At 38.1% G+C, this 137,601-nt stretch overlaps 5 protein-coding genes, 1 long non-coding RNA gene and 1 pseudogene across 8 annotated transcripts; 4 read left to right on the top strand and 3 right to left on the bottom strand.

Annotated features, from left to right (window-relative positions):
• Nucleotides 1–20,777: 20,777 nt before the first annotated feature.
• LOC110775507 (G2/mitotic-specific cyclin-1-like) lies at nucleotides 20,778–21,516 on the bottom strand (annotated as a pseudogene).
• Nucleotides 21,517–47,849: 26,333 nt separating this feature from the next.
• LOC110775506 (probable serine/threonine-protein kinase PBL7) lies at nucleotides 47,850–52,205 on the top strand. The gene is made up of 6 exons (XM_056831553.1): nucleotides 47,850–48,142; nucleotides 48,444–48,563; nucleotides 50,137–50,309; nucleotides 50,504–50,630; nucleotides 51,051–51,454; nucleotides 51,709–52,205. Exons 2-6 carry the CDS (start codon nucleotides 48,494–48,496, stop codon nucleotides 51,931–51,933), a joined length of 999 nt encoding a protein of 332 aa, XP_056687531.1. The 5' UTR covers nucleotides 47,850–48,142; nucleotides 48,444–48,493; the 3' UTR covers nucleotides 51,934–52,205.
• Nucleotides 52,206–52,340: 135 nt separating this feature from the next.
• Nucleotides 52,341–56,558, top strand: LOC110775505 (probable serine/threonine-protein kinase PBL26). Of its 3 annotated transcripts, XR_008923427.1 has the most exons (7): nucleotides 52,341–52,592; nucleotides 52,856–52,971; nucleotides 54,218–54,390; nucleotides 54,518–54,707; nucleotides 55,210–55,604; nucleotides 55,774–55,855; nucleotides 55,967–56,107. XR_008923427.1 is itself a non-coding variant. In XM_021980106.2 (6 exons), exons 2-6 carry the CDS (start codon nucleotides 52,905–52,907, stop codon nucleotides 56,237–56,239), a joined length of 1,098 nt encoding a protein of 365 aa, XP_021835798.1. In that variant the 5' UTR covers nucleotides 52,341–52,592; nucleotides 52,843–52,904; the 3' UTR covers nucleotides 56,240–56,558. The 3 variants fall into 3 exon arrangements, 2 of the variants coding, with proteins under 2 accessions (XP_021835798.1, XP_021835797.1); XM_021980106.2 differs by lacking the exon at nucleotides 55,774–55,855 and having other exon boundaries at nucleotides 52,843–52,971; nucleotides 55,967–56,558; XM_021980105.2 differs by lacking the exon at nucleotides 55,774–55,855 and having other exon boundaries at nucleotides 55,967–56,558.
• Nucleotides 56,559–66,423: 9,865 nt separating this feature from the next.
• LOC110775511 (probable serine/threonine-protein kinase PBL25) lies at nucleotides 66,424–69,502 on the top strand. The gene is made up of 5 exons (XM_021980110.2): nucleotides 66,424–67,155; nucleotides 67,432–67,622; nucleotides 67,721–67,910; nucleotides 68,002–68,393; nucleotides 68,942–69,502. The coding sequence occupies exons 1-5, from the start codon at nucleotides 67,050–67,052 to the stop codon at nucleotides 69,332–69,334; spliced, it is 1,272 nt and encodes a 423-aa protein (XP_021835802.1). The 5' UTR covers nucleotides 66,424–67,049; the 3' UTR covers nucleotides 69,335–69,502.
• A 7,776-nt stretch (nucleotides 69,503–77,278) lies between these two features.
• Nucleotides 77,279–79,058, bottom strand: LOC130463998 (uncharacterized). The gene is made up of 3 exons (XR_008924278.1): nucleotides 78,677–79,058; nucleotides 78,389–78,452; nucleotides 77,279–77,530 (listed from the first exon to the last, which is right to left on the bottom strand). It is a non-coding gene; the product is annotated as an uncharacterized lncRNA (long non-coding RNA).
• A 1,668-nt stretch (nucleotides 79,059–80,726) lies between these two features.
• Nucleotides 80,727–91,831, top strand: LOC110775502 (uncharacterized). The gene is made up of 4 exons (XM_021980100.2): nucleotides 80,727–80,938; nucleotides 81,316–82,001; nucleotides 82,120–82,537; nucleotides 91,318–91,831. Exons 2-4 carry the CDS (start codon nucleotides 81,444–81,446, stop codon nucleotides 91,617–91,619), a joined length of 1,278 nt encoding a protein of 425 aa, XP_021835792.1. The 5' UTR covers nucleotides 80,727–80,938; nucleotides 81,316–81,443; the 3' UTR covers nucleotides 91,620–91,831.
• Nucleotides 91,832–92,612: 781 nt separating this feature from the next.
• On the bottom strand, nucleotides 92,613–96,483 carry LOC110775510 (uncharacterized). Its single transcript, XM_021980109.2, has 5 exons — nucleotides 96,341–96,483; nucleotides 94,719–94,793; nucleotides 94,520–94,617; nucleotides 93,817–94,133; nucleotides 92,613–93,338 (listed from the first exon to the last, which is right to left on the bottom strand). The coding sequence occupies exons 2-5, from the start codon at nucleotides 94,725–94,727 to the stop codon at nucleotides 92,911–92,913; spliced, it is 852 nt and encodes a 283-aa protein (XP_021835801.1). The 5' UTR covers nucleotides 94,728–94,793; nucleotides 96,341–96,483; the 3' UTR covers nucleotides 92,613–92,910.
• Between the last annotated feature and the right edge of the window lie 41,118 nt (nucleotides 96,484–137,601).

Raw genomic sequence — 137,601 nt, forward strand, 5'->3', positions numbered from 1 at the left:
GGATATACTTGGACAAATGATTGTATGACACGTTTCATCCTCTTCTTTCATCAATCAATTAAATTTATTTTTCTTCTAATTTTTCCTTCAGCTACTTTTTACACTTCATCATTCAACATCAATACATCGTTTAATTCAAATATTTATTCAACCTCTTCCAATATGTCTCCCTCTATAACACTCATTAATAATTCATCATTTTATTTAATTATATAGTTGTCTGTTCTTTGAACTGGCTCAAAAACTAGTTTCTTTTTTTGAATATAGTAAAAAAAAAAATTAAAAGTCATACGACATCTACAAAATAAATTTTAATCTAACAAATACATAGAAAATCGAATCAAATAAATATTTCCTTCATCAAAAACTACGATCGTTGAGTAAATTTTGCACTGTGGGACGTCTCTCGCACATATTGCTAGAATATACAGACTTTTCGGACGTACGATCTAACTATTTGTTATAGTCGCGAGGATGATTTTCATCTGATTGCATCCGACTACGATCCTGCAAAACTCTCTACTGGGAAATCGATTTAATCTGCGATCATGGACAATAAAGAAAGAACAAGAAAAGGTCTCCTCGAAGGGAGGAGAAGAAAATCCATGTCTTTCGAGTGAGAAAAGATTATTGAAAAAGGAGAAAGTGTTATTATAAACCTAAAAATAAACAAACAAAATAGAAAGAAAAGCAACAAAAAACAAAGGTTGAGGCTTTCCACCAGTAAAAATCGATGAAAGCCCCCTTCAAAAATTAATAATGGAGGCTAGGGTTTGAGAGAGAGAAGAGGGGGAGAGAAGTTAGTTATTCAGCAAAATGCACCTGGTAGGATCAGTTTCACTTCTGATCATTGGAGAAATAATAGTACACAAGATGAGTATATTTGTATAACTTTCCATTGGAGAAATTACATAATTACCCTGGTCCATGCTAACTATAGGGTTCATGCAAGGGGAATTGAAAGTTTTGAACTGCTAGCCACATTAATTAATTGGTGATTTGTTTTGGTTGTCTGCTCTCAATATATTGTAGCTATTTTGAGCAGATAGTTTAGAAAAAAAATAAGTGAAAAAAGAATAATATATTTATGTTGGATGCGCTGATATGAAGTAACTTTAGTGAGAGAAATAAAGTTGGTCAAATAATTTTAGAATATTCGCGTATGCACGAGACCTAATATAGTCGAGTAAATATATTTTTCATTTTTGATACAACGATTTAACTACAACATTATAATTTTTTTTCAAAAGGTCTTGGACGCACTGTACAATACATTTATTATACACTGTAGTAACCTTTACCCCGTTTTTGGTAAGTCTTAACATGTTTTGATTAACTTTTATATTATCAATATTTTTTGGTGGAAAAATATTTTAAAGGGTTAAATAGTTAATTTTATACACAGTACATTAATAGTGATTTTCAAGGGATAACTTTTATTAAAGAAAAAAAATTGATCACTAAAAAAAGGGCAAGTTTTAAATTTATACCGGGGTAACTTTTACACATTTTGACTTAACATTACTCCATGTACAATATTTATTGTACACCATCTTAAAATAAGAATTCTTGAAATTGTGTTTAGGAAATTATTATTACATGGTATCTAGTATGGTCATATTATTTAATCCAGTATTTTTTTTTTGTCCAAACAAAAAAAAAAATTATAATAAAGGGGAGGGAAAAAAGTGAATATATTGTTTAGGAAAGGGATTTTTGGCGGAATTTTTTTACCCCAGGAAGTGAAATGTTTCATTCATGATGTCTGATTTAGTATAAATTTATACGGAGTAGATGATAAGGGATACCCAAGTAAAACTTATAACTAAAATAAGTTTTGATAAGTTCAGAATGTTCAATTAAAATTCAGTTAAATTCAAATTAATTCAGTTAAATTCAAATAGGCCAGGTTCTTTCACGTTGTACCCTTGTAATACATTGATTTCTATTTTGTACCAAAACGTTTTAAATTTTACACATTGTACCTTGTGGTTGCAGAAGTAATCATTTTTATCCTATTCGACAATCAAAGTTAACAAGTTTCGTTTTACGTTTAAAAAATTAAGACTTTTCTAGATTAACGTTTGGTTTACAACAAACATAATTAAGATTGATTATAATGTAGAAAAACCTTAGTTTATTAAAAAGTAACTGAATTTTTAAACGTTGGGTCAACAACAAGGATAAAGTTGATTATGTTTTGCAAGAATATATAGGGACACAATGTGAAAGATTTTATATAAATTGGTATAATGTGGAAAAAAGATAAGTACCGGGGTATGATGTCAAAAAAACCCATTCAAATAAATTCAAGGAAAATACGTGAGCTATATAACTATATAAGCATCAAATAGTAAAGGTCTTTTGTTAAAAAAAAACAAAAAAAGTAATACAGTCATAGCATCTGCAAGATTGAATTTATCCCACGAGGGAGTGATTGCTCATAATAGAAAAATAATTTTTAATAATTTTTATTTTAAGGAAAGTATGGGTGTCTACTGTCTTCAGACCTTAGAATGAATAATAAATTGATAAGGTACGCCGCACACGTTTTTTTGTTGTTGAAAATACACTTCCTTTTTCCGAAACGTTTTGTGAACTCTTTGCAAGTTGTAACAATTCTGTCAAGGTGACAGGGTTTTCTCGAGGAAATTAATATTGGTACTAATTAATGTTTCTTTGTAATAACATATCTATACTATTATTAAATTTTCAAGGCAAATCATGTCACGCCGTCATATGTCACATTCTCTAAACATGACAAGGCGCCACATTAACAATGACATGGAGGATATGTTTTCTCTATATTGATACACAAATTATTTTTGTTAGGGTTCGAACATGGAACCAACAAGAAATATAGTAGAAAGCTTACCATCTTAGCTATACTATTATTTATGCCTTTTAACTCTATTTAAATATATTTAAGTGGAATAGGATTAGTGTACGTGTATTGGTACTATTTTTTCACATGGTTTATGCTATTAATTTTCTAATTTCAACACATAGTGATTGCAAGAATATTTAATTTTGTTACCATTATTGTGAGGGGGTCGAAAAAGCACGAGGCTAACGCATGACCTCGTCCCTCGTGGGTGTGACGATTCTTTTTATTCAATCATGTGTAATTGGATTTCCGGTGAGTTTACACCCAATTGACGAGTAATATAGGAGTCGCCATTCAGTTTTTAACGACAATGAGAAAAACTGACAAAACCCGGTTATCGTGACATAAAGGGAGTGCAATTATGTTTGACCACGACGGCCGTAGGTTCCCTTATGATCCCTGGTGTGGGGATCTCTCAACATACACCCGCAAGGTAGAGATTGAGGGTTCGGGGGACTGTAACTACCGAGAGGAGTACTTCGCTCGTCGATAACTCCAGAGGCAGGATATCTTTACTAGCTCAGCATAAATAATTGAAGGGACATGCGTTAACTATTAAACTAATCTGAGTTGATTTTAGCAATATGCAACATATAATACTATACCGATCGTGATTATCTGATTTAAATAGTATTAAGGGACCTAGCATGATAATCCGATTTCCCAAAAATATTATATTTGTTAGGCGTGATAGAACAATCAGATTTAATTAGTTTAACAATTCATAAAAAGGGCGAGGAAAGCAATTAAATCATCGAGAAGGGGGCACGTTACGACGCACCCTTGAGAGGTGCGTCACGGTTCTCAGAAAACTAACCACTTTGACTTTGCTATTTCTCCTTTTTATTTAACGAATCTCAGATTATGGGACAGGATACGTTCTGTTCGATTTATGGATCGATTGCGACAGAACGCGTGAGCAATTTCGCAGCGTGAGGCTTAGGCTAAGGGTTGGAGTCAATACTCATAATATGAATTGTGTTGTGTCCTTTTCACGTCGAATTTGGGGCTGTATTTATAGGAAAGCGTTCGTGGAAAGATAGAATTGTAGAGTTCTAATCCATAAAGAATTAGGAAAAAAACACGTACCCAGGTATTTTCAGCGCCCAGGCCTGGGCGCCGAAGATTTCGGCGCCCAGAGCCAGGCGTTGAAAATAGGGTCTGGGCTGTTTTCTTAGTCAGATTCGAATTCTTGAAATCCGTAGTGTTTGAGACTTAATCGAGTCTTTTAGTGCGTATCAATCTTGTGACGGGATGCGTCTGGGCCCGTTACGAACTCTAGGCTCGTTAGGATTTTAATTAATACGTAACTCTTATTTCCGAATCATATTAGGAATAGGATTCTCGTAGTTTTCTATCCCATTTAGGATTTATGTTGGAATGCAACACCTAATTCTGACAGGTTTCTATCCTTTATGATTTGCCACTTTTAGAAGCTACCTTTTACGGCAGTTACTATTTTTAGCAGGTTTCCATAAATAACAGTTTTCTATAAATATAAGGTTTCGGGTGAAATGAAAAGGGGAATTGAGATTCGTTAATTTTATAGGAGATGCGTTGTCAAGTGGAGATTTATGCTTTCATCATCGAACCTTTCCCTTTCGGGAATGGGGACAAAAGTAGGTGTCTACAGTTAGCCCCCACTTTGACTGAGTCTTGGAGTAAGACGATGGTCAAAGTATTGGACGGAGTGCGTCACACAAGCCATGGTGTATGTGACCTGTTTTGCGAGGGTCTCACGAGCCCCCGAGTGATAACATTTGACTTAAGGGTCATCACTTGAAATGTCGACATACCCCTCACGTGTCATTGGGATTTGTCAACTGATAGTATAGAAACTTCCTCACTTTGTCATTGGAAGGATCTAAAGGTGCATAGAAACTCCCTCACTTTGTCATTGGGAGTAGCTACAGATGTTTTCGAAATCAAAGCTATAAGGTGTAATTGGGCCTGGCCAAGCCCAATCACGAGGTAAAAGTGTTTTTTAAAGATTCTCATTTTCAGGGCTAGCTAAACGAGAAAACCCCCTTGTTTTTATGGGACGTAAAACGAAGGAAAATCCAGCACATCGCTCTTTTTTTGGAAAAAACGGAAAACCAATCCTTTTAATTTTTGGAAAAGGGAAAACCAGAAAAATTTATCGCTGCAGCGACTAAGGACCTGCACGGTTAGTGATGCAAACCCCGCCGGCTAAAGATGGCGAGCCTGTCCGCTAAGGGTGGACACCCCGTCCGATAGAAGTGGACGAATCTGTTTTTGAATTTTGAAAATAAGGACCTACGCGGTTTGTGACGTAGACCCCGCCGGCTAAAGATGGCGAACCTGTCCGCTAAGGGTGGACACCCCGTCCGATAGAAGTGGACGAATCTATTTTGAAATTTGTTTGTGCTTTTTGAAAATAAGGACCTACGTGGTTTGTGACGTAGACCCCGCCGGCTGAAGATGGCGAGCCTATTTTAACTTTGAAGACTTTATTTTTCGTAAACTGGGGACCTGCGCGGCTAGTGACGCAGACCCCGCCCGCTAAAGGTGGGCGAGCCCTGTCCGCTAAGGGTGGACGTCCCTGAATTCGTTTTTTCGATTTGGGAACTCGCGCGGTTTGTGACGCGATCTTGCCGACTGAAGATGGGCAAGTTCCTATTTCTTTGGTTCTTTATGATTTCTTTTGAGAATTTCTTTTTATTCATTCTTGCAAGAGCGAATTCTTTCGAGGAATGCTCGAATTTAGTTGTAACCTGAACGTGGGCTGACAACGTGTTCAGACGGACCTTTGTCTTGCGACCGTCTGCTTTCGTGATTTTGAGCTAGTCTTTACGGCTCGACTTGGTCTTCGATCAGAGGACCGTGCACAAGTGTCAATGACGACCTTTTGATGAGGTCGAACCTGTTGTTGTTTTTTTTTGAGATATTCAAACATGATATGATGTATGGCGCAGTCCGGGAATGTGATTTTGATCGTGCGCTCCTTGTTGGAGTCTATTTTTTGCGAGCCCCCAAGCACTGGGGCTCGTCGGCCGTTTTTCGCATCTTGTAATCATGTTTGGGGTCATACTCGTATGTGCGAGCGACCTTTTATAGTAGTGTGCTACTTTAGCGAAGTCGTGGAATGCGACTTTAGTTTTCAGGCGACATCCGGTTTTAGCTTGGCCCGGATTAATCCTTTGACAGACAAACATTTTTTATTTGGAAAACCAACGACTTGACGGCACATATTTTTGGTGTTTCGAAGAATGACCATGATATTTAACTTGTTTTTTTTTGAAAAGTGTACATAAGTATTTTCTGAGACGAGTCTAAGTTTCGACCAAGTTTTAATGTTTATATTTGCTTATTTGGGAGCTAAAGGTGCTTTGGGCTTGATCCTACTTGCAATAGGGCCTCGTGTTTAGCAACACGATCTTAAGTCCTTTCCTGTTCCGTGTTTTGTGAAATCCGGGCCTTGGGCTGCATTTTCAGCGCCCAAGGCCAGGCGTTAAACATTTCGGCGCCCAGCCGTGGGCGCTGAAAGTCTTTTCCTGGTGATATTTGACTTTCGGATTTCCTAACACGTATCCGAATGGGATCAGGATGTCATTGGGTGCGTTCAGCTATATATAGGGGCTAGATACGTCCCTATTTTCCACCACTCTCAAATTCTTTCCCTCTTTTTTGCTGTGTTTTAATTACTCATTGCTTTTGCCATGTCGATCCCTACTTTCTCACTCCAACGGACTGTTAGGCGTTGGCTACGGGCCCTTACTCCTATAGAAAAAACTTTGTTAAAAGAATACCACTTAGAGGCACTTTTAGGCTTACAACAAATTAATATTGATTATAACTTTCTGCATGCTGCCCTAAGCTTTTGGGACTCCGATCATCATATTTTTGCCTTTCGGGGCAACAAAATATGTCCTTTGCCCGATGAATTTGCTGCGATCCTTGGTTATCCTACTAATGCTACTCCTGTTACTCCTAGCACTATTGAAGAGGGTAAAACAACCATAAGGGCTTTCCTAGGACTAGATGATAACATGTTTGCTGAAATTGTTGTAGATGATAAGGTTAACTTGGCAAAACTTGTAAAACATCACTTTAGGCCTAGTAAGAATATGACCGAACAGAAATTGAATATTCGAGCCCTTGTATTTTGCTTGTTGAATCATTATTTGCTGTCGAATAACAACGGTGAGTTCGGTGACATAAGATTGATCCCCTTAATTAGCCAGATGGAAAGTTGCTATTCTATTATGCCGTTGGTTGTTGCCGAGACTTTGCTGAGTGCGGATGAGCTGAAGAAGGATGCCAAATCTGAACATTTTAAGGGAAGCCCCCTATTACCGCAGGTAATCGATTTTTCCTTGCGCACGTATATGTCCCTTTTGCATATATTTCTTTTTGCCTGGGGCTGAGTTTCAGCGCCCAGGGCTGGGCGCTGGAATTTTCGGCGCCTGGTCCTGGGCGTTGAAACTGCGCCCCAGGAACCGTTTTTTTTCTTTCTTTTCATTCTTTTGATTCGATCGTACCTGTTTTTGCAGATTTGGCTTGCGGAACGGCTTAAACTTTTGGAAGCTCCTGCCGATCCTAAACATTATCGCCCTATAGCCTTGGGTAACCGAAAATACTTGCACCAAGGCCAGGACGAGGCCGAATGGACCTCCTTTTTTACTTATGGCATTTGTTCTATTAAGTGGGTGGTACCATGGTGGGGTTTGACTACTATGACAGGGGGTTCTGATGTATCGGTTTATGTTTCTTTGTTGGGACTATCTCGTCCCATTTATATTTTCCCTTACCGAGTCATGCGTCAATATGGTTTAAGGCAGACTATCCCCTTTTCTGATACGGTACCACCTAAGGTAGCGGCCTTTTCACAAACACGGGTCCTAGCGTGGGCTAAGTATTATGATGGTCTCCCGCGTTGGGCCGTAGCTACAAATGGCTTTGTGGGTCTTTCTGAAAACTACAAGTTGTGGATGAGCTCCGATGATAAAGATGTGAGGACCGAGGCTCGAAATGGGGAGCCGACTGAGCTTTTGATACCTCGTATTCGTGTTAAGTATGAGGGTCCTGATTCTGCCAGACCTCGTACCTATAGTATTAAGATTGTGAAAGCTCGTCCTGATCGAAAGCGAAAGGAAGTTCCTCCCCGTTCCAGTTTTAGGCCTAAAAAGATGCCTAACATGAAGGGGCCTGCTGTTGTTAAAAGAAATGCAAGCTCTCGCGGAGATCGTCGCCGGAACAATGTATGGGTCAGGAAGGCTCAGCCGCCTGTAGAAACAGTGGCTAGTCTAGTTGATGGTAATAATCCTTCTCCCACCATTGTCTGTGCCCTTGAGGCTGAGCGGGCTATAACTGAGAATGTTTCTGAAGCCTTGGCATCTTTGGAAGTTAGTGTCCAGGAGCCGGTTCTTATGGAGAATGATATTGGGGCAGCGTAGAAGACTGTGGGGGTGGATCCTGCGAACATTGCCCTCTACAAGACTTTATTTGATGATCCGGAAGAACTAGAGTAGTGTAGTTCTTGTTAGGGTGTAGGTGCCCTCTATTTATTTCAGTTGTGTTTGTTTTTATTCCTAGCACTTTGTTTTCCTTCTTATTATTTCTCAATAAAGGCGTATTTTTATTTTTCGTTTTCATTTATTTTTGTTTCTCCTCTTTTTTATGTATTTTATATGTCTAACACTTTTTTGCACAAAGAATATTTGTTTTTTTTTATTGGACCGAATCCTTGGTAAGGATTGCCTACGTATCTTGTCAGAATCAGGTCGCGCGTAGTTCTAGCTTTAGAATAAGTTCTAGTATGCCGGATTTCGGTAGATATGCCCTGGGGTGGAAGCATATTACTTAATCGGTCAAATGAGTGAAGTATTATCATTATTTTCATCTGCCGTTTTTTTTTGCCATAGGTCGCGTAAAATTCGACTAAGTTGTATAGCTATATTCTTGGTAAACCTATTTGGATACCCCCCAAGTGTTCGTTATTTTTCCGTTGTGTGCGGATAAAATGACGAGCACTTTCGAAAAGAAAATTTTTGGCAGGCAGAGAGTTTCAACGCCCAGGCTGGGGCGTCAGAAATTTCGGCGCCCAGCCCTGGGCGCTGAAAATGACTTGGGCAGTCAATTTTTGACGTAATGCTTCACATGTTCTTGCATTTATTTCCTTTTTTGTGCCTTGATATTTTTTTTGCTCGTATTTAAAGCCAATTTCGAGGCTATTTTGGAGGCTTTTTGACTGTTAGCGTGAAATGCGTTTTTTGTCCGGATTAATTTTTTCTATTCGTGACTCGAAACAGTTTTGAAAATGGGGTTAGGGTGCGGAAGTTATGAAGATCTTTGTAGGCTTTTGAGGTGGGTTGAAGTGCGTGTTGTTAGTGAAGGGTATGACGAAATCTATGTTTTATGAATCTGTTTTATTTGCATTGTTTTGGATTTTGATTTCCTTTGATTCTGGGTTGCATGGATTGACTCTTATGATGGTTTGGTTTTTTAGGTTTTGGGGATATGAATGGGATAGGGTGGTTTGTTTTGTGGGTTTCGGGAATTGGTTCCCATGGCACTATTTCAAAACCGAGTGGGCTTTGTTTGTTGGGCCTGGAGTGGGCCGCCTCTTTATTTTTGTATTTTGCAAGTACATTTGGTGTTTATTTAGTGTTAGAATAAAATTTTTAGGAGAAATATTACGCCTTTATTGATTCGGAAAGTAAGGAAAACACACTGAAATAAAACTGACCCATATTCTAAGGGGCCTTAGGACCATCTAAAGTCTCTATTATTTTTTCTATCAATCTAAAGAACTACTAGGCGCTTTTTACTAATGGTGCTCTATGTGGCTCAAGCCTGGGGTTTAGTCTCATAAAACTTCGGTCCTTCACCGGTACTCATCTTGAATTCCATTCCTTTTGCATTGACCCACTGATATGTCTTCACCCATCCGTTCTCGACCTCTTCTAGTGTTGATGCAGGAGAGATTAACCGGGTTGGATCGAAACCTTCATCTTGTAAAGCTAGGGTAGTCATTACAGTCTCGTTTTCCATAGGCCTTGATTCGTTAAACAATGTCCATATAGCCTGGTTGTCCAATATTTCAGCTGTTTTAGTCTTGGTGAGGTGGGGTGCCTCATCCAAGGTGTGGCAGTCATGGAAAATTTCAAATCCGGGTTTTAGCAAGCCATCCTGAACAAAGGATTCAGGGAAATCACAGCATGGGTGTTCTTCTCCTTCCCGAACGAACATCCCGTTAAGGGTCCTTTGATACAGGGGAAGGAGGGTGGCTTGTTTGGCTTTGTTAAGGCGTAGCCTAGACAGGCAGTCAGCAATATCTTCCTCCGTTGGTTCATAGCCTAAGCCAAAGGGATTAGATTTGTTGGGAAAAGGATGGAATGTGTATTCCTTCTTACTTATGCCCAATGGGGTTCCTGGGAAATAACCTTGAGCTAACAGCATTCTAGGGATGACTCGGGATGCATGCGGGTCTAGGAATGCTGGATCATAATCTTCGATGAACTGGATTGCTTCTTCCATTTGAAACCCATAAAGGTCGTCTGCAGTTTCGGCCGTTCCAACCATAGTACAACTGACGTCGAGAGGAGGGGCGGGGATTTCTAGTATTACCCCGTTATGGTTAAGCTTAACCATTTGGTGCAAGGTAGAAGCCACACCTCCTAAGTCATGGAGCCAAGGTCGCCCCAAGAGGAGGTTGACAGTGGGCTTGATGTCGATTATTTGAAACTCCGTGGTGCGTGCCACAGGCCCGGTTTGTATGGTAAGGTTGATTTTTCCCAATACAGGCCTTCGGGAGTTATCATAAGCTCGTACCCCTTGCGTGGAGGTTTGGAAGTCATCGTTTCCTAGCCCCAAGCAATGGGCGGTTCGCAATGGGCAGACATTAACCGCCGAACCATTATCTACGAGCGCTAGGGGGATGTTTTGTCCTTTGCATCCAACCACTAGGTAAAAGGCTTTATTATGAGCACCCCCCTCTTTGGGTAAGTCTTTATCAGTGAAAACTATGGCCTTTTCTCCGGCATCTCTCGTGACATGGCTAACCAATGAGTCAGGTGTGATATCTGTAGGTACTGAGATGAGGTCAAGTAAGCGAATAAGCTTTTCACGATGTTCCTTTGAAGTACACATGAGATCCCAGATGGTAATCTCGGCCTTGGTTCTTTTTAGTTGTTTCAGGAGAGGATTTTCAATGACTTCTGCGACGGTGGCGTGCCGTCCATTCTCAGGAGTTTGCCTAACCGGGATGTCGTCCATAGGAGGTGGGTGAATATTCGGTTGGTATATTCTTCCGGATCGGGTGAGTTTGTCGGCCTCGGGCTCCTGAAGGGTGGTGTCAATGAGAGCATACCCGGGCCAAGTTTCAGTGAAGAGGTCCTGGCCCGACACTTGAGATAGGTAAATATCTTCAGCATCATCATTCCACACACCGCACACTTCTCTCTCGATTCGATCCATAGGGACCACAGCGAGTGGTGCACCTTGAGGTGTAATATACACCGTGGGGTCGAAATTCTCTGGTTGGTCGAGAGAGATGTGACAAGAGCCGAGTGGGCTCTTGTTTTTTTTGGGTTTGCCAACGTTAGGGAGAGGTATCACTTCATCCTCTATCATGTCCTGGATCGTATGTTTTAGATTCCAGCAGTTTTCAGTGTCATGCCCATTTCCTTAATGGAATTTGCAGTAAGTACCTTTGACCCAATATTTGCTTTTGACAGGAGGGTCACGGGTGGGGCCTATAGGTCTCAACTTTCCTTGATTGGTTAGTCTTTCAAAGTCTTGTACCAAAGTCGACCCGAGTGGGGCAAACTTTCGGTCTCGGACCCATCTTCCAGTGGCTTCTTCGGGCGGGAGTCTCTTCTACAGCATGGACTTCTTGGGCTTGGGATGTGTTACCCCGATTATAGGTGTTGTTTTTATATGTGGGTTTGCTTTGTATGGTTTTGGCGAGGTCGTCCTCGATCTTTATTCCCACATCATAAACTCTTTTGAAAGTGTCAAGTCCCAGGTACCTAAGGTGTTGTCTGTAAGCCGGGTCCAGGTTGTCAATGAATTTTTGGACCAATTCTGTTTCGGGAGGCCTATTGATTAGCTAGGCCGCCTAGTCTCTCCATCTAGCAAAGTAGGTCGTGAAACCCTCATTTTTCTTTTGGAAGAGAACTTCCAGCTCGCGCATGGTGACTTGGAAATCCATGTTCGACGAGTATTGCTTGATGAAGACATTGACAAAGTCTTCCCAAGTGGGGAAGAGCTTAGGGTCCTGGTGATAGTACCATTTGAGCGGCACAGGTTCCAAGGACAAAGGAAAGGCAGGTAAATACATGGACTTGTCCACGCCTTTCAAGTTCATGGCATTCACAAAGCTCAGTAGATGATCACGGGGGTTGTCCGTGGCCTTGAACTTTGGTAAGTCAGATGAACTGAACTTTTCTGGTAGTTTGCCAGGAAAAGGTTCAGGATCGAGGGAGAAGTATTTTCTCCCCATGGTTTGCTGTAGGACCATTTTTTCAATCCTCTTCTCGTTATCGAGGTCATTTTTGGCTTGCGCAGCCGCTAAAGCTTCATTTTCCATTTTCAGTTGGCTCATAAGTTGGGTCATTTGGACCATCTGGTCTCGCAAATCTTCGATGGACATGTTTGAAGGTGCGAATCGAGGTTGGGGAAGCGGAGATCCTTGAAATGAGGGGCGACGGACGGAGCTTGGAGTCACTAAACCTGATGTTGGTGATGTATCTTCGAGACGCACTAACCGTTGATTCCCTGATCGGCACCAAGTGGCAGGACCAGTCCTAGGCATAAGATAAGCTAAAGTTTAGGTTCCCAAAGTTTCAAGCATTACTTAGTCTAGACTTCGACTCTCTCTATTGGTTCTTCACTCTTTCTTTTATTGGTTACACTTTTGGTCTTCTTTTTTTGGTCATTCTTTGGATTTTCGAAACACTTGCCCGTGTGACATTCATAGTTGTTAGCATGTTCGGTTTTGGTGTCGAGCATTGTCGTCGTAGGAGGCTTAACAACGACACAAAGAGTTATTAATTTTTTCGAGTCGCTTTTGAAATCGAGTGCTTTTCTTACGCCCTCGTAGCAATTCTTTTTATGAAAATTTTTTGCGCTACGTATTTTCCTTTCGCGCGGGCACCGAGGCTGCTGCGCCTGACCAGAAGGCCAAGCAGCAACTTCAGCGCCCAGCCAGGGGCGTTGAAAATGCGTCCCTGGCTAGTTCTCGTTTTCTATTTTCTGTTTATGCGACTTCGATTTGCGTGCTTGCCTAATAACGTCCTTTACGCGTAGCAGCGTTTGTGGGATTTGTTACAGGCCATCCCGAGCGTCGCTTTTTTGTGGCGATCATTCCGGTTTGCGGAACACGTATTTCGGTATAACTCTCTGGCAAATTAGTCCATGAATGTTTGGGCAATTTTTAAGGTCGTTGGTTTTCTAGGATAGTTTGTCACGGATGCGCTGATAGATCTGCGCCTCGTTCTCGGCCGCCAAAAATCTAGAATGGAGGCGATTCGACCATTTCGTCGACGATTACAACTACTCGGAAGAGAATCGTGTCTTGCCTTTTGTTGAAGATTTCGATGAACCGGCAAAAGTCACGATCGGCGCCAACCATAAGTTTGATTACATCGCCTTCAGTTCGAGCTGGTCGTTGGTTTTCTAGGATAGTTTGTCACACACAATCACATATTTCGCTACACATAACTACATTACAAACATGGATTTGAAAATTAAATATGTCACCTAGTTTATGATAAGCTTCTATGGGTAGTTTATTTGCGCCTGGCTTGGTACCTCTTCAATCGTAGATCCAACACATGCCCCGGTCGAGGTAGTGTTTCAACAGACGAATTTCGCCCAAGAGGCCAACCCGCAAGTGCAAGCCAAGGGGGCATGCAGGCGAGAGGGACCTAATGGGCGAGCGATTGGGTTCGGGATAGGTGTACTACCTGCACAAGCACCGAGTGGGCAACATGCGCGGCGTGTGCACCCCCTATTGGCGAAAAAAGGTATCCTTAGTCCCAACTCCCGAGGGAGCCGAGATTCGTTATGCGGTTCTGCCCGTTCACATTAATATGCTGATTTTCAGGTCGTCCCAACTTGATGGGGAAATAAACGTGGGGTAGGATCGTTTCACCCTTCGGCTATTTTGATTACCTACAAGCACGAGTATTTCCTTCACTATCCCCAGTGGAGTCGCCACTGTGAGGAGGTCGAAAAAGCACGAGGCTAACGCATGACCTCGTCCCTCGTGGGTGTGACGATTCTTTTTATTCAATCAAGTGTAATTGGATTTCCTGTGATTTTACACCCAATTGACGAGTAATATAGGAGTCGCCATTCAGTTTTTAACGACAATGAGAAAAACTGACAAAACCCGGTTATCGTGACATAAAGGGAGTGCAATTATGTTTGACCACGACGGCCGTAGGTTCCCTTATGATCCCTGGTGTGGGGATCTCTCAACATACACCCGCAAGGTAGAGATTGAGGGTTCGGGGGACTGTAACTACCGAGAGGAGTACTTCGCTCGTCGATAACTCCAGAGGCAGGATATCCTTACTAGCTCAGCATAAATAATTGAAGGGACATGCGTTAACTATTAAACTAATCTGAGTTGATTTTAGCAATATGCAACATATAATACTATACCGATCGTGATTATCTGATTTAAATAGTATTAAGGGACCTAGCATGATAATCCGATTTCCCAAAAATATTATATTTGTTAGGCGTGATAGAACAATCAGATTTAATTAGTTTAACAATTCATAAAAAGGGCGAGGAAAGCAATTAAATCATCGAGAAGGGGGCACGTTACGACGCACCCTTGAGAGGTGCGTCACGGTTCTCAGAAAACTAACCACTTTGACTTTGCTATTTCTCCTTTTTATTTAACGAATCTCAGATTATGGGACAGGATACGTTCTGTTCGATTTATGGATCGATTGCGACAGAACGCGTGAGCAATTTCGCAGCGTGAGGCTTAGGCTAAGGGTTGGAGTCAATACTCATAATATAAATTGTGTTGTGTCCTTTTCACGTCGAATTTGGGGCTGTATTTATAGGAAAGAGTTCGTGGAAAGATAGAATTGCAGAGTTCTAATCCATAAAGAATTAGGAAAAAACACGTACCCAGGTATTTTCAGCGCCCAGGCCTGGGCGCCGAAGATTTCGGCGCCCAGAGCCAAGCGTTGAAAATAGGGTCTGGGCTGTTTTCTTAGTCAGATTCGGATTCCTGAAATCCGTAGTGTTTGAGACTTAATCGAGTTAGTGCGTATCAATCTTGTGACGGGATGCGTCTGGGCCCGTTACGAACTCTAGGCTCGTTAGGATTTTAATTAATACGTAACTCTTATTTCCGAATCATATTAGGAATAGGATTCTCGTAGTTTTCTATCTCATTTAGGATTTATGTTGGAATGCAACACCTAATTCTGACAGGTTTCTATCCTTTATGATTTGCCACTTTTAGAAGCTACCTTTTACGGCAGTTACTATTTTTAGCAGGTTTCCATAAATAGCAGTTTTCTATAAATATCAGGTTTCGGGTGAAATGAAAAGGGGAATTGAGATTCGTTTATTTTATAGGAGATGCGTTGTCAAGTGGAGATTTATGCTTTCACCATCGAACCTTTCCCTTTCGGGAATGGGGACAAAAGTAGGTGTCTACAATTATTGAAAATGGTTTTCAATAATGAATGCATTTTTAATTTGTCCATTTTCTACATATAATAGAACACGTTTTTTCATTAATTAGCCAACAATTGTGTTAGCATATGTGGATCATAACATATACACAAAATATTTATTAGATATTTGACATGATTTACAAATACTAATTAACAACCCAAAAAGGGAAGAACACTATTATTGAAAATTGGTACGTACTATATACATACAATACATCACATCCAAATAAAATAAACTATCTCCGAATAGTTATTATAAAAAGGTCAAACTCGCATATGCAACACATGAACAATGCGTAAAAATTGTATATTGTCCAACATTGTAATCGGGGCATCGCCCGGGGCACACACTAGTTTGAAATGAAACGAGAAAAGACATGCACTTATACAATTTATACATTATACATTTAAAATAACGCATTGTAATAGTATTAGTTTAGGATTTTTTTTAAAAGGACAAATTTTATTATACAACTGGTTGTAAAAGAAGCATAATTCAATGAGCCTATCAACCTAAGATAATAAAGGTTAAAGAAGGCATCATGTGGTTTAAACACTACAAAAAATTGTACCATTAACTACGGGAAATCCCGTCGTTAAAGGCCAATAATCGTTGATTAATGACGGGATTTTCTGTCGCGAACCCGTCATAAAAGGGGGCCGTCGTAAATGGAAAATCCCGTCGTGAACCCATCGTAAAAGACATTTGCGACGGTTGTTCCCGTCTTTGTTTGGTTGTTAGCCCCGTCGCAAAAGGCTTTTACGGCGGGATTTTTAACTCGTCGTAATTAGGTTGTCGTTAAAGATACAAACACTTGTAGTGAAAAGCGACAGAAAACTACGAGAGTAGCAGTATATAGTAGTATATAAGTTGAGTTTTCTATCATCTTAAACAATTGGAAATATGGAGTAGCCTAGAGATGTCGAAAGTTATACAAGGCCACTCGGAGAGCTAGAAACTGTAAAATGCATGGTTGTGCTCAGATGAATCATAGACTAAGATTATCTGTTTATTTGATCAGTTGAAATCTGACACCAAGAAATACCTTTGGACATAATAAGGATGACTACACTTACCTTATATTCATGAGCAGGCATCAAGCGACAAAAGAATTAGGAAATGCACATTTGTCTCTAAGGACAAGTGGGATACTGAAGGAAATAATGCCCTTGGTCCAAGTTTGCATTTAATGCAAAGTCTAATAAAGGCGGTTCAGTATTAATTAAACAAGTTCATTATTCAGTGAGATCAAGTGATCTGAATGCCTAGCTATAGGCCGCTTCAGTTCAAGTGGAATTAATAATATTAATACCACAACTTACTCTTGACTGAATCCGTAGGGTCACACAAATAGTACATGAACGGATCAAGTATTTAGGTGAATATAACATTCAGTAAATACTCTAATTATGAACATTCGAAAATGATGGATGTTGGTTCCAGTGGGAGCTAAAATCGTCAAAAGGAAAAGAAAGAATATTTGCCGGAAATAAAGATATTGTCGGAAACGAAAATATGGTTCATGACGGAAATATAAATATTACCGAAGTCGAATATATTACCGAAATCGGAAATATTGCCGGAAACGGAAATATTATCGAAATCTGAAATGTTGTCGAGATCGGAAAATATTGTCGGAATCGGATATATTATCGGAAACGTAAATATTGTTTGAACCGAAAATGAATTCCGGAATAAAAAACAAATCGAAAGCGCACGACGAGCGACAAGCCGAAAAAACGAGCCAGCCCATTGCTCGACAAGCAAGCCCACGAGGCACGAAAAGACAGCGCCAACCCCAGTCCCAGCGCCTCGCGTGGCCTGTAAGCGTTGGCTTGCGCAGCAAGGCAGCACGCGCGCCAAGGCATCATCAAGCATAGGCAACGTCGGTTGCTTGGGCGTCAAGGCTACTTACGCGGCAGGTAGATTGGGATACAAGCTATCCATTTACCTTATCCTACTTGACTTAGAACTTTATGGTAATCCTCTTAAGTATTTTGTTGTTCCTAAAAGACTAAAGAATTTGAGATTGACGTAAATCCTAATTCTAAGGGTTTTAGTAATCCTATATCTAGTAGGATATGACTGTTCTATTCCCCTATAAATATGTGATCCATGATCATAAATTTATACACATCACAACTTGAATTCAATAAATTCAATATTATTTCCTATCACTTATAGTGAGTTCCCGAGTGAATTAAAACTTTAGATTATATCCTAGTTGGTTGAACCTAAGGTGGTTCCGAATGTGCTGTGGACTATCACCGAAAGGGCGGCATTTGGAGCTCTGTACTTGTTCTTGTTCGGTTCAGGAGAATCTAGGGAAAGCACGCATCACATAGTATGTATAATAAATTATGTTAATTGATTACGTGGAAATTAATTTGGATTCTGGCGTTTATAGTTTTTCCGCATGAATTAAATTGTTCATAACCTTAAAGTTCTTGGAATGGTGGTGGGATACCACCAACACTTTCCACTTTCCTTTGGGTGAGATTACTATCACTCTTGAGGATTACACTACCCTTACGGGTGTTTTTTTCACTGGTACTTCGATCTTCCTTCATCGGGAGACAAAGTTGCATACAGAGGACGTGATTACGGAGTTCATAGGCGCGGATTTGGCCGCCGAGGTGCAGAGATACAAGGGGAAGGGGATGCCTTACTCCTTGTTGGTGACAGTCCTAAAGAAGGGGCGTGACCCTGATGATGATGCTTCTGTGGACCTACATGCCCGCATATTTTACTTGCTGTTCTTGAGTTCAACTATCTTGCCAAACCGTTCTGAGAGGGTTGACCCCTGGCTGATCCGGTTGGTGCGGGATATTTCGGCGATGGGTTCGCTTTGCTGGGGCGAGCTAGCTTATGCGAACTTGATCAACCGCATGGGTAGGTGCAGGGGGCTGATTATTTTGTAATGGTTTTCGAAGGGGCTTTGTATTTCTCCCGTATTTTTTATACTTTATAATGTAATTTTTGGGAGCTTGACGAATCCCATTTCGAAAAGGCCAAGAACCTAAACTTGGTCAATTAATCGAAAAACCCGACCATTAGATTTAGCTTTATTTTTTTACAATCCCACCCTCAAGGGGATCCAAATTCAAAGTTCAAATTAGTAACTTTAATTGGTTTGGACATTTGGAAAATTGGAATTCAAATTACGCAAAATACATTAGAAATTTCCCTACGGCTATTGAATATTTTATTCCAATGGAGTCTCCACAAAACAAGTTTATGGGTCCAATTTGGAAAGACCAAACGACTCGGGATAAGACTAGGAATTGAAACCGCATAGAGACTCGGGTAACGGAACGAGGCACTTATTTTGAAGGATTTGAAAAGTTTGGTCCAATCAAGACAAGGATCATTTTCGTGCAATATCCTACTCATGACACTATATTAAGGTTGGTGGGTATACATTTTTAGAACATCGAATTTGCTAATTTCTATGTGGTCACTTTGCTTTAAGTGTAATTTAAGGAAACCTAGTCCGGTTGTCCAAAAATAATCTTTGTTAAGCGTGATTGGAACTTGTATATTGTTGATTTATCATGTTGGGTGATGAAAGCAATAATAAATAAAGAAAAGCAGCGCAATAGAAAATAAAGGGTGCAAGAATGTAAAGATTATACATCACCACCTAGAATGGACTAGGTGTAAACCAAATTGAATGAATGGTAAAGGTGTAAAATTGAAAGGTGCAATATTTAAAGCAAGCAATATTAAGCATAAAGAATATACATTGCAATAATAGAACTTGTATGAACAATGTTGGAAATCCAAACGAGAAACACTTGTTCAAGTATAACTTGGCTCCTTATGGATTCAACTTTTGAAATAATTTAACCTTAAAATGAGGTTTCTCATTAAAAGGTATCATTGATTTTGTATTTGAATATTGAAATAGATCGAAATTGAATATTGAATTTATAACTTGAATACAACAACAACAACAACAACAACAACAACAAAGCCTTAGTCCCAAAACGATTTGGGGTCGGCTAACATGAATCGTCGTAGAATATCGTCATTGTCACCAATCAAACAAAAAAGGAGCAAGAAGTAATAAGAAAAACAAGGAAGAGAAAGTGGAATTAATAAAAGTAAGAAAGGGAAAAATGTATATATATTATAGAAGAAATATTGTAAGAGATAATAAAAAATAAGTAAAGTTTAAAATAAATGAATAAGTAAAATAAGTATATTTCAAAATAGCATGTAAATTAATTTTTTTTAAAGAATTCTAAAAATAAATAAAAATAAAAATAAGAATAAAAATAAAATAAAAAAATAGAAAGAAATAAAAACATGAAAGCTGTATAAATCAACTGAAGTCATCAATGTATATTCTCTCCCTCCACACTGTCTTATCCAACGCCATATTTTCCTCAATCCCAAGAAAGCTCATATCGTGCTCAAATATTGAACTTAAATAATGAAATTAGAAGGATTAGTTCTTAAATATTAGACCTTGTCATGTTAAAAGACCTCATCTTCATTATGCTCCGTGACTTGAAATTGGTTCTAGTTTAAAGAAAAATTGTTCCCATTTAAATATAATTGCATTTTGAACATGAAACTTGATGGCATTGATCACTTCCTTCAACATTCGATATTGAATACTCCAAAATATTAATTTAGCTAATAGCAAGTTTTTATGGCAGATCCCTGATAGTTCGAGCTCATGTGTTGAATTTTTGTGCTTAATTGGTATGTTAATCAGCCTTTTGGGTCTTTGCCTGCTGTGATTTGGGGTTTTCAAGGGTTAAGTTCAGTTTATCTGTCTTATAATCTGTTGAATGATGGATTTTAGTGGGAATTTGTTTTCTGGGAATCTGCCAGTTTCATTGCTGAATTTGATTTTTATATGGTATCTAAATAGGGGTGGAATTCCTTTGTGGGTCCGGTTCCTGAATGGATTGAAGGGATGAAAGGGCTACAGAATCTGGATATCTCGGATAATAACTTCACTGGTGTTGCTGTTTGTTTATGTTTTCGGTTTTTGTTTACAAAGACTTCTTATGCTTTGGGTTTGTTTAAAACTCATATAGGAAGCCTCCTTTACATTTTCTTTTTTTATGCTCTTTCTTAGGGTTGCATCTGAAGAATCGTTATGGTGTATTTGCGCCTAGTTATTTCTCATGTGATCCTGCTTAGGTGTGAGGTGCGAATCTAGGGAAGATTTTATGCTTATCTCGCTTGCTTTGATGGTTTACCAAGGTAATCCTGAACAAGGTTTCGTTTCTAGTTTGTTTGTATTAACAAGGAAGACATGTGGAGTAGCAACTGTTAAATTCCACTCCAACTTCCCTAATATCTCTTTCTCCATGGAGAGGATTTGTTCTTGGGTATATGCATTGTCAGAAATAGACATGAAAGCATTCACCTCAGGTGCCCAAATCTCTTCATATTTGCAGGCTAACAACATTGAACTGATGCCTACCTACTGAAGTTCCTTCCTCGAAACAACCTTTGTCGAAAGATACCTATCTACTAAGTCGATAGTCAGGTAAAGAGTTTCAGGCAGAAGTTCAAACTTGTTATGAACTTCAACCAACCAATCAATGAGAATCATCCTCATCTTTTCATTAATGTGCTGCTGCAATGACATATAATCAATCACACGGTACTCATTTTCTGTGATCCTGTAAAACTTGTAGATTTCCTCCACATATTCAACTACTTCTAACTCATTATCAACATCTGCAACATCAATGTTCGTCACCAGCTCTCGAGGCCTAGTTGTAAGTCCACAAGCTGCCTTGCTTCGGGCAGTTAGGAATGAAGCAAGACTGTATTTCTTCTTCCTTGAACTTTTTTTACCGCTAAGAACCCTTTTATTTTTGATAAGTCTTTTATCCTTATTCTTCTTCTTCATCAGAGCTTATTATAATCATCTTTTTGGGTTTTGGCTTGTATATAGCTGGCTGATGTTGTTGCTGGAGAGACATTTTGAGCTGATTGATGCTAATATTGTTGTTGATTCCCTTGCTAGAGATGCTAGGAAATATTCAACTGATTTATGGTAATATTGTTGTTACCCATCATTAGTTTTCTTCGGAGATATAAGCCGTGTAATTGTTCCTGCACAATTTATTTCTCACCTATTTTGCATTCAAATTTTAGAGGTTTTATTGTTAGTTTATGTTTTTTCTAGGCATGCTTGGATTTGGATGTTGAGATTAAAATTGGGAATACTTGAGCTACTGTTAGTGTCTTTTGATTTCCCTAGTTGCAAGGTCTTTGAATCTATTTTGATCTGATGTTCTTTATCAAGCTTATTTTTTCCCCAGCATTGGACAGATGGAATCACATCCTTTTGCACTCCTGATTTTCAGAAGTTAGAACATTGAGATCAATAATCTTAGATCTTGCTTTATCTAATTCAGCCTCTGCAATAACTCTACTAAATTCGACTTCTTCCTTCTCCTTACCAAGCCTGGAGATATTGGTTTCTACCACTGCAAGAGCATATCAGCTTCAGCATACAAATGTGCCACCAACATTGCTCTTTCCAATTGTTCTTGAGCAAACTTCCGACCAACTTTGAGCTCGGCCTTCTTAGGGGAAATGCATGAAGATTTTGTTCAGGTTTAAGGCATCTATCAGGGGAGATGCATAAAGATTTTGATTTTATCCCATGCAGCTTTACCATTTTACTATTTGTAACTTATTGTGGAGGAAGTTGTATTAATATCTATTTTTAGAGTTATTCATAATGTATATTGTACTCGTATTAATTTGGTTTCTATGCCCTATTCAAGTGTACTAGAAAAAAAAAATACTTTGCTCTTTAACTCATTATTGTACTCCTTTAATATTCTTTCTTTATTGTTCAAGTTCTTGTTTAATATTTATATAAATTACTATAAAAAACGAATGTATAGTCTCTACAAGCAACTAAGGAACATAGCAAAAGGGTAGATTTGAAACAAAAAATGACATTCTCGATGCTTTTCTGTATAGTAGGGAATATTATTTATACATGGTCACTGGTTGTAAATTGTTTAAGTATAATGGGTCAAGGGTAAATTTATATTTATACTACCCTCCTTGTATATTGACCACGTATAGTGAGTTCTATTACTTGTTGCAAGGCTAGATTGTGAGGGACAGAAACAATATCATGGTTTGATTTATATAGAAATTAGCAACGTTGTATAAGAGAACTTTTAAGGGAAATCTAAATTTCATTAATGTTTAGAAATACTTTTAGAGGATATCTAAACATCACTAATGAAAAAAAGAACATTTAGGGAAAATCTAAATTTCAGTAACGTTAAAAAAAGTTTTAGAGGTAACCATTATTTCATTAATGCTAAAAATTACTTTTTTAGCGCGACTTAAATTTCACTGCTGCTAAAAAAAACATTTTAGAGGCTACCATTATTTCATTAATGTTAAAAAGTAATTTTTAGGGGTAACATAAATTTCATTGTTGCTAAAAAAAGTTTTAGGGGCAACCAGTATTTCATTAATGCTAAAATGTAACTTTTAGGAGCAACCTAAAATTTATTGATGCTAAAAAACGTTTTAGAGGCAACCATTATTTCATCAATGCAAAAAAGTACTTTTTAGGGGCAACTTAAATTCTATTGATGCTAAAAAAAGTTTTGGAGGCAACCATTATTTCATTAATGCAAAAAAGTACTTTTTAGGGGCAACTTAAATTCTATTGATGCTAAAAAAAAAAAGAGTTTTTGGAGGCAACCATTATTCATTAATGCAAAAAAGTACTTTTTAGGGGTAACTTAAATTTCACTGATGCTAAAAAGGCAACCATTATCTCATTAATGCTAAAAAAATACTTTTTAAGGGCAACTTAAATTTCACTTATGCTAAAAAAAAAAGGTTTAGAGGCAACCATTATTTCATTAATGCTAAAAAGTAATTTTTAGAGGCAACTTAAATTCTATTGATGCTAAAAAAAGGTTTTAGAGGCAATCGTTATTTTACTAATGCTAAAAATTTCTTTTAGGGGCAACCTTAATTTCACCGACGCTAAAAATAGTTTTTAGAGGCTACCATAATTAACTAATGCTAAAAAGCACTTTTAGAGCCCACAAAAAAGGCAATGCCTCAAGGTGTTTCCTCTATATGTAAATTTTCTTGTAGTGATTAGTCTAATACCAAAGGTTCAGATTAATTACGAACAATTAATTCAGTGCGATCAAGTGATCGGAACAGCTGGCTAGAGCAATGCTTCCGATCAGTGAGTTCTAGTCCTAATTAGGCTCACATCTTACTCTTGATTGAACCTATAAGGTCACACCATTGGCATGTAACAGTTCACCGGATTAAATGTTATCGGAAATTCATTTAATAGCTTTTCGGGAAATTAGTTCGGAAAACATAATTATATGATTTAACATTGTGTGAGGGGGTCGAAAAAGCACGAGGCTAATGCGTGACCTCGTCCCTCGTGGGCGTGACGTTGTCAGATCAAGTGTATTTGGATTTCCTGTGAGTTTACACCCAATCGACTAGTAATATAGGAGCGCCATTCAGTTTTTAACGACAATGAGAAAAACTGACAAAACCCGGTTATCGTGACATAAAGGGAGTGCAATTATGTTGGACCACGACGGCCATAGGTTCCCTTGTGATCCCTAGTGTGGGGATCATATCGCTCAACGTACACCCACAGGGAAGAGATTGAGAGTTCGGGGGACTGTAGCTACCGAGAGGAGTGCTCATCGATAATACTCCAGAGGCAGGTTATCCTTACTAGCTCAGCATAAATAATTGAAGGGACATGCGTTAAAAACTATTAAACTATTCTGAATTGATTTTAGCAATATGTAACACATAACACTAAATTGATCGTGATTATCTTATTTAGATTGATTTAAGGTACCTAGCATGATAATTCAATTGTCCAAGGTATTATCTTATTAGGCGTGATAGATCAATCAAATTAATATTTTGATAGTTTTATAAAAGGGTGATGAAAGCGATTAAATCATATGAGGGACACATTACAACGCACCCTTGAGAGGTGTGTTGTGGTTCTCAGAAAACTAACCACTTGGCTTTGCTATTTCTCCTTTTATTTAACGAATCTCGGGTTTCTAAGCAATGTTCCAGTATTTAGGCTTAATTCATCAAGCTACAAGGGGCAGGATGCGTTCTGTTCGACTTTTGGGTCGATTGCGACAGAACGCTGGATCAATTTCGCAGCGTGAGGCTTAGGCTTAAGGCTAGAGTCAATACTCAGGTTATGGAATTGTGTGTTCCTTTCACGTAGGTTTTGAGACTGTATTTATAGGAAAAGGGTGTGTGGAAAGATAGATTTTAAGATACGGATCCAAAAAGAATCCGGAAATAAAACGGCCCCAAGCAGTTTCAGCGCCCAGGGCTGGGCGCCGAAGATTTCGGCTCCCAGATCCAGGCGTTGAAAATGGGATCTGGGCCGAGTTCTTTGTCAGATTTGGACTCTTAGAATACAGAGCTTTTGGGATTTATCCGAGTCTTTTAGTGCATATTAAATTATGACGGAATGCGTCTGGGCCCGTTACGAACTCTAGGTTCGTTAGGAATTTAATTAATACGTAACTCTTATTTTCGAATTATATCAGGAATGCAAATTCTATCTCTTTTAGGATTTATGTTGGAGTGCAACACCTAATTCTGATAGGTTTCTATATTTTATGACTTGGCCACTTTTAAGAACTACCTTTTACGGCGGTTACTATTCTTAGCAGGTTTCTATAAATAGCAGTTTTGGCTGAAATGAAAGGGTGACTGAGATTCGTTATTTTATAGGAGATGCGTTGCCAAGTGGAGATTTATGTTCTCATCATCGAACCTTCTCTTTCGGGAATGGGGACAAAAGTAGGTGTCTACACATTGGATCGTGAAATCGTATATCGTGTTGCGTATATTCGTAAGCTAGGCGAAACGAATAATCGTACCGTACGACATTGGATCGTCAAAGTATGAAACGATAAATAAATTGTCGAAGGATAATTTATTCCCAAATATGAAAGCAAACCCATAACCCAAGCACACGAGGCGCAAGGCCCATGGGCGCAATGCGCAAGCACGTAGCGCTGGCCTATGGCCTTGGTTGCCTTGGCAGCGCGCGCAAGGAAGACCAACAGCAGCTACGGCCCACGGTCCAAATTCCCGCTGCACTGCGTGTATATGGTCGTGGGCTTGTTGGCCGTCGAAGCCTCTTGCTCTGGCCGGTTGGCTTTATTGCTTGATAGGTTATTAAATCTACATGTTTTTCAACTTAACCTAATATCATATTCTAACCTAAGGACATAGAGAACCCTAATTCTCTATGTGCCTCCATTAGAGTGTTCTTCCCAAAATCTAAACAATCTTGAAGGAGATCTAAGTCATCAATCACAAGACGGATCTTAACGTGTCGGTGAACCAAGTAGAGGAATGACATTTCGAGTTCTTGTTCGTGTTCGTTGAACTAAGGGAAAACACACTACAAACGTAAGTTATGCTTAACCTGTACTTTATACATGCTTCCTGCCTTTGGGTTATTCCGCTATCATGTTATTTATTTAACTGTAAACACCTACATTTTTCTTAATGACCCTATGATGATCCACCAATTACACTTGCGTTGTTGGGGAGTAGAATTTTAATATACAGGTTTGTAGAGATGACTTGCAAGAGAAGTTATCTAGCATGGGGATTGGTTGAGCGAGTTGTTTTCTCTTACAATTTTTTTTACAATCTGAAGTATTTGGTTTAGGGTCGTTATGGTTCCAACTTGTATGGAGGCCATTAACTATTAATTATTGTTTGAAAGTTAGTTACTTCCGCTGCGTAATTCTTGTATTAGCCTTATCCGCTATCACGGTGGCGGTAATACTTTAGTAAGTCCTTTTTTTAAGTTGGAAAATGGTTTTATAAAAGCAAGGCATTATTAGGGTGTTACAACCAACGATACTTGTTATATTTTTGAATAAAAATAATAATTTTGAAAAACCGTTACTTTTTCCGCGGGAAGGAAGTCGTAAAGTATAACGGATGATTTGCAGTTGGGAGAAGGCTAAGTGGCCCCCTTTTTTTTTTATCAGCGAATCATGCAGCACAAGATTTTTTCGACGCTTAAAAATTCTGCGCAAGAACATTCTTTTGCTTATTTGGTGGGCGCAAGAATTCTCTTGCGTTCTGCTTCGTTAAAACCGAGTTTTGACGGGAATGTTCGTCATTTCTGTTGCTGCTTCGTTCGACACCTTAGTGGGTATTTTCAATATTCCTTGTTCACATTTTCTCGGATTTATTTATGTGTTCATTGTCCTTTGGTGCAATGATCAAACTGTGCGAACAGATATATGCGAACTTATTGTCATGTATGTTCGCTGCAGTAAAGTGATTAGAGTTTTATAAAAGCTCGCGACGTGTGGAGCGGCATTTTGCCTCCTAGGACTTAGCGGTGCCCATGGAGCGCATTTTGTATATATAGGATATATTTTATATTATATTTTCATAATTCTATTCATTTTTCAGGCATATACGTATATGTTAGTCCTTTTACTTTTCCGTACTTGCATTTCACTTTTGTCCCACTGAAATTACAATTTTGCGAAAACCCGGGCCTATTTTCGTGGGCCTTAAATTGCCTTATTTATATGGAGGCTTTCCAACTCACCTAACAAGAAAAAACATAAAAATGACAAGTGCGCATTTATGTTTTAAAGTCAATGTCACAAGGTTGTTAGGATCGGGATCCCACCTTGGATCGGTGAGGGGGGGTAGGATCGAATCGGTAGAATCGGATCGTAGGATCGTAAGATCCTACAAAATTGTAAAAAGGAGTAAGAAAAATGCTTCTAAATGAATACATACATATCTTTCAAACAACATGGATTCTAAATACATATTTTTTTCTCACATAATATTGATACTTTAAAGCCAATATGGCTTTGTAATAGCTATATAGATTAGAATAGAGAAATGTTTTCGTTTATGAAGTTGGCTTATCAATTTTTAGGCTTAAAAATAAAGTTATTTTCTTTAGGGATCTTTTTAATATGTAAAAAGTAGGATCGACCGATCCTGCACGATCCTGACCGATCCTGCACCAATCTAAGTGAAAATTGGGATCGTAACGATCCTATTACGATCCCATCGATCCTATACGATCCTACCGATCCTGCTACGATCCCACCATTCCTGCGATTCTGCTTGCGATCTAGATCGTTTTGCAAAAAATGGACCGTAGGATCATACGATCCTACGATCCGGATCGCGATTCTAATAACATTAGTCAATGATATACTTTATTAATTTATAAATGACCGAAAAACGTTTAAAAATCCGAGTCAAATGAAATTTAGGTATTGCGTACAATCTGAGTTGTCCTAAATAAATAGAACTATATAAGCTGTTAGAGTGACTGAGGCCTTGGAGACCATGAAAGTAATTACAAAAGAGCCTATTGTTTCCATGGACATTGATGTAGGAGAGGTGGAGAAGCCAATTGATGCAACTTCTGCGAATGTCGATGTAGACACCTAATTCGTGTCTCCCCTAATGGGATGATGACGATACTATTATCCTTGCTAGGTGATTGGTGCAACTCCGTGCGGAAGTCCCAATAACTAAAGTGTGTTCCAAAATCCAAAATCCAAAGTCCAATTCCTGAGCCCGTTCTCATTACGGAACTCGGTACAAAATACAATTTCCAAAAATCAATTTCAAAATCCAAACATAATCTCACCAAATGGACCTCTCCATTGGTTTTACAAGGTCCTTTCTAGTCAAAATGACATTAAGCAATCCAAATTCGGGCGCCGACCCACAAAATCGAGCATGCAGGACCCCGTCCCGTAAAACCGAGTCCAAACACGAAATTCAAATTCACAAACGGCTTGTTTTTAGACGCAAACCCAAGCGTTAACCTCCAAGAAAACATTACGTGCCAACTTCGTACAAATAGTACGAAGGTACAACAATACAAAACAAACCAAGGACGGTGCCATCGTCGTTGTTTTGGCGGATTCTGGGCCACGTCACCAGCGCTAGGCGCTGGGCCTGCGCCAGGCGCAGGTGGCTCTTGGTTTGTAGCCGCTTAATCCCCTATATAAACCCTCATTTCCTAAGAAGTTGGGGAGGGAGATTTCTAATACAACGTCGTAATCTTTGATTTTTCTCTCAAAATCAAATACAAAATTCAAGTTCAAATCTACAATTTCCATTACAATTTCCAAATACTTAAGCAATTGGGAGCACTAATCGGAAAACTAACTGTTTTGGGCAAATTAGACTTAAAGACGAACTTGCCTTGATGATGGTGCTAACAATCGATCGAGCTAGATAATTGAGAGTTACGAGAGCAAGTTGTAATAGCATGGAATGATAGTATGTTTATTGCTTAGAGAATCGTCTATGTAAACTAACAAGATTAAGCCATTTTATAGGCTTTTACAATGAAAGTGTAACGCTCGTGCTTAATTGCACATAATTGGACAATAAATACGTAATGAAGGCCAACTTCATCAAGGATTCTTAACGGTTGTTTTGATCCCAACCGTTGAGAAGGAGTTCGAACGGTGCCAGCATGTGCCTTGCTGGCAGCCACGTACACAATGCTTTCCACGCCTGCCCATGTCACCAAGAGGGTATTTTCCCCCCTAACAATTGTCCCCAAACCCATTTTGAATTTATTCCGGGAAGTTCAAAAGGAAAAATGGGTTTCACGGAAGGAAGGGTGGAAACTGCCCCTTAACCTCCCCAATGCTGACGACTTTAGAGTAATGATGACTTTGCTTTGGAAAGATCAACCGCCCAACTTGCGCCAATAAATAGGGCTGTGCGCCCAACCACCCGTACTCACTTCTGCAATCTCTTTCCTCCCTTTCCCTGAAAAAGCAATCGGCGCTCTTTCTCTCTCCTTTCTTCACGTAACTGTTCTTCTTCCATCTTCTTCCCTTCTTCTTTCTTTCTTTAATTCTCTCTATGTCGCAACGAATGGGAACAAAATCCACCCGTGCGAAGAACAAGAGAGTGGTGGTGGAGTGCGATCTGGTTGAGGGACCAATCTTCAGCCCTACCCACATTCTGGACAGAAAGAATGCTCGGCCGACCACTTGGGGGAAGCAAGATGTGGAGATACTCAAGGAGGAGTGTGATTTCCCTTCGTTGACGGTAATTCGGTTGCCGCAGCCCGATGAACGGGCCGATTGGGTATCGGACGGTTGGGTGTGCTTTTATGAGTACCCCTTTAGAATTGGGTACACTTATCCCTTCTCGCCACTGGTGCGAGGAGTTCTGAGGGCACTGGCGGTGCCGCCGGCGCAACTGATGCTGCAGGTCTGGAGGGTAATGCACCTGGTCGACCATTTGGCCGGCAAACTGGATATGGAATTCCGGGTTGAGGACCTGGTTTACACCTACAAGGTCCAGAATTATGGGGCTGGTAGATACTTGTTGCATGTCAAGGATGACAGGGAGGCTCTTCTTGGTGCGGACAAGTCGAATGACCGCGGGTGGATGGGTCGGTTCTTTTTTGTGGAGTTGGCTAGTTTAGGGCCCGACTCCGACTTCTTGACGGGGGAATGGATGGCTAGAGGTATTTTGTTTGTTTTTTGTGTTTTTTGGGCTTGTTGATTTGACTCTGTCTCACTTTCTTGTTTTTGTAGGTGCATCCTTCGACACAGTTGGAGTCGGTGCCGAAGCTGTAGAAAAGACTGCCGTGCTGTTGGGAGTCCCTCTAAAGGACAGAGCTTTTGTCGGCATAAAGTTCGATCGTGAGGAGACCTCTCAAGAAGAAGAAATCTCTGAGCCTGCAAACATGTCGACGTCAACAGGTAAACATGGGTTAGGGTTAGTTTACAACTTTTGGGTTCGTTGCCCTTTTTCAAAACAAATATAAATTACAACTGTTGTGACGAGACTGAGTCGTCATAAATGCTTTCGACAGGAACTGGCCCATCGACACGCTCTGGTAAGGCTCCCTCTGCGGACGCGTTGCTAAGGAGGAGGTTGGAGACACTGGGGAGTGTGTCTCGACCTAAACCCATCACTGTGTTGTCACCTCCGAAGCCGCCAAAGGCTTCCATCGACGCCACAGTAACGGGAGAGACTGGTCTGTCCCTGCCTGCTGAGAAGAAGTTTCCACCTCCGTCTTGGAAGAAGAAGCTTGCAGTGGAGTTCCCTGACGACTATGGGTCGGCAGATGCGCCACGAGTCCAGCTTTGGCCTGAGGTCAACCGTCTATGGATGCCGTCCAGCCGAGAGCGTCAAGAGTCCTTGTCCCAAGTTGCTGCAACTGTTGAGAGCGTCTCGGATGCATGGAGGGTATGCTTTTGCTTCTGTTTGTTTTCGTGTAATTCTTTGTCTCCTTACTTTGCTGAGATCCTACCTAAGATCCGGATCGGTTGCGTGTTTTAGGATCGTATAGTCGTAGAATCGTAAGATCCGAATCGGGAGTTTAACAACCATGGTTGTAGCAATGCTTCCGATCAGTGACTTCTAATTCTAATTTGGCTCTCAACTTACTCTTGACTGAACCTATAAGGTCACACCATTGGCATGTAACAGATCACCGGATTAAATGAATCGGAAATTTATTTAATAGCTTTCGGGAAATTAGTTCGGAAAACATAATTATACGATTAAACGTTGAATCGAAATCGTATATCGTATTGCGTATATTCATAAGCTAGGCAAAACGAATAATCGTATCGTACGACGTTGAATCGTCAAATACGAAACGATAAATAAATTATCGAAGCATAATTTAATCTCAACACGAAGAAGCAACCACGAGTCAAACGCACGAGGCGCAAGGCCCATGGGCGCAACGCACAAGCGTGCAGCGCTGGCCAATGGCCTCGCTGCCTAGCCATGGGTGCATGGGGCAAGCAGGAGCAGCGCTGCGGCCCACCGCCTAGCATCATGCTCGTTGTATATTGGTGCTTCGAGTGGGCCGAGCTGGCTGGTTGAGGCTCTTGCTTTGGCCGGTTAGCTTGGAAAATTGAAAGGTTATTTTAATAACCTATTAACACATGTTTTCCTAGCCTAATAATTAATTCTAACCTAAGAACCAAGAGAACCCTAATTCTCTATGTGCCTCCATTAGACTGTTCTTTCCAAAAAGTAAAATATCTTGAAGGAGATCTAAGCCATCAATCTCAAGACGGATCTGAACGTGTCGGTGAACCAAGTAGAGATACGATATTTGGAGTTCTTGTTCGTGTTCGTTGAACTAAGTGGAAAACACGCTACAAACGTAAGTTATGCTTTATCTTTACTATAGACATGTTTCATGGCTTTGGGGTTATTCCGCTATCATGTTATGTATTTACCTGTAAACCCCTTCAGTGGTATCATGAGCTTCATATAATTAAGTAATTTTTAGCATGTTTATATGTTTGTGATATTGTCGAAATTTTTCTGAAATTTTTCGTGACTTTTCGAATATTTTTCTTGATTATTGGATGAATCGTAGAAAAGGGTTATGAATTCGTAAAGTGTCGGAATTTCGACTGTTCTGGCCTTAATCTGATTGAAAACGGCGTTTTTAAATCAATTAATGAGAACAGAATGTCAAAAACAGGCCCCGAAATTGGATTTTTGGGCGTTTTTGTTTTTTGAAGCGTTAAATAATTAATTTTTATGGCCCCGAACCCTAGAAATTTACTACTCACAATCCATGGAAATCAAACCAACAAAAACAATAATAATCGAGTAATACATGATAATAAGTTGATAAAGAACAAGAATTGAATAACACCACTACTTGATTAATTGAAATAAAAAGTAGAGAAGTTTAGAGTTTACAATGAAGCTTCAATGGAGGAAATTGCTGAAAATGTGAATTACAATCTTGATTCTTGATCTTGAATTGGAAGATTAATCTAAATAAGCAAGTAAATTAAACCAAGTGTTTTTCTAGAGAGAGAATCTGAAAATATGAGAGAATGTACATCAAGTTCTAAGCCAAAAACGATAATAATCCCCTTAACATTGGGGAATCCGTCAAAATAAAAAAATCGCAGACCACGTCGTCCCGGGCGGGACGGGATTGTCCCGGGCGGGACGAGAGAGCTGGGAAAAAATAACAAAGAGTTCCAGTAGAAAAATCCCGCCCGGGGTAAAATTCGTCGCGGGCGGGATGGCTTGTCCCGGGCGGGATGGTCCTCGTCGCGGGCGGGATGGCTTTCTCGCGGAAAATCGAACATGGCCTGCTTCAAATGGCCATAACTTCTTCGTTACTCTTCGAAATAAGTCGTGTGACTACTCGTTGGAAAGCTCTTGGAATAAGCCTTCATCTCAAACTAGAATCACAAGAAAATATTAAGCAGAAAAAAGTAATGCTCGTTTTAGTATGGCAGTTGTGCACAAGTTCGACTCCTTGGCTTTTCCGGTTTCTCCGACTCTTTTCTTGGCTCTTTGGCTCATCAAAATGCTCGTGGATCACCAAATAACTAAACAAAGGGAAAGGAAACAAGGGACACAAAGAAAAAACAAAGATGAAAAGGGCCTAAAAACTATAAAAACTAGTGAAACTAAGAAAAGTAAGAAAATTGGAAAAAGTAAGGAAAAAGAGATAGAAATCCACTAAACTAACACTAAAGTCCACCTAAAAACACCATCCTTAGTGGGTTAAAAACCCACTTATCAAAACTCTGTTATAGGTCAACTATTGTAGGACAGCCAGGATTCAATTATTCTCCTAAGACTCTGTACTCCAACTAGATTTCCGAATAAAAGTTTGCTTTGACGAAAATTCTGATAAGCATTGCTGATCCTAAAACTTAAAGCGCATCATTTCCTGTTATGTGTTTTTGTTTTCTTTTCTGTTTAAGTGAGTCGGTATACCTCCAAAAGACAATACCTCCGGCTAAGGCAAGATGCTGAAAAAATGGCCTATTTTTCGCAAAAATCGATGCACGCACGGACGAAACAAAAGAAACTAAGTACGAAAATATGTACAAAAGTCTGTAGCACCATACGAAAAATAATACATGTCCAAACTAGCAAATGTATGTATACGGCCTACTAAGGCCCATCCTCATCGTCATGAGCACCACCACTCGTGCCAGCACCCTGCGAATCGTGCAGACCATCGAACAGGGTCTCGATCTAAGAAGAATCCCAACTCTGCTTCTGCGGCGCAGGCACCCACCCAGCACTGAAGGGTTACTGAAACGGTTGAGGCTGCCAACTAGTCTGGAATGGCTGAAACAAAGGAGCCTAGCAACCCATCTGAGACTGTGGCACCCCAAATGTCCCGACATAATTCCTCCTAGGCCCAGTCGGTGGCCGCATAGGTCTCTGACCCAAACCGGCGTCCGAAAAACGCGGTCTATCATGCGATCCAGAGGCACCACAATCTCCCTCAAAAGAATACAGATCCCTCCGAGGGGTCCGCGCCGTCTCCTGCACGCGGGTATGCGGCACACCAGCCTGCCAAATTCAGGCGCAAGTTAGCACATATATAACCAACTGACAAACTAAAGTAAAGTGGTCAGGCACCATACCTGAGTCAAGTTCAGGTTGTTGCAAGAAAGAGTCGCCCGAGCCGAGGATAACGCGGCCTTCAACCGGTTGACCACTCTGACTACCTGGTTGACCATCCCGACAGGTACCTAAGCAAAAAAAATGTCAACAAACATGCATGTAAGAATCCGAAAGTACACAATAAGTATGATTGCTAGACGAACAAATATCATATCGTACGAGCACCCGCAGGGACCAACGGGTGAGATCCCTTCTCATCAGGGATCACATGCACTTCCTCTATGATCTTAGACCCGCCTGTCGTGGTATAATGGATCATACAATGAGGCGGCACCCAACCGCCAAGATCAGTAGGCTCAGGCTGCAACACAGACAAACAACAAGTCAGAACACAACAAAAAAGAGTAGAACACTTGCATATTAGTAAAGTCCTAAGATTACACTTACCTCGGCAACTGGATGAAGCAAGATCCGGAGTCGCACAAAAGTAGGATAGCTGGAATCAAGCATCACCAGCTCGCCCGCAGGCACACCCCATTGCAGCATCACCCAACGACTAGCAAGGATGCCCAGTAGGGCGCAACATACTAGAAGGCGGAGACTGGGGCATCCGTATAAGCTCGGTAGTCTGCCGGAGTACCCGCTCCCCCAAGAACCAGGCAGGGACCCTAGGACCCTGGTACGGAATCCGGCACCGAGACTGACACCGAGCCTCCACCAACTCCTATGTCTCCTCTAACCCGGCCCAGCAGGACCAACTCACCTGTTTGCAGAACCAAAAACAGACAGGTTAAGTAACTCGCATAAAACGAGATAAAGTAAGAAAGGAAACTAATGATACTTACCGAGTCAGGGCGCCCAACCGCAATCATATCTCTAAACCTCTTCATAGGAGGGCGTCTCTTCAACTTCCCAGCACTACCCCAGCAGTAGGCCACATGGTAACCCCCAGCCACTCTACCAGACCGAGGGGCAAAGAACGGTAGGCGCTCAAAAGCCCACAACTGCAAGAAAAAACAGTAAAAACAGGATAAGTAAGAACACAGCTCATTTAGCACTCCTAAATGATCATACCAAACACGTACCTCAATGAGTCGCGGTACGGCGAACAGATAAATAGGCCTCATAGGCCTATCTGGACCGTCAAGAACCCGCACAATCACACTTATATGGCTAATCAGGTTCGCATAGGCTGCCTCGCCCCAACAGAACGAACTTAGCTCAGATAACTCCCGCACCAACGGGATCATCCACGGTTCCACCCGCTCAGAACGGTTCGACAAAATCGTCGAACTCAAAAACAATAAGTAAAAGATGCGAGCATACATCCTCGCAGAAGCACCGGAAGGGCAACCCTCCCCCAAAACATCCACCAGCAAGGAGTAAGGCATCCTCTTCCCCTTATACTTGGCCACCTCTACGGCCAACGCTTCCCCGTTACACTCTCTAACCGTCTTCTGGGATGACATATCTCCATCTCTGATGTTGTAAATCGAGGTACCCGTAAAGGACAGATTCGTAGGGGCAGTGTAGTCCTTAGGAGTAATGGTCAACTCCCCCCCACAGGAAGTGAAAAGTGTTGGTGGTATCCCATCATCACTCCAGAAACAAGTGCAAGAACCACCTAGACGCGTTGGGGCCCACGACCTCCCTAAAAACGCACACCGCCGGATACAAGGGGCATGCCTCCACCACTGCACGGGTTCGCCCGTCCAGTTTCCCCAAACGCTCCACAAAGACCAACCCACCGTAAGGTCGACAAGCCGTATTTGACTCGGCCCTACCGGCACGAAATCGGGAAACCACATGATCCTCCAAGTCATGGTGAAGGTCGATCCCGTCATACTCTATCGGGCCCAACCAAGCTGGCTCGTCCTCGGGGTCAGGGCCCCCTCCGGACTCCAACGGAGGAGACGAAGAGTCGTTCCTCGCCCTCCGAAGCCCCGAGCGGGGCGATAAGTTCCCTCTCGTCTCATCGGACGAGAAGGGATAACCCGTGGCTGCATCATGTAATCTGAAGCTTCCCCCTCAGTGGAGGACGAATTGTCACCTGACATACTATATTTCGCAAAAAGTACGAAAAAACATAAGGCATCACACCTTGAGTCTAGTAATGCAAGAAATTACATTCTGGAATTCCGAACACGACAAGCTAGTGGCAGCAAACAATTTTGTTCCCTAAGTATGAGCATGTTGCTAAGTTCATAATTAGTAATAAGGTTCATACATGCGAAATTGACTACAAACTATTCCGAACATCAAAATCATACGTTTTCTATCATCCATAAACTTTGTAAACCGCAAGCAATGCACCAAAACACCTACATTGTGTCTCCAATATCAATTCGTAGGCACACTTGGGGGCTAATTTTGAACAAATTCAAAATTGTCCAAAACCAACATACTTGCAGAAAGTAACATGCCTAGGCACTCATACATGTTATAAACATCACGTACAAGCAAACAATTGCAAGAAATTGGGGCAAGAATCATAAACCCCAATTCAATTTGGGTTTGAAAGGTCATACGAATTTCTACTCAAAATTAAGACAAAACTCAAGTTAAACTCGAAATTACTTACATATACGTGATCTAGATTGACTTGAGAATGATTTTGGTGAAGAAATTGTGCAAAATCGAGCAGAATTGATGAAGAATGATTGAGAGAGAACTTGAAAAAAACGAACAAGCAGCAGGAGAAATGGAATATAAAGAAGATGTGTGCTGGAACTTAAAAGCAAGCGCTGAAAAATTTCAGCGCTCAATTTCACGCGTTGGAATTTTCCAGCGCACAATTGTTCCATTTCAGACAAAATTTCGGGCCACTTCGCCCCATTTCTTGCCAAATAACCGCTTAACTTTGTTGCGTTTTTTCTTCCCGCGGAAAAGTAACGGTAATTCGAAATATTTATTATTATAAATTATTCTGGTGGCCCACTAACAGGCAACTACATTCCTTGAATTACCGTAACCCATTTAGGTAAAAGTTCATTAATAAAAACTTTAAAAAAAAAACTGTATTCTTAAAAAATCCCGTGTTATGTATTCTGAAAAATTATGTATTCTGGAAATTTTTGTATTCTAAAAAATTTTGTATTCTGAAATATTTTGTATTCTGGAAAATCTTGTATTCTGGAAAATTCTGTATTCTGAAAGTTCTGTATTCTGAAAAAATTCAATATTTCGTATTCCATACTCCGTATTTTGTTTCCAAGTTTATTCATTCCTCGTTAATAAAAATGTCAATATTCCATATTCCGTACTTTGTATTCCGTATTTCGTACTCCATATTCCATATTCCGTATTCTGTATTCCATATTCCGTCATTTCGTATTCTGTTTCGAGGTTTATTCATTCCTCGTTAATAAAAATGTCAATGTTCTGTATTCCGTATTCCATTTTCCGTCATTTCGTATTCCGTTTCGAGGTTTATCCCTTCCTCGTTGATAAAAATGTCGATATTTCGTATTCTGTATTTCGTATCCCATATTCTGTATTCCGTATTCTGTGATCCATATTTCATTATCATTCTGTATTCTGTATCCGGTTATCATCCCGTATTTTGTCATTATTTTTTAAAAGAAATCAAGTTACGCATCTATTTTCGAAAAGTTATGTTCCGCATTTGAACACCTTCAATGACTTTGTGAGAAGTCGGTTCAAGTTAATAAGTTCCCGATGACTCGTGAGGGAACTATTGGCATTTTTAGTGATGACCCTTAAGTCAAATGTTATCACTCGGGGGCTCGTGAGACCCTCGTTCAGACTTAGTCTTAACCAAGCTAGTTTCCAGACGCACTCCGTCTACCAATACTTTGATTGTCGTCTTACTCGGACTCAATCAAAGTAGGGGCTAACTGTAGACGCCTAAATTTGTCCCTAGGCCCGATACTGTGTGTTCGATGATGAAACCAAACACCGCTTGACTAAGCTTTCTTAAATATGCCACGAACAATCCATGACTGACTGATGATCCCGTAAATCACATTTCCATTTTTAGAAACTACTATTTATAATAACTGCTATGCCTGAACGCTGCTCACAATGGAAACTGTATATGATAAAATATCCGAGTATTTAAATCGCATTACGATTTATCGTTGGATAAAGGTTAAGCGTTGCATCGCAACTCATATTCTAAAGGATAGAAACCGTGAGTGAGATTCGGGTAAAAAGCGATAAGACTGGAAAAGAGAAGTAAAACACCAGCGCTAGAATTGCGTTGGCAATGTACGCGCCACAATATTCCAGCGCACAAATAAAAAGCACCATTATATTTCGGTGCTGCAATTTTTTTCTCACACAATCACGCAAAGATAGTGTTTAATCCAGCTGTCACAAAACACATCTAGCGCAGAGAATGTGAAGCACTAGAAATTAACAGCGCTCCTGATCCAAGCGCAGGAAATTTCTAGCGCTGCACAGATCTCAGTCAAAAAGCTCACATTTCTTAAATTTATCTTATTCTGGCCTATTTTACTATAAATATGGCCTCTGAAATCCGGAAAACGACACATTCCTAACCATAAACCCTAAGCTTGAGTATTGACCAAAGCTTCTCTCTGTCCCGTATTCGTGTGTCTGCTGCATTTAACACTCTGTTAAGCAGACTCTGCCCGCACGATCACCTGAATTGTTCGAATACTGTCGAAGTGCTGCTGAAATATCAATCAAATTCCTAAGCCTAAAACATACAAAACTCTAGAAGTATCCCGTCCCACAGTCATTCAGTCATCGGAAAGTTCTAAAGCCAAACGGAAAGTTAGCAAAGTCAAGTGGTAGGTGTTCCTGAGAACCGCAATATAGCCTACACTATATTGTAACCTGCATCTATATTATTACAGCTTTCATCACCATATAAATCTGTTAACTTTAATATGTTATATTGCTCACGCCTAAATCAGATAATCCTTGGACAAACTGGTTTACTGCTAGGCACCTTGAATTAACCTAAATCAGCGTTTTGACATATGTTTAGTAACATTTGTTCATTAGAAACAATCCAGAGTAGTAATGCAGCATAATGCATGTCCCATCGTCGTCACAATTGAACTAGTAAGAACCGTGCCGCATGGGCTAATGCTGGGCACTCCCCGTATTAGTAAAGGTCCCCCGAATTCTCAATCTCTGCTCCTCTGGATGTACGTTGAGGGATCTCCACTACAGGGATCACAAGGGAACCTATGGCCGTTGTGAGTCAAATATGTTTGCACTCCAGGCATATCACGATAACCGGGTTTTGTCAGTTTTCTTAAACTGAATGGAGACTCCGACAGACTAGTAAAAGAGGCTAACGCCCACAGTTAGTTCCTATTTACTTAATATGCTTGCCACATCCAGAGGGGAAAAGTCGTGCGGGCCGTATACTCTTTTAGAAGCGCCCCGTCGTGTTTTTCGACCCCCTCACACATACGATACATTTTTTGCTATCTTAATATTATATCATACATGATAAATTCTTTTACAGAATAATTCCTAATTTAATTCTATCCATGTAACTTTATCTCATCCAGGATCAGTAGATACGGTATCCAACTAAATTCTTTGACATATAATATAGGTGAAGAATCTCATTTAGATTCTTTGATGTTTAACTTAGTCAATGCTTATACATAGTTCAAACATTCATTACTTAGATTTATTCACATTGGTCAAATATCTCCAATGGAGTCTTTCATGTTTGATTTAGTAATTCCATTACTTAATTTAAAACAATATTCTAAGATCTTTGTAAATATATCTTAAGACCCAGTATGTACTAAGTTTCGCCTTGGTCCATCATTGATGAATAATTTCAAATATAAGTCATTCGCATTTGAATATTATTTCATAATAGAGACATATGTGTGATACATATAGGACCAATTGAGTTGTACTCCCACTAAAATTCTTATATATCTATAAGAATCGTGTACGTTTTATGAAACTAAAATACTTATTAGCTTCACTAAAATACAGTTTCAATTCCCAATTTCTTGCTTAAATTCATACTTATATTTCATAAGCTAGCATTCCTTTTCAAGCATTATTTGGATCCACAAATCCTATGACATGTCATGTACATAGTTTAATCCATCATTTTATTGAGGAATATATTTTGTCATCCAATTGCCATATGTACCAATATGCAATCATTGCTTGATTTATAGACTTAAGCATTTTGATTAAGCATGAGGTTTCAACACAATCACCGCCGTGAATTTTCTTGTAACCTTTAGCAACTAATCTAGCTTTGTGCGAAGACACACTTCCATGTTTGATAATTTTCATCCTTAAAACCAATATGTGTTAAACTATTCTTGTAAATCAACAAAATTTCAATTTTGTCATCAAAACACTGAGTCTGTTTCATGGCCTCTAACCATTTAAAACATTGAGTCTATTTATGGACTCTAACCATTTTAGGGAATATGGTTTCATTATAGCTTTCTTACAAGTCACAAACTCATTACTATAGTTGTACGTTTCTTCACTATCTAATAGAAGAATCTCATAGTTTCAGTGACCTTAACTCTATGCCTACGTGGTTATAGAACATCAAACAATATAATATCAATAGCCACTTTGAAAGTCCTTTGAATATTCTATTCTCCTTGAAGCACTTGTAAAGTCTTCTAAGAGATATCTATTCTTTAAAGACACTTCTAAAGTCCTTAAAGAATAAGTGTTCGGATTTTCTGAAGAACTTCTAAAAGCCTCCAGAATGTCCGTTTATGTTGGTTGTTCACCTCGAATACTTTCGAGGTTCATTTTCTCCCACTTGTCATTTTGGAAACGAATCTCCAAAAGGACAACATTTCGAGCAAACAAACATTATGTTTTCAAAATCATGGTAGAAATAATACCCTTGTGTCTCATTTAAATAAATCACAATGAAACATATATTTATACTTGGGCCTTAGTTTGTTGAATAACAAACATTAAGCTCCTACTGAGTTTAGGAGCTCTTAGATATATATTGTTGAAAAGATATTCTGAAATAACTTTTCAATAGCTTTGACGAATTTGGTTTAGTTTGGTGGTAGTTGGGCATGTTATTTAGAAATTATAGGAAAAATATTTATGATTCATCATTGATCGAATCAAGTACCCATTGACTTCGATCATTACAATTTAGATATACCATGTCTTATGGAGCTCGATCGTGAAATTACAACACACAATCATTTATGATCATTCTTGGTCTAAGTAATCATCATCATGATCTAACCTAGATCTTTATGATTTTTTGCCAAGTGGATTTTATACTTTTATATGAATGGATTCCAACTTATATCACGTTGAGTAAATAAATCCATATTCACTCAAAACCATGTGAAATAATAAATTCATAAAATATTTATTTAGCATTGAACTCTATTGTCTAGGAGTTCTAACAATAGTTCATTTCTTTTGTTACTTTCAACAAGTAAGACTAGCTTGTCTTGAATGATCTAGAAATTACTCAACTTTCAAAAGTCTATAAAAATAAAGCTTTAGAATGTTACCTTGTTGATATGGTCTAAGCAATAATACCTAAGATAGTGGAACTCAAATCAGGAAATCGATTTGAAACTGGTAAAGTTCTTATTATTAAAGAGTTGTTTGTTTTAATCAAGCATACATGACTCATCCTGAAATGACAATTTCATTTAAACAAACAAACAAAAAATGTTTTTATTTTCTTTGAATGTGAGTCTTTCTGTGTTTGAAATAGAAATTTATGTATGTCGATTATGGAACAAAATAACCATTAAGTTCCAGCCCTGAAAGGACTTAAAACAAACTAGGTGACCCTACCATTAATGTAGCAGTGTCATGCTTCATTTCCCACTTGTAGGTCATTAGTGTAGCCTAGCTTCCATTGTTTCAGTTATTACCGAAGTAAGAACCTCAAGAGGTATATGATACCAAGGAAGTTTGATTGCTAGGTCACTCTCTTTAAATATAAACTTGTAGCTAGAAACAGAATTGTAAATTCCTTTCACTTGTTCCTTGTTTTCCTATTTCTTGTACCCTTTCTTATAGTCTTAAGAATTGACTTCTCAAATGTTGACTTTGATACTTAGTTTAGACATGCCCAATGTCACTTCAACAAAGTTCTTACCATTTATGTTGAAAATTTTGCTTCAACAAGATTATCTCACTAGAGGCTTTTAAAGTTCTCTAAGCATTGATCTATTCGAATGTCTAGAGGCTAGACTCATCCGGGAATTAAATGGACAAAGATATTTGGTGGTTAACCATTGGTAAAGTCGAGTGTTCAACTCAATGTTTTATGATTTCAAAACTACATTGTAATTTGATTCACAACTCACAAGCACCAATTATTTTGCCATTTGATTTTAATAATCGAAAACAACCATAAAAGTCGCAATAAGAAACGTACATTTTAAATTCCTCATTTTCTCTCAACTCTGTGAATCGTTCTTGGATTCACTAGCAATCGAGGAAATTTACTGTTACCTTTCTAAAAGGATTTATTGTGGTGGAAGATATTTAATTATAAACAATAATTAAAACATACATTGAAGCGTGCAAAGTCTAAATATTTATCATGAGTAATAACTTGAAAATTAAAGCAATCATGCAATTTAAACAAATCATTAAGCATTTTATTCAAAATATTTAGTTCCGGCAGGTGGGAATAAAATGAATCCAAGATCCTTAAAATCATTAAAGTACTAAGCACGTTTGTTTTGACTTAATTCTAAAACATTATAGGTAAGCAAAAACATTTGCTAATAGTCTAGAAACTATTCTTGGTTGATGGGTATGTCTAAGAACTTATTAGGAAAATCTATCCCATTTGCCATGACATAAAAGGACTCCTTACTTATATCGTGGAGTTCAACCAAAATCAACTTGTACTCACAACTATTTGTGTACTACGATCAAGAAGTGACACCTCGCTATGGCGGAAAACTATCACTAATTAATCGAAAAATGTACTCACAGCCAATGTGTACCTTACCCCTTTGAAATCAATAAGTAACACCTCGCTATGGCGGAAAACTATTACTAGTTTGATTTAAAAGTGAGAAGTAGGTGTTATTTTTGGAATGACACCTTTTAACTCAATTTTGCAGTTTGGAACTTAAGGCTTTTACTATGTTGGTTAGAATTTAAGTGAACTAAAATCCTTAATCATGCAACATAATTAATCCATAATCTCATGCATAATATCAAGAGATATTTAAAGCAATAAATATCTTAAAACATGCATAAGATTTAATTGTGATCTAGTATATATGCCCCGACTTCATCTTGAAGTTTCAACTTCAAACTCCGTCTTGAAAATGGTTTGGAAACTTCGTTCTTGAATTTCACCATGGGAGGGCCATTTTCATCAAATAGGATTTGCAATAATTAAACTAATTGCAACAAATTGATGGTACACAGACTATATTTTTTTAAAAATGGTGCGTTAGACCATATTTACATTCAAAATTAATGGTACGTAGACCATATTTTCTATCCTATTTGGGCCATACTAGTCACTTTCCGCAATTTGCAAAATAATATATTTACAATATACCATTCACCCATTCATTTATCAATGAATGGCCCACTCAGCAAGTTAGCAAAAAATATGCATCACATAAATATTTGCAACAACTAATTAAGGCTCAATAATCTACCAATTATTTGACCTTATTAGTTCTAATCAAGTTGTTAAACTTAAAGGAATAAGAACCTAATCAAGAGTTAAACCAAATATGAAAAAAAGCTCTCACTAAAACCATAAATTATATGTTTTACTAATTTTTAAACATAAAAATGCCTTTTCATGTCCAATCGGAAAACACAAATTTAATTAAAAATTTAAAGCTCATATAAAATTATTTTAAATCCCTTTAGTTGATTTTTAATTAATTAAACAAATTAACTACAATTTATTCAAGATTTTAATTTTATTAAATAATTAGTATAAAATTAATTATAATAATTAAAATAATAAAATTAAATTCCGAGAAAAAATTATAAGCACGAAATTAAAATTAGTTAAACTCTCGCTTAACCGGAAAATCAAATCGCACAAGGCACACAATGGCTCGAGGCCATCGTGCCTTAGGCGCGTCGTGCAGGTAGGCACATGGGGCTGCTATGCCTTGTCCAGCACATCATCAGCGTAGTTGGGTCGTTGAGTAAATAAAGGCACAAGCTTGCCATCGCACAACATCACACCATCGTGCGTGCTTGGCTTGTTGCCAGCGCTGGCACAACAGGCAGGGGCAGCGCGCGCCAGCTCCCTTGCACTCGCATCACGTCGCTTGCCTTGCTCGCTTGCGTGCTCGTTGTTTTTCTTCGCCCTCGTTCATGCACATAGGCACTAGCACACACGCAGCTCACTAGCAGCGCTTGTGGCTCGCGCGCATCAGCACCATGCACTCTGTCTGGGCGTCGTGCACAGCGCGAGCTCCCTTGCTCGTATGCTGTGTGCGCGCACCAAGCCATAACACCCAAGGGGGGCTTCGTGCTTCGACCTTGCGGTCTTGGTTTTGCTTAAAAGTTTTATATAAAAATTAAATTTTTCATATTTAAATATTATGACAAATTAATAAAACATATTAATTTCATAAAATTTTGCGAAAAAATATAAAATTTATTAATAAAAGCAATTTTCGATTACATGAATTCTAGGGATTAAAATTAATTAAGGTTCATAAAAATTTTAAAAGTCCAAACTTTAACAAATTTTAAGTGATTTCTAACAATAGGATCCTAATTAAATTATCAATTAATTATGAAAAACGAAACGAAATCTAATGTATTCGTAATTCAACAAATTAATTATAATTACAAATTAGGTTGCATAATTAACGAATTTAATCCTTAAAATTGTTAAACGTATGCAGTAGTTCAATTATTAATTCAAGATTTACATACAAGATTCGCCAATATTAATTTTAACATCATAAAAATTACAAATTTTGCATTCGAAAAACTAAAACCTACGAAAAGTCATAGGTATGCTTCGAATTTAGGAATTCTGGGTTCGGCCGAAAAGAAATATTTTGGTCAAATTTTAAAATGCCGTTTACATGCGGAATACCCTATAAAAACATAAGATTCCAATCAATATTGAAAAAACTGCAAAAAATTCTACGAACATATAATTAATTAATCGCATGAATTTGCAATTAATTACACCAAATTAATTCACCCCTTTAATTCTTTTGAAAATTTATAAAATGTAATCCATCTTAATGTAATTGATTAAGCAATTAATTAGAGGCTCGTGATACCACTGTAAGTTATGAACAATCTAATTGACATGCGGAAAAACCATAAATTGCCAGAATCCAAATTGCCACATAATCAATTAGCATAATTTAGTATACATATTATGTGATTCGTGCCTTCCCTAACTGCTCCCGAACCAAACAAGAACAAGTACAGAGCTCCAAATATCGCCCCTCCGTATTCCACAGCACGTTCGGATCTGCCTTAGGTGCAACCAGCTAGGATATAATATAAGGTATTATTAATTCGGGATCTCGCTATTAATGTGATAGGCAAAGGTATTGAATGTATGTATTCAAATTGTGTATTAAATTTATGACCATGTGTCATATATTTATAGGGGAATAGATAGTCGTATCCTACTAGAATTAGGATTACTAAAACCCTTAAGTATTAGGATGATCATAAAACTCTTAATCATGCAGGATAAGGAAAACGGATAGCTTGTGTCCCAAGCTACTTGCCGCGGAAGTAGCCTTGGCGCCCAAGCAATCGATGATGGGGTCGCTGCTTGCTGCTGCCTTGTCGCCGGCTTCCGATTCGTTTTCCGATTCCTATTTCCGATTTGAACAATATTTACGTTTCCGATAATATTTCCGGTTCCGACAATATATCCGGTTTCGACAATATTTCTCATTCCAATAACATTTCCGTATCCGGCAATATTTCCAATTTCGACAATATTTCTATTTCTGTTAATATTTTCCGAAACGAACAATATTTCTGTTTCCGGAATTATCTTCGACTTCGATAATATTTATATTTCCGTCATGAACTAAATATTCGTTTCCGATAATATCTTCATTTCCGGAAAATATTATTTCTTCACCTTTTGATGATTTTAGTTCCCACTGGAACCAACATCCATTATTTCCAAAAATCGATAATTAGAGTATTTACTGAATATTACATTCACCTAAATACTTGATCCGCTCAAGTACTATTTGTTTGACCGTACGGGTTCAGTCAAGAGTAAGTTGTGGCATTAATCTTATTAATTCCACTCGAACTAAATCGGTCTCTAGCTAGGCATTCAGATCACTTGATCTCACTGAATAATTAACTTCTTTAATTAATACTGAACCACATTTATTAGACTTAACATTAAATGCATTAAATGCAAACTTGGACCAAGGGAATTATTTCATTCACCAATAAATTTAGATAAGTTTCAATAAGTTTCAATAAGTTCAGATAAGTTCGTATCAGATAAGTTCAGGTCAAATAAGTTGAATAGAACGCACCCTAAATCCCTAATGATTGAGTCGAAACTCACGCCTCCCTGACTCCCTCTCCCTCTTTCAGTATGCACTCTTACTCTCTCTTGCTACTCTCTCGTATTCCACAGCTCCACTCTTGTCGTCCTCCGCCGAGTTGCGCCACCTCCCTTCCTCGGAGTTCATCTCTCACTTTGCACCTTAAGGTTATTTTTTCCAATTTTTTTTTCTCTATTTACTTGTAATTTCTTCCTATTCATTTAATTTGCGTGTGGGTCTTAATGGTTGATTGCTGAAGTTGGTCGATTTATATGTTATAACTTGTAGATGGCAGCTGCCTCGTCTTCATTCATCGCGTAACGTACTTCCTCGATTTCCTTTTTATCGTTCAAGACAGGAAACAAAATTCGCGACAGCCGTACTCTTAAAGACCTTCAGGTAATCAGGTTGCGCTATCTGATTTTCTGTGTTTTTTTTTTTTTTTTTTTTTTTGATTTGGTGAAATAGCTTAATATTATAATTAATTATTATGATGTTGTGTTTTGATCTATTCTTGATGGATAAAATTGGTCTTAAATGTTGATTTGATTTTCTGGGGATTTTTATTTTTTTTTTGATTTGGTGAAATAGCTTAATATTAAATTGATTGAAATTATTGAAAGCAGAAATATACGACAAAAAACCCAGAAATGCTTGATTATTAAACTAGTTGATTTTCTGGATTATTAATCTAAAATCCCAGAAATATACAGAAATCAATTTAATATCGATTATTAAACCAGTTGATTTTCGCGGGGGGGGGGGGGGGGGGTGTTTAAATGATATGCTTGTTTGGTTTGAGTGCTTAATCTCGTTTTGTAGTTTCATACTTAGTTTGAGTGTTGCTGTGAGATTAATTTGATTAAATCATTTATGTTATATTAAAATTAAATTAAGTTATACTCTAATTATGTAAATTTAATAATTTATGCAGGTGGTGGTATTGTTAAGGTGTTAAATATATATGATCAAGAGGAAGTGTTTGAAGATGAAGATGAAGATGAAGATGATGCAAGAGTGAATATGGGAGCAAACGTTGTGTGTATTGATTGAGAATTTGAGATTTGAGTATTGTTTTAATGTAATTTATGGAGACTTTATTAATTTTTCGTATTTGTCGTTTTTATGTAATGTACTATTCTAATTTAGAACGTTCTTGAAACACTTTTATTTTTAGTTTGAGAACTATGAGAACAGTAAAAGATATGTTGCATCTTTGGATCTTTTGCAGGATATGTTATATTAAATGTAGAAAATAGTACAACCCAAACACTGATATGGTAGGATATGTTTGCATTACAATAAAACCTGCTGTAAGAAAAATATATATTATATACGGGTAAAAGCGATTGGTGGATATCCACGTGGGTGGTGGAGCGGGTATGGTTATAGAAATGTATCCGCCTAGACGGGTGTGGACGGGTGTTATACCCGCTGCGGGTAGGTGATGGGTGTAAATTTTTTTGGCGGGTGCATGTGTGGGGGTCGTATCCGCACCGCCCAATTGCCAATAAACACTATGATCCACTAAAGAACATTTCCCTCCCGCACAAGACTTTTCTGCAACATCGATGGAGTCTTACTACACTCTTCTTCCACGAAAACTTCAGCATTTCCCCCCTTTTTCTATCTCATTTGCTCAAACCCATATCAGAAGGTTATATAATCCTCTCAAACCCTGCATTTTAACAAACCCAGCAGAATTTATTCAATTAAACTCAATCTATCGTGTACATTTAATTTTTTTTTTAATATGAAGTGATTTGGCAAAGTTTGTTCTTTTAGCTTTTCGTGTACATTTTCATCACTATAATAGTCCCAATTTCAGAAACAAAACAAAATTGTAAGCCTCATTTTAAGATCGTCTTGTCACATATTGATGTTTCTGGTATTACTCGCATATTTGATGTAATGCACATCAACTGTTTGATGATTTGACTCAGAGAATTATTTTTCAGGTAAGCAAATTTGGAGCTGGGTTTGTAGCCTCGAATTAAACTGAGAAATCATGAATTGCTTTTGTTATGGTTCATCGTCCCAAATCAGCAATGTAATGGAAAGTAGACAATCCCAACTTGGTGAGCGATAATGCAAATTCGTTTTTTTTTTGTTTGCATTTCACATGATTTGTTGCTGGAATTGTTTGAACAAAATGATAATGCAATGTTAGTTTGGAATTGTTTGGGAATTTGTTTTTGTTTATTTTATTTTTTTTGTTTTTGAAACGAATGCCCAATTAACAAGTTTTTGTTTGATTTACTAGCACTACCAACCAATAATGTATTGTACTATGTACTATGTCATTAGTAACTTCTGTTTGAGTGCAGCCAATAAAACTTATGTTTAAGGTGTCCACTCTTACATTTCCTTTAACTAATTTCCCTCCATTTTTCAAATTTTTGTTTTCATAACCCTCTAAAATGTTCCATTGAGCTCCAACAAAACTCTCTCTAAAAAATTCACCTTCTTTAAGCATGTGAGTAACAGATTGAAGACATTGGGGATTTTAGATTCCAAGTCAGGGTTTTGAATTTGGGGGTAATTTTTCAAATTGTAGAATATGGTTTTCAATTTTGGAGAAGTGATTAAATTTATTTTGGTTTTTCCATTTTAGAATCATGTCAAATTGGTCATTTCACTTATAAACAGTGTGAACAAAGGAATGAGGAAAGGAAGAGAAGAGGGAGGTAGTTGAAGCTGACGAGCAAATTAGTAAGTTGCTAGGTCAAATTTGGGAGCAAAGCAAAAGTGGGTCTCTTTAATTGACGACATTCTTTAACACCAAATCCCACTTAACTGTGTTCATTGAACAAAAACTCAATTTTGATAGTTGAATTAAAGGCTGAGGGGAAAAAACTTAGTACAACTAGTTGTTTCCAAAAGTAAATAACAAGTCTGCGGCTTCCCACGAACTCCCTATTAGTTTCTTACTGTTGTGATGTCAGATTGATGGAAAGTTTGTTGATTGTTCATGTTTTTGCTAAGAATTGTGCTATCGAATCCAAACTAACTGCAGCATCAGTATGAAATTCATCCTCCCTTAGTCTTTATGTTTCCTATAGGTTATTTCCAGCTGAAGCTGATCAGTGTCTCGTCTGAATGATGACTTCAATCGTGGACTCTACATGCATCTTTAGCTTAACCCAAACTAATTGCAACAGCAATATGAGATTCATCCTCTCTTAGTCTTTATCTGAATGGTGACTTCAATCTCTGACTATCTATGCATCTATAGCTTATTATTTGTAGGGTTCTTTTGTAATCCATAGAGTAAGAAGCCAATCTAATGTGAATCCTTCTCCTGAGTAGATACATTACCAAAAAAAAATAAAAAATCAATCACGTTTTTATTGCAGTTAACCAGTGAAATATTTCTCTGGAAATTGCTTAAATCATCAGCGTGCTTTTCTGGTGTAATACTCTGCATATGGGTTTACTTTTTTCTTAAGTAACATTATGTTTTAGTCAATTGAAAGGTCATTAATTATACACTACTTATCAAAGTTTGTATGGAATATCGACTATAGACCATCTTCAGTTGTCATCCTCTGTAATCTCTATGCTCGCCTTTATCTTAGATGAAGTACGAAGTAGGTTTTTAGACAAAGGATTTCAACTAATTAAGTGATGCTCCACCATTTTCTTCTTCAGACATCAAAGAACCTGACACAGCAGAAATATCTAACAATGACAGTGGTCCACTGACAAAAGTTTTTACTTTGAAAGAGCTAACAGATGCAGCAAAGAAGTGTAGTCGCAAATGCCCGATTGATGTAGGCAGCTTCGGAAAAGTTTACAGAGGGAAACTCGGAGAAACTGGAGAGGTATAAACATTGACCTTAGAATGCAATTTTGCACGTTTTTTAGATGAATTAAATTTTGTTGCCGATTTTTTCTTTGGTTCTTATCATATGTTTTCTTCTTGTTGGAAGACTAATATTGGATGATTTAATAGATCATAGCTATCGAGCAAGTAGATAGGAATGGATCATGAGGAAATAAAGAATATCTTACACAGGTGACGATGCTGAGCCTTCTTAAACATCCAAATCTGATCAATCTTATAGGATACTGTGCTGAAGGGAACAGAAGATTTTTAGTACATGAATATCTGCCTTTGGGATCCCTAGACCAGCATCTACACGGTAATCATTTGTCAGCTTCTTTTACATTGTTATCTGATGCAAAATCCAGCAGACAATTGTAATTTGTTATATTTATGAAACCCTTTACTGTACACCATATCATTTTCAATGTAGAATGTTGAAAATGCAGTGTGTAACTGTTTAAGTTAAGACACTGTCACACTCAGTCATTTTCAGCCAAAATCTAATTGAATATTTTGTTCAGAGATTGTAATCTGATTATTCTGAAGCTCAAGCATTAATCAACTTGAGTATTACCTCATACATGAAGAGATAACGGATTCTATTTTTCGAGGCACGATGGCACATAGCAAACAGTAACTAAATGCTTGATCTGATCTTATGCTACGTTATCATTCTGCATGGCAAATAAATATTACTTCGTGCTAACTTCTCTTGCGATTAAATTTGAAATTTCAGATAGATCATCCAAGCAAAAGCCGCTCTTAAGTTGGTATACAAGAATGAAAATAGCTCTAGGGACTGCAAATGCGTTAGAATATTTGCACGATAAAGCCGACCCTCCAGTCATCTACAGAAACCTGCAGCCCTGCAACATCTTACTAGACAATGATTTTAATGCTAAGCTCTGTGATTTCGGGCTATCTAAGCTTGGAGATGCTGGTGGTAAGGTCTGTAGGGATTATATTTCTGCAGGAATAAGGGGAACCGGTGGCTACATTGCACCAGAATACGTAAGAACAGGGCTTTTGACTGTGAAGGCAGATGTATATAACTTTGGAGTTGTTTTATTAGAGTTGGTCACAGGGCGAAGAGCTGTTGACATCCCAAGTCTAACTACGGAAGATAATCTTGTCTCTTGGGTTAGTTTGCGACTCCTTCATTTCATGTCCATTTAGTGGATTGAACTTTTGCACTCTTTAACCATCTAAACACAAGGTGTGTTACTCATTCATTTTGAGACGGAGAGATTAATTATCACAGCACTCATGTTGTACTGATTCAGTCTGTTTGTGAAGCTTACTAATTCATTAACTTTTGTGATTTACATGCAATCCATGCTGCAAATTTAATATTTGATCTTTATGACTGATTGAGAACAATGTTTCTTCTTTAGGCCCATCGGATATTGGAGAAACCAGGGAAGAAGTTTCCAGAGTTAGCTGATCCGCTCCTGCAGGGGAACTTTCCAGCTCGAGGATTCCATTCAACACTTTTGGTGGCAGCCATGTGTCTACAATATGACCTCAGAGCGCGACCAATAATGAGTAGTGTTGTCGCTGCCATCATGTACATCTCATCAGACAAACTTGATGAAAACATAGATTCCCCTCCTCTTTAAGCTCATAACTTGATGAAAGGTGCCAATGAATTTGACTAAGGATCATAGCGTTGAAGAGAACCGAGAACCCTTCAATTCTGCACCAGTTCATATGGACATCATCGTTCTGACTGAGTGTATTGTAAATAGAATGCTCTTCAAAGATCCCCTCTTGTGTATAACCAAGATACATCCTACTGTTTAGATGATGTACAGAGCAAGCGCACGTTTGTGAATAAAATAACATGGAAGCTCCACTTCTCATGCAATAAACCACACTTCAATTTGCTGTCTTCTGCTTGTTTTTTGCTATCATTTTTTTTAATACTACTAATTGACATGGCTTTAGAAGTACTTCTTTGTCACAAACCAAATGCATTTCCCATGTGTCTAAATTCCAATAAAGTAACGACATCTTTATGGATGGAAAAAAATTATCGTTGAATAAACCATAGATTATACAATTATCTGACTTAAACCCTTTTTAACAGGATAACAGCTTAACTGTCCTGTTTAATACTATTCTATCAGGGCCATTATTAATAGAGTAACAGAAGACTTTTCTGCCACTTTGATGGAGTCTTCTTCCAGGAAAACTTCAGCATGATCTCCCCTTTTCCTGTCTCATCTGATCAAACCCATACTAGACGGCCAAATTTGAAACCCTGATTTCAGAGCTGGTAAATCCTCTCAAACCCTTTGTTTCATGTTTCACCTAAATTCAATTTAATTTTTTCAAAATTATTACTATTAGCTTTGTGGGTATTTTTTTTTTTTTTTAGTTTTTAATCACTATAAAAGTTCCAATTTTGAGGAGAAACAAAAATTTAAGCCTCATTTTTAAGATTGTCTTGTCACAGATTGAAGTTTTTGGTATTGCTTGCATATTTGTTTTAATGCACATAAACTGTTTGATGAGTTGACTCATAGAAATTTGTTTCAGGTAAGCAAATCGGGGAACTGGGTTTGTTGCCTCATTAAACAGAGAGATCATGAGTTGCTTTTGTTGCGGTTCATCGTCCCAAATCAAAGCATTGAGAAGTAGTCAATCACAACTTGGTGAGTATTAATGCAAATTCGTGTTCTTGTTTTTTTAATATTATTTGTATACATTTTACATAAGTCGTTGTTGGAATTGTTTGAGCAAAACACTGATGCAACTATCATGGAATATCCATTAATAAGTTTTTGTTTGATCAGCACTACGCTACTACAAATAATATTGTACGGAGTGTGTCGTTAGTAACTTCTGTTAAAGAGGTCCACTTTTACATTTCCTATAACTAATTTTCCCTCCGTTTTCAAATTCTTATTTTCGTAACTCTCTACAATGTTCCATTGAACTCCATAAACACATATTCACCTTCTTCAAACATTCAAACACGTGAGTAACGAATTGAATTGGGTGCGTCATATTCCAAGTTAGGGTTTCCAATTTTGAGATAGAATTATGCAAGTGAAAAAATAAACAAGGAAAGGAAGAAAAGAGGAAGGTAGTTGAAGCAAATTAATAAATTGCTAGGTCTTTGAGAGGGATAGCAAGGAGTTGGCTGTTGGCCTCTTTGATGAAATTTTCTTACACAAATATTAAGTTGTGTTTTATTCACCTGATTTTCTATCTGAAATTAATCAATTATATGGACTGAACTGAAATTATTAAAACTTAACATAACTTATTTTAGTTGCAAATTGAATTTGGGTACGTAACCCCTTATTTATTTGAACTTATCAGAAATTATTTTTTCTGAATTAGAGGGAAATAAGCTGAACACAACAGGGGTCTTAGTTGATTGTGTTAGTCAAACAAAAAATCCTTTTTAGATAAGTGGATTTAAGGGGGGAAATACTTATTATTGGTAGTTGTTTCCAAATCAGTTGTTTAAATCCCATATTAGTTTCATACTGCTAGCTGTGTTGTCAGGTTGACAGAAATTTGTTGGTTGTTCATGTTTGTGCTAAGAATTGTGCTATCAAATCCAAACTATTTGCATCATCTTCGTGAGATTTATCCTCTCATAGCCTCTTCCCAGCTGATCATTGTCTCGTCTGAATGATGGATTCAACCCCCTACTATACATCTTTAGCTTAATTTTGTAGGGTTGTTTTCTAATGGATAGAGTAAGAAGCCTATATAATGTAAATCCTTCTCTTGGCTAGATTTTATTACTTAAATAGAAAATTGCATCGCAAAAAATATTCAAGCATATGATTTTTCTCAAATGGCTTAAAATATCAGCGTGATTTGCCAGTATATATATGGGCTCAGTCATTAATCAGCATTATGCTCCACCATTTTCTTTTTCAGACAACAATGACCCTAACACGCCTGGGGCTAACAATGACAGTGGTTCACTCATCACAAAAGGTTTTACTCTTCAAGTACTAACTGATGCAACAGACAACTTTAGTCCTGAATGCCTGGTGGACGTAGGCAGCTTTGGTAAAGTTTACAGAGGGAATCTCAGGGAAACTGGAGAGGTATAAATACGGACCTTAATAAGTTAATATGCGCTTTCTGCCAGGTTATTCTTTAGATGAATAAATTATGTTTACCATATTTTCTTTTGGCCCGAAGACTGAATGAAATTGGATCATTTAAAATTAGATTGTAGCTGTCGAGCATCTGGACATGAATGGATCAAGAGGACACAGAGAATTTCTTGTGCAGGTGATGATGTTGAGCATCCTACATCATCCAAATCTGATCAATTTTATAGGATACTGTGCTCAAGGAAATGAGAGAATTTTAGTTCATGAATATCTGCCTTTGGGATCCCTAGACCAGCATCTACACGGTAATAAATTTTTCAACTTATTTTACATTGTTATCTGATGCAAAGTCAAGGGACAATTGTAATTGTTGTACTTATGAAATCTCTACAACATATCCCCCACCGCCCAAATGAGGATATAGGAAAAGAGAAGAAAAGAAGATGTTTGCATGAGACAGTTTTTTTTAACTTCACTACAAAATTTCCCTCATTGCATGAGGGTCCATGGTTTTCAATGTAGAATCTTGAAGATGCAGTGTGCAAATAGAGACATCAGTTATTTCGAAGCAAAATCTAATTTTGAATCTAGAAAAGTTTGTTTGGAGATTGTAATCATATGCTCAAGCAGTCAAGCATGAGTCAACTTAAACGAGAATTGCTACATGATTTAACAAACTCTATATTTCTAGGCATTCACAGCACATAACTAAAAGCTTGATCTGATTTAATCCTAGATTATCATTTTGCATCATCGATAAATATTGCTTCAGTCTGACATCTCTTTTGATAAATTTTGAAATTTCAGATAGATCATCCAAGCAAAATCCGCCCTTAAATTGGTATACAAGAATGAAAATAGCTCTTGGAACTGCTAGTGCATTAGAATATATGCACAGTAAAGCCATCCCTCCGGTCATCTACAGAAACCTGAAACCCTCTAACATCTTACTAGACAATGATTTTAATGCTAAGCTCTATGATTTTGGTCTGTCTAAGCTTGGACCTACTGGTGATAAGGAACATGTTTCTGCTTCCATAATGGGAACCTTTGGCTACATTGCACCAGAGTACGAAAAAACAGGGCTTTTGACTCTGAAGGCAGATGTATATAGCTTTGGAGTTGTTTTATTAGAATTGGTCACAGGGCGAAGAGCTGTTGACATCACAAGGCCATCTAAGGAACAGAATCTGGTGTCCTGGGTTAGTTTTCAATCCTTTATTTATGAAAATAAGACTGCTTCCTGTTCATTTCTTACATCTAATTTATTCATTTTTATACTCTTTAATCACCTGAACACTAGCTATGTTACTTGCTATTTTGAGATGGTGTATTTGTCAAGCTGATAATTGTGCCATGATGGCATTTTAGCATCACTGCAGGCTACTGATTCAGTGATTCATACTAAGTTCCTCGGCGTGAAAACTCCATAATAGCTTCTAGAAAGAACCCTGTAACCTTCTGTCTTTTTTGCTAGGGCATTTTATATTATTTATATGTAATCCATGCTGCATTGCTTTACCTTTGGAACTGAATCTTTTGAGGAAAAACATTTCTTATTTAGGCCAACCGGATAATGAAGAAACCAAAGAAGTTTCCAGAGTTAGCTGACCCGCTCCTGCAGGGGAATTTTCCAGCTCAAGGATTCAACCAAACAATGGCGGTGATAGCCATGTGTCTTGAAGAAAAACAAACAGCACGACCAATGATGAGTGATGTTGTTGCTGCCATCAAGCACATTTCGTCAGAAAAACTTGATGATAACGTAAATTCTCCTCCTCTTGAAGCTGGTGTAGAGTCTAATGACTTGGTGAAGGGTGCTGATCATGGAATATAGTGACGAAGAGTAAAGAACCCTTCAATTCAGTACCAGGACACCATATGGACAGCATCATTTTCATTGCATTGTAAATATCATGCTTGTTTTCCTCTCATTGTAGATTTCCACTTGTGTATAACCAAAGTTTTATTTTTATTTTTTTGAAATGGTAAGAAGAAAAGGAAAAGCACTAGGAGACCCTCATCACGAGGGGAACACATAATGCATACTTGTGTATAACCAAAGTACATGTAATAGCCTAATATTTTGTGATTTGCTGAGTAAGCGTATGATTTGTGAATAAGAGAAATGATATACAGAGAGTTAGTGACAGTAATACTAATTGGCAATTGTCCATCTAGGTTATGCTCCATTTTTCATGCAAATAACCCTGTCTTTTGGCTGATATATTTCCAGTAACTGTTATCAACCTATCATTTCTTGATGACTACTAGTGTCAACCTATCATTTCTCAGTACTGTTCGTCGTACTCATATGTAATAAGGGAAATGCAGATGATTTTACAGCTTTATTATTAGTCTAAGGGTTCTTAAGTAATTTAGCTTAGTAGCATCTTTTCTGTTTTGCTAGAATAAATATCTACCTAGGATCATGTACTGATCTTGTCCTTTTCTCTTTAAATCATGTGCTGTCAGTAGACAGGTGGCAGGGTAATGATGAGAGCCGTTGTAAGGGTTTGCTCACTATATAAGCTGTATTGTGGGCTTAAGGCCTAAGTAATGAAAGCAGCCTCTTCCTTTCCTTCTCTCAAATTCTGATCTTAATCTGCTGCATTTACACTTGCAAATATAAGTCTTTATGGTATCAGAGCAAGGAAATGTGAAGTGAGATTACAGATTCAGAAAACTATTTCTTGGAAGTGTGTTTAATCTGTTATCATTCATTCTTCTTCTTTACTTATTTTCTTCTTATCTTAAATCTTCTTCAAAATCATGGCTGGAGGAGCCATATCCTACAAGGAAATGCAAAGTCCTTTGTTTTTGCATCCATCTGACGGCCAAATGCCAAACCACATTGAGAAATTGCAAGGTGCAGCTGATTATAGATCCTGGAAACGCTCTATGGAGATTCATCTGACATCAAAACGCAAGCTGGGGTTGGTTACTGGCACAGTGGCTAGACCTACAGATGATGACGCAACAACAGATAAGTGGGATACCTGTAACTCTATGGTAATCTCTTGGCTCACTAGCTCTCTTTCTGATTCAATCAAAAAGTCTGTGTTGTATGTTAACAGTGCTAGAACTGTTTGGTTGCAATTAGAGAAACGCTTTAATCTGACTAATGGGTCTCGAAAATACAGATTGAATAAAGATTTGTATGAGTTGAAACAACATAACAATTCTATTAGTGACTACTATAATAGCATGACATGTTTATGGGAGGAACTTGATTGTATGAACATCTTGCCTGCTGTATCTACTAGTACTAGTACTAGTGATATTACAAAACTGTTAAGGGCCATTGATCAACAGAGGGAGGAATCAAGGTTGTTTCAGTTTCTTAATGGCCTAGATTAATCTTTTAGGCCACAGAGAAGTCAACTTCTTATGTTGACACCTCTTCTAACCGTGGAAGTAGCATGTGCTATGTTGCAACAGGAGGAGTCGCAAAGAGAAATTCTTCACTCACCTAAGTTCCATGGTGGTGAAATGGTTGCTATGTATAGCATAGGTACTGAAAGATCTATGCAGTGCTCAGCTTGCAATGGAAAAGGTCATACAGCCGAGAGATGTTGGTCAGTTATTGGATACCCAAAATGGCATCACAAACACAAGAAGCAAGGTGGAAGAGGGTCTGCGAATACTGGATCTAAGTGGAACTCGGGGTCTAAAATGGCTGCAAATGCACAGGGATCAGGATCAGTTGCAGGGAGCTCAGTTAACACGGCTGGAAATGTGTTGGGTTTTACTCAACAACAAGTGGAACAACTGTTAAAATTGCTACCTACATCAGCTAACTGTGTGCGAAAAGGCTCCGAATCAGATGATGAAATAGATAATCATTTCTCAGGAATGGTGAGTAGTTTGTCTGCAAATGTGGTTGTGACTGATTGGATAATTGATTCGGGAGCCAGTGACCATATGACCCCTATTTTCTCTGAAATAATCCACCCTATTCCAGCCACAAAACAGATCAAAATAAGTCTACCAACTGGTGCAACAACATTTATTTCACACATTGGATCTGTGAAATTGCACAATAGTCTTGTGTTGGAGAATGTCTTGTGTGTTCCACATTTCCAACATAATCTTCTATCTGTCAACAAGTTGATGAAGGATAATAACTGTCAAGTTATATTTTATCCTGATTATTGTATCATAATTGATTGCCAAACAAAGGCACTTAAAGGCTTGGGAAAAGCAAAAGATGGGTTGTATTATTTGCTAAATGTACCTCTTGCTGATGCAACTTCTCAAATTTCTGCTATGTCTCACTCAAAACAATGCAATACTACCAGAGTCACTTGTTCTTCTCTCTCCACCAGCAAAAACTCACAAAATCAGTACACCCTATGACATCATAGGCTAGGGCATGCATCCTTGTCCAAACTTCAACATGTGCCTTGTGTTAAGCCTTATGTGAATGACAACACTGAAATCTGTATAACTTGCCCCTTGGAAAAGTTTACAAAGTTGCCATTTGCGTTAAGTGAATCTCGTGCTCTCGAGCAATTTGAGCTAGTACACATGGATATATGGGGACCATATAAAACACCAACTAGAGGAAAGTTCAGGTATTTCATGACCATTGTTGATGATTGTACTAGACATACATGGATCTATCTTATTCAATATAAATCAGAGGCACTGTCAACCTTGCAGAGTTTTCAGAATTATGTTTACACCCAATTTCAGAAGAAAATAAAAATTCTCAGAACAGATAATGCATTGGAGTTTGATGATACTCCGTGTCAGAAATTCTTTGCAGAAAGTGGCATTGTACACCAAACATCTTGTGTCAAAAGACCTCAACAGAATGCCAGGGTTGAACGAAAGTATAGACATGTTCTTGAAATGGCTAGGGGTTTGAGGTTCCAATCTGGTTTGGCTTTGCAGTATTGGGGGGATTGTGTGATGGCTGCTATGCATATTATTAATAGGTTGCCTACTGTTGTTCTTAACAATAAGACTCCATACGAATTACTTCATAAAAAGACACCTGAGTACGCTCACCTCAAAGTGTTTGGATGCCTCGCTTTTGCATCTAATCCAGATACTCATCAAGACAAGTTCACACCAAGAGGTGTTCCCTGTGCCTTTTTGGGTTATCCATCAACTCAGAAATGTTATAGGCTTCTAAATCTTCTCACGATGAAGATTTTTGTGTCTAGAGATATGACGTTTCATGAACATTTGTTGCCTTTCAATCCAAACACTGATCCAACATACATGACACCCCTCCCAGTTTCTTTACCTATTTCACCTCTAACCCAAGAGATTTATGATGATCCTTTGATACCCATGGAAACTTGTGATGAGCATATCAATGCTCCAATAATAGATCCTCAACAACAGCAGGCAGACCCTATTGTTCAACCAGCTCTCAGACAGTCTACGAGACCAAGAAAACCACCAAGTTGGGGGAAAGATTATGTTATGCCAATTGCAAATCTTGCCCAGACAGTAGTTGAACCGGAATTTTATGCATTTGTGGCTACAATAACCTACTCAAAGGATCCTGTTACCTTCAAACAAGTTGTGCCTCATGCTCATTGGGTTGAAGCCATGAATAAGGAGTTGGAAGCCTTAGAATTGAACAACACTTGGGAAGTTATTCCACTTCCAATGGGAAAGAAAGCAATAGGTTGCAAATGGATATTTAAAACAAAATACAAGTCTGACGGCATCATTGAAAGACATAAAGCAAGGCTGGTCATTCTTGGGTGTAAGCAAGTGTTTGGTGAAGATTATAATGCTACCTTTGCTCCAGTAGCTAAGATGACCACAGTAAGGGCACTTTTGGCTGTTGCAGCCATGGAAAAGTGGGAAACATGCCAAATGGATGTTACAAATGCATTTTTACATGGTGACTTGGCTGAAACGGTATACATGACACTTCCTAAAGGATACAGATAAGGTCGAACAATAACTACACAAATGTATGCAAGCTAAACAAGTCTCTATATGGTCTGAAACAGGCACCTCGACAGTGGTTCTTAAAGCTTTCTACAACATTGCAACAATTCGGGTTTGTTCAATCCAAAGCTGACTACAGTCTCTTTTCAAAGTTATTTGGCCCTCATTTCACTCTAATTCTCATCTATGTAGATGATTTACTCATCACGGGAAACAACAACTCTGAAATTATCAAACTAAAGTCATTCTTATCAGATTCTTTTCACATGAAAGATCTGGGTCCAGCAACATATTTCCTAGGTCTTGAGATTGAAAGATCAATAGATGGTTTCTTTGTTTCACAAAGAAAATACGTGCATGATTTAATGAAACAACATGGAATGCTCAATGCTAAACCACTGAAGTTGCCTATGGACAGTCACACAAAACTTGCTCCGGATAAAGGAGATGTTTTGCATGATCCAACAGACTTCCAACAATTGATGGGTAAGCTAATTTATCTGACAGTCACAAGGCCAGATATTGCCTTTACAGTTCAGATTTTGACACAATTCATGCATAGGCCAACTACAGTCCATATGCAAGCTGCCAAGAGGTTACTTAGATATCTAGTTGGAACAATTTCTCAAGGTATTCTTCTTGCATCAACTTCAGCGGCAAAATTAACAGCCTTTTGCGATAGTGACTGGGCTAGTTGTCCTACAACTAGAAGATCTACTAAGGGATATTGCATATTCCTAGGAAGATCTCCGATTTCATGGAAGGCGAAGAAGCAAAGTGTGGTTGCAAGATCCACTGCTGAGGCAGAATATAGAGCTATGGCTCTTACTGTGTGTGAAATTACTTGGTTACAATCCCTTCTGAAAGATATGGGGTTATCTAATTTGTCACCTGCTTTGCTCAAATGTGACAACCAGACTGCTATTTCCATTGCTGCCAACCCAGTAATGCATGAAAGAACAAAGCACGTGGAAATTGATTGCCACTATGTGCGAGATATGGTCAAATCAGGGAGGCTAATCACTAGTCATGTTCCAAGTTCAGAACAAGTTGCTGATATTTTCACAAAGTTGCTGACAGTTAATCAACATCAGTTTCTTTTGAACAAGCTTGGAGTTTCAGCCCAACCTCACTCTCAGCTTGAGGGGGAGTAATAAGGGAAATGCAGATGATTTTACAGCTTTATTATTAGTCTAAGGGTTCTTAAGTAATTTAGCTTAGTAGCATCTTTTCTGATTTGCTAGAATAAATATCTACCTAGGATCATGTACTGATCTTGTCCTTTTCTCCTTAAATCATGTGCTGTCAGTAGACAGGTGGCAGGGTAATAATGAGAGCCGTTGTAAGGGTTTGCTCACTATATAAGTTGTATTGTGGGCTTAAGGCCTAAGTAATGAAAGCAACCTCTTCCTTTCCTTCTCTCAAATTCTGATCTTAATCTGCTGCATTTACACTTGCAAATATAAGTCTTTAATATGTATGTTTAAATAGCTGAGGGAGATAGAAATTATCGAACTGTTTGATTCCAGTAAGCTAGATTCCAACATATGCATTGTGATTTGTGACTAGAAGTTTTAATATCTATGCATTTTGGTTTTAAGTGTACCTTAACTGATTCATTTTGGTGCTAAAGCTGAGTAAATTATTAGGAACACATATTCTCACATAATTTATTTATTCATTTTATTTATATTTTTGGCAGAAGGGGAAACAAACAAAGCCACTAGTCTCTTCTCCTAGCTTGTACAGCCAGATTGTGAGCTCTAGCCATCTACACTAGGAATCAAACAGTTCGATGATTTCTATCTCCTTGGGCTTTGAATCTCGCTAATCCGCTCCATGCAATCCGTATGTTCTCCGATTCTATTATTATTCTCACATAATGATACGACAATTTGAATATGGGATACATGTTTTAAATCAATAAGGAGTATTTTATAAAATTGGAACACATTTTTACAATAACAAACTAATTAAAGCATTAGAATTTTTTTTGTACAATATTACAAATAGGGGTATATAGCCATATAGGTTATGATTTATCGTACACAAACCACAAACCAGTATCGTGAATTTAGTACGTTTAGTGACAAAATTTAGGCTATTTCTCCAACTATTTTCTACCTTTACTAGATTTTTCTTTTCTTTTAAAAGACATCAAAGTGCTCCACTAATTATGATTAATTTGAATTTTTCATCAATGTGCAACATGCCCAAGTCCCATCCAAGTAGTTAGTCTTCCTCCTCAATCCTCATGTTTAACTTCTTTAACGAATTATATAATCAACCTTAAAATTAAGTCAACCCATAAAATGACAAAAAGGGACTTGGATTCTTCAAAGTATTTCTAATTTAAAGGGCAGAAGGAGTGGTAAGTCGCAACCATGATTTAATTGATAACGTTTCTTCCTCCCTCCAAGGGTCCAACTACTATATTTCAATTTCCATCTGGCATTGTTATTTTTTTTTCAAATTATATAAAACATCATCAACTTGTTAACTTTTGGTGAAAAAAAACTTCAGGCTGTTTCTGTTAAAATTTATATTGTCACTGCCGACATATATACGAGATTACGAGTATACAAGTATTAAAATAAACGTTTACGTATGCAATTACATTCCTTCGATAAATGAGATTGCATCAAAAAAGTTCCTTCAATGAGTTCAAATCTCTCAAATTTCAATTCTCTCTCAAACTATTACGCCATTGTTGTCTTACAACAAAAAATATACGGAGTACTAATGTAAATTAATCTTAAAATCAGAATTATTTTTGTGACTGAAAAAAACAAAAGAGATATAGACTAGACTTTTTATCGTCCTTTATTTTTAATAAGTAAAAATAAGTCGAACAGAACAAACTACCTATTATCATTCAAAATATATTAGACTTAATATATCTGCAAATGTTTAGTTTGTACGGGTTACAGGCCGTCAACGGTTCAGATTAAACGGGCTGTAAGCGGTTCGGATTAACCGGGTTATGGGTTGAAGCAGTTTGGGTTGTAAACGGTTCAGATGAAACGGGTTCTCCTCGGGTTGAGACAGTTCTGAATGAAACGGATCAGGTCATTAACTGGTTTCAGATCCGTTCTGTTCAAGGTGCCACGGATCAGATTGCCGCAAAACGATTTGTTATTGGGTTTCGGATCTTAACCGGATTAGTATGGTCGGGTCGTTTCAAGTTCGGATTAAATATAATCGGATCGGATCGGATCGAATTTCAGGTTACAGCCCATGAATTATTAATGGTATGAATTTTAAAACGATTAGACTAACCCACCAAATTTAACGGTTCCCTTAAGCACTATGTCTTGATATCCAAGTTACAAGTCGAGACATCACTTAAGCCATATACAAGTAATAGTTACTAGCTTAAATGATCAACTTTACGGTAGTAATGTGTGGATGTGACCATGGTTCCGTACGATTACCAGAAAATGAATGAGTAAATAGGTCTGGAGGTCCATTAACTTTGCCAAAATGAGCAGTTAAGTCCCTCAAGTTTCAAAAGGAGCATTTAGGTCCCTCAAAATGGATGGAATAAGCTATTTTTATTAACACCGTTACATTTTCCGTTAAGTTCAATTAAATAATAATAAAACTGATTTTAAATAAAGGGAAATCAATTTACATGTGTATAAATGATTTAAAATAGCTTCTTTTGATTTTGACTTAGCTTTTTCAAGTTACTTAGCCTTTTCATTTGCTTTTTCACCCTACACATTTCATCATAACAGAGCAATTTAACCCTATACATCTACAATAAAAAGTAACAAAATATATTAAAAGAGATGCTAAAATATTTTATCTTGATTAATTCCGAGAAAGAAAAAACTGAGATCTAATCCCCCCAAACAAATAGATTGATCATTTGGTGGAAGATGGCAGTGTATTCCATTGAACAATGATATAGGGATTACAATATGATCGAGTCCTAATTCATTAATATGACTAGAAGTCTAATATACATCAAATATCCCAAGGCAAAATCCTATGAGATATCTAAGTAGTTAAAAATCAAGTGTCGATGTGATTACAAATAGTTCTTACACTTAACTTATTAAACACAAAATCACAACATATATTAATAAAGGATAATCTAGTTACATGACAATGGTCCTTCCCCACTGTACAAGGCTAGTAAATACCCGTTGCCAACCCAATCCTCAAAAGGGTAATACACTTGAACCATAACATAAGACCAACCGAGTAACGGATACCATTTATGCACAATTTGATCCGACTCACGTTTGTTCGGCCCGGGATACAGACATTCTGGGATACAGACCAACTGTCTCGCGTACCTTCTGTTCACATGCCATCCATTCGTTTCATGTACTGCTTGAAGCCTTGGTTTGATGGCCATCATCTAGAACTCTCGAGGTGAGGCCCCACGAGGTGGATCCCTTCATAACACGCCTTTGTCGAACCCAAACTTCACTTCATCGAAAAATGATTTCCTCACCATTCGATGATCTGCTTTTCAGGATTCTCCAACATTCACAACCCCTTTGAGAATGACTCAACAAGGGGTCATGGAAGCATGACATTGGAAGGCTACTTAGACAGAGAAACTACGGTCGTGTTTTTTTTATGACTAATTTTTATTTTCTGATATGGGGGGTGATATTTGTATACGAAATCTTCTATGGTTAAGAAGATATTCATTGTGTTGTGATGAATTGAAAGGAAAAAAAACTGGGTTGTTGAGTAGAAGAAGAAATATATATGGAGTATTGAATACAAACCAAGATATAAGAGATGAATATTGTTGTAATGCTTTAAGCCAACCCCCTTGTGTTTATATAGTCAAGGAAGACCAATGGAAGATAAGCTGTTTCTCACATCTCAATGCTCCTCATTAAATACTTGGGAGTAGTTAGTAGACCAAGGAAGACCAAATTAAATATAGTCTTGTTGTAATGCTTTAAGCCAACCCCCTTGTGTTTATATAGTCAAGGAAGACCAATGGAAGATAAGTTGTTTCTCACATCTCAATGCTCCTCATTAAATACTTAGGAGTAGTTAGTAGACCAAGGAAGACCAAATTAAATATAGTCTTGTTGTAATGCTTTAAGCCAACCCCCTTGTGTTTATATAGTCAAGGAAGACCAATGGAAGATAAGCTGTTTCTCACATCTCAATGCTCCTCATTAAATACTTAGGAGTAGTTAGTAGACCAAGGAAGACCAAATTAAATATAGTGCGTCTGAAATGCAACTTGTATCTAATACAAATGTTTAAATTTCCAGAACAGTGGATACATACTCCGTATATGTGCCTAGTTTGAACACATACTCCGTATTAAGGTTCATTACCTTACTCGGACGAAGCTCTTTTACGTCCTCTTATCTAACGAGTATGACCATTAATTGAATTTCGTTAAATAATACTCTGATGAGCGAGCTTAGCTTTGAGACGAGATAGAACACAAAATGAGGCTCATTAAACAAATCAGTTTGGACATGATCTGAACACAAACATGCTCGTTCATGTTACAAGCTCGTGAACAAGCTCGTTTATGTTCATTTATTTAATTAATTAGACGGGCTTGAACACACATCTAAACTTGATAAATAAATTAGATTCAGGAGCATGAAATATTGGACATATCGGTAAGTGCAACGTCTAATTGTAAATTGTAACAAAATTCATAATTCACGTTCTACAAAATTTTTAAGTGTTTTATTTGCCATGGAATGTTAAATACTCTGTTTTTTGAGAGCCTCAACGGCTATATTTTTGTAAAAAGCTAACTGAAATGAATTTCCCTTTATTTAATTATTGGTAAATGGTAAATGTAACTGTTTTTTTGTCGTTTAGTGCCTTTTATTTAGTTTCCTTTTAATTTAATTGAATTTTAACGGCCGTTAGTAACAGAAGTCAAAAAGCAGTGGTTTCCATCCATTTTGAGGGACCTAAATGCTCCTTTTGAAACTTAAGGGACCTAACTGCTCCTTTTGGCAAAGTTTAGGGACTTGCAGATCTATTTACTCGAAAATGAATTAAGTGGTGGGGTAGGGATCAGAGTAACGAATTTACGCGCCAAATCCCAACGTATATGGCACCCACGTTATTTCCAAACTTCCTTCTTTAACATCCCTTCCTCCATTTTTGCCGGATATACCAGCCAACAACTTTTTGCTCTATCTCTTATTATTAGCAAAAAACAATTAAAAAAAATATTCTCGAAGAAGATAACTCCTTTCCACTCTGATCAATCCCTAAATATTTTGCTTATCTGTTTTCATTGTTGATTTCTTGATTATATTTGATCAACTTGAATCATCTGGGTTGATTTTAATTTTATGAAAACTTTCTGCACTTCATCTCAATTAATGGTTCCCAATTAGTTTTAATTTCTGGGTTTTAGTGGGTCTAAATTCATATTTCTTTCGGAAATTATCAACCATTTCACCCCAAAATCCCAACAATTTTTTTTGAATTTTGAAACCCCATTGTTTTCTTATTAAATCTTTCGTTTTCCATTTCCGAAACGTGGCTTTCATGTTGATTTCCTCAATTTTTGACTTTTGAGGAATGAAATACGTTTTCTTCTTTTGTTTCCTTCCAAATTTTGTCAATGCTAACAACTGCATACATCTTGTTTGACAAAAGTCCCCAACCAAAAAAGACATTTTGTTTTTGACATTGACAATTTTTTTTCTTTTATTTTTGAGATTTTGTATAGTTTAATTTCTGGGGTTTTCCAGAAAGGGTGAGAAATGAGTTGTTTTCCATGCTTTTCATCGAAAGTAAAGAAAGCAACAAGTAGGGTCAATAGCAGAAGGGTTCAAGCCCCTTCTAATGCCCCTTCTGCGCCTCGGGTTGGTAAGCTCCAATATCACTGCACCTGTTGTTCTGTGAATTGCTTCATCACATTGCATCATATTACTTCTGTATAGACTAATCGGATTAATGTATAAGTTGAAGTAATTTCGTGGTCTGAGTCAATAAAATGTTAATGGTGAGAAACTTTGATTCGAGGTTAATAGTTGCATTTCATTGCTGTTTGTTGCTAGCTTGTCAATCATCATTTGCTGGTTTTAAGAATATCTAACAATGGTTTGGCAGATATTTTATTATACTTCTGTTTTTATGCTGCAGAAACTCAGGGAGCTAGAGAAACAACAAATAATAATAAGAACGAAGGTAAGGAAAATGGGGCAAACAATATTGCAGCACAGACTTTTACTTTCAGAGAGCTCGCGACTGCAACGAAGAATTTCCGTCCAGAATGTCTGATAGGTGAAGGTGGGTTTGGAAGAGTATACAAGGGCCATCTTTCAACTGGACAGGTATAATTTAGTTGTCAATTCTTCTATGGTCTTGCTGATAAATGCTTCATTATTCTCAGGTGAACCTTTTAAGCTGATTTAAGAATGTTTGATTTCAGATTATAGCAGTAAAGCAACTGGATCGAAATGGGGTGCAAGGGAACAAAGAATTTCTTGTTGAGGTTCTGATGCTTAGCCTTCTACATCATCCAAACCTGGTTAATCTAATAGGATATTGTGCTGATGGAGATCAGAGGCTCTTGGTGTATGAATATATGTCTTTGGGATCTTTGGAAGACCATCTATTTGGTAATCATTCTTAATAGTAATGAAAATAAATTACATTGTCGTATTGGAGTTTACCTGTACTAGATTAGCTGATTTTGTGTGTATTTTGCAGATGTTCCGAAGGAGTTAAGACCATTAGATTGGTATAGTAGAATGAAAATAGCATTGGATGCTGCCAAGGGTTTAGAATACCTTCATGATACAGCAAACCCTCCGGTCATCTACAGGGACTTGAAATCATCAAATATCTTGCTAGAGAAACACTTCCATGCTAAGCTCTCTGATTTTGGACTAGCAAAGCTCGGTCCTTTAGGGGAAAACTCGCATGTTTCTACAAGAGTTATGGGAACCTATGGCTATTGTGCACCAGAATACCAAAGAACAGGTCGACTAACAACTAAGTCCGATATATATAGTTTTGGAGTTGTTTTACTGGAGCTAATTACAGGACGAAGAGCCATTGACACCAAAAGACTAAATCATGAGCAGAATCTTGTCACTTGGGTGAGATCTTGCTTCTTTTTACACCCGCTCTACCCCCTGTACTTATTTGGCTACTTGTAGTACATTTCATTGGTTTATAATCTATGTCAAAAAGCCTCAATCCTAATATCATTGGAAGACTAATACAAGTAGTTGCAGTAGTATTTATCGTCTCACAAATAATTGTAGAAAATAGTATAATCAGAAACTAAGTTTGCATTCCTGCAGTTAGGAGTTCAAATTTTATCATAGGAATAATGCTGCAAGATAACATTCAGACAGAGCAGTCACAGGCTATCAGTCTGTATTGTCAGCCTGCGGTTTAAAATTAATCCGAAGCAGATAGCTATTATTTGTATAAACTTCTAGAATCTTAACTAACATTAACCAGTTGAATGAGACAGGATGTCAACTATCTTGAAAAAATGGCTTGACAAGTTAAACAAAAGATGGATTTACATTACTGAATTTGTGTCTGTTAAGAAATTAGCATGTTAAGATTATTTTTTTCTTGAAACATGAAAGCTTCCTACAATATGCAGTCTCTTACATGTGAAACTTGAATGCAGGCACAACCATATTTCAGTAATCCTGCGAAATACCCAGAGTTAGCTGATCCTCGTCTTAATGGGGAATTCCCAGTGAGGGGACTAAATCAAGCAGTAGCAATAGCAGCCATGTGCCTTCAGGAAGAAGAAACAGCACGGCCCTTTATGAGTGATGTGGTGACCGCAATCAATTTCCTGACATCGGACTCCAAAGATTGTTATACTTCTCCCCTTCTCTCTGAGTCATCTCCTGTCAGTGATTACAATGAGTGTAACAGCCAACAAGTTCAAGAACAACGTGATCAAAGTGCTCAAACACGTCAGCAAGCTTTAGCTGAAGCAATGGAATGGGGATCTACTCATACTGCTCTTTCTCGGGCTACTAGCTATAATTCATCCTCATTGGAGACATAAACCTTTTTTTCTTTTTTACTTTTTTTTTTGGGTCCTATGGTTTATCTTTGCTACTTGTAATGCAAAGTGAAACGCAAGGAAGTATAACAAATCTGCTATGAAATGTGCAATGTGTGTAGATGTTTGGGTTTTGCCAATTGCGCAGTGTTTTTCGTTTCGAGGATACAATTTGCATATATGAGAGGGAAAGTTGTGTGTTCTACATTTGTGGAATTGTTTTGGACTTGTTTTAATGCAGGAGTGCTAAGTACTCCTGAAATTTCAATCTGCGGGACAGAATGCTCAATTTTCTATTTAAGTTTGTAATTAACATCTTTGTGATCGGGACAATAAATCCTCCTATACTTGTGAGTACATAAAGTACATAACTAATACGAAGAATTTTTCGGCAACTTTTGTGTAAGACCGTCTTACCGAAAAAACCACTTTGATTGTTTAACTAATTGGTTTCAGTGTTTAACTAATTTGTTTCAGTGTTTAACTAATTGGTTTCAGTACTTAACTAATTGATTAAAGTGCATAACTAATTGGTTTTATTGTTTAACTAATTGATTTCATTACTTAACTTTTATGACACCAATGTAGTCTTTTGTGTAAGACCGCCTTATATAAAAGTTTGTATTCCGAAAGAAACCAACTTCTGAGTACATCATAAAGTTAGAGGTACAATAGAAACTTCTCTCTTCTTTCGTGTGATACGGTGTCTATTCTTTCCTCGCACCTACTCTTTCTTCCTATGCTAAAATCTAGAGTTAGCAAAGTTGATAAGTAGTAAATGATCTCACCAGAGGCCAAATTCACCCAATGTACGTTAGAGCATCAATTATAGGCTAACTCTTAATTTGCCCCCTCTTAATCTCTCTCCTGATACACCTCATCACTACCTCTTAACAAGAGTTAGCTACCAAAAACATTAAGAAATAGACTACCTCTTAAATACTACCTCTTATATAGTTTTTTTATATTTTAAATTTTATTTTTAATACAAAAAAATACCAAAATACACCACATTCTTCCACATCACCCCCTCTTATTTCTAAGAGCTACCTCTTATTTAGAGGATGTCCCAATCAACCTCTAAATAAGAGGTAGCTAAGAGTTACTCTTAGAAATTCTCTCTCCTTAAGAGGGGCTAAGAGGGAGCTATAATTGATGCTCTTATGTATTCAACTTAAAATCACCCGATTTAAAATATTACATTATCATCTTTGAATATGAAGCAACTCTACAAGATTCAAGTTGCAAAAGGTCTTGTATACACTAGGTGTACAATAAGTTTATTGTATACTAACATAACTTTTACCCAGTTTTTTCTAACTTTTACCCAATTTTCTCTAATTTTTATATTTATTAAAAAAAAGTTGATAGATAAACATTTTAAAGTGTTAAATGATTAATTTAATATATTATTAGTGATTTTATATATATAAGGGTAACTTTTAACCATTTTACGTCAACTTTATCTTCGGTGTACAATATTTATCGTACACCCCATGTAAATAAGAATTTGTGTTCAAGTTGACCTAACACTAAACCAAATGACTTGTTATTACAGGTTGTCAATAAGTCATTCGGTTTAAGTTTATGTTTATGTTCAGGTTTTAGTAGGGTTTTATTCTTGTGAGAAATCATTCGATTGGGATTTGGGTTTATTGTCAATTAGCTTTGTTATGGAAAACAAATTAGTTTCTATTTAATTGCAGGTTGGATTGAAACTTTAAACTATTTAATCTGTCATATTACCATCTTACTCATCTACTATGCAATATGGACAAGAGGTTGCCGAGAACATTCATCTTATTTTCAGATATATTAGTTTTAGGTTTAGCTAATGATTTTTTTATTTTTTATCATTTTCCAGGTTTGCTCATTTATAAACAAGATAGATTTTGCTTTTCAAAAAGATCTTTTTATTATTATTAAATTACGGAGCATTATTATTTGTATAAAAAAAAAGAGTCTAATCCATAATAGTACCATCCAAGCTACATAATTTTTATGTTAATTATTTCTACCCAACCTCTAATACTTTTATTGCATTTTAAAACTACAAAACAAAGACTACAATTAATCTAAACAATGGATAAAGTATTTTCAATTCATCTAAAATTTTAATATTTCAATAATTATGTTTGTTTAGGATAATGAATATCACATGCAAGTAGAGCTGTTAAAATTTGACCCGACCCGAAAAACCGACCTGAACCGACCTGTATTTTTAAGGACTCGGACCCGACTCGAGACCCGATATTTTGTTAAAATAAGAAACCCGTAACCCGACCGTATCCAACCCGTTAAAACCGACGACCGGTTTCGACCCGCTAATGCATGACCCGGACCCGAACCTGACACCCGACCGAAATATAACCGATAACAAAATTGAGTGAGCTTACCCGACCGAATAATGACCCGAACCCGATTCAACACCCGACCCGATGTCCACCCGAAACCGATTATAACCCGGTGAAACCTGTTATTGACTCAATCGTGACAACCCGTTACCTGAATTTACGCGACATGTTGACAACTCGATTTGTCATTGACTAATTAAATAATAACTTAAATCAAGTTAATATTATTTTTTATAATTACCTAATCTAGAACAAGTGAAAATCGTTAAACCAAATTTAACCAAATTTATAATAGTTAATTATAAGGTTAAAACTTGACTAGACCTGATAGCTATCTCACCCGGTCTTAACTCGTGCACGATAGTGAAACCGACCTGACTTTTAACCGACCCGGTAATTATCCGATCCGAATTTGACCCGACTCGTTAAGACTCGAACCCGTAATTGTACCCGACTAGAAAAAGACCCGACCAGAACCCAACCGAACCCGATTTATACCGAAACGGGAAAATAACCTGACATGACCCGACAAATTTTCAACCTGACCGAACCCGACCTGAACCCGACCTGCACCTGGTGATAAAATGACCGGACACGACCCGACCAGATCATGACCCGAGACCCGAGATGACCAGACCCGGACCCGACTCGAGTAACCGTTTTGACAGCTCTACATGCAAGGCTGCAATAACCCGACATCGCATGAGCCAATAACTAATTTAATAATCCCAAAACCTTTTTAAAGCAAGAGATGCCTATTTGCTATAGTGTAATGACCATCATGCCCCCATAATCTTTCTTCAAAAAAATCAAAATTCTCTTAGGAATAGCGTTTTATGTTACTCTCTTTTCTCCAAAGTTGATTATAGCAATACTAGCTCCATAAACAACAATAAGTTTTATAATACGTTTTTCCTTCTTTACACTGAAACTTCATCCTAATAAATCAAAATTAATTATGTAACTTTCCAAGAAGCATTTCACACAATAAATCTATGTTAGACCTTCACATTATACTCTCTTAATAATTCACTATCTTCCCAAAAACTAAATATCTTATAAATTGTGATTTTGTTAAAAACGTGTATTTATTTATGTTTTATTGCTTTGAGTTGTGTAGCAATGAGGTTCTTTTTCCCATTTTATTTAGATCGGATAGATTACTTTATTTAATTTCTTATTGTTACAAATGAAATTTTTAATAAAGACATACTCCATATTTGGCTTATTGTTTTTTTGGGACCATTCTTTGTTACGTTACCAATATTAAAAAGTGATTATTTTTATGATAAAAATAAACACTAAGAACTCAAGCAGTTATGACGTATAGAGTAAGTAGCACACAGTACTACGTATTGTTACTTTTTGCGCTATTAAAGGGCCTTATAAATTACTACTCCGTATTATTTTTGTACATAGCCTTCAAAATGTTTGGGACAAGTCCGGGTTTTGAGGTTAGTCATCTTTCTCTAACATGGGAATTGAGTGGATTTTTTATTTGTGAATTTCATGAGATTTTATTTTGGATTCATATGTTATGGGTGGATATGATAACAATGTATAGAAAATGAGGAATTTAGGTCCTTTTCAATTCAGTCTAATTCTTCGTAGGGAAAATTGTTAATTTTTCCCGTGTATAGAGAGTTATGAAAGGGGAAATTCTTGAAAAAATTTCTGACTAAATTCTTAACAACACTCCAACGACGAATTTAGCCAGTTAAGGTGTGGTTCTCTTCTCTTCAATTTATTGAGCCGGCATAACTATACTTTTAATTAAAAGTTAATTGTTATTAAATAAAATAAAGATTATTGATTACGATGGGAAGGAGCGTTCCTCCTCAAAACAAGGCCAATTAAAATTGTGTTTGGTTATTGAATACTCAACAACATGAGTTTAACTACACATCACTCTTTTCGTTTGGGCATAAATAAAGGGAAATTTGACCCAAGTGCTTGTGCTATGGCATTATTTTTCTTTTGTTTCAGCTTGCATTGGTTTGTCACCTATCTCTAAACCTTAGGCTATTGTTCTCCTCCATTTTCCATCTCATTTTGATAAAAACATACTAAGTAGTGCTCAATCTATTCTTGAATCTATTAAACTCCAATGGTTGTAGCTAGGGACTTGCTTATAATTTCTAGAAATTCCAAGCTACTAGGTTAACCATTGGAGTTGAAATGATAAATTAGCTTGGCCAAACAAATTATCTTAGACTTGAAAAAAAAATTGGCCAATGAAATAATAATAAATTAAATTAAATTAAATTAAAAAGGTTGATTGACAAATATGACTATAATAAATATCAAGCAAGTAGCTAACCATTATGATACCAACTAACTAGAAATGAAAGTAGCTTGAAATATTATATGAGTATATGACATGACAAGTTAATTTAGAAATTAGCTTATTGTTGGAGATGCTCTTAATATTATGAATTTTTCGATCATCAAATAAATGATTGCAATATAATTGCAATTTATACATTTCAACAAAAAATTTACTACCTAGGAAAACACGAGCTAAAAAGTACGTGTGTGGTCAAGAAACACTAGTAAATCAAAAGTACCCAATTTTTGGGATTTTTTTTTTGTCAAAAAGGACCTTTTAAAGTCCAAAAATTGTGACAAATGACCTTATAAAAAAATTGTTGTGAGATGGGACCTAAAATTGATTTTTTGTTGTGAATTGTGATATTTACCCATTTTCCGATGGTTGACTCTAACTTTTCGGCGATTACTCGTGTGTGCAGTGCAGGTCACGTGCTATTAAAAAATTACTTGTGTTTAATTTTTTCCCTTAAGTTTCCCTCCAAGTCCCCCCTAACTAACCTAATAACCTAAAAAAATTCCTTTGCTTTCTCTTTCCTCAAAGCTTTGTTCTCTCTCCACTTCATCTTCTTCGGCTAGCTTGAAGGATTCGTGCAGGATAACTTAAAAAAAACCGATGCGTTCCAATATTAGTGTCAGGGCTACGATGGCGCCGAAATTATGAGGCCTTGTGTAATTTCTCAAAATGAGGCCCTAATTCAATTAAAAGATAAAAAGGAAAGAGAATTAAAAAAATGAATTGTTAAGAATCAAACACATGACCTCGGGTATTACATAACAACACCTTAACCACTACTTCAATTTTGTTTTTGTTAATACTTAGAAAATCAATTACATAATATTTGAAATTTGGGGGCCTTGTGTCGTCGCTCACCCCGCTCAATCGCTCACCCCAAGAACCGCCTATGTGACCCATAACAATTCGCTGATATTCGAACAAGGTAAGAGCAAAAACCCCAACTTGTTTGCTTCAGTGCGTCCAATTTGAGTTTTGTGTAATTTTTTGGGAGGAAGAAGGCAGAAGATAGTGTGAAGGAAGACAAATCAGATGATTTATCAATCATCAACCGAATAATTGAACGGCTGAGATTACATCTTGACCCAATCATCAACAAGAATGAAATGACACCAATATTATTAATGGAGGTGGAAAGATGCAGGGGGGAGAGAGAAAAAGGTAAGAAGGCATCCATGAAATGAAACTAAAAACAGAAGATTTATCAAATTATATGAGAGGGAAATACAGAAATGTGCAAGAAAAAGTAGGGTGATGATAAAGGTCGCAAGTTGCGACAACATTTAATTGTCGCAATCTTACGTGTCGCAGTTTAATTGGTACATATAGGCGCCACGTAGGCTATGCATCATCAGAATATTTTTACTATCAATTCAATATTTTTACTATAAAAATACATAAACAGGGTAATCAATGTAAAGAAGGAAACAAATTAGAATATTAAGATTTTCCTACCTTTTTTTGAAACATATATGATAGATTATATAAGTTAAATATTTTGGTTTCCAATTTAAATCATGACACATAAGCATGTCATGTCATCATTGTGACACGGCTTAAAGGTCGCATGTTGCGACCTTTATCATTTTCGGAAAAAGTATACAAATATTTTGAAGGAAAGCCTAAACTTCACACCCCAGTTGAAATCTCAAAAGATTATCATAGAAAATTGTCAAAAGATTATCATAGAAAATTGTGTTTGAGACAACTTGTGGGTTTGGTTAGAGGAGCATTAGTTCGGCCTTTTCGATTTGTTTTTTTATAAACCTGCTAAGTAGTGGGAAGGACAACGGTTTTTTTTAGGGTTATTAGGGTAGTTAAATCTGAGGGAAATTGGAGGGAAATTGAAGGGGAAAAAAGTATTTTTTTTAATAAGCATGTGACTTACACGTACGAGTCAACGCCGAAAAAATTGGAGTCAACCATTTAAAAATGGACGAAAAATTATAATCCACAACAAAAAAAAAAATCAATTTTAAGTCCCACCTCACAAAGTCACCGGAATTGAGAGTGATGGATAGCTCAGTTGGTTAGAGCTTCCATCTCGGTGATCCTGGGATCGATTCTCATCTCCGCCCTTGTGGCTAATTAGCAAAAAAAAAAAAAAAAAAAAAAAAACAGTCACCGGAATTTTATTTTTATAAGGTCATTTGTTACCATGTTTGATTGCTTGCATTTTAAAATGTGTTGGACAAAAAAAAACGGATATTTCATGAGATACCCCTGAGGTTTAAGTTTATTCACCAGGTACCCTCGTTGTTTCAGTAATCCACCAGGTACCCCTCAGGTTTCATTTTCTCGCATGACTTAACCCTGTCGTTAAGTGGCCGTTAGAAACTTTTTTTCACCAGGTACCCTCGTAATTTATTTCACCAGGTACCCCTGAGGTTTCTTAGATTTTCACCAGGCACCCTTATGTTTTATGGCAATTTCACCAGATACCCCTGCCACCAACGGCTACTTTCACTTCATATTCCCCTCTTTCACTTCATATTCCCCTCCCCCAGCAAATGTTACAGAACAAAACCAGCAACTGGGGGAGGGGAATATGAAGTGAAAGAGGGGGCTGTCAAATATCCTATTAAGTTAGATGCAAGGACTTGTGGTTGTGGAGTATGGCAAATATCTGGCATACCTTGCAGACATGGTCTTAGGGTATTTACCACCAAAGACTTGAGGCTACTGATTTTGTGTCTCACTACTTCAAAGGGCAAGCATACAAGTTAACTTACTCAGAGCACAAACACCCCATGCCTGACCCAACCCAATGGCCTTCTTTTGACCTTCCTATTATCCTCCCCCCACCCATGAAGAGGGCATCAGGTAGACCCCCTAAACTGAGAAAAAGAGGTAAACATGATCCAAAAAGGGAAAAGAAAAACAGCACTGTGAGGTGTGGTAAGTGCAAGGAGGTGGGACACAATGCAAGGACATGCAGAGGTGGAGCCACTGCAAAGAAAAAGAAGTCTTCTGCTGCTGCTGCTGGTGGTGGTGCTTCTGGTTCTGCTTATGCTATTGCAATTGGTTCTGGTGCAGCTGGTTCACAGCAAGGGGGGAGATCAAGGTTCTTCCAGTTCACAGCAACAGTGTAATGCATCAAGTAAGGGAACCAAAAGGAAGCGTACTTGATTTTGTGATTTATGCATAACTTTTACTTTTTGCTAAACTAATCATGTATATCTTTTGCCAATGGGAGCAAGTTTTTGTAAAGCTACTGTAACGCCCCGACCTCTAATTCACTTATTAAGGAATACTTAGCAGCGGAAACATCCTAATTCGGTCGGGACATTACTGCCGTAACTCCCTCTTGGGAATTACAAGGCAACCATCAATCATAAGCTATTAAACTCCAAAATTAACATAATAATCCTTTTTAATTCCTTAATCAAAGTACGTAACTTAATCAAGAATCTTCACTTAAACTTGTTACAACTTAACAGTAACTTAGGTGAACATAGTGAAATCCTCGCCACTACTCGTTTCCGTGGTCCCCAGCAGTACCTAAAACGAAAAACAAAACGGTGAGCCGAAGACTCAGTAACAAGTTACCCTAGCATCGTAACATCATTTCAATTCATTTTATTAATAACACAGGGAGAATAGAATATAGTAAAACATTTAATAAATCATCATTTCAGAAGCATCATTTCGAAAACATAATTTCAGAAACATAATTTTAGAAACGTCATTTCAGAAACATCATTTCAGGAACATTATTTCAGGAATATTATTTCAGGAACATCATTTCAGGAACATCATTTCAGGAACATTATTTCATTAACCTTTTTCCTTTTAACAGTATTATTCTGGTCGTCAGGACTTTACAGGAAAACATGGTAGGACGTCTCCTACGAACAGGGGAAGCCAGTGCTTCATAACAGGGGGAGTCAATGCTCCATAACAGGGGAAGCCAGTGCTTCGTTTCAGGGGGAACCTTGGTTCCATATCAGGGGAAGCCAGTGCTTCTTATCAGGGGGAACCTTGGTTCCATATCAGGGGAAGCCAGTGCTTCTTATCAGGGGGAGCCTGGGCTCCATATCAGGGGAACTTGACCAGTTCTTACACTTTTATTTATCATGTTTACATTTCTTTTAATAGAACATTAATCAGGAAAATCTCATTCATTCAGGGTGGTTCAACAAAACCATTAAATTTCGTTATTTCATAAAATCATTCTTTCAGGAATAATAATTCGTTAAATCAATAATTTGCATAAAGCTGCATTACCATAAAATAATTCAATCAAATCATGCTTGTAATCCCGCAAATCATAAAACATCATTATAAAACATCAATCATTCATAACATCATTCATAAATACATTTCGAAGGGATTGCGGGTACTAGCAATAACCGTTACCTCAATTCCGCGATTTGCTAAGCCTTTTTGTTGGTTCGTTCTTCCTGAGCCCCGAGTCCAATTTCTTTCAAAATATTAAATTATTGAATTAATATTAAAACGATAAATACTTTAAAATCAATATTCTCGAACTAATAATTTCATAAATATTATAAACTCAATTTAAGTAAAGTTCAATAATTAAATACATTTTCTTTTTGAAACAAATAATCATTAGTGGTCGTAAAATATAAACATTGTTATCAAAATAATAAGTATTTGAAATAGAAGGATAGGTGCACAACTTACAAGATCCAAATAAAAGGATATTGGGCCAGCTTTTGATAATGGGTTGACTTAAGGAAATAAAACCAAAACTTTAAAGAATTTGGGTTCCTGGAATCGTGAAATAGGGAAGGAAGCAAGGCAGTGAGCAGGAACAACCACGACGGGAGGAAGGAGAAAATGGAGAAGGCTGGTGGAAGTCTGCGACCGGCGACGCGGCGCAGCAGCGCTGAAGAAGAAGAGCGCCAGTACTGCAGCGCCGGTGGCTGAGCGCGGAGGAGGAGCTGGGCGCGGGTGAGGGAGGAAAGCAGGGGAATGCGAGTGAGGAGGAGAAAGGCGAGGGGTGTGGGGGTGGCGAAGGAAGTGTGTGGTGGTACTGGGTGGATGCGGTGGCGTCGGGTGGTGATCGAGGTGCGGTAGTCACGGTGGTGGTGGCGGTTGTCGGTGGTGGTTGTGGTGGTTCTTGAATTAATTAAAGAGGTAAATTAGAAATCAAAAATCAAAAATCAAAATTCAAAATTGATATTGAAATTAAAAATTGAAATTGAAATTGAATTTGAGATGTTTATTGTTTGTTGATGGTTGTTTTTGCTTGAAATTTCAGTCTAACATAACAGCTATTTATAGCAATGGGTTTGTTCATCTACGTAAGTGATGATCTCAATTTGCAAAGGTTGAAGATGACAAATGTAAGAAAGTACGGTGATGAGTAATGGAATCTAGGAATTTAGGGGAGTGAATCAGCAAGGCTAGAGAAATTAGATAGATTAGATGGCAAACACCATGGCTGCCAGTTGCCAAGTTACACGACAAAGAAGAGGAGAAAAAGAATTGGTTGACTTGGTTTCAATTGGTCAAAAGGGCATTTTGGTAAATCTACCATTGTGGGACAAATTTCAGAATTTTATTGCTATTTTCGGATGAAAATAGAATCATAAAATTAATTTCTAGAATAATTCTTTTATAAAGTACTAATAAAATAAATTTAGTTTTCGAATAAAATTAGTCGTTGATAAGAACGTTTTTGAAAAAATCTTTTACATATTACAAAATATAATTTAAAAATTTAAAAAAAATCTAGAAATAGTAATTCGTGTAACAATATTAAAAATTCAAGCGAAATAAAACTTCGTTAATTAAATAAAGTTCGAAATTAGAATTTAAAACGTTTTTAAATTAAATAAAAATAATTAAGCATAATTAATCGAGTTTTAAAAATGCGGGGTATTACAGCTACACTTAAAGTTTTTGCGTGTCGGGGGCACACTTTTGTAAAGCTACTTAATTCGGAAATGAAATGTCATATTATTGATTAAATGTCATCATTCACTTTCTCATTACAAATACTAGAATAAAAAACATTAGAATGCCAATTTTGATAGTTCGATGCATTAATTTCTTTTGTTGCTTGAGTTTCTTCTTCATTTGGTGAACGTCTTCATTCAAGCTTTTATTTTCTTCAATTCCTCCTTCCTTTGTGCCACCTTTGTTGTTTCTCATTGGCAGTGGTTGCTCAATGCTTCCCTTGCACTACTTGAAGTTGTCACATAAGTCACACTTGTAATATAGTCTTTGAGGATTTTTCATTGTTTCATAACTTCTTATTGCAAATTTGTTCCCACATATGTTGCATGTTTTGTTTGGAAATACAACGTATGAGGATTCATACGTTGTAGAGGAAGATTGAGATTGAGAATATCAGCTCATTTGAAAGTGAGTTGGGAAATAGGGAAAATATGAGTTGGTTAATGGGAAGAACAGAAAGTTGTAGTGAAGAGTTGCTGCTGCTCCCCCTTTAAATAGAGAAGGCTCACCAACGGCTAGTCTTTTTTTAAAAAAGTAGTCGTTGGTGAGCAGGGGTATCTGGTGAAATTACCATAAAACATAAGGGTACCTGGTGAAAATTTAAGAAACCTCAGGGGTACCTGGTGAAATAAATTACGAGGGTACCTGGTGAAAAAAAGTTTCTAACGGCCAGGGGTACTTGGTGGATTAAACAACGAGGGTACCTGGTGAATAAACTTAAACCTCGGGTTATCTCATGAAATATCCGGAAAAAAAATTCAACTTTTGCAACCTAAAATTTCTAAAATCTAAACCAGAATTGCCGATTTTGACTTCACTGGACTCAGGACAAAAAAGAACCCTCTGAATTCTATGTCATGTTCTCATGTTTGATTTGCCCTCCATCAGCTGATCAGCTTCATCGTTCCACAATCAACATTGAATTAAACCGCGATCCGGGTTCTTTTATGTTTCTTCTGATTTGGGTACTTACCAGAACAGGTGCGTACTTGATTAATTTCATAATTACCTGTTCATCTTCATTAAACCTATAATCTCTGGAGCTATTATGCTTTAATTTGCGTTAATATTTGATTTTTTAAGATGGGTCTTTGAAATTTTGATGGAACTATGATAAATAACACAATACAAATTATTTGGGTTTTTTTAATTTGGGCGGGGATTCTTTGCTTCATGCTTAATTTTGCTTTATTGATCTTCAGGGCATGCAATTCATTGTATTTTTCGTCGATTTAACAGTGTAGTATCATTTATAAGTTGCCTTGATTAATTCGTTATTTGTATTATTGCTGATTATGTTAATTAGTCTATGTTTGAGTGTGATTTCCCCCTTTGTGATAACTTCCTGCATAATACAGGTGATAACTGATTGATTTGTGTTGGTTATATCAATGAGATTGTAATATCTGGGTTTGATGGGAGTTGGAAATTTCGGCTTGATGCGATCACGAGTATAAAGGTGTTTTGTATCTTAGGTGGGTGGACTATGAGAAGTGAGGTATCAAAATGGATTATAGGTTTGGTATACATTGTGACCGTGGCCGCTATTTGGATTGCTGCTAGCTATGTGGTTCAATCTGTCGTCGATGAAGGAGTTTCGCCCTTCCTAATCACGTACATTTGTAATTCATTGTTTGTAATCTACATCCCTCTTGTGGAAGCTTCACGATTTTTGGAAGATTACACTGGGAAATTTTGCTTCTGGCGGAAAAAAGATGTCAGCTTGCAAGAGTTAGCCCACTCTGAGGAGGTTGTCCTTCTTGAGAAAGGTGATTTGGATGAGACCGTAAGTGGTTTACATCCCCATATTAGTGACCAAGAAGAAAGTCATCAGAGTTCAATTGAAACTGGTTCTGAGCCAACTTTTGGAGTGGAAAATCATTTGCCAGACCAAGTTAGTGTTTATGAAGATCTTGATAAACAGCTGGACTCAAAGGGACGTTGGACACGAACCAGGGTAGCAAGAGTAAGCCTGTTGATATGCCCATTTTGGTTTCTGGCACAGCTGACTTTTAATCTTTCGTTGAAGTATACAACAGTCACTGTAAGAATGAATCGTCGCATATTTGTCCTTTCCTATTCCATTTTCGTGTTTTTTTAATTGTATGTCCAGTTTGAAGAATATTGCCCGAGTGTCTAAACTGTATTCCTAACTTCTGCAGTCAAATACGATCTTGAGTACTTCTTCTAGCCTTTTCACATTTATGCTTTCTCTGGCATTCTTGGGCGAAAAATTCACCTGGTTGAAGCTCATCGGTGTACTTTTATGCATGGGAGGGACAATCATTGTCAGCTTGGGTGACACGGAAGCAGGAAAGGGTGTAATAAACTCAAAACCTGTTCTTGGAGACATTCTATCGCTTTCATCGGCTGGTCTATATGCTGTGTATATAACTCTCATACGTAAGAAGTTGCCTGATGATGAGAAAAGTGGCCAAGTCAGCATGGCACAGTTTCTTGGATTTTTAGGATTTTTCAACATGGTGATTTTCTTTCCAGTAATGCTAGTATTGCATTTCATGAAGGTGGAGTTCTTTACCACATTTACCTGGAAAGAGTTTAGCTTGATAGTGGGCAAAGGTATGTTTTCAAGTCATCTTCCTTGCAATATTTCCATGTCTTTAGGTCATGCTGTTTTGAGGGGTTATCCAAAGTTGAGAAGCCATGACCTTTGTACAGTATATTAACTTGCTTTTGCATTGACCCCCCCCCCCCCCCCCCTTAAATTAATTAGTAGAAATACCTAGGTTTCGAAAGTTCGTCCATCGGCTAACCAATTCACCATCAGACAAGTTGGTGAGACTGAGTCACATAGACCATATTTTGTTTTACACTGAATTCGTACGGGTAACAAAGACTCTTGAGACCATATGCGAGGATAACAGATCCTCATTACTGCCATTCCATGGCTGCAAATTTACATTTTCCAAGCAACACTACTAGGAATCGAAGAATACAATGAGATCAACTAGAAGGTACTCCGTTGACTGTATGGTTTGTACCCCTAGGGGTAGTTTCATGGTATTGAGGGTTGCTGTAACACCCCGACAATTCTCTCTTTTCTAAAATAACCTTTTTATGTAAAACGTAGAGAATTATCAAGGCATTATCGCCCGTGTGAAAACGTAACGGCTTATTCAGAATTTTGCAGCGGAAAACATAATAAATAACTTTAGGTTTATAAATAATCGATTACCTAGTTAATCCAAAAACCAATCAACAAAAATAAGATCAACTAACAAGTTTAAAGTCCAATTAAACAAACCCAAGTCAACTTAGCAAATCAAAACTAAATACAAGCTCTCTATTCCCGATCCCAATGATGCAACATCTTCAAACCTGCAGATGGACAATACTTATTGATCCTTAGAGACTGCTCACCAAAGATTGGGTCATCACAGGATCAATAAGGCATAGCCATGATCAACATGCACAAGCAAAAGCACGTAATCAGCAAAGCTGAGTACTACATACTAAAAAAAATGATAATCCTAACATGATTCTATTAACCGAACAATCCTAACATGATACTAAATAAAACATAAGCAAGGAAAACCAAAACATACTGACTTGAAAGCTATACTTGACTGGACTAGACCTTTATAACAATAATATTATTTAATTTAAAATGGCAATGGACCGAGTTTTCTAGCTAGAAGTCTTCACTAAGGAAGACGAGGTACGGGCGCGACTCCGTAACCTCAGTGACCTGCGATATCGAGGAACGTTTGACTAAAAATAGGACGCGGTGATCAATCCGGTCCGAATGAAAGGCCATGGGCTACCACCATGAACCCCAACTCCTGTTTGTCCGTCACTTTAGACGTGCACAGTCTAAAGCTATTGCTACTCAGTTTCACTTTACATGATTTACAAATTGACACCCTGTTATGACTCAACAATCACATAAAGCATACAACTCACGTTTATTTACAACTGTTTTTATCTTGGAATTAAGTAAGTGCTCACAAAGGCATCGAACAAGACTCATTCCAATTAACTCCAATCTTTCCTTTAATACTGATCAACCCCTGTATATGGGTATAAGGTTTCAACTTACTAAACAAGGTCCTCCGCCCTCATAAAGTAGTGAAAGGCTAAAAGGGAACAACAATCAACTGATCTGAATTATATACTAAGTAATCTAGTGTTCCCAATCAAACATGTTTGCATCAATCATCCATACTAACATGTTATAATCCTCAAAATGCAATATATGTTCAATATGTTCATCCAACAGTATTAAACATGCAATTTCAACCTGACTAAGTTCATCAATAACATCAACATAACCAAGTTTATCAACAATTCAACATGGTTTCAACAATTAACACACATTCCAAGCACACAGGTATGTACGTACCTTGTGTAAACAAACTGATAGGCCACTTTAACACTTTCAAAAGTCGCCTAAAGAGAATTCTCCGCCTAAACAACCAACAAGTAATCTCAATCAATTCCTAATCATTGGCAACCATAATAAAGCATTCTAAATGCATCCTAAACATATTTAGAACTTTCCCCAATATCAAAACTTAAACATTTGCTTTCCTAGCATCATAGTTATTGAACTAGTGATTGAAATTCGCTGAAAACTTTTTGCAACCATCGTACTTTAAATTTTCAGCAATATAAATTCATTTGAAAGCTTCACCAAGGTCAATCTACGTTCCTAGTATCTCAAAACAACAAATTCAACAATCCATACTCAACCTACCATGATTAATAATCATAAAAACCTTGAATTTCATACTTTAAACAATCAAAATTAATATTTCAAAGTAATTTGATAATCTGAAAATTAATAACTTTATTATATAATTTGCAAAATCTGAAATTTATAACTTAAATCACAAAACTCATAACTTTAATTCAAGAAAACTTAATTCAAACTAATAAATCATGAATAAACCCTAACTCAATTTTTAATTAACCAAAACTGAAAATAATTCGTTTATAAGTAGCAACCCAAAACTGAAAATCATGTTCAAGCCATAAAAATTATAAATTTATTATCAAGAACATAATTTAAATTAACAACTATAATTAATTAAAATAATTAGTTACTTAGGGTTTAAGAAAGAACCAATTCAAGAGGGAGAAAGAGGTTGGCCGGCGGGAGACCACGCGGCAGCGAGCATGGAGGTTGTGGAGTGGTGGTTGCACTGGTGGGCGGCGTGCGTTGGTGGTGTTAGCACGCAAAGAAGAAGGGAAGAGAGGGCGGGGAGCCGGCTGGGCAAGGCAACAGCCGCGACACCAGTGGTGCAGCGCGGGGTGGTCTCGGCTAAGCGACGGACTGCGCAGGTGGCGGTTGCGGCTCGGTGGTGGCTGCCGAGTAAATAGAACAGCCAAGAAAAACACGATGAGGAGGAGAGAACAACAAGAAAGAAAAAGAAAAACTAAAGAGAAGAGGGAGGAGGAGAGAGTACCGGAAAAGGGGGAGCACGTCGACGGTGGTCGACGACGGCGTCCGGGCGGCAGCAAGTAGTAAGCAGCAAGTACAGCAAAGGGTTGAGGGTGTTCACGTGAATAGTGATGGAGAAAGAGGGTTTGCTGTGATTTTTGTTTCACGTGAGATAGAAAATAGAGGATTGAGTTTTGGGTTTTAGTGTTTGGGCTTTGCCAAATGGGCTAGGATTAGAATTGAGTTTGTTTGAATCCAAAAATGGTTAGGATTGTTTTCTAAATTCAATTGTGTTTTCATAATCCAAATTCTTTTCGACATAGAATTCTAAAATTATTTTAGATTGCATAAATCGTTAAAATATTTCAAATGTAATAAAATAAATATACGTTTAATTATATATTTATTTCTAAAATTCGCGAATTCTATTTAAACATAATTAACTATACGTTAAAATATATTAATAAAATTTATAACATTACGGGGGATTACAGTTGCGAAGTGGCAAAAATGTCATACCATTTCAGATAATAGTTTAAAGGAATTTTCTTTGGAAAATAAACCTGGCATTTAATCCTTTGAGACGTCAATTAGTACATGTTGTACAGTGTATAGTCCCGGCTTCCTTACTGTTCTGACCTACTTGCCACAAATAAACATTCCAATACCAAGTTGAGTGGAAAGATGGAGTTGTGCCCGTGCAGTCTTAATTTACTATGACAGTTTAACTTGGAAGAAATTGGGAATTTTGAAAAGTGCTTCTCTAGATTCTAGATGAAAGTGTAGCAGTAGAGGAATATGTGCGACTATGGTATTATGATGTTAATTATAAGACTTCTACAAGGATAAGTTACGTCATTTCTGATAAATGTAATTGATGAATTGTTAGGATAATGCCTTGAATCGGTCAAGCCCCTTACTAGCACGGGGATCCACTTTACGTTATCTGTTATTCTGGACTAGGGTTATCTATTTTGGGCCTATTTTCTGGGATTTTCTGCATCCCTCTAGAGAGTACTATATAAACTCTCTAGGTCATAACCTAGTTGTATTCTGTAATCTGTACTCCTCAAGACAATAAAACTTTCCTCCCCTCTGCCCGTGGACGTAGCTAACACATTGTTAGTGAACCACGTTAAATCTCTGCGTTCTTTATTTATGTTATTTAATCTTTTTTTGCATTTGTTATAACAGGAATTAAATACAAAAGAAATGTGTGCCGTGAACAGTGACTTAACCCCTTCAAATGGCTTGTAGAATAAGAAATTTGCTGCTACCGATGTTTCGTACTTCTCTTTTCTGAATGGTCATTTCTGCAAATCATTATTTTTAGTGTTCTGATGAAAAGGTGAAAGTCCTTTCAGCTTGAGTACCAAATACTAATTGCTTGTTCAAGGGTACTGGAGGCGATAAATTAAGTGTAGATAGATAGGAGTTGAAAATAACCAGAGGATACAGCAGTAATCGTGGCTTCTGTTTCAGGCTCTGGACCACCTATCCAAGATCTCTATTATTTTCTTTACTATGGAATTGTGGAGGTCTGCTAGCCATTACCTCATACCTCGTATATTTTGGTTTGTAGGATAGCAAATCTGGTATGTTACATGGATTCAGCTACATGCCCAAGTGTTTACAACAACAACAACCAAGCCTTAGTCCCAAAATGATTGGAGTCGGCTAACTTGAACCGTCATAAGAAACTGTCTACGGAACATGAAGTAAGAGAAATAAAAGGTTATGTTAAAGAGAGTAAACACGAGGCACGAAAAATAGGTAACACGATAACAAGATAGGCCGGTTTAAAGATGGCGCAAAAATATGTTTTGAAAAAATAATAAAAAATAAAAATAGGAAAACGAGAGAAGTTTGCAAAGAAAATAGAAAAGGAGCAAGGGATGGAAAAGAAGTTATGTTGAGTCATCGACATGTATTCTCCCTCCACTCCACCCTATCTAGCGACATATTTTTGTCAATCTCCAATAAACTCATATTACTCTCAATCACCCTCTTCCATGTTTGTTTTAGTCTTCCCCTATCTGTTTTCTTCTAATCGGCGCACCATTTGGTCTCCGTCTACATGGTAAACCACCTTAGTCGATTCTCCCTCATCTTGTTCCCAATCGGTGTAACACTCACTTTCTTCCTAATCACCTCATTACTCCATTAATCCTTTCTTTTATAGTCACACATCTAACGTAACATATGCATCTCCACCACATTTATCTTTTGAATGTGACGTTGTTTCACTTCCAAACATTCCTGTGCAGGTCTAATTCTCAATTCTCAATTCTCGTACGGTAGAATTTCCCCTTCAACCTATGAGGCATGCCTAGATCACATAGAAACCCTGAAGCACTCTTCCACTTCAACCAACCTAATATAATTCTATGGGTGACATCTCCATCCAACTCCCCATTCTTTTGGATAATGAATCCTAGGTAGCGAAAGAAATATGAACCTTCTACAGTCCTCACATCTAAGGTGATAGTCTCTGCCTTTCTGCTTCTATTACCGATAAACTTATACTTCATATATTTCGTCTTACTTTTGGTCAACTTAAAGCAACGAGATTTCAAAGTATGTCTCCATAATTCCAACTTACTTTTAACACCTTTAGTTCGTCGACTGACACAGTATCATATACAAAAAATATGCAACATGGTATATTGTCTTATTGAACTGTTGAATTCGTCCATTACTATGGCAAAGAGAAAAGGGGTAAGTGTGGAACCTTGATGTACTCCAATCATGATAGGGAACTCCTCTGCCTTTCCGACACTGGTCTGAACACTCGTGCTAGCTCCCTCATACATATCCTTAATGATGTCAATATATTTTTGCAATATTCCTTTCCTTGTTAAAGCCCACCAAAGTACTTTCCTCAGTACCTTATCATATGCCTTCTCCGGGCCAATGAAAACCATATGTAAATATTTCTTCTTATTCCGATAATTCTCATTAGTTGTCTCGTAAGATGAATGGCCTACATAGTTGATATTCCTGGCATGAAGCCATATTAGGTCTTGGGAATCTTCACACTTCTCCTTAACCTTTGTTCAATCATTCGCTCCCATTGTTTTTTAGTATGACTCATTAGTTTGATCCCTCAATAGTTGGCACAGTTTTGGACGTCTCCTTTATACTTGTACAAAGGGATTAGCGTACTTTTCCTCCACTCCAATGACATCTTGCTGTTTCTCCGAATCTTGTTGAAGAAAGTTGTCAACCCAAACAATTCTTGTCTCTCCGAAACATCTCCATATCTGGATAGGGATGTCATCAGGACCTACTACTTTCTTCAATCCCGTCATTTTCAATGCCATTTTTTGACTTTTTTTTCAAGTGTGTACATGGATTTATTTAGTTTTACCAGAAAAAAAAAATCTTGGCAAATACTACTTGAGTTTTGTTTGAATTAAAGGGTTTTTGTCAAATAATCTGATAGTTTTAATGCTGTCCTTGTCAAACAATCTGGGTGAGGTCAAAATCTCTGTCTCCCCTACAGATTTTTGCGTTTCTCTCAGATCTAAGGATTTATTTGTTACAAATTAGTCTATGTGTGACTGGTATATATATTCTCCACTGTCTTCCATGAGTTTTTTTTCTTCCCAGAGGAGTTTTTTTGGGCCCCGCTTGTGGAATGTTTCTAGGAAGCTAGATGAATGGAGGAGGTTAACACTATCTCTGGACAGGGAGATCTGGAGAGAAAGTGAGGTAAACATTTTCCCTTATTTGGATAGGACATTGGGGAAGGGAAGGGAACCATTTTCCTTCCCTTTTTAATAAATCAAATTCCCCTTTTGTTGGAAAGATTTGGTAGGAAAATTGAACCTCGCTCTTTCCCTCCCGGCCTCCCCTCCCCTCCCCTCCCTTTCTCCTCCCTCTTTTTCCCTCCCTTCCGTTTCCCTCTACAAATGCTAACCAAGCAAAAGCGTAACTCTCATTCAGACCTAACTTTCTAAATTACCTTTATATTTTCCTTTCTTTCTTAAGCTTCTCTTGACGTAGCTAGGAGTCTGGAGAGGCTTTAAAGGGACCTTTTTTCTTTGTGGTTTGGGGTAGGTGGGGAGAAGAGGGATCATCTTGTGATGTGGATTGGTGTTTGTAGGTTTAAAGACAAGGATGACCTTGGTTTCGGTAATTTGGATCTTAGTATTTCTTTAGTGGGAAGTAATGGTGTCGTCGGCTGCTAGATCCTGAGACATAGTGCTTCGGAGCAGGTATGGTCCTCGGCAGAATGGTTGGATGTGTTAACAAAGTCTCAGGTTTCTTATGCTAGTCATTGGAAGATTGTTTCATTGATTTCATCTTTCTTCTTGTCCTTGGTCAAGCTCAGCGTGGGATCATGGAAAAGGTGTTAGTCTAGGGAGGATTCTTGAGCAGAGTAGCAACCTTTGGCCCCCTTTCCCTCTCTTTAAAATTGATAAGTTTGTCAATGTACATACTTCTATCTGTCTCTTTTGGGTGGAGACTGGAGAGTAGTGAACATCTCTCGTAGTCTTCTTTTTAAGAGGAACCCTTGTGATGGGAGCTGGCAGAGTTTAGCAGTGTTCGGAATCCTTGAATCTGTTTTCTTTGTTAGTTTCCGTAAGAGTAGAGTGTGGTTGGCTGATTCTTGAGCTCCTTTTATATCCACCTTCATAAATGCCAAATTGACAATCCATTCCTCTTTCTAGTTTTATTTGGAAGGCTAAGTTCCAAAGTGAGTGGAAGTTTTTGTGTGGCTTGCTAGTTTAGGGATACTTAGCACTCGTGAGTATCTGCAGGCTCCGAGGCGGTTAGGCCACAAAAGGATTTATCTCCTCATGTTGTACTTTATATCTTGCTTATTTTTTCATATTTGGGTGCTTTAATTGTAGTGGAATGATAGGAATTATGTGGTTAAAAAGTCTTCTTAGTTATTTGATGGGAGAGAGTGGTGTATTAAGCTTCTTTTTGGTCTGATGCTCATGGGGCATTCCCAAACGTGTCTCTTTTTGTTGTATTGCAAGATTGGAGTAATAGGTTGCATACGTCCAAACCCCCCCCCCCCCCCCCCCCGTTTTACCCCGCTGTTGCGGGAGCCTCTGTGAGGCAATGGGGTAATGATAATGATAATGATGATATGAAAAAAACGAATGCACCAAAGCACTTTGCCTAGCCTCTAGCAGTTATATGTGCAATGAATTAAATTTGAAGAACCAAATCTCTTTATTGGAGAGTTGAGTGTTTTAAAAGAAATCAGTGGTCTTACACCTGTTTGAACCGAACTTACTGGACTAGAATATTTGAAACCTAGCCCTAAATATATTTTTAGCTCGTCGGAGAACTAGCTTGAACTGAAGTGATCTGAAGTTTTTAGCCATGATGTTTACTGCAATGAACTAATATTATGGAGGGGTACTTTAGGAAAGAGCTATATAAGTTAGTACAAGCAGATTAGGGAACAAGTTAGGGGTTAGTCAGGGAGGTAGTACTAATATATAGGCAGCTGTAGAGAGGGAAGGTTATGTTGAATATTATGGAGTAATTTGGTTGAGCTTTTAAGAGCTCATTGGGAGAGAAATCAAGCCTCTTGAATGCTTGAATATCAGTTACTTCTTGTATTTTCAGTTTATTAATCAAATCTTCTAGTCCCTTGATTTATGGTCTGTTATCTATGTTAATTCATAGCATTTACTCAACTGAACATATTAGCCGTCGACTTATCTGTATTTCTTAGGTCTATTTTCTAAGGGTGAAAATAAAAAACAAAGCCCGGGGTTTCTGACTGGGGATGGATTGTTTGGAGGACAGGTCACTTGGACTTTTGAAAGAAGGATGAGACATAACTAGGAGGCAAACAAGCACTGATGAACTGGTTTAAATTTTTCGATTTCTGGTGTCCCAAAGACTGATACACTAGTTGAGTTACAGCACTAGTGACTTGGTAGCAAAATTGATTTGACAAATATTTACAATTGGTACCCGATTTCAGGTTTGCTTGATAACGTCCTGAGTGACTACTTATGGGCCAAAGCTGTACTTTTGACGACGACAACAGTTGCAACGGCTGGTCTAACCATTCAGGTCCCGTTGGCAGCTTTAGTTGATACACTGATCGGCAATGCTCCCAACGCAATGGATTACATCGGAGCTGCAGCTGTCATGGTTGGTTTTGCTGGCATCAATATCCCTACCGACATTTGTAGTCAGTCCAAGGAAGTTACCATGGAGCTAGAAAACAGAACACAGAACCAGAATCATGTCCTGTCAGACAGTATTGCTCAAGAATTCTAGCTTTTACTCATACTCAATATACATGTCGGATGAACAAGCAATCAGCCAACATTGAAGGGTCTCAACGTCGACTCAGCGTCCACTATACTTGTACACACTACATTAACCTTGTATATTGTGGAGATACTTCCATCACACATAGATGTTACTGGATCCTCTTTTAATCTAGGAAATTTTGATGAACAAAAATAAGCAACTATTGGTACACAGTACTCGATTGGATACTCGCAGAAACACATAATTGGTTAAGTTGAATCTGGCTATGGAGTGATAAAAATATGAGCTTGCATCAAGTTGCTATTCCCCTCGCTGAATTTCAGCAATGTTATTAACCATTTAAAAACAGGGGGGAAACATCAACATTAGTAGGATTCGAGGAGTTGGATTTCAAACTACTAGTGTATGCACGCGATTCGTGCATGATATCTTACATGAATATTGTAACTTTTTAATACAAATATCATGTGAAACGACTTGAAATTTACAAATTTATTATTTATTAACTAAACTGATTTCAACTAAGCTGTATTTGACAAACACTTATGGTCACCTTAAATGACTAGGTACTAATAATTTAAACGATTAGGAGTATTTGATAAAGAAGTTAAATAATATTTAAGGTGGGAGTATGGAATGAAAATGAAGCGCTATATCATAACAAGCGTCCCAATGCTAAAATTTTCTGTTTCTTACAGTAGGCCAAAATATTTACTGTATTCCTGAGCTCTTTCCGCAATATTGAACTAATAAATACTATCATGCCCTAAATTGCTTGCCTAGAATCTGACTCAACTGATTAATCCGTATCTATTTGCTATTGAAAATTGCTTGATTAAGAATGAAATTGGATAATTGAATCGGAGTTGGGATTTGGTTTCACTCCAAAGTTGATTGGGTTTATTACAAATAGGGGTTTGTTTATTCAGGTTCATGAGCTAGTCTTTTAGGGTGGGAACCCAAAATGAAGAGAATAAGTCTGAGGTGAGATGGATATGAAAGAACAGAAAAAGAAACGATGTGAATACTAGAGTAAATGCTAACAACTACCTTGTCAATTTCAATCAATTTCTAGCCCTAATAAGAAGATAATTCCTCATTGAACTGGTTTACAAAACTCTGCCTCAAAACAGATAACCAATAACAACTGCAGCGAGCCAAAAACCAGTTTCATGACGAAACCAAACACAATTCTACACTTGAATAGAGAAAAGCTATGGAGATGTGTTTAAATTGAGTTAAATTTCAAATAAAATAGAATAAATGAGGTAGTAAGATATCGTTTCTAAGTCTTCTAAGACATTGCAAGATTTAATTTTCCATATCTCTCCATGACGTTACGAGTTGCTTGAGCAGCAGCCTCACTTGCCCTCAGAGTCCCTGTAGCCATTAAAGCAGCAAATTCTCTGGTGATCTCCTCTTGCACCTTGCCTCTGGCATTACCAAGAGGGTCTTCAACTGGACCATCAGATGTCTCTTGTGCTTTCTTAGGCTCGACAGCAGGAGGCACTGCCTCGTTTATCGTCTTCTGCGATGTGTTTGCTTCCTCTTTTTTGTTTGATTCGATATTGTTCTTGGATGCTTCAGAAGACACATTTGAGGACTGGCTCTGATTGCTAGTCACACTTGCTTTAGCCTGTCCTAATGATGGCGGTCTGAACTGAGGAACTTGGGGCACCGCCCCTGCTTTCATTGTTGCCTCCAGTTGCTGAATCATAGGCACTGTGAACATTGGTGGATAAGTCCCGTCAGATAAGTTAGGTAACACAAATGAAAACTCAAACCAGGCTTAGAAAGGAAAAGGGAACAAGTAGAAAAACAATCTCAAAGCGACAATTTTAGGGAATCAAGGTTGAATATCAAATCCACAAGTTAACATGAAAAAAATGCACACACTGATAACAAGTCCGGGAGTTCAAAAAGGACAAAGATCAGGCTGAAATCAGCTTGCTTGATATAAATAATGAACTGCAAAACAGCTCTAAAAGGCCCCAAGATCTATGCTAAATGAAAGCAGTAAATCTTCACCAGATAAGATCATCAAAAAGAACATTAAATCAACACAGCAAGATCCACGACACAAGGGCAAGTAAAAGGACCAGGTTGAGAAGGAAGGGCCAGCAAGAGGAGCAAAGGGGATATCAGAAAGGGAGGACACAAGTACTTTATACATATCTCTATAATAAAAATGATGACTTACGAAATGCAGCACCCATGGGGGTACTCATAACTTCATTTGGGAGCTGAAGAATATAATCTGGAATGGATGCTCCTACAAGAAATTGGGCAACCTCATTGCTGAAGTTGTTGCAATTGTGGGCAAGTAAACTGTATGTTTCAGCAGTGTAACGAGGACCAATTTCCTCCAAGTAACTTTCAAACACATCTTGAGGCACATATGTAGTCCCCAATTCTACAACTCGCATTGGTGTCCCGTATTGTGTTGATCCAGCAGGAGCATGCTGTATACCTCCCCCAAAAAAGTATTCATTGCCATAAACTACAATTCCAGTGTGCCTGAAGGTGAACAGAGTATTAAAGTTACAAAATATCTTGCCAGTGTTCCTATATCGCATTTTTTTAATACATCAAAACTCTCCTACCATGGGAATGTTCAAATCCTTCCATTCTAATTATCGCACTGTGATATGGGACAAGTATACTCCACTGTGTATTATCTTTATAATAAACATTTTCACTTTTGGTCTGTTACGAAATAAAATAAGCATTCCCTTTTTTTTGCATTCAAATCCTGCAACTAAGCTGGTTTCATATAAGTATGTTTATGAAAATTTGCAGACATCTATGACTATATTCTATGTCCAATCTAAATAGAGAAATCGCAAATCAGATATTTTAGAATCATTTATAGTCATATCCAACAGAGTGAACAGACCACCTACCATATTGCTTCTATGGCTTTCCCAAGAAATGTGGTAGAAAGCTGACGAGCAAGTCCCTGGCTCAAATCATAGACATTAAGAGCGACTCTGTGACTCTCCTGTAAACATGACAAGTAAACAACAAAATCAGCAACATCCTAAGACTGAACTTCTGCATTTATGGTACCCAGAGAAGTGTATGCTCTTAGTTAAAGCTTACTTCAGCCATCCTTGGTAGCAACAATTCACCAGCTAAACAGAAGTCGTAAGTATTTGAGTACTAGTTGAATCAGACCTGAAAAGAAAAGGAAAGGATACTTTTATTAAAGCTGCAGAAAGCTTGTGCAACATCAAATCAAATAAATTAAATTTATAAGAAGCTACCATCTAAATGATTCACAACGGATACATAAGAAACATTTTGGTATCACATTTTTAGTGAGATACCACAAATCCTGCTTAATCCATCAAGTTCGACACTATAGAAAGAAGAGTTGGTATCAAAATCTTATTTAAGGACCATATACTAAATTATATGATCCCAAGGCCTATGCTACAGCGTTGATAATACAGGATGCTAGCGGTTGTTGATCTTGTGATTTTGCTTTCCTAAGTTATAAGAGGTCCTGGAATGTACAACTGCACTAGAAACCTAAGACGACCATAGCATCTGTTAGAATTCAGAATTCTGGACTGGTCATTTTGTTCCAGTTTTTGTTTGGTTCATAAATGGGATGAAGACAGTTAGCTCAGGAGTTTGATGACTTAATGTTTCCCGGCTACACATAATTCCATAGACCAAGTTACAGGGGCTGTAACAAAGCCGAACAGAGTACACTTCATAAAAATCTAAGAGGTACCATATTTGCTGAGAAAAAAAGAAATAGTGACACACAGGCACACAGCCCACAAACTACCATTGGGAACCGCACGGAAAGTATGTGTGTGGCTGGAAGCATAAAGGATGAAGGCATAGTGGTGCAAAAACATTATAAAATTTGGGCATGAAGAATTAGATTGTATAAGCCTCATTGCAAAGCTAAAGGAGAGAGACTACTTCTACCTATAGCACAATAAACCTGTCTTCTGGCAGAAAGTTAACTTTCTTTCATCTGTTTTCAGGAAGTGACACTGTCACTACGCGTAACCTAGCTAACTTCTGACCTTAATGGACTTCTTAAAGCAAATCACATTATCGATCAAAGCACCTAACAAGTTCGGCTTGTCCAGCAAATCAAAAAGCCTACAAAAGTAAGTTTAATCAAACCTGAAACCTAACTGCACGCACTAGAAACAGTCAAAACCCAAGAATTCATATCACCAATTCAATTCAACCTATACCCAATACTAGCAGCACGCAAAGCGATATCCTGAGCTTCCGTCGTTAGATCTACAACATAGCAATTAGCATTACACTACTAGCTAAATCGAAAGAAATGCGTTTTACAAAACACCCCCAATTCACACCCTTCACCAATCATGCAAAACCCTAAGCTATCACATGGAACCAGACAATAAATCCACACCTAAAAGAAGCAAATTTCACTCATATAAAACTTAATAATTGGACAATTTCATCCCAATTTCAGGAACACTTGATGATTTGCTAATTCTCCAACCTCATTGCACTCCAATAGATTAAAATTCTAAGATTACATGTATTATATAAAAATAAGCACAGATCGATCGCAACTAGCAAATGAAATTTCTACTCTAAATATTCAATTGATTGTTCTCAAGCGAACAAATAAACCCTAATTGCAATTCAAAGGTGAAAATTATAGACGAACAAATAAACCCTAATTGCAATTCAAAGGTGAAAATTATAGAGAGAAACTTTACCAGAGCAAGCGTAAGTTGGAAGGAGAGAGAAAGCACCGAAATTTGTCAACCGGGATTTATACTTAAAAGTAGGCGGGCTTTTATAGTTGGTACGAATAGTTTAGGGAAAGTCGGAAAGAGGAGTATGGTTTCTGGGTTTCTACCATAATCTGTTACGTTCTAGAATGTACCTGACCACTTAAATTTTGACACATGGTATATTCTGTTAGTATGTCACCATAGAAAATTTATTGAATGTTGAATAAGGTATAAGTCGTTGGCGCGTGTTTTATTGACAAATCTCTTTGGTAATTTCAGTATGTAATGTGGAAAATGTGTCTAATTAAACCTTTATCATACAATAAATTGATAAACTAAGGAGTGCTGCATAACATTTGGTACAAGATATAAGGTGTTGGGGTGTTAAAATGGGCATAATATTTTAACTCAAAAGTCAATAAAACCCACTCAAGCTCAATATCATTTAAAAGGTCCAACAAGGCATTATATATACCCCTTAATAGGGTGTTCAAAAATACCCGATCCACATTACCCGACCCGTTGACCCGCTGACCCGGTACAAATAAAGCGGGTATTTTTCTGAATTTTTAAAAATAAATGGGCCGGGTACCCGACCCGGTAAAATTTCTGGGTACCGGGTCGGGTCATGGGCCACTTTTTGACTAAACGGGTACCCGAATACCCGTTTAAAAAAAAAATTGTGTGTGTTGGGCCTTGGCAGCTGAGAGAATTTATTCAATTTAGTCACTATACTACTCCGTAGTTTAGAACTTTATACTTAGGGTTTCTCAAACATCACTCCGCCGCTCTTCTCAATCTCTCACCTCCTTGGTCTCCTCTCTCAGTCTCACCCCCTCTCCGACAGTCTTGCTCACTCGCTCATGCCAACAGCAGTCCACCTCCAGTCCACCGGCGCAACAGTCCACATTCAAGGCAATATTTTCGATTTTTTTGCTCAAGAATAGCCTTTAACTCCTGAAAGTCTTGACTCGATTTTACTAAATTTGTTACTCCAATCAAACTTGACATTCAATACAACCGCTTGGTAGGTTCTTGTTAGGTTCTTAGGGTTTTTTTTTATTTGCTCGAGAAATGCAAAGGTTCAATGGTAGGTTTCCGTTAGGTTCTAAGCTTGTTAGATTCTAGAAAGATTTAGTTTTGATATGATTTGTTGTCTTAATTGGAATTGTATCAGCCTTTCCTTGTAGTTCTTTTGTAAATGCGAATTTGTAGGATGAAATATTGTAAGTGGTATGGGAACTCCATAAACTACATAGTTAGTTTGTTTATTATAATTTAGTCAGTTTATCAAATTTAGTCAGTTTAGTAAATTTAGTGATTTTATCAAACTTTGTACTCCCACTCCGTAAATCATTAATTGCTTCCTACTAAATGTTACTACATAATGGAATTTAGTGAGATTTTTTTATAAAGAAACTGGGTACCCGGTTACCCGACCCGGTATAATCGGGTACCCGTTTAGCGGGTACCCGGTTATCCCGGGTTGGGGCATGGGCCGACAAAATGACTACCCGGAAATCCGGGTACCCGCATTTTCGGGTACCCGTTTAGCCGGGTACCGGTAATGAACACCCCTACCCCTCAAGGAGCAAGGTAAAAGAGGTGATTCTCTAACCCTAGAGAAGCCACCCTACACTCTCTCTCCCTTAAACACTCTCATTTTATACATCAATTGTACTGACTTGAGCGTCGGAGGTGAAGGAAATAATGCCCTTGGTCCAAGTATGCATTCTATGTTAAGTCTAATAAATGCGGTTCAGTATTAATTAACAAGTTAATAATTCAGTGAGATCAAGTGAGCTGAATGCCTAGCTAGAGGCCGCTTCAGTTCAAGTGGAATTAATGATATTAATCCACAGCTTACTCTTGACTGAACCCGTAGGGTCACACAAATAGTACGTAAACGGATCAAGTATTTAATGGCATTAAATACTCTATCTATGGATATTCGGAATCGACGGATCTTGGTTTCAGTGGGATCTGAGATCGTCACAGGCAAGAAATGAATACTCCGGAAACGATGATATTACCGGAAACGGAAATATGGATCGTATCGGAAATATAAATATTATCCAAGTCGTAGATGTTGCCGGAAACGGAAACATGGTACGTATCGGAAAATATTATCGGAAATGGAAATATTACCAGAATCGGAAATATTGCCGGAAACGGAAATATTGTCAGAATCGGAAATATTACCGGAATCGGAAAATAATTCCGGAAACGGAAATATTAAATATTTGTTCGAAACGGAAATTAATTCCGGAATCGGAAATGTTAAATATTGTTCGTATCGGAAATGAATTCCGGAATCGGAAATTTAATCGGAAGCGTATCGTACGAATAAGCATCGGACGAGGCCTGCCGGACGAGGGCCCAGCACGAAGCCAGGCCATCGCCCAGCAAGCCAAGCGCGCCACACAAACAGCCACGCCAGGCCCAGCAGGCCGTGGCAGCGCGCACAGCGCGCGCAGCGCGCGCAGGTGCTTGCGTGGGCTTGTGGCTCGCGCAGGCCTCGCTGCGTGGGCTGCTGCTCGCACGTGTTAGGTTATGATTCATATGACAGTTCATAAATCATGCGGAAAAAACCATAAAGCCAGGAAACATATTATTTACACATAATCATTTAGCATAGTTTAGATGCATACTCTTTGTTGCGTGCCTTCCCTAGCTGCGCCCGAACCGAACAAGAACAAGTCTTTAGGACTCCAAGTGTCGTCCCTCCGTAGATAGTCCACAGCACGTCCGGATCCGCCTTAAGATTGACCAACTAGAATCGCCCTTAAGGTTCTAATATTTTCGGTTAGGTAGGCAAGAATATTGGCTGATTTTTCTGCTTAAAAATCTTAGTTTTGAATACTTAAAACTCGTGTATAAATAATGACCCCTAGGCCTTTATTTATAGAGTTATGGAAAAGGAATCGTAATCCTAGTAGGATACGAATTAATTGAAATTAGAATCCTACATGAATTCTATTTAATTAATTTATCCAATTAGGAATAGGAATTTAATCATACACTAACTCTTGTAGATTTAGGAATCACGCATGAGCACAAACTCACACACACACGGCAGCCACAAGGGCTGCCCATGCGCGTGCGAGCAGCAGCCCACGCAGCGCGGCCCACGCATCCGTGGCCTTGGCGCGCGCTGGGCCTGCCTTGCGGTAGGCCTGGGCGCTGCCTTGGCTGGGCTTGTGGCGCGCGTGCTTGCTGGGCGATGGCCCGGCTTCGTGCTGGGCCTTCGTCCGGCAGGCCTCGTCCGATGCTAATTCGTACGATACGCTTCCGATTAAATTTCCAGTTCCGGAATTTATTTCCGATACGAACAATATTTAATATTTCCGATTCCGGAATTAATTTCCGTTTCGAACAAATATTTAATATTTCCGTTTCCGGAATTATTTTCCGATTCCGGAAATATTTCCGATTCTGACAATATTTCCGTTTCCGGCAATATTTCCGATTCTGGTAATATTTCCATTTCCAATAATATTTTCCGATACGTACCATGTTTCCGTTTCCGGCAACATCTACGACTTGGATAATATTCATATTTCCGATACGATCCATATTTCCGTTTCCGGCAATATCATCGTTTCCGGAGTATTCATTTCTTGCCTGTGACGATCTTAGCTCCCACTGAAACCAAGATCCGTCGGTTCCGAATATTCATAGATGGAGTATTTAATGCCATTAAATACTTGATCCGTTTACGTACTATTTGTGTGACCCTACGGGTTCAGTCAAGAGTAAGCTGTGGATTAATATCATTAATTCCACTTGAACTGAAGCGGCCTCTAGCTAGGCATTCAGCTCACTTGATCTCACTGAATTATTAACTTGTTAATTAATACTGAACCGCATTTATTAGACTTAACATAGAATGCATACTTGGACCAAGGGCATTATTTCCTTCAGTCTCCCACTTGTCCTTAGGGACAAGTGTGCATTTCCTAATTCCTTTGTCGCTCGATGCTTGCTCTTGAACATAAGGTAAGAGTTGTCATCCTTATTATGTCCAGAGGTGTTCCTCGGTTTCAGAGTTCAACTGATCAAATAAACAGATAATCATAGCCTATGATTCATCCGAGCACGGCCATGCATTTCACAGTTTCTAGCTCTCCGAGTGGCCTTGTACAACTTTTAAGCATCTCATCCCGATTTATGGGAGGACAATCCCAATCTTGCGATCTTGAGATTAGACTTCGTTTGATAGGTGATTACCTGAGCGTTGCCTTTATAGCCTCCTTTTACGGTGCGACGGTTGGTCAACGTCAAAGCAACCAGTTCTCAAACAAGTAATCTCAAATCACTCAGGTATTGAGGATTTAGTGTCTAATAATTTAATGAAATTTACTTATGACAGACTTTCATCTCTTACAGTAAAGTTTCATAGGTCTTGTCCGATACTAGTCTTCCCAAAGTAAGTATCTATGCAAATGATTATGACATTGCCATGTCCACATAGTTCAAGAAACAGAACTACTAGTCATCTTGCATTCTAATCGTCTAACGTTTTCTATGCGTCCAATTTTATAGAAAACTCCGATTAGGGACCATTTTCAACCTTTGACATTCAAGTTCACTTGATAGACATTTCTTAGTCACAGGACTGGTCCTGACAGTCTATCTTGAATATATCGTCAAGTTGAAGGGACTCATCATTTAATAAACCACAAATTAAATGGAAAAATGAATTCCTTTCATTTATTGTGAATGATTAACCAATAATGTTTTACAAAGATTTAAACTCTAAAAACTTTAAAACATTAAACAGAGACATCAAAGCCATTCTCCAATATGCTTGATTCCCATAGCTGCAGTGTGCGAGTTGTGCTTCGCTTGCGGCAGAGGTTTAGTTAATGGATCTGATATGTTGTCATCAGTTCCAATTTTGCTTATCTCGACTTCTTTTCTTTCAACGAACTCTCGTAGAAGGTGAAATCTACGAAGTACATGCTTGACTCTCTGGTGGTGTCTAGGCTCTTTTGCCTGTGCAATAGCTCCGTTATTATCACAATACAGGGCTATTGGTCCTTTAATGGAGGGGACTACACCTAGTTCTCCTATGAACTTCCTTAGCCATATAGCTTCCTTTGCTGCTTCATGTGCAACAATGTACTCCGCTTCAGTTGTAGAATCCGCAATGGTGCTTTGCTTAGCACTTTTCCAGCTTACTGCTCCTCCGTTGAGGCAGAAGACAAACCCAGACTGTGATCTGAAATCATCTTTGTCGGTTTGGAAACTTGCGTCCGTATAGCCTTTAACAATTAATTCATCATCTCCACCATAGACCAGGAAGTCATCTTTGTGCCTTTTCAGGTACTTCAGAATGTTCTTGGCAGCAGTCCAATGCGCCTCTCCTGGGTCTGACTGGTATCTGCTCGTAGCACTGAGTGCGTACGCAACATCCGGGCGTGTACATATCATAACATACATTATTGAACCAATCAATGATGCATATGGAATCCCATTCATTCGTCTACGCTCATCAAGTGTTTTTGGGCACTGAGTCTTGCTTAGAGTCATTCCATGAGACATGGGTAGGTAGCCTCGCTTGGAGTCCGCCATCTTGAACCTATCAAGCACCTTATTGATATAAGTGCTTTGACTAAGTCCAATCATCTTTTTAGATCTATCTCTGTAAATCTTGATGCCCAATATGTACTGTGCTTCTTCCTAGATCCTTCATCGAAAAACATTTCCCAAGCCAAATCTTGACAGAGTTCAACATAGGAATGTCATTTCCGATAAGCAATATGTCGTCGACATATAATACTAGGAAAGCAATTTTGCTCCCACTGACCTTCTTGTATACACAAGATTCGTCCGCGTTCTTGATGAAACCAAAGTCACTGACTGCTTCATCAAAACGTATATTCCAGCTCCTGGATGCCTGCTTCAATCCGTAGATTGACTTCTTTAGCTTGCATACCTTTTTAGCATTCTTTGGATCCTCAAAACCTTCAGGCTGTGTCATAAACACAGTTTCTGTTAAAACGCCGTTTAAGAAAGCAGTTTTGACATCCATCTGCCATATTTCGTAATCGTAATATGCAGCGATTGCTAACATTATTCGAATAGACTTTAGCATTGCAACTGGTGAAAAGGTTTCATCGTAATCCACACCGTGGACTTGCCTGTAACCTTTTGCAACCAATCTAGCTTTGAAAACTTCAAGTTTCCCATCCTAGTCCTTTTTCAGTTTGAAAACCCATTTGCTTCCAATGGCTTGGTAGCCATCTGGCAAATCGACCAAATCCCATACTTGGTTTTCAGACATGGAGTCTAATTCAGATTGCATGGCTTCTTGCCATTGCTTGGAGCTAGGGCTCGTCATAGCTTGCTTGTAAGTCGCAGGTTCATCACTTTCAAGTAATAGAACGTCATAGCTCTCGTTCGTCAAAATACCCAAGTACCTTTCCGGTTGAGATCTATATCTTTGCGATCTACGCGGGGTAACATTTCTAGATTGACCATGATTCTCACCAGATTCTTCTAAAGATCTCTGAGTTTCATCTTGAATGTCATCTTGAGCATTCTCTAGAGTTTGTTGTTCGACTCGAATTTCTTCGAGGTCTACTTTTCTCCCACTTGTCATTTTGGAAATGTGATCCTTCTCCAAAAAGACACCATCTCGAGCAACAAACACTTTGTTCTCAGATGTATTGTAGAAGTAATACCCCTTTGTTTCCTTTGGATAGCCCACAAGGATACATTTGTCAGATTTTGGATGAAGTTTGTCTGAAATTAATCGTTTGACGTATACTTCACATCCCCAAATCTTAAGAAAAGACACATTTGGAGGCTTTCCAAACCATAATTCGTATGGAGTCTTTTCGACAGCTTTAGACGGAGCTCTATTTATAGTGAGTGCAGCTGTATTTAGTGCATGTCCCCAAAATTCTAATGGAAGTTCGGCCTGACCCATCATTGACCTGACCATGTCTAGCAAGGTTCTGTTCCTCCGTTCTGACACACCGTTCCATTGTGGTGTTCCAGGAGGGGTCAATTCTGATAGAATTCCACATTCTTTCAGATGGTCATCAAATTCATAGCTCAGATATTCACCGCCTCTATCAGACCGCAGTGCCTTGATCTTCTTGCCTAATTGATTCTCTACTTCACTCTGAAATTCCTTGAATTTGTCAAAGGATTCAGACTTATGCTTCATTAGGTAGACATAACCATACCTACTGAAGTCATCAGTGAAAGTGATAAAGTAGCTGAAACCACCTCTAGCATTTGTACTCATTGGTCCACATACATCTGTATGGATTAAACCCAATAGTTCATTTGCTCTTTCTCCAACTTTAGAGAAAGGTTGCTTTGTCATTTTGCCAAGTAAACATGATTCGCATTTACCATAATCCTCTAAGTCAAATGGTTCTAGAATTCCTTCCCTTTGAAGTCTTTCTAAGCGTTTCAAGTTTATATGGCCTAATCGACAATGCCACAGATAGGTGAGATCTGAATCATCCTTTTTGGCCTTTTTGGTATTTATGTTATATACTTGTTTGTCGTGATCTAATAAATAAAGTCCATTGACTAATCTAGCAGATCCATAAAACATCTCTTTAAAATAAAACGAACAACTATTGTCTTTTATTATAAAGGAAAATCCCTTAGCATCTAAGCAAGAAACTGAAATGATGTTTTTAGTAAGACTTGGAACATGGAAACATTCTTCCAGTTCCAAAACTAGCCCGGAGGGCAACGACAAATAGTAAGTTCCTACAGCTAATGCAGCAATCCGTGCTCCATTTCCCACTCGTAGGTCGACTTCACCCTTGCTTAACTTTCTACTTCTTCTTAGTCCCTGTGGATTGGAACATAAGTGTGAGCCACAACCTGTATCTAATACCCAAGAAGTTAAATTAGCAAGTATACAGTCTATAACGAAAATACCTGAAGATGGAACGACTGTTCCGTTCTTCTGATCTTCCTTTAGCTTCAATCAATCTCTCTTCCAATGCCCCTTCTTCTTGCAGTAGAAGCATTCGGATTCAGAAGTGGGTTGACTGACCTTCCTCTTTGCAGATTTGACGCCAGTTTGCTTAGTTGGGCTGGCCTTGTTGCCACCTTTCTTAGCATTCCTCTTCTTTCCAGATTTCTTGAACTTGCCCCCACGCACCATAAGCACATCCTGCTTATCACTTTTGAGCGTCTTTTCAGCGGTCTTCAGCATACCGTGAAGCTCAGTGAGCATTTTGTCCAGACTATTCATACTGTAGTTCAGTTTGAACTGATCATACCCGCTATGAAGAGAATGGAGGATGGTGTCTATAGCCATTTCCTGAGAAAATTGCTGATCCAGCCGACTCATATTCTCAATGAGTCCAATCATTTTGAGAACATGTGGACTTACGGGCTCGCCTTTCTTAAGCTTGGTCTCAAGAATTTGCCTATGAGTCTCGAATCTTTCGACTCGAGCCAGATCTTGGAACATGTTCTTCAACTCACTGATGATTGTGAAAGCATCTGAGTTGATGAACGTTTTCTGCAGATCCGCACTCATGGTGGCGAGCATTAGACATTTCACATCCTTGTTGGCATCAATCCAACGATTGAGGGCTGCCTGAGTGACCCCGTCGCCTGGAGCTTCGGGCATCGCCTCATCTAGGACATACTCCTTTTCTTCCTGCATAAGAACTATTTGCAAGTTCCTTTGCCAGTCAAGGAAGTTTTTCCCGTTCAACTTCTCTTTTTCGAGAATTGATCGAATGTTGAATGAATTGTTGTTTGCCATATTAAAAACTACAATTGAAAAGAATAAACAAATAAATAACCATTCACTGTTTCTCTTAATAAACTTAAATTCTAGCATACATGCATAATTCAATGTTTATTAAGCATTTTATTCAAGTTATGTGTTCCGGCAGGTGTGAATAAAATGATTCCAAGATCCTAAAATCATTGAAGAACTAAGCACAGTTTGTCGACTTAATCCTAGAACATCTTAGGTAAGCAAAAGCCTTTTGCTAATAGTCTAGAAACTATTCTTGGTTGATAGGTACGTCTAAGAACTTATTAGGTAAACCTATCGAATTTGCCACGACATAAAAGGACTCCTTACTTATATCGTTGAGTTTCACCAAAACTAACATGTACTCACAATTATTTGTGTACCTTGCCCCTTTAGGACCAATAAGTAACACCTCGCTGAGCGAAAACTATTACTAGATTGATGTAAAGGATATCCAAGCAAGTGTATATTTTGGCATGGCACCTTTTAACTCAATTTTTTTTTTAAGTTTGGAACTTAAGGCTCTTACTATGTTGGTTAGATTTTAAGTGAACTAAAATCCTTAATCATGCAACATAATCAAGCTTTTGATCTCATGCATTTTAAGACATATTTAAAACAATAAATAACTTAAAACATGCATAAGATATTTGTGATCTAGTATGGCCCGACTTCATCTTGAAGCTTTGACTTCAAAGTCCGTCTTGAAAATCTCCGTGGGAGGCACCATTTTCTTCAAATAGGATAAGCTATAACTAATTACAACTATTTGATGGTTCGCAGACCATATTTGAATTGAAAAATAACTTTGGTACTTTAGACCAATTACATTCAAATTAATGGTACGCAGACCATATTTTCTATCCTATTTGGGCCATACTAGTCACTTCATAACCTGCAAAACAGTACATATACAATATATACCATTCACCCATTCATTATCATGAATGGCCCACATAGCTGGTTAGTAAAACACATTATGCATCACGTAAACATTTGCAGCAATTAATCAAGGGCACCAATAATCTACCAATTATTCAGTCCTTATTAATTCTAATCAAGTTGTTTTAACCTTAAGGATTTGTAGACCTAATCAAGAGTTTATGACTAAAAAGCGCTCCCACTTAAACCAATAAATTCATATGCTTTACCAATTTTAAACATAAAAATGTATTTCTAGTCCAACCGGAAACATACAAATTTAATTAAAATTTAAAGCTCATATCAATTTATAATTGAATCCAAAAATTTAATTTAATTTCAGTCGTATTTAAATTAATTCATGATTTTAATTTTAGTAAAATAATTAGAATAAATAACATTTATTATAATTATAATATTCAAAACTAAAATCCAAGAAAATAATTCAAATTATTAATTTTAAAATTAATTAAAATTACGTGAACTGAAATTTTCAAATTAAACATTCAAAACGATCTAATCGTAACGCAAACACCCTACGCGTTGCACGCCCATGGGCCGTACGCACACAGCCATTGCTGGCCATGTGCGCGCAGCCCATGCGCTCGTCGCATAGCTGCTGCTACCCTATCGCAAGCCTCCGCACGCATTGGTGCTCGCTGCGCGCGCCAGCGCTCATCGCACGCGAGCTATCGCTCGCAGTGCGCGCGCGCGACATCGCTCGCTGGGCGCACGACATCGCTCGCTGGGCGCGCGAGCCATCGCTCGCTGGGCGCGCGACATCGCTCGCTGGGCGCGCGAGCCATCGCTCGCTGGGCGCGCGACATCGCTCGCTGTGCGCGCGAGCCATCGCTCGCTGGGGCGCGACATCGCTCGCTGGGCGCGCGACATCGCTCGCTGTGCGCGCGAGTAATGCTGGGCGCAGCGCTCGTGGCACGCGAGGCTGCGCGCTCTTGTGCGAGGCAGCGCGCGTTGTGGCGCAGCTCGCTTGCTGCCCACACGCGACTGCCTTGGCTCGCTCTTCGCCCATGCCCATTCGTTCATAGCTCGTGGCACACGACACAAGGCAGGGCTGCTGCCTTGTGCTCGTGCACTACGCCCTTGCTCATTGCATTCGTGCCGCACGGGCGACGAGCTCCCTTGCTCGTCGTCGCATGCCCGCATTATACAACACCCCTTAAGGGTAACACGAAGCGTCCATTGCTTCGTGCGTGCAAGTTTTATGAACGAATCGCATAAAAATTTAAAATTTATATTTAAAATTAATGACAAATTAATAAATAATATTAATTTCATAATTTTAGGGCGAAAAAATCGAAAATTTATTATCCAATTGATTTCCGATTGTTATGGATTCAAGTCTAGGTCATAAAAATTTAAAATTTATCGTAAATTTACAATTTTTATGGTGGTTTTTAATCATAGGTTTCTAATTAAATTACAATTAATTATGAAAATCAAATTAATTCTAAATTATTCTAATTTTCAACAAATTAATCATAATTACAAATTAGATTGCATAATTAACAAGACTAGGCATTCAAACTTGTTAAACATATGCAGTAGGTCAATCAAAAATTCAAGATTTATCAACAAGAATCGCAAATATTTAATTTAACATCTTAAATTTACGAAATTTTGCATTCGAAAAACTAAAACCTTCGAAAAGTCATAGTTAGGCTTCGAATTTGAGAATTCTGGGTTCGGCAGAAAAATACTATTTTTGTCAAAATTTTAGAATGCCTTTTACATGCGGAATTGACACAGAAATCACTCGATTTGGATGAGTAACGAAGAAACTGCCGAAAAACTGCGTACGTATAATTAAATAAACGCAATTTGCAATTAATTAACAATTACGAAAATTAATCACCCCTTTTAATTCTTGCAAATTTGTAATATTTAACCATGTTCATGCAATTTAGATTATGAAAATAATAAGGGGCTCGTGATACCACTGTTAGGTTATGATTCATATGACAGTTCATAAATCATGCGGAAAAAACCATAAAGCCAGGAAACATATTATTTACACATAATCATTTAGCATAGTTTAGATGCATACTCTTTGTTGCGTGCCTTCCCTAGCTGCGCCCGAACCGAACAAGAACAAGTCTTTAGGACTCCAAGTGTCGTCCCTCCGTAGATAGTCCACAGCACGTCCGGATCCGCCTTAAGATTGACCAACTAGAATCGCCCTTAAGGTTCTAATATTTTCGGTTAGGTAGGCAAGAATATTGGCTGATTTTTCTGCTTAAAAATCTTAGTTTTGAATACTTAAAACTCGTGTATAAATAATGACCCCTAGGCCTTTATTTATAGAGTTATGGAAAAGGAATCGTAATCCTAGTAGGATACGAATTAATTGAAATTAGAATCCTACATGAATTCTATTTAATTAATTTATCCAATTAGGAATAGGAATTTAATCATACACTAACTCTTGTAGATTTAGGAATCACGCATGAGCACAAACTCACACACACACGGCAGCCACAAGGGCTGCCCATGCGCGTGCGAGCAGCAGCCCACGCAGCGCGGCCCACGCATCCGTGGCCTTGGCGCGCGCTGGGCCTGCCTTGCGGTAGGCCTGGGCGCTGCCTTGGCTGGGCTTGTGGCGCGCGTGCTTGCTGGGCGATGGCCCGGCTTCGTGCTGGGCCTTCGTCCGGCAGGCCTCGTCCGATGCTAATTCGTACGATACGCTTCCGATTAAATTTCCAGTTCCGGAATTTATTTCCGATACGAACAATATTTAATATTTCCGATTCCGGAATTAATTTCCGTTTCGAACAAATATTTAATATTTCCGTTTCCGGAATTATTTTCCGATTCCGGAAATATTTCCGATTCTGACAATATTTCCGTTTCCGGCAATATTTCCGATTCTGGTAATATTTCCATTTCCAATAATATTTTCCGATACGTACCATGTTTCCGTTTCCGGCAACATCTACGACTTGGATAATATTCATATTTCCGATACGATCCATATTTCCGTTTCCGGCAATATCATCGTTTCCGGAGTATTCATTTCTTGCCTGTGACGATCTTAGCTCCCACTGAAACCAAGATCCGTCGGTTCCGAATATTCATAGATGGAGTATTTAATGCCATTAAATACTTGATCCGTTTACGTACTATTTGTGTGACCCTACGGGTTCAGTCAAAGGTAAGCTGTGGATTAATATCATTAATTCCACTTGAACTGAAGCGGCCTCTAGCTAGGCATTCAGCTCACTTGATCTCACTGAATTATTAACTTGTTAATTAATACTGAACCGCATTTATTAGACTTAACATAGAATGCATACTTGGACCAAGGGCATTATTTCCTTCAGCACGCACGCATGGGCGGCCCATCGAGGCTGCCGTGTGTGTGTGCGTAAGTGTTTGTGTTCGTGCACGTTTCCTAAAACGTGCAGAGTTCGGTTAATGATTAAATTCCTAATTCTATTTGATAAATTAATTAAATTAGAGTTCTTGTAGGATTCTAGGTTTAATTAATTTGTATCTGAATAGGATTCCAATTCCCTTTCCATACCCCTATAAATATGTGGCCTGGGTTCACAATTGATAACGAGTTTAAAAGTATTCAAAGTGAGTTTTTGAGAGAAAAAATTCAGCCACACATCTTGCTCAAAAGTGCCAAAAATTCTAGTACCTTAAGGGCGATTCTAGTTGGTCAATCTTAAGGCGGATCCGGACGTGCTGTGGACTATCTACGGAGGGACGACACTTGGAGTCCTAAAGACTTGTTCTTGTTCGGTTCGGGCGCAGCTAGGGAGCGCACGCAACAAAGAGTATGCATCTAAATTATGTTATATGATTATGTGTAAATAATATGTATTCCTGGGTTAATGGTTGTTTCCGCATGATTTATGTAATATCATATGTATCATAACCTAACAGTGGTATCACGAGCCCCTTATTATTTTCATAATATAAATTGCATAAACATGGTTAAATATTACAAATTTGCAAGAATTAAAAGGGGTGATTAATTTTCGTAATTGTTAATTAATTGCAAATTGCGTTTATTTAATTATACGTACGCAATTTTTCGGCAGTTTCTTCGTTACTCATCCAAATCGAGTGATTTTTGTGTCAATTCCGCATGTAAAAGGCATTCTAAAATTTTGACAAAAATAGTTTTTTTCTGCCGAACCCAGAATTCTCAAATTCGAAGCCTAACTATGACTTTTCGAAGGTTTTAGTTTTTCGAATGCAAAATTTCGTAAATTTAAGATGTTAAATTAAATATTTGCGATTCTTGTTGATAAATCTTGAATTTTTGATTGACCTACTGTATATGTTTAACAAGTTTGAATGCCTAGCCTTGTTAATTATGCAATCTAATTTGTAATTATGATTAATTTGTTGAAAATTAGAATAATTTAGAATTAATTTGATTTTCATAATTAATTGTAATTTAATTAGAAACCTATGATTAAAAACCACCATAAAAATTGTAAATTTATGATAAATTTTAAATTTTTATGACCTAGACTTGAATCCATAACAATCGGAAATCAATTGGATAATAAATTTTCGATTTTTTCGCCCTAAAATTATGAAATTAATATTATTTATTAATTTGTCATTAATTTTAAATATAAATTTTAAATTTTTATGCGATTCGTTCATATAACTTGCACGCACAAAGCAATGGACGCTTCGTGTTACCCTAAAGGGGTGTTGTATAGTGCGAGCATGCGACGACGAGCAAGGGAGCTCGTCGCCCGTGCGGCACGAATACAATGAGCAAGGCATGGTGCACGAGCACAAGGCAGCAGCCCTGCCTTGTGTCGTGGGCCACGAGCTATGGACGAATGGGCATGGGCGAAAGGCAAGCCATGGCAGTCGCGTGTGGGCAGCAAGCGAGCTGCGCCACAACGCGCACTGCCTCGCGCAAGGGCGCGCAGCCTCGCGCGCAGCGAGCGCAAGCTCGCGTGCCACGAGCGCTGCGCCCAGCGTTGATCGCGCGGAATTGCTCGCGCACAGCGAGCGATGGCTCGCGCGCACAGCGAGCGATGGCTCGCGCGCACAGCGAGCAATGGCTTGCGCGCACAGCGAGCGATGGAGCGCGCGCAGCGAGCGCTGGCGAGCGCGCACAGCGAGCGATGGCTCGCGTGCGACGAGCGCTGGCGCGCGCGCAGCGAGCACCACAGCGTGCGATGGCTTGCGATGGAAGATGCAGCAGCTATGCGACGAGCGCATGGGCTGCGCGCATATGGCCAGCAATGGCTGTATGCGTGCGGCCCATGGGCGTGCAATGCGTAGGGTGTTTGCGTTACGATTAGATCGTTTTGAATGTTTAATTTGAAAATTTCAGTTCACGTAATTTTAATTAATTTTAAAATTAATAATTTAAATTATTTTCTTGGATTTTAATTTTGAATATTGTAATTATAATAAATGTTATTTATTCTAATTATTTTACTAAAATTAAAATCATGAATTAATTTAAATAACGACTGAAATTAAATTAAACTTTTTGGATTCAATTATAAATTTGTATGAGCTTTAAATTTTAATTAAATTTGTATGTTTCCGGTTAGACTAGAAATACATTTTTATGTTTAAAATTAGTAAAGCATATGAATTTATTGGTTTAAGTGGGAGCGTATTTTAGTCATAAACTTTTGATTAGGTCTACAAATCCTTAAGGTTAAAACAACTTGATTATAATTAATAAGGACTGAATGATTGGTAGATTATTGGTGCCCTTGATTAATTGCTGCAAATATTTACGTGATGCATAATGTGTTTTACTAACCAGCTAAGTGGGCCATTCATGATAATGAATGGGTGAATGGTATATATTGTATATGTACTGTTTTGCAGGTTATGAAGTGACTAGTATGGCCCAAATAGGATAGAAAATATGGTCTGCGTACCATTAATTTGAATGTAATTGGTCCAAAGTACCAAAGTTGTTTTTCAATTCAAATATGGTCTGCGTACCATCAAATAGTTGTAATTAGTTATAGCTTATCCTATTTGAAGAAAATGGTGCCTCCCACGGAGATTTTCAAGACGGACTTTGAAGTTAAAGCTTCAAGATGAAGTCGGGCCATACTAGATCACATTTATCTTATGCATGCTTTAAGTTATTTATTGCTTTAAATATGTCTTAATTATGCATAAGATTGTGGCTTGATTATGTTGCATGATTAAGGATTTTAGTTCACTTAAAATCTAACCAACATAGTAAGAGCCTTAAGTTCCAAACTTAAAAATTGAGTTAAAAGGTGCCATGCCAAAATATACACTTGCTTGGATATCCTTTACATCAATCTAGTAATAGTTTTCGCTCAGCGAGGTGTTACTTATTGGTCCTAAAGGGGCAAGGTACACAAATAATTGTGAGTACATGTTAGTTTTGGTGAAACTCAACGATATAAGTAAGGAGTCCTTTTATGTCGTGGCAAAATCGATAGGTTTACCTAATAAGTTCTTAGACGTACCTATTTACCAAGAGTAGTTTCTAGACTATTAGCAAAAGGCTTTTGCTTACCTAAAATGTTTTAGAATTGAGTCGACAAACTGTGCTTAATTCTTCAATGGTTTTAGGGTCTTGGAATCATTTTATTCACACCTGCCGGAACAATAAAATCGAATAAAATGCTAATAACTTGTTTGAATTGCATGGTTGCTTTAATTTCAAGTTATTGTTCATGATAAATATTTAGACTTTGCATGCTTCAATGTATGTTTTAATTATTGTTTATAATTAAATATCTTGCACTGCAATAAATCCTTTTAGAAAGGTAACAGTAAATTTCCTCGATTGGTAGTGAATCCAAGAACGATTCACGGAAAAAAAAAGAAAGTGAGCAATTTAAAATGTACGTTTCTTATATCGACTTTTATGGTTGTTTTCGAATATCAAAATCGAATGGCAAACCAATTGGTGCTTGTGAATTCAAAATACACTGTAGTTTTGAGATCATAAAGCATTGAGCTTAAACGCTCAGCTTTACCAATGGTTAACAACCTAATATCTTTGTCCATTTAATTCTCGAATGAGTCTAGTCCCTAGACATTCGAATAGATCGATGCTTAGAGAACTTTAGAAGCTTCTGGTAAGATCATCTAGTTGAAACTTAATATTCAACATAAATTAAATGTTAAGAACCTTGTTGGGGTGACATTGGACATGTCTAAACAAAGTATAAAAGTCAACACTAAAGAATTCAATTCTTAAGACTATAAGAAAGGGTACAAGAAATAGGAAAACAAAGGAACAAATGAAAGGAATTTACGATTCCTTTTCTACCTATAAGTTTATGTTTAAAGAGAAGTGACCTAGCAATCAAACTTCCTTGGTATCATATACCGCTTGAGGTTCTTACTTCGGTAATAACTCAAACAATGGAAGCTAGGATACACTAATGACCTACAAGTGGGAAATGAAGCATGGCAATGCTACATTAGTTGTAGGGTCATCTAAGTTTGTTTTAAGTCCTTTCAAAGGCTGGAACTTAATGGCTATTTTGTTCCATAATCAGCATACCTAAATTTCTGCTTCAAACACAGAAAGACTCACATTCAAGAAAAACAAAAACAGTTTGTTTGTTTATTTGAATGAAATGGTCAATTACAGGTTGAGTCAATATGCTTGATTAAAACAAACAACTCTTTAAAGAACTTTACTAGGTTCAAATCAACCCCTTGATTTGAGTTCCACTAATCTTTGGCATTGTTGCTTAGACCATATCAACAAGTTAACATTCATAAGCTCTATTTTGATGGACTTTTTGAAAGTTGGTTGATTTCTAGATCAACTTAAGACAAGCTAGTCTTACTTGTTGAAAGTAACAAAGAATATGAACTATTGTTAGAACGCCTAGACGATAGAGTTCAAAGCTAAAGAAAGGTTTTATGACTTTATTATTTCACATGGATTTGAGTGAATATAGGTTTATTTACTCAAATGTGATATAAGTTGAATCTGTTTGGCTAGTTCAAAGATTCAGAAGTATAAAATCCACTTGGCAAGAAATCATAAAGATCTAGGTTAGATCATGTTGATGATTACTTGAGACCAAATATGATCATCAATGATTGTGTGTTGTAATTTCACAATCTAGCTCCATAAGATATGGCATATCTTAGTTGGAATAATCGAAGTCAATTGGTACTTGATTCGATTAATGATGAATCATAAAAACTTTTCCTATAATTTCTAAAACAAAATGCTCAACTACCACCAAACTAAACCAAATTCGTCAAAGCTATTGAAAAGTAATTTCAGGATATCTTTTCAATTATATATATCTAAAGAGTTGCTAAACTCAGTGGGAGCTTAGTGTTTGTTATTCAACAAACTAAGGCCCAAGTCTAGATATATGTTTCATTGTGATTTATTCAAATGAGACACAAGGGTATTGTTTCTACCACGAATTTTTGAGAACATAATGTTTGTTTGCTCGAAATAATGTCCTTTTGGAGATTCGTTTCCAAAATGACAAGTGGGAGAAAATAGACCTCGAAAGTCTTCGAGGCGAACAACAAACATAAACGGACATTCCGGAGGCTTTTCGAAGTGCTTCAGAAAATCCGAACTTATTCTTTAAGGACTTTAGAAGTGGCTTTAAAGAATAGACATCTCTTAGAAGACTTTACAAGTGCTTCAAGGAGAACAGAATATTCAAAGGACTTTCAAGTGGCTATTGATATTCTATTGTTTGATGTTCTATACCCTAGTAGGCATAGAGTTCAAGTCACTGGAACTATGAGATTCTTCTATTAGATAGTGAAGAAACATGGAGTTCAGGTCACTGAAACTATGCAATTCTTCTATTAGATAGTGAAGAAACCTACAACTTGCAGTCAAACTATTATCATATAGATTAATGAGTTTGTGATCTGTAAGAAAGCTATGACGAAACCCAGATTCCCTAAAATGGTTAGAGGCCATAAATAGACTCAAATGTTTTAATTGGTTAAAGGCCATAAAACATACTCAATGTTTTGATGACAAAATTGAAATTTTGTTGATTTGCAAGAATAGTTTCACACCTATTGGTTGCAAGTTTGTTTTAAGGATAAAAACCATCAAACATGGAATTGTGTTCACACACAAAGCTAGATTAGTTGCTAAAGGTTAAAAGCAAATTCATGGCATGGATTGTGTTGAAACCTCATGCAAAATCTTAATGCTTAAGTCTATAATTCAAGCAATGATTGCATATTGGTACATATGGCAATTGGATGACAAAACGTATTCCTCAATCAAATGTTGGAATATAATATGTACATGGTATGTCATAGAATTTGTAGATCCAAATAAATGCTTGAAAAGGAAAGCTAGCTTATAAAATCTAAGTACAGATTTAAGCAAGCAATTGGGAATTGGAACTGTATTTTAAGTGAAGCTAATAAGCATTTTAGTTTCATAAAATATACATGATTCTTATAGATATATAAGAAGTTTAGTGGGAGTACTTAAAACTTAATTGGTCCTATGTGTATTACACACATATCTCTCTATTGTGAAACAACATTCAAATGCTAATGACTTAGATTTGAAATTATTCATCAATGATGGACCATGGCGAAACTTAGTACATACTGGGTATTAAGATCTATTTACAAAGATCTTATCATATTGTTTTAGATTAAGTAATGGCATTTACTAAATCAAACACGAAAGTCTCCATTGGAGATATTCGACCCATGTGAATAAATCTAAGTAAAGGATGTTTGAACTATGTATAAGCATTTACTAAGTTAAACATCAAAGAGTCTAAATGAGATTCTTAACCTATATTATATGTCAAAGAATTTAGCTGAATTTAGTATCTACTGAAACTAGATAAGCTAAAGTTACATGAATAGAATTCAATTGGGAAATATTCTGCAAAAGAATTTATCATGTATGATATAATATGAGGATCGCCAAAAATGTATCGTATGACTTTAGGCATGACGAACATATACCAATCTCTATTGATCTAAGTGAAGATCAACTAGATTGAGATCAAGAATACTTATGGTACTTGAAATGGTACATAGGAATAGTTCTTGATTCAAGGAAATAAAGATATGCTAAATATTGATGCTACACGCATAAACACTGGCAAAGGATCAAGCAAGACCCTTTGGAGTTAACCATTGATAAGGACGAGCTATAGAGCATCGTGTTTTGAAATGGCAACATGGATTGGAGACCATGAGTTGTTGCGTGGGAAATTAAAATATTAATTTCTATGTTCTAAGATACAGCTGGAAAGTATTCCACATATCTGTGAACTGCTTGGATAAGTAATTCCAAACAAAGCATCACTAGCAACCTATAAAGTTGAAGTAAAAGTAATTATTGCCTACAAAGCAATAAAACAGAGTTGTTTAAAGTTCTTCACTGAACTTGGGTAGATCACCTATCTGCTGGCTTGATGGTTCTTCATTGAAAAATGCGTAGAACCACTCTTGAAGCAAGAAAAACGTCTGCTAACTTGATGGTTCTTCATTGAGAAATGCGTAGAACCACCATTGTAGCGAGAAAGACTAGATCACAAAATAAACAAACTCGAAAAGATCTTATCATCATATCTCAAAGAACATTCGATGAAAAGGATGTTAAGATTGGCAAAGCATGATAACTAAACCTATGCAACAAGTGAGAAGCAACACTCACGTTGTAGCACTGGAAATCAAGCATAGCTTTGAATTCCATGAAATGTTTTAAAGATGGGTTAGAGGCTCATGGTTGTAAAACATTGGGGTTGAACATTTATCATATATGAAATGTATTTTCATATTCCATTTAATCTTGGTTTAGTATTAAATGATGAGTCCCTTCAAATTTGACGATATATTCAAGATAGACTGTCAGGACCAGTCCTGTGACTAAGAAATGTCTATCAAGTGAACTTGAATGTCAAAGGTTGAAAATGGTCCCTAGTCGGAGTTTTCTATAAAATTGGACGCATAGAAAACGTTAGACGATTAGAATGCAAGATGACTAGTAGTTCTGTTTCTTGAACTATGTGGACATGGCAATGTCATAATCATTTGCATAAATACTTACTTTGGGAAGACTAGTATCGGACAAGACCTATGAAACTTTACTGTAAGAGATGAAAATCTGTCATAAGTAAATTTCATTAAATTATTAGACACTAAATCCTCAATACCTGAGTGATTTGAGATTACTTGTTTGAGAACTGGTTGCTTTGACGTTGACCAACCGTCGCACCGTAAAAGGAGGCTATAAAGGCAACGCTCAGGTAATCACCTATCAAACGAAGTCTAATCTCAAGATCGCAAGATTGGGATTGTCCTCCCATAAATCGGGATGAGATGCTTAAAAGTTGTACAAGGCCACTCGGAGAGCTAGAAACTGTGAAATGCATGGCCGTGCTCGGATGAATCATAGGCTATGATTATCTGTTTATTTGATCAGTTGAACTCTGAAACCGAGGAACACCTCTGGACATAATAAGGATGACAACTCTTACCTTATGTTCAAGAGCAAGCATCGAGCGACAAAGGAATTAGGAAATGCACACTTGTCCCTAAGGACAAGTGGGAGACTGAAGGAAATAATGCCCTTGGTCCAAGTATGCATTCTATGTTAAGTCTAATAAATGCGGTTCAGTATTAGTTAACAAGTTAATAATTCAGTGAGATCAAGTGAGCTGAATGCCTAGCTAGAGGCCGCTTCAGTTCAAGTGGAATTAATGATATTAATCCACAGCTTACTCTTGACTGAACCCGTAGGGTCACACAAATAGTACGTAAACGGATCAAGTATTTAATGGCATTAAATACTCTATCTATGGATATTCGGAATCGACGGATCTTGGTTTCAGTGGGATCTGAGATCGTCACAGGCAAGAAATGAATACTCCGGAAACGATGATATTACCGGAAACGGAAATATGGATCGTATCGGAAATATAAATATTATCCAAGTCGTAGATGTTGCCGGAAACGGAAACATGGTACGTATCGGAAAATATTATCGGAAATGGAAATATTACCAGAATCGGAAATATTGCCGGAAACGGAAATATTGTCAGAATCGGAAATATTACCGGAATCGGAAAATAATTCCGGAAACGGAAATATTAAATATTTGTTCGAAACGGAAATTAATTCCGGAATCGGAAATGTTAAATATTGTTCGTATCGGAAATGAATTCCGGAATCGGAAATTTAATCGGAAGCGTATCGTACGAATAAGCATCGGACGAGGCCTGCCGGACGAGGGCCCAGCACGAAGCCAGGCCATCGCCCAGCAAGCCAAGCGCGCCACACAAACAGCCACGCCAGGCCCAGCAGGCCGTGGCAGCGCGCAGGTGCTTGCGTGGGCTTGTGGCTCGCGCAGGCCTCGCTGCGTGGGCTGCTGCTCGCACGCACGCATGGGCGGCCCATCGAGGCTGCCGTGTGTGTGTGCGTAAGTGTTTGTGTTCGTGCACGTTTCCTAAAACGTGCAGAGTTCGGTTAATGATTAAATTCCTAATTCTATTTGATAAATTAATTAAATTAGAGTTCTTGTAGGATTCTAGGTTTAATTAATTTGTATCTGAATAGGATTCCAATTCCCTTTCCATACCCCTATAAATATGTGGCCTGGGTTCACAATTGATAACGAGTTTAAAAGTATTCAAAGTGAGTTTTTGAGAGAAAAAATTCAGCCACACATCTTGCTCAAAAGTGCCAAAAATTCTAGTACCTTAAGGGCGATTCTAGTTGGTCAATCTTAAGGCGGATCCGGACGTGCTGTGGACTATCTACGGAGGGACGACACTTGGAGTCCTAAAGACTTGTTCTTGTTCGGTTCGGGCGCAGCTAGGGAGCGCACGCAACAAAGAGTATGCATCTAAATTATGTTATATGATTATGTGTAAATAATATGTATTCCTGGGTTAATGGTTGTTTCCGCATGATTTATGTAATATCATATGTATCATAACCTAACAGTGGTATCACGAGCCCCTTATTATTTTCATAATATAAATTGCATAAACATGGTTAAATATTACAAATTTGCAAGAATTAAAAGGGGTGATTAATTTTCGTAATTGTTAATTAATTGCAAATTGCGTTTATTTAATTATACGTACGCAGTTTTTCGGCAGTTTCTTCGTTACTCATCCAAATCGAGTGATTTTTGTGTCAATTCCGCATGTAAAAGGCATTCTAAAATTTTGACAAAAATAGTTTTTTTCTGCCGAACCCAGAATTCTCAAATTCGAAGCCTAACTATGACTTTTCGAAGGTTTTAGTTTTTCGAATGCAAAATTTCGTAAATTTAAGATGTTAAATTAAATATTTGCGATTCTTGTTGATAAATCTTGAATTTTTGATTGACCTACTGTATATGTTTAACAAGTTTGAATGCCTAGCCTTGTTAATTATGCAATCTAATTTGTAATTATGATTAATTTGTTGAAAATTAGAATAATTTAGAATTAATTTGATTTTCATAATTAATTGTAATTTAATTAGAAACCTATGATTAAAAACCACCATAAAAATTGTAAATTTATGATAAATTTTAAATTTTTATGACCTAGACTTGAATCCATAACAATCGGAAATCAATTGGATAATAAATTTTCGATTTTTTCGCCCTAAAATTATGAAATTAATATTATTTATTAATTTGTCATTAATTTTAAATATAAATTTTAAATTTTTATGCGATTCGTTCATATAACTTGCACGCACAAAGCAATGGACGCTTCGTGTTACCCTAAAGGGGTGTTGTATAGTGCGAGCATGCGACGACGAGCAAGGGAGCTCGTCGCCCGTGCGGCACGAATACAATGAGCAAGGCATGGTGCACGAGCACAAGGCAGCAGCCCTGCCTTGTGTCGTGGGCCACGAGCTATGGACGAATGGGCATGGGCGAAAGGCAAGCCATGGCAGTCGCGTGTGGGCAGCAAGCGAGCTGCGCCACAACGCGCACTGCCTCGCGCGCAGCGAGCGCAAGCTCGCGTGCCACGAGCGCTGCGCCCAGCGTTGATCGCGCGGAATTGCTCGCGCACAGCGAGCGATGGCTCGCGCGCACAGCGAGCGATGGCTCGCGCGCACAGCGAGCAATGGCTTGCGCGCACAGCGAGCGATGGAGCGCGCGCGACGAGCGCTGGCGCGCGCGCAGCGAGCACCACAGCGTGCGATGGCTTGCGATGGAAGATGCAGCAGCTATGCGACGAGCGCATGGGCTGCGCGCATATGGCCAGCAATGGCTGTATGCGTGCGGCCCATGGGCGTGCAATGCGTAGGGTGTTTGCGTTACGATTAGATCGTTTTGAATGTTTAATTTGAAAATTTCAGTTCACGTAATTTTAATTAATTTTAAAATTAATAATTTAAATTATTTTCTTGGATTTTAATTTTGAATATTGTAATTATAATAAATGTTATTTATTCTAATTATTTTACTAAAATTAAAATCATGAATTAATTTAAATAACGACTGAAATTAAATTAAACTTTTTGGATTCAATTATAAATTTGTATGAGCTTTAAATTTTAATTAAATTTGTATGTTTCCGGTTAGACTAGAAATACATTTTTATGTTTAAAATTAGTAAAGCATATGAATTTATTGGTTTAAGTGGGAGCGTATTTTAGTCATAAACTTTTGATTAGGTCTACAAATCCTTAAGGTTAAAACAACTTGATTAGAATTAATAAGGCACGCCAGGCCCAGCGCAAGGCCAGGCCCAGCAGGCCGTGGCAGCGCGCACAGCGCGCGCAGCGCGCGCAGGTGCTTGCGTGGGCTTGTGGCTCGCGCAGGCCTCGCTGCGTGGGCTGCTGCTCGCACGCACGCATGGGCGGCCCATCGAGGCTGCCGTGTGTGTGTGCGTAAGTGTTTGTGTTCGTGCACGTTTCCTAAAACGTGCATAGTTCGGTTAATGATTAAATTCCTAATTCTATTTGATAAATTAATTAAATTAGAGTTCTTGTAGGATTCTAGGTTTAATTAATTTGTATCTGAATAGGATTCCAATTCCCTTTCCATACCCCTATAAATATGTGGCCTGGGTTCACAATTGATAACGAGTTTAAAAGTATTCAAAGTGAGTTTTTGAGAGAAAAAATTCAGCCACACATCTTGCTCAAAAGTGCCGAAAATTCTAGTACCTTAAGGGCGATTCTAGTTGGTCAATCTTAAGGCGGATCCGGACGTGCTGTGGACTATCTACGGAGGGACGACACTTGGAGTCCTAAAGACTTGTTCTTGTTCGGTTCGGGCGCAGCTAGGGAGGGCACGCAACAAAGAGTATGCATCTAAATTATGCTATATGATTATGTGTAAATAATATGTATTCCTGGGTTAATGGTTGTTTCCGCATGATTTATGTAATATCATATGTATCATAACCTAACAGGAGGCTCCGCCTCGGGGACCCCCCCTTGGCCCGGAGCATCTTGCAGGCACCGTATGTGGCTGGATCTCAAGACACCATGGACGCTCATACTATTGTTTCAACCCCGGAACAATTTGGTGCCGTCTTTGGGGATCGAGTATAATAACCCATGAAGTCCACTCTTTCATGATTACCGTGTTTAAGCACAAAAGGTGGCCGAAAAATATGAGATAACCGGCCAGAATTGCCATCTTGCCGACAGAACTCCATATTTGTTGGCAAATTTATTTGATTTGTCGACATCTTAGTCACAAACAAATTGGCGTATTTGAGCATCAGCTTGCGTACCCATTCATGGCCAAACAACCTACAGAGCATGTGTTGGCAAATTTATTTGACTTGTCTTCCATTTCACATCAAGTATGAATATCTATCTATGCAACTGGATACCCACACCAGTTGGAGATCAAATGCGATGACAAGTTAAGCAACTGGTGGCCCATTTTACTTCAGCAAGCCAGGAAATCAAGAAATGACGAGCTATACTCCATCAAATGATTAAGAGTTAGCGAGTACCTGAACATCCGAAGCTCCCGAGCAGTGCCTAAGCTCCCAAGCAGTGCCGAAGCTCCCGGGCTCAGTGCCGAAGACAAGGTCGAGGCTCATAGCCAAAGCTCAGTGCCGAAGCTCCCGAACAGTGTCGAAGCTCCCACGCAGTACCAAAATCAGTTCAGAAGCTCGATTGCTGAGGTTAGTGCCGAAATTGAGCAACTTCTCCCAAAGCTCAGCCACGACTGACGAAGTTCACTGCCAAGGTCTATGCCCAGCAAAGCTTTGCGACTGAGACCACCGAAGGGAAGGCTAACCCAAAAGCTCCGAAGCTGACCTCCCGAAGTGGAGACCCCCCGAGCTCGAAGATTGGTGTCGAGCTCAATGCCGAAGGGCAGTACCGAGCACACCAGCTCCGAGCCGAGCTCAATGCCGAAGGCTAGTGCTCACGTCACCATCGTCATCTTGAGTGATCGATGCGGAGCCGAAGTCTCCATCACCGAGTCCAGAGCCGAACATGTTGTTAAGCTGACCAAAGGCCTACCGAGGTCCGGTCCAAACCCCCGAAGTTCAATCTGAAGGAAATAATGCCCTTGGTCCAAGTATGCATTCTATGTTAAGTCTAATAAATGCGGTTCAGTATTAATTAACAAGTTAATAATTCAGTGAGATCAAGTGAGCTGAATGCCTAGCTAGAGGCCGCTTCAGTTCAAGTGGAATTAATGATATTAATCCACAGCTTACTCTTGACTGAACCCGTAGGGTCACACAAATAGTACGTAAACGGATCAAGTATTTAATGGCATTAAATACTCCATCTATGAATATTCGGAACCGACGGATCTTGGTTTCAGTGGGAGCTAAGATCGTCACAGGCAAGAAATGAATACTCCGGAAACGATGATATTGCCGGAAACGGAAATATGGATCGTATCGGAAATATGAATATTATCCAAGTCGTAGATGTTACCGGAAACGGAAACATGGTACGTATCGGAAAATATTATTGGAAATGGAAATATTACCAGAATCGGAAATATTGCCGGAAACGGAAATATTGTCAGAATCGGAAATATTACCGGAATCGGAAAATAATTCCGGAAACGGAAATATTAAATATTTGTTCGAAACGGAAATTAATTCCGGAATCGGAAATATTAAATATTGTTCGTATCGGAAATAGATTCCGGAAATGGAAATTTAATCGGAAGCGTATCGTACGAATTAGCATCGGACGAGGCCTGCCGGACGAAGGCCCAGCACGAAGCCAGGCCATCGCCCAGCAAGCACGCACGCCACAGCCCAGCGCGCACAAGGCCGCGCATGCGTGGGCCGCGCTGCGTGGGCTGCTGCTCGCATGCATGGGCAGCCCTTGTGGCTGCCGTGTGTGTGTGAGTTTCAGCTCATGCGAGATTCCTGAATCTGCAAGAGTCAGTGTATGATTAAATGTCTATTCCTATTGGATAAATTGATTAAGTAGAATTCATGTAGAATTCTAATTCCAATTAATTCGCATCCTACTAGGATTACGATTCCTTTTCCATAACTCTATAAATAAAGGCCTAGGGGTCATAATTTATACACAAGTTTTTAAGTATTCAAAAGTGAGTTTTTGAGAGAAAATCAAACACACATCTTGCTCAAAAGTGCCGAATTTTCTGAGTACCTTAAGGGCGATTCTAGTTGGTCAATCTTAAGGCGGATCCGGACGTGCTGTGGACTTTCTACGGAGGGACGACACTTGGAGTCCTAAAAGACTTGTTCTTGTTCGGTTCGGGCGCAGCTAGGGAAGGCACGCAACAAAGAGTATGCATCTAATTATGCTATATGATTATGTGTAAATAATATGTTTCCTGGGTTAATGGTTGTTTCCGCATGATCTATGTAAATGTCATATGTATCATAACCTAACAGTGGTATCACGAGCCCCTTATTATTTTCATAATCTAAATTGCATGAACATGGTTAAATATTACAAATTTGCAAGAATTAAAAGGGGTGATTAATTTTCGTAATTGTTAATTAATTGCAAATTGCGTTTATTTAATTATATGTACGCAGTTTTTCGGCAGTTTCTTCATTACTCATCCGAATTGAGTGATTTTTGTGTCAATTCCGCATGTAAAAGGCATTCTAAAATTTTGACAAAAATAGTATTTTTCTGCCGAACCCAGAATTCTCAAATTCGAAGCCTAACTATGACTTTTCGAAGGTTTTAGTTTTTCGGATGCAAAATTTCGTAAATTTAAGATGTTAAATTAAATATTTGCGATTCCTGTTGATAAATCTTGAATTTTTGATTGACCTACTGCATATGTTTAACAAGTTTGAATGCCTAGTCTTGTTAATTATGCAATCTAATTTGTAATTATGATTAATTTGTTGAAAATTAGAATAATTTAGAATTAATTTGATTTTCATAATTAATTGTAATTTAATTAGAAACCTATGATTAAAAACCACCATAAAAATTGTAAATTTACGATAAATTTTAAATTTTTATAACCTAGACTTGAATCCATATCAATCGGAAATCAATTGGATAATAAATTTTCGATTTTTTCGCCCTAAAATTATGAAATTAATATTATTTATTAATTCGTCATTAATTTTAAATATAAATTTTAAATTTTTATGCGATTCGTTCAAATAACTTGCACGCACGAAGCAATGGACGCTTCGTGTTACCCTTAAGGGGTGTTGTATAATGCGGGCATGCGACGACGAGCAAGGGAGCTCGTCGCCCGTGCGGCATGAATGCAATGAGCAAGGGCGTAGTGCACGAGCACAAGGCAGCAGCCCTGCCTTGTGTCGTGTGCCACGAGCAATGAACGAATGGGCATGGGCGAAGGGCGAGCCAAGGCAGTCGCGTGTGGGCAGCAAGCGAGCTGCGCCACAACGCGCGCTGCCTCGCACAAGTGCGCGCAGCCTCGCGCGCAGCGAGCGCAAGCTCGCGTGCCACGAGCGCTGCGCCCAGCACTGCTCGCGCGCGCAGCGCGCGATGTCGCTCGCCCAGCGAGCGATGTCGCGCACCAGCGAGCGATGGCTCGCGCGCGCGCAGCGAGCGATCTCGCGCGCCAGCGAGCGATGGCTCGCGCGCACCAGCGAGCGATCTCGCGCGCCAGCGAGCGATGGCTCGCGCACACCAGCGAGCGATGCAGCGCCCCAGCGAGCGATGGCTCGCGCGCACCAGCGAGCGATCTCGCGCACCAGCGAGCGCGGTAACGCGCGCGCGCTGCGAGCGATAGCTCGCGTGCGGTGGGCGCTGTGCGGAGGCTTGCGTATGGGACAGCAGCAGCTATGCAACGAGCGCATGGGCTGCGCGCACATGGCCAGCAATGGCTGTGTGCGTACAGCCCATGGGCGTGCAACGCGTAGGGTGTTTGCGTTTCGATTAGATCGTTTTGAATGTTTAATTTGAAAATTTCAGTTCACGTAATTTTAATTAATTTTAAAATTAATAATTTGAATTAATTTCTTGGATTTTAATTTTGAATATTATAATTATAATAAATAGAATTTATTCTAATTATTTTACTAAAATTAAAATCATGAATTAATTTAAATACGACTGAAATTAAATTAAATTTTGGATTCAATTATAAATTTATATGAGCTTTAAATTTTAATTAAATTTGTATGTTTCCGGTTAGACTAGAAATACAATTTTATGTTTAAAATTAGTAAAGCATATGAATTTATTGGTTTGAGTGGGAGCACTTTTTAGTCATAAACTCTTGATTGGGTCTACAAATCCTTAAGGTTAAAACAACTCGATTAGAATTAATAAGGACTGAATAATTGGTAGATTATTGGTGCCCTTGATTAATTGCTGCAAATGTTTACGTGATGCATAATGTGTTTTACTAACCAGCTATGTGGGCCATTCATGATAATGAATGGGTGAATGGTATATATTGTATATGTACTGTTTTGCAGGTTATGAAGTGACTAGTATGGCCCAAATAGGATAGAAAATATGGTCTGCGTACCATTAATTTGAATGTAATTGGTCTAAAGTACCAAAGTTGTTTTTCAATTCAAATATGGTCTGCGTACCATCAAATAGTTGTAATTAGTTATAACTTATCCTATTTGAAGAAAATGGTGCCTCCCACGGAGATTTTCAAGACGGACTTTGAAGTCAAAGCTTCAAGATGAAGTCGGGCCATACTAGATCACAAATATCTTATGCATGTTTTAAGTTATTTATTGCTTTAAATATGTCTTAAAATGCATGAGATCAAAAGCTTGATTATGTTGCATGATTAAGGATTTTAGTTCACTTAAAATCTAACCAACATAGTAAGAGCCTTAAGTTCCAAACTTAAAAATTGAGTTAAAAGGTGCCATGCCAAAATATACACTTGCTTGGATATCCTTTACATCAATCTAGTAATAGTTTTCGCTCAGCGAGGTGTTACTTATTGGTCCTAAAGGGGCAAGGTACACAAATAATTGTGAGTACATGTTAGTTTTGGTGAAACTCAACGATATAAGTAAGGAGTCCTTTTATGTCGTGGCAAATTCGATAGGTTTACCTAATAAGTTCTTAGACGTACCTATCAACCAAGAATAGTTTCTAGACTATTAGCAAAAGGCTTTTGCTTACCTAAGATGTTCTAGGATTAAGTCGACAAACTGTGCTTAGTTCTTCAATGATTTTAGGATCTTGGAATCATTTTATTCACACCTGCCGGAACACATAACTTGAATAAAATGCTTAATAAACATTGAATTATGCATGAATGCTAGAATTTAAGTTTATTAAGAGAAACTGTGAATGGTTATTTATTTGTTTATTCTTTTCAATTGTAGTTTTAATATGGCAAACAACAATTCATTCAACATTCGATCAATTCTCGAAAAGGAGAAGTTGAACGGGAAAAACTTCCTTGACTGGCAAAGGAACTTGCAAATAGTTCTTATGCAGGAAGAAAAGGAGTATGTCCTAGATGAGGCGATGCCCGAAGCTCCAGGCGACGGGATCACTCAGGCAGCCCTCAATCGTTGGATTGATGCCAACAAGGATGTGAAATGTCTAATGCTCGCCACCATGAGTGCGGATCTGCAGAAAACGTTCATCAACTCAGATGCTTTCACAATCATCAGTGAGTTGAAGAACATGTTCCAAGATCTGGCTCGAGTCGAAAGATTCGAGACTCATAGGCAAATTCTTGAGACCAAGCTTAAGAAAGGCGAGCCCGTAAGTCCACATGTTCTCAAAATGATTGGACTCATTGAGAATATGAGTCGGCTGGATCAGCAATTTTCTCAGGAAATGGCTATAGACACCATCCTCCATTCTCTTCATAGCGGGTATGATCAGTTCAAACTGAACTACAGTATGAATAGTCTGGACAAAACGCTCACTGAGCTTCACGGTATGCTGAAGACCGCTGAAAAGACGCTCAAAAGTGATAAGCAAGATGTGCTTATGGTGCGTGGGGGCAAGTTCAAGAAATCTGGAAAGAAGAGGAATGCTAAGAAAGGTGGCAACAAGGCCAGCCCAACTAAGCAAACTGGCGCCAAATCTGCAAAGAGGAAGGTCAGTCAACCCACTTCTGAATCCGAATGCTTCTACTGCAAGAAGAAGGGGCATTGGAAGAGAGATTGCTTGAAGCTAAAGGAAGATCAGAAGAACGGAACAGTCGTTCCATCTTCAGGTAATTTCGTTATAGACTGTATACTTGCTAATTCAACTTCTTGGGTATTAGATACTGGTTGTGGCTCACACTTATGTTCCAATCCACAGGGACTAAGAAGAAGTAGAAAGTTAAGCAAGGGAGAAGTCGACCTACGAGTGGGAAATGGAGCACGGATTGCTGCATTAGCCGTAGGAACTTACTATTTGTCGTTGCCCTCCGGGCTAGTTTTGGAACTGGAAGAATGTTTCCATGTTCCAAGTCTTACTAAAAACATCATTTCAGTTTCTTGCTTAGATGCTAAGGGATTTTCCTTTATAATAAAAGACAATAGTTGTTCGTTTTATTTTAAAGAGATGTTTTATGGATCTGCTAGATTAGTCAATGGACTTTATTTATTAGATCACGACAAACAAGTATATAACATAAATACCAAAAAGGCCAAAAAGGATGATTCAGATCTCACCTATCTGTGGCATTGTCGATTAGGCCATATAAACTTGAAACGCTTAGAAAGACTTCAAAGGGAAGGAATTCTAGAACCATTTGACTTAGAGGATTATGGTAAATGCGAATCATGTTTACTTGGCAAAATGACAAAGCAACCTTTCTCTAAAGTTGGAGAAAGAGCAAATGAACTATTGGGTTTAATCCATACAGATGTATGTGGACCAATGAGTACAAATGCTAGAGGTGGTTTCAGCTACTTTATCACTTTCACTGATGACTTCAGTAGGTATGGTTATGTCTACCTAATGAAGCATAAGTCTGAATCCTTTGACAAATTCAAGGAATTTCAGAGTGAAGTAGAGAATCAATTAGGCAAGAAGATTAAGGCACTGCGGTCTGATAGAGGCGGTGAATATCTGAGCTATGAATTTGATGACCATCTGAAAGAATGTGGAATTCTATCAGAATTGACTCCTCCTGGAACACCACAATGGAACGGTGTGTCAGAACGGAGGAACAGAACCTTGCTAGACATGGTCAGGTCAATGATGGGTCAGGCCGAACTTCCATTAGAATTTTGGGGACATGCACTAAATACAGCTGCACTCACTATAAATAGAGCTCCGTCTAAAGCTGTCGAAAAGACTCCATACGAATTATGGTTTGGAAAGCCTCCAAATGTGTCTTTTCTTAAGATTTGGGGATGTGAAGTATACGTCAAACGATTAATTTCAGACAAACTTCATCCAAAATCTGACAAATGTATCCTTGTGGGCTATCCAAAGGAAACAAAGGGGTATTACTTCTACAATACATCTGAGAACAAAGTGTTTGTTGCTCGAGATGGTGTCTTTTTGGAGAAGGATCATATTTCCAAAATGACAAGTGGGAGAAAAGTAGACCTCGAAGAAATTCGAGTCGAACAACAAACTCTAGAGAATGCTCAAGATGACATTCAGGATGAAACTCAGAGATCTTTAGAAGAATCTGGTGAGAATCATGGTCAATCTAGAAATGTTACCCCGCGTAGATCGCAAAGATATAGATCTCAACCGGAAAGGTACTTAGGTATTTTGACGAACGAGAGCTATGACGTTCTATTACTTGAAAGTGATGAACCTGCGACTTACAAGCAAGCTATGACGAGCCCTAGCTCCAAGCAATGGCAAGAAGCCATGCAATCTGAATTAGACTCCATGTCTGAAAACCAAGTATGGGATTTGGTCGATTTGCCAGATGGCTACCAAGCCATTGGAAGCAAATGGGTTTTCAAACTGAAAAAGGACAAGGATGGGAAACTTGAAGTTTTCAAAGCTAGATTGGTTGCGAAAGGTTACAGGCAAGTCCACGGTGTGGATTACGATGAAACCTTTTCACCAGTTGCAATGCTAAAGTCTATTCGAATAATGTTAGCAATCGCTGCATATTACGATTACGAAATATGGCAGATGGATGTCAAAACTGCTTTCTTAAACGGCGTTTTAACAGAAACTGTGTTTATGACACAGCCTGAAGGTTTTGAGGATCCAAAGAATGCTAAAAAGGTATGCAAGCTAAAGAAATCAATCTACGGATTGAAGCAGGCATCCAGGAGCTGGAATATACGTTTTGATGAAGCAGTCAGTGACTTTGGTTTCATCAAGAACGCGGACGAATCTTGTGTATACAAGAAGGTCAGTGGGAGCAAAATTGCTTTCCTAGTATTATATGTCGACGACATATTGCTTATCGGAAATGACATTCCTATGTTGAACTCTGTCAAGATTTGGCTTGGGAAATGTTTTTCGATGAAGGATCTAGGGGAAGCACAGTACATATTGGGCATCAAGATTTACAGAGATAGATCTAAAAAGATGATTGGACTTAGTCAAAGCACTTATATCAATAAGGTGCTTGATAGGTTCAAGATGGCGGACTCCAAGCGAGGCTACCTACCCATGTCTCATGGAATGACTCTAAGCAAGACTCAGTGCCCAAAAACACTTGATGAGCGTAGACGAATGAATGGGATTCCATATGCATCATTGATTGGTTCAATAATGTATGCTATGATATGTACACGCCCGGATGTTGCGTACGCACTCAGTGCTACGAGCAGATACCAGTCAGACCCAGGAGAGGCGCATTGGACTGCTGCCAAGAATATTCTGAAGTACCTGAAAAGGCACAAAGATGACTTCCTGGTCTATGGTGGAGATGATGAATTAATTGTTAAAGGCTATACGGACGCAAGTTTCCAAACCGACAAAGATGATTTCAGATCACAGTCTGGGTTTGTCTTCTGCCTCAACGGAGGAGCAGTAAGCTGGAAAAGTGCTAAGCAAAGCACCATTGCGGATTCTACAACTGAAGCGGAGTACATTGCTGCACATAAAGCAGCAAAGGAAGCTATATGGCTAAGGAAGTTCATAGGAGAACTTGGTGTAGTCCCCTCCATTAAAGGACCAATAGCCCTGTATTGTGATAATAACGGAGCTATTGCACAGGCAAAAGAGCCTAGACACCACCAGAGAGTCAAGCATGTACTTCGTAGATTTCACCTTCTACGAGAGTTCGTTGAAAGAAAAGAAGTCGAGATAAGCAAAATTGGAACTGATGACAACATATCAGATCCATTAACTAAACCTCTGCCGCAAGCGAAGCACAACTCGCACACTGCAGCTATGGGAATCAAGCATATTGGAGAATGGCTTTGATGTCTCTGTTTAATGTTTTAAAGTTTTAGAGTTTAAATCTTTGTAAAACATTATTGGTTAATCATTCACAATAAATGAAAGGAATTCATTTTTCCATTTAATTTGTGGTTTATTAAATGATGAGTCCCTTCAACTTGACGATATATTCAAGATAGACTGTCAGGACCAGTCCTGTGACTAAGAAATGTCTATCAAGTGAACTTGAATGTCAAAGGTTGAAAATGGTCCCTAGTCGGAGTTTTCTATAAAATTGGACGCATAGAAAACGTTAGACGATTAGAATGCAAGATGACTAGTAGTTCTGTTTCTTGAACTATGTGGACATGGCAATGTCATAATCATTTGCATAGATACTTACTTTGGGAAGACTAGTATCGGACAAGACCTATGAAACTTTACTGTAAGAGATGAAAGTCTGTCATAAGTAAATTTCATTAAATTATTAGACACTAAATCCTCAATACCTGAGTGATTTGAGATTACTTGTTTGAGAACTGGTTGCTTTGACGTTGACCAACCGTCGCACCGTAAAAGGAGGCTATAAAGGCAACGCTCAGGTAATCACCTATCAAACGAAGTCTAATCTCAAGATCGCAAGATTGGGATTGTCCTCCCATAAATCGGGATGAGATGCTTAAAAGTTGTACAAGGCCACTCGGAGAGCTAGAAACTGTGAAATGCATGGCCGTGCTCGGATGAATCATAGGCTATGATTATCTGTTTATTTGATCAGTTGAACTCTGAAACCGAGGAACACCTCTGGACATAATAAGGATGACAACTCTTACCTTATGTTCAAGAGCAAGCATCGAGTGACAAAGGAATTAGGAAATGCACACTTGTCCCTAAGGACAAGTGGGAGACTGAAGGAAATAATGCCCTTGGTCCAAGTATGCATTCTATGTTAAGTCTAATAAATGCGGTTCAGTATTAATTAACAAGTTAATAATTCAGTGAGATCAAGTGAGCTGAATGCCTAGCTAGAGGCCGCTTCAGTTCAAGTGGAATTAATGATATTAATCCACAGCTTACTCTTGACTGAACCCGTAGGGTCACACAAATAGTACGTAAACGGATCAAGTATTTAATGGCATTAAATACTCCATCTATGAATATTCGGAACCGACGGATCTTGGTTTCAGTGGGAGCTAAGATCGTCACAGGCAAGAAATGAATACTCCGGAAACGATGATATTGCCGGAAACGGAAATATGGATCGTATCGGAAATATGAATATTATCCAAGTCGTAGATGTTACCGGAAACGGAAACATGGTACGTATCGGAAAATATTATTGGAAATGGAAATATTACCAGAATCGGAAATATTGCCGGAAACGGAAATATTGTCAGAATCGGAAATATTACCGGAATCGGAAAATAATTCCGGAAACGGAAATATTAAATATTTGTTCGAAACGGAAATTAATTCCGGAATCGGAAATATTAAATATTGTTCGTATCGGAAATAGATTCCGGAAATGGAAATTTAATCGGAAGCGTATCGTACGAATTAGCATCGGACGAGGCCTGCCGGACGAAGGCCCAGCACGAAGCCAGGCCATCGCCCAGCAAGCACGCACGCCACAGCCCAGCGCGCACAAGGCCGCGCATGCGTGGGCCGCGCTGCGTGGGCTGCTGCTCGCATGCATGGGCAGCCCTTGTGGCTGCCGTGTGTGTGTGAGTTTCAGCTCATGCGAGATTCCTGAATCTGCAAGAGTCAGTGTATGATTAAATGTCTATTCCTATTGGATAAATTGATTAAGTAGAATTCATGTAGAATTCTAATTCCAATTAATTCGCATCCTACTAGGATTACGATTCCTTTTCCATAACTCTATAAATAAAGGCCTAGGGGTCATAATTTATACACAAGTTTTTAAGTATTCAAAAGTGAGTTTTTGAGAGAAAATCAAACACACATCTTGCTCAAAAGTGCCGAATTTTCTGAGTACCTTAAGGGCGATTCTAGTTGGTCAATCTTAAGGCGGATCCGGACGTGCTGTGGACTTTCTACGGAGGGACGACACTTGGAGTCCTAAAAGACTTGTTCTTGTTCGGTTCGGGCGCAGCTAGGGAAGGCACGCAACAAAGAGTATGCATCTAATTATGCTATATGATTATGTGTAAATAATATGTTTCCTGGGTTAATGGTTGTTTCCGCATGATCTATGTAAATGTCATATGTATCATAACCTAACACAATCATTGCTCTCGAAGTGTGACTCAAGGTCCGAACTTTGAAGCTAACCCATCCGAGAAGCTGACCTCCAGAGAACATGAATTGAAGCTCCCGAGGTTAATCGCCGAGGTTTACTGCCAAAAACAATTGGAGCAGTGAGTTTGTGATAAATCACAAAATAAAGACATTTTTACTACGGAGTTGATAAACAAAACGAGTAGCAGTAATGGAATTTCAAAGAAGATGAAGAATCTTTTTATTTGGTTACATGGGCCAGCCAACAAAAGAAGCAAAAATAGAAAAGACTAGAGAAATCTATTTTTCTTTAACTTATCAAAATGGGCCGAAGTGGTTTCGAAAGAAGATGAAAAGTCTTCCGCTTTGGCTGGTGGGCCAACCAAGCCAACCAGATACCCGCAACAAAATTATTTCCCGCTTTGAAGCTTAAAGATAAGTTCCCTTAACCCATTTAAGTTTTATGCTTTATACTTTATCAACATAATAATTTACTTGACTTGATAAAATTTGGTAAAGTATTGGATATTCTTGGAGACTTAATTTGGAAGACATTGTTTAAATTTCTAAGTCATTCTGCAAGAAATACACCTCAAATATTTTTATCTTTTCCCAAACAAATTATATTTTCATGTTGGATAAAAGCAAGTTTCCGAACAAATCTACGGATTTGAAAGAGACTACAATTCGAGCCGATGTTAAAATCCGAGCCGAAGTTAAAAGCACGTTCTTAAACAGATCTCCGGATTTGAAGAACGAGGTTAAAAACCGAGCCGAGATTAAAATTCGAGCCGATGTTAAAACCCGAGCCAAAGTTAAAAGCACGTTCTTAAACAGATCTCCGGATTTGAAGAACGAGGTTAAAAATCGAGCCGAGATTAAAATTCGAGCCGATGTTAAAATCCGAGCCGAAGTTAAAAGCACGTTCTTAAAAAGATCTTCGGATTTGAAGAACGAGGTTAAAAACCGAGCCGAGATTAAAATTCGAGCTGATGTTAAAATCCAACCGAAGTTAAATAGATAAAATTGCGTCTTAGAAAAATAATAATTGGACTAACTTACTCCTTTAACAATAGGAAAAAATAATCAATTAATTAGAATTATGTCTATGTAAGCCACAAATCGTTTTCAAAAATTTATTTTCAAAATTGATTTTCAAAATTTTATTTTCACAATTTCTTTTCAAAAATTGATTTTCACAATTGATTTGCAAAAATTTCTAATACACTTGGCCTACTTACTGAATTTTAAAAAATCCCTATAATAGTATAAAAAAAATTATGTGTTACTACACGACCATACCCAAACACGACTTTTTTTTGTGTTTCTATAATTTATTTTACTGTATTGGGAATTTTGTGAGACTTAGTATTGTGTTTTATTACGTTATATGCATTTAAACAAGGGATAAAAAGTGGGTTCAACAAAATTATCTAAAAATCCAAAACACGATTATATATGCGGTCTAATATCAGATTCGACGTTGATGTTGATCCTGATAATTTTTTTCTTCTTTATCCATCTTATATATTTTATCGAAATCTTATACTTCTAAAATAGTACTTCGTACTCATCACTTTGTAATTCTAATTAATAACTGGTAATTTTCTCTTATTATTCCATTAACAATTGAAAAATTCTATTTTTATTTCACTTAATGAAAAAAATACTTTTTAATATATTAGTAGGAAGGAAAAATAAACAAATTATTTATTAATTACATCCGTTTATTTGCACGGGACTTAACCTAGTTATCATGTTATAATTGTTCCTAGTAACCATAATTTTTTTTCTTAATTTGATTTCCTTGAGAAATTCTGATTATATGTTACAACAAAAGGCTGGCGGGTACTGGCGGGTATTGACGATTAGTGGGTATCCACTTAGGTGGTGGAGCGGGTGTGAATATAAGAGTATACCCGCGCGGGCGGGGATGGATATTGAAAATTTTCCCATTACGGGTGGCGGGTACAAAATTTCTTGGCGGGTACGAATGCGGGGGAGGGGGTACCTGCACCCGCCCCGCCCAATTGTCATCCCTACCGCAAAGTCCGCGTGCAGCCTTGACAAATTGGGGGAAAAAATCAAATCATAATCAAACCTACGCGGCGACGCTAATGAAGGAAAAGAACAGAGCAGGTGAGGGAGATGAGGGTGGGAGGCTGCAAAATAGAGAAATCACAGGGGTCTACCCACGCCGAGATTTTTTGATCCGCCGGAATTTTGTGGGGTGGCCGGGGTTTTGGGAGGGGATGAGCAGAGGTGGGGAGGGGTTTGGAGGGTGAAAGGGTAAATACATACTTTAACATAATAAATGTGGGCTTTTTTAGATAACGCCGACGTCGTTAAAAAAACACCCTTGGAAATTGGTGAGTAGGATAACGACAGAATAAGTATGATTTTTTGATACTCGTATAAGTTTAAAATAAAACTGGGATAGGCAGCTAGGTTACTATTATTCCCTTCCTAATTAACTCTCTCTTAGGGGGTGTTTGGTTCTCAAAGTGGTACGGATTTTGAATCACGAATGAAACCGTGGTGGTATGGGTAGAAACTTGATTATTGATACCATTTGTTTAGTTTTGTCTGGAATGAAACTTTTTATTTTTATTTTATACCTAGAGGTTTGGTATGAGTCATACCTAAAGATGGATGTGGGTCGGGCTGGCCCGAGGCCCAATCTGACCCGGCACGAAAAAACTCGGCATGAGCACGAAGTCGTGGGCTAGGCCTGGGCCGTATTTTTTGGAAAAAAGCACGACAAGGCACGACACGACTCAACCTGGAACGACAAAGCACGCTAAATTTAATAAAAATTAGCCTTAAGCACAACGGCCCGACACGACAGCCGTGGCCCTGGGCCCTATTTTGAACTTTTCAGCCTGACTCGGCCCTACACGATGGAGAGAGGGCCTGACGTGGGCCCAACCTGTTTAGGCCCACCGCTTGTGGGCTTGGCCTGGAGCTCGGACCAACCCGGTCCACGACCATCTTTAGCCATACCCACCTCTTCCTTTAGCTTTCTAACCCCATAAAACTTGTGAAGTTGAAGTGTGGGATACTAATTAAACCCATACCTCGTACCTAAAACACGCAAACCAAACACCCCCTTATATTTCTAATTTTTCCTTTTTCATTGAGGATAAAATTGTATTTTTCTCACATAACTTTATCCATCAATTCCCTTATACTACCTCTGTTTCGAAATCTTTTTGTATTATCTACGGGTCAAAGTGAAGGAAATGTGTGCATTAGTCTAATACCAAAGTTCAAGATTAATTACGAACTATTAATTCAGTGAGATCAAGTGATCGGAATAGCTGGTTGGAGAAATGCTTCCCATCAGTGAGTTCTAATCCTAATTAGGCTCACATCTTAATTACTCTTGACTGAACCTATAAGGTCACACCATTGGCATGTAACAGATCATCGGATTCAATGAATAGGAAATTCATTTAATAGCTTTTTGGAAAATTAGTTCGGAAAACATAATTATATGATTTAACATTGGTTCGTGAAATTGTATATCGTGTTGCGTATATTCGTAAGCTAGGCAAAATGAATAATCGTATCGTACGACAATGGATAGTCAAGTACGAAACGATAAATAAAGTATTGTTTGATAATTTAATAAGCAAACACGAAAGCAATCCCACGAGCAAAGCACCAAGGCACAAAGCCCATGGCCTTGCTGCCTTGGCCGCCCGCGCACAAAAAAGAGAAGCAGCAGCAGCACCAAATTCCCGCGGCCCAACTGATGGCTGCGCTGCTATGCATGTTGTCGTGGGCCAAGCTGGCCGGTCAAGGCCACTCGGTTTTGGCCGGTTAGCTTGGTTGGATACAAGGTTATTTTAATAACCTAAACCCTATGTTTTCCTAATTCTAACTTAAGGCAAGAGAGAAAACCCTAATATACTTTGTGCGTCCATTAGAGTGTTCATCCTAAAAGCTAAACTATCTTGAAGGAGGTCTAAGCCATCAATCTCAAGACGGATCTAGAACGACATTTGGAGTTCTTGTTTGTGTTCGTTGAACTAAGGGAAAACACGCTACTAACGTAAGTAATGCCATTTTCTTCCTCTACCTCTTGCTCCCTCTTCTTTGATGTGCTTCTTTGCATATTTATTTTTGTCTTCCTATTACCGGAGCTCAGGGAGGTAAATTTTACCCCAATTCGTTAAAGGTGGGCCAGCTTTTGCATTTTATTTCATGTACGTTTTCTTTAAAGATGGGTATGGGGTAATTGTGCCGTTGGTGGACAGCAGTGTAGCCCACCTCATAAAATGGGCTAGACCCAAATCTCATAGAAACTTAAAAAACATATAGTAACTCTTTAAAACACATAGTTATTGTAATACGCATATAGTTACTATTTAAAATCACGAAATAACTGTCACGTGACAATTACACATGTTGCCCAACCAAAGTACTCCATTGCCTTGGTCCACACTAACTTAGCGTGGACCAGGTTATATATATATATATATATATAATTAAGATGTTGCCCGACATGTTTTATAAAATCACGAAATAACTGTCACGTGACAGTTACACATGTTTCCCAACAGGTTTTATAAAAATAATCGTTTTCTATTCGCATCAGGTTCCCTAATATAATTAAGATTAATATTGTAAACACCATATATACACATTTATTTAGGTGAAGCGCTAAAAGCTGCCCCATATTACTCAAAACTGTCCC

Source organism: Spinacia oleracea, chromosome 6 (assembly GCF_020520425.1).
Source record: "Spinacia oleracea cultivar Varoflay chromosome 6, BTI_SOV_V1, whole genome shotgun sequence".
Taxonomy (NCBI): Eukaryota; Viridiplantae; Streptophyta; class Magnoliopsida; order Caryophyllales; family Amaranthaceae; genus Spinacia; species Spinacia oleracea.

Coding starts and splice junctions, on each gene's coding strand:
- LOC110775506 (XM_056831553.1), top strand. CDS start 48,494: ATGAATTGCTTTTGTTATGGTTCATCGTCCCAAATCAGCAATGTAATG. Junction 48,564..50,136: donor AAGTAGACAATCCCAACTTG/GTGAGCGATAAT, acceptor TTTCTTCTTCAG/ACATCAAAGAACCTGACACA. Junction 51,455..51,708: donor AAGATAATCTTGTCTCTTGG/GTTAGTTTGCGA, acceptor TTTCTTCTTTAG/GCCCATCGGATATTGGAGAA.
- LOC110775505 (XM_021980106.2), top strand. CDS start 52,905: ATGAGTTGCTTTTGTTGCGGTTCATCGTCCCAAATCAAAGCATTGAGA. Junction 52,972..54,217: donor AAGTAGTCAATCACAACTTG/GTGAGTATTAAT, acceptor TTTCTTTTTCAG/ACAACAATGACCCTAACACG. Junction 55,605..55,966: donor AACAGAATCTGGTGTCCTGG/GTTAGTTTTCAA, acceptor TTTCTTATTTAG/GCCAACCGGATAATGAAGAA.
- LOC110775511 (XM_021980110.2), top strand. CDS start 67,050: ATGAGTTGTTTTCCATGCTTTTCATCGAAAGTAAAGAAAGCAACAAGT. Junction 67,156..67,431: donor CCCTTCTGCGCCTCGGGTTG/GTAAGCTCCAAT, acceptor TTTATGCTGCAG/AAACTCAGGGAGCTAGAGAA. Junction 68,394..68,941: donor AGCAGAATCTTGTCACTTGG/GTGAGATCTTGC, acceptor ACTTGAATGCAG/GCACAACCATATTTCAGTAA.
- LOC110775502 (XM_021980100.2), top strand. CDS start 81,444: ATGAGAAGTGAGGTATCAAAATGGATTATAGGTTTGGTATACATTGTG. Junction 82,002..82,119: donor TGAAGTATACAACAGTCACT/GTAAGAATGAAT, acceptor TAACTTCTGCAG/TCAAATACGATCTTGAGTAC. Junction 82,538..91,317: donor TAGCTTGATAGTGGGCAAAG/GTATGTTTTCAA, acceptor ACCCGATTTCAG/GTTTGCTTGATAACGTCCTG.
- LOC110775510 (XM_021980109.2), bottom strand. Junction 94,134..94,519: donor AAAGCCATAGAAGCAATATG/GTAGGTGGTCTG, acceptor GTTCACCTTCAG/GCACACTGGAATTGTAGTTT. Junction 93,339..93,816: donor CCCCATGGGTGCTGCATTTC/GTAAGTCATCAT, acceptor CAATGTTCACAG/TGCCTATGATTCAGCAACTG.